This window comes from Notolepis coatsorum (assembly GCF_963971535.1).
Source record: "Notolepis coatsorum genome assembly, chromosome: 14".
NCBI classification, from domain to species: Eukaryota; Metazoa; Chordata; class Actinopteri; order Aulopiformes; family Paralepididae; genus Notolepis; species Notolepis coatsorum.
Window position 1 is genome coordinate 49965803 of NC_140178.1, and position 127683 is coordinate 50093485.

The 127683-nt window shown below is 44.9% G+C and overlaps 2 protein-coding genes across 7 annotated transcripts; both read right to left on the reverse strand.

Annotated features, from left to right (window-relative positions):
• Window positions 1-19486: 19486 nt before the first annotated feature.
• On the reverse strand, window positions 19487-74211 carry rnf216 (ring finger protein 216). Of its 6 annotated transcripts, none has more exons than XM_084329833.1 (17): window positions 74109-74211; window positions 73162-73312; window positions 66734-66864; window positions 63210-64556; window positions 62999-63075; window positions 62358-62469; window positions 60361-60522; window positions 59532-59631; window positions 56420-56553; window positions 54741-54791; window positions 54280-54417; window positions 51404-51552; window positions 47958-48036; window positions 39739-39836; window positions 36058-36280; window positions 22819-22900; window positions 19487-21040 (listed from the first exon to the last, which is right to left on the reverse strand). In XM_084329833.1, the coding sequence occupies exons 2-17, from the start codon at window positions 73226-73228 to the stop codon at window positions 20715-20717; spliced, it is 3276 nt and encodes a 1091-aa protein (XP_084185959.1). In that variant the 5' UTR covers window positions 73229-73312; window positions 74109-74211; the 3' UTR covers window positions 19487-20714. The 6 variants fall into 6 exon arrangements, with proteins under 6 accessions (XP_084185959.1, XP_084185958.1, XP_084185957.1 ...); XM_084329832.1 differs by having other exon boundaries at window positions 73964-74150; XM_084329831.1 differs by having other exon boundaries at window positions 73944-74150.
• Window positions 74212-98380: 24169 nt separating this feature from the next.
• On the reverse strand, window positions 98381-115322 carry tmem150b (transmembrane protein 150B; the record flags this gene model as incomplete). The annotated part of the gene is made up of 6 exons (XM_084329105.1): window positions 98381-98583; window positions 99672-99849; window positions 103034-103161; window positions 103654-103721; window positions 104565-104624; window positions 115258-115322. 6 exons carry the CDS (start codon window positions 115320-115322, stop codon window positions 98381-98383), a joined length of 702 nt encoding a protein of 233 aa, XP_084185231.1.
• Window positions 115323-127683: the final 12361 nt, after the last annotated feature.

Sequence of the window (127683 nt, forward strand, 5' to 3'; positions counted from 1 at the left end):
ATACAATTCCTAAACTGATATTAATAACACTTAACCTATACACTATGACTGCTGTTTTGACAGGATTAGGGTTTTTACTCATGCCTACATTTGAAAAGAAAATGCAACATTAATTCATACAGTCTGTATAGACATGGATTTATGACGTGATGTCATCTGCGGTACGCCGACGGACCGCTTGGGCTAAAGAGGACCTGTATCTCACCAATCATCATCAATAATCTGTTTTTCAAAAGAGACCTGCCAAAGACGGCAGTCATCATGACAGTCTCAGTTGCAGACAAATAACATTCAAATATGTCCCACGGAAATATATAAAGGTCAATCTGAAATAGCTCTATAGACCTTTTCAGAATTCCATTGCTAGGGGGAGCAGCTTGGGCCTGCGACAGGAAGCTAGGGGGAGCAGCTTGGGCCTGCGACAGGAAGCTAGGGGGAGCAGCTTGGGCCTGCGACAGGAAGCTAGGGGGAGCAGCTTGGGCCTGCGACAGGAAGCTAGAGGGAGCAGCTTGGGCCTGCAACAGGAAGCTAGGGGGAGCAGCTTGGGCCTGCGACAGGAAGCTAGGGGGAGCAGCTTGGGTCTGCAACAGGAAGCTAGGGGGAGCAGCTTGGGCCTGCGACAGGAAGCTAGGGGGAGCAGCTTGGGCCTGCGACAGGAAGCTAGGGGGAGCAGCTTGGGCCTGCAACAGGAAGCTAGGGGGAGCAGCTTGGGCCTGCGACAGGAAGCTAGGGGGAGCAGCTTGGGCCTGCGACAGGAAGCTAGGGGGAGCAGCTTGGGCCTGCGACAGGAAGCTAGAGGGAGCAGCTTGGGCCTGCAACAGGAAGCTAGGGGGAGCAGCTTGGGCCTGCGACAGGAAGCTAGGGGGAGCAGCTTGGGCCTGCAACAGGAAGCTAGGGGGAGCAGCTTGGGCCTGCGACAGGAAGCTAGGGGGAGCAGCTTGGGCCTGCGACAGGAAGCTAGGGGGAGCAGCTTGGGCCTGCGACAGGAAGCTAGGGGGAGCAGCTTGGGCCTGCAACAGGAAGCTAGGGGGAGCAGCTTGGGCCTGCAACAGGAAGCTAGGGGGAGCAGCTTGGGCCTGCGACAGGAAGCTAGGGGGAGCAGCTTGGGCCTGCGACAGGAAGCTAGGGGGAGCAGCTTGGGCCTGCGAAAGGAAGCTAGGGGGAGCAGCTTGGGCCTGCGACAGGAAGCTAGAGGGAGCAGCTTGGGCCTGCGACAGGAAATACACCTGGGCCCATTTAGAATATTGATCTTGTCCTGTTTGGTTAAAAAAGGTCTATAATTCTAATGACATCAGTGCGGCGGTCTGTAGTCACTGATGCCAGTATAACAGACCCCCAAGTCCTAGCATATGGAAATCACATACACAGATCATACCGAGCACAAGACATACCAAGGTCACAGCATTAATGAGCAACACAGCTGTAAAAACACACACTCATTATAAAAGCATCCACTCATTATAAAGATACACAAACAAGATGGGATCCAAACAAAGCCAGCGGAGGTGCTGCAGCAGAGGGGAGCGTCTGGGGAGAACGGGCTGGAAGACACTGTGGAAGACACTGGTCCCTGCAGACCAGACAGAGAAGAGCTTTAATATGCAATTATGCATACACATGCATGCATACACGCACACATACACACACTCTCCAACATATGCGTGCACTGCACACACATTTTTACATACACACACCCTTCTCTACATATGCATGCCCACACAATCATATTGATCATGCGCATGCACACACACACAAGATGGACATGCACACACATTTTGATAATGTCCGACTCTGTGGGGGTGTGAAGGTTGTCTGGGTCAACTCAGCAAACAATATACTGTGTGTGTGTGTGCGTGCGTGCGTGCATGCGTGAGGGGGCAACAGCTGGAGACACAGATATGGAGGAACTCAACACAGTTCCAATCACATCTAGTCACACAGAGAGGAACTGGGTCTCTGAACAGGAACCTGAGGCAGACATGGGGTATTTATCTAACCTCATGTCTGCTTCATGTTTCATTGTGGGCTGAAGTACACATTAGTTCAACCCATTCAGGAGAAAGGTCAGAAATGTGATGCCGGCTCTATATAAACGGGTCAGAACATTCATTTTCAAGCGAGGAGAACAGAGAGCGGGGAGCAGCAGATTAGGACCTTCCTGTTGCCCAACTGTGCTGATGGAAATCCATATTAAAACTCTCAATCTGTCGCCATCTGTCCCATTTTCACCTGACATGTTAAATACGAATCCCAAATAAATGGAAGATAACCTTTTTAAGCCCAGAGTTCAAATGAGAAATCCTGTCCAAACTCATTGTTAATCTTGTCAAGAGGTGACCCACTAGAAGCTGACCTTTAACCCATTTTGGGAACCAATACAGTGATATAGGCTGCATCTAGACCATAGGTGTCAAACTCATGGCCCGCGGGCCAAATGTGGCCCGCCACGTCATTTGATGTGGCCCCCCAAGAGCTCTAAAAAAAAGATTTTTTTTTTTTTTTTTAAACATGAATCTTGGGTTAAAAAATAGCTGCGTTAAAATAATTGTGGGTTAATGCGTCAATAAAGCTTTAACTTTGACAGCCTTAGTTATTACACATTCTTACACATACATGTATGTTGAACATCTGAGGTATTGATGAAGTAACAAAGGAAAAAAGCCAAAAGCACTTACTCCTCAGACATTCTTTGACAATTTTACAGCCCAAAATACAAAAAAGATCCAGGCGGAATAGGTAACAAAGGGTTGAAGAAATATTGTCTGAACTGTCAGATGCAAACTGGCTGTGTGACATAACCGAGCATCTCGCTCAATTGAATAAGAAGCTGTAGAGACGCAAACAAGTCCCACCCAAAACTTTACCAATATAGTTGTGAACTGAGACAACCCTTATTTTGTTATTTTTTAGTACAGTTACAGTTGTGTGTTCATGCAGACACATAATAGCAATTTCATTACGAATTGAAAATGGTGGACCCTGATGTAAACAAGTCGAAAGTCTTTCTCTGGTCTGCATCCCCTTAACAATTGTGTGTATTGAGCTGTACTGTACTGTACCCATTCTGCAATCTGTTAATTAAAGTTAATTAAACTATCTTCCATTAGTTGGATGTATGGCCTCTGCAAGGTTGTGTGCAGCCATTTGTTTTTGTAACATCTGCTACATCTGTCCCACGTGTTCTTTGCAGCTCAGTTGTTAGTTCTGCCCCTCTTGACTGTGACAAAAAGGTTTTGAACAAACTTAATGTCATAGCTTGTATTTGATGATCTTCTTCTTTGTTATTTACTTGAATGGTTTGATCATTGATTAATGGAGTAATATGAGGTTCTGATAAACTAAAATAATTTGTTAAAATAACATAAGCTAACATATATTTTTACATCTATGCAAATGCTTGTGCAATATGTATAACTTGAATAAGTAATAAATACAGAAACAACATGTTTAACAATATGTAAATGAGTAGCTACATTTATTTTACATTACATTAACATTTATACGGTCTTTGGCCCTTTGAGGGCAACCATAATGCTGATGTGGCCCTCTGTGAAAATGAGTTTGACACCCCTGATCTAGACAGTGCTTCAGGCAACATGTAAATAATACACTAAAATCTCTTTATTGCAAGTACATTTTTACATATACCAGAAAAGTGTCCTCTGCAATGAAAGTAACCATCCTAACTATTTAGCAGCAGTGGGCAGCCACAGTCCTGCACCCAGGGAGCAGCTGGGCGTTAAGTGCCTTGCTCGAGGGCACTTCCAACAGTGTGTATGGGAGGTGTAGTGGTTACGTCATTGTTGTTTTTCGTGTTCCACCCTCTATCCAACGCAATGTATTTCCCCATTGCCCATTTCTAAATCGTCTCGTTTAAAACAAATAAAGCATTAACATTTGCATGGTGTAGCTTTCTGTGCTTATTCATCCACAATATATAGCTCAACATAAAAATATTCGCAATTAATCATAAAAAAATATCGCCAAATTTTACTTCAACCAAAAATGCTTAAACAATAATGTTAGTGATAGAAGGGAACTCATTTTGTGCAAAGATGGAAAGCTTTTCAATTTCCATGCAGCAGAATTGTTACAATAGCCGATAATCCATTTTCCCAATGATAAATCCCTATACGGGTGGAACGACCAATGACGTCAGACTACACCTCCCTATTGAGGGAGATGAGTGTGTTCACTTCCCCCCACCCCTTTCCTGCTGGTGCGGGTGGATCGAACCGGCACCCTTCCAGTGACGAGCCGTTTTGAGTGAAGCAGAATTTAAGCATACACTGTAAAACCGAATACGTTTCCAGAACTTAAAAAAATTGACGTAATCCCATGCCTCAATTTTTTTAAGTTGATAAACTCAAATGTTTTCAGTTGGCTAAGACTTAAAATTCTCAGTTAAGGCAACTCAAATATGGTCTGTTACTGTGACTTAAGGTTCTCAGTTAAGTCAAATCAAATATGGTCAGTTACTCTGACTTACAGTTCTCAAGTGGAGTCAACTCAAATATGTTCAGTTACTGTGACTTACAGTTCTCAGTTAAGGCAGTTCAAATATGTTCAGTTACTGTGACTTAAGGTTCTCAAGTGGAGGCAACTCAAATATGTTCAGTTACTGTGACTTACAGTTCTCAGCTAAGGCAATTCAAATATGTTCAGTTACTGTGACTTAAGGTTCTCTAGTGGAGTCACCTCAAATATGTTCAGTTACTGTGACTTACAGTTCTCAGTTAAGGCAATTCAAATATGTTCAGTTACTGTGACTTAAGGTTCTCAAGTGGTGTCAACTCAAATATGTTCAGTTACTGTGACTTACAGTTCTCAGTTAAGGCAGTTCAAATATGTTCAGTTACTGTGACTTAAGGTTCTCTAGTGGAGGCAACTCAAATATATTCAGTTACTGTGACTTACAGTTCTCAGTTAAGGCAGTTCAAATATGTTCAGTTACTGTGACTTAAGGTTCTCTAGTGGAGTCACCTCAAATATGTTCAGTTACTGTGACTTACAGTTCTCAGTTAAGGCAATTCAAATATATTCAGTTACTGTGACTTAAGGTTCTCAAGTGGTGTCAACTCAAATATGTTCAGTTACTGTGACTTACAGTTCTCAGTTAAGGCAGTTCAAATATGTTCAGTTACTGTGACTTAAGGTTCTCAAGTGGAGGCAACTCAAATATGTTCAGTTACTGTGACTTAAGGTTCAACCTTAAATCCATGTGATTAAGTTAACAGAACTCAAAGACATTGAGGCAATCTAATGCCTCATTTCTTTTAAGTTAATCAACTCAAATTTTTAAGTTAATCAACTCAAATATTTGCAGTTACTATAACTTAAGGTTCAGTTTTAAAATCCATGTGAATAAGTTAACAGAAAAATAACTACACAAGCACATTATATCAACTTCAAACAACTCTTTTATTTTTTTCTATTCAAAGAGTATACATATATAATCTGTATGTTAGCAATGTACAATAACACTGTAAACACCGTATACACTGTTTTTGGACTATATTACACGTATGTTAACAATACCGACCAGGTATTAGTGCCTCGCAAAGTGCAGATATGAAGTTTTCCCCTTTTTTTGTATGCATTTAGGAGGTTTTGTTCTTCATCGAAACTATTTATCTTACAAAAACATTGTGTTACAACTTCAAACTCTTTATATTTATTTCTATTCAAAGAGTATACATCTATTTATCTTACAAAAACATTGTGTTGCCCTCTCCAACATTATGGCAATGTTAAAATTGAAAATATATATATAGAAAATAAATACATGCATGTTATAACATGTACATACAATGTAATGTATATTACAAATTTAATCCCACTGGTCACAATAGTGTAATAATGTTTGTTATAAGGCTCTGAAAATGTTACTGAATGATGTATCAATGTATTTCCAGCAAATATTGAAATAATAAAGGGTCTCAATATGTGCAGTGCACATGACCAGAGCCGTTTACATCCTGGCTGAATTACTCAAATTTGTATAGTGTGGTCATAGAATGAGCAAACATGTTGACGGCAACTATTGTGACCGTTGGGATAACACAGTGTATCTATGTACAGTACAGAATAAAATGTATAGATTATCTGAAAATTGTCAATCCGCTTGGCACATGTAAAATTCACAAACGTTGTGCTGTATATTGGGTCCTGCCAATGTGGAACCAAAATACCAATCCACATTACATGCTATACAGCTGGCAATACTGTTAATAGTGCACATACCTACATATGGAAATGCAGCTGTATTTGCTCCATGATGTATCATGGAACAAGATGGTGTTTTCATTGAAAGAGTTAGTCAGAATGTCAGAGGCACCATCCGTCATTTAGAGCAGGCTATGTTTGCAGAATGATAACTAGAACACTACAGTACTCTGTACTAAGAACACTATACAGTACACTAACTATTACTACTGCCTACAAGGGCTCAAGGATACAGTCCCACTCTCAGCATACAAGATCGATGGTCTGCTGCTGCTGACTCCCAAGCGATTCATTCAAGTGAAACGGAACTGAGTCCAGCTAATGGTGAATAGTTATTTTATTAATCAATTATTGTGTCTTTATTCACTCTAGTTGTGTAATTGACCAGTTCATATTCTGTATAAGTTCATATTCTGTATATGTTAATAATAACGCTTCTGTGTTGCGTTTATGGCTCCTGGTATATCGCCTTGTACTCTGTACTGAGAACACTAACTCTACCACTGCCTACAAGCAATGGAAGCAGTCAGAGCAGAGTGGCATTTATGCCCATTGCCTCCTATTGTTCCTCGAGACACAAACGTTTGGGACTTGGATGTTGCCTTTGAGATTCTGATAAACTCTTTCAACTCTAAAACTTACTTGGATGAAATTACAATAATGCCAGCTATAGACGGTTAAGAAAATTCGAACTGTAAAACTCTCAAATGTAAACATATTACATAAAAAATAAAGAACAAGGTACATTGAGTAGTTTGGACCTATTGGCTGAACATCTGCAAAGTAGTACAGCAACTTTTGAAGGTATTATTTTGACATGACAAGACATTTCAGATGAGTTTCTATAGACACACTTTTGAGGTGTTGGTAAGTGCTTTGGGGTAGTGCATAGATTAGTCCAAACATTACAGGAAGGAATCACCAAATCTGGGGAGGCTGATCATGATATGACTTTCAATGACAATAGAGATTGTCACAGGCTGGTAGTGAACTGGACTTGTGTCATGATCACTGATTACAGTAAGGAATAGAAACTCATCTGAAAGAAGGATGTGGGGTGAGGTATTAATTTCCTTGTCATGTCAAAATAATACCTTCAAAAGTTTAATGCAAGAGTGGTCAGGTGACGTAGCGGAGATTGCGTTCGTCACCAACGCTGGAGACACTGGATTCGCGTGTTCGAATCCAACTCCCTGCGTTGTCACCAGCTTGGCTGGCCGTTCACACTAATACAATTTGGCAGTATTAGGGGGTGGGGAAGCTGGCAAGTGGGAATCTGGCGTTGTGGACAGCGATGCCTACAGGTCAGGTCTCGGCGCTTGCTAAGCGGGGCAGGACTTGGTGGAGATAGCGTGCCCTCCCACGCGTTACACTTCACCAATGAGAGCCCTCGCTGCCAAGTGAAAAGACGTCACTGGCTGTCGGCGCATGTCTCGGGGGAAGCGTGCGATCGACTCGGGACGCCCTTATACCGACTCGTAGGAGAACATGCATACAGCACCAGGTAGGGGAGGGGGGGGGGGGGGGGGGGAATTGGCACAACGACTAATTGGGACGGGGAGAAAATCCATTGAAAAATCAGAAGAAAAAAAAATTATTGCATCATCAAGTCATTCTTGAGAGTCTGCAACCTGGGCGACAGTTTACCAGCTTCTAGACCTAGTAAAATCTTCTGAATGAATTCAAAAGTGTTGGTAAGTCCCTTGGGGTAGCTGAGGTGTAGTGCATAGATTAGTCCAAACATTACCAGGAAGGAATCACCAAATCTGGGGAGGCTGATCATGATGTGACTTTCAATGACAACAGAGATTGTCACAGGCTGGTAGTGAACTGGACTTGTGTCATGGTCACTGATGACAGTAAGGAGGGCCACTGCAACACCCTGAAGCTCTGGCTCATCAGGCGTGTCCTGAAGGAATGAAAGAGACATAATAATCACAAATAAATCCATGGTTTCTACAAAGTGCAGCACAAAGCTAAGTATATGGAGTTGTGTTTGTAAGTTGTTTATATTTTAGTTAGAACAATTTTTTTGGTGAGAAGGTTATTTTTATTTAACCAGGTTAGTCCCGTCGAGATCAAATATCTCTTTCACAAGGGAGACCTGGAAGGAAGGAAGACTGATACTTAGCATTTTGATTAACTGTTCACTTAATATACAGTTGTACTGTAAATTATTTTCACTCGGACTCACTGTGCAGGTTTTGAAAAATCCAGCGACTTCCTCATGCAGATACACAGGCAGGGCATGGAGAACAGTGGTACGCCTGGTGTGAACATCATGGATTTCCTATTAAGATGTAAGATTAAGAAGAAGAAAAAGAATTGTATTATATGGAAATGTTTACTGAACAAAGCGGATTTTAAACAGTCCAATCAGATATGTCCACAAATAACATGTTCACATCTTTAATGCAATCAGAAAAATGGCAAACACAATGGTGGACTAATTGTAAAATTCAAAAGCTCATTTGAATCATTGAACCTGTTCAATGTTACAGAGGTTCGACCTATGACATGTATAATAATCTATTCACTTGTTCATCGTGGATTTTTAAAATGTGAGCCAAAGCATCTGCTGTGTTCCCAGTTTTGGACGCCTTCTGTCTGAATAACGTCATCAGTCGAGGAAGATGGCGGTCAAGCTCAGCGTAGAATGTGTTGGGCAGGTTCTGGTTGGTAATCAGCTGGAACTCTGCATACACCTATATTTAAAAACAGCAGGACAATATAGTATATCAACATCAATTAGTCACTTCAACTTGGTGGATCTCTTACTTTGTTTGGTTTGGGCTTCAGAGCATGACGGCGGGATTTCTGGTCAACCATGTCATTACATGCTTTGCGGAATCGGTCGCTGATGACTAGCTCGTGGGGGCGCACAGAACACACAGGCAGATGCGCCGCTAGAGTATATAAACCAGGCTTAAGAATCACAAGTTTCACTTTAAAACACACAGAATGTGCCAAATGTTAACACAGGAAAGAGAGAGCTGATCTATCTGTTTAAATAACTGTATTCTAGAAGTCAAAGAAGCTGCACACAATTTACACTGCCAGACTACCATATTGGAACTATGAGAAAAAACTGAGCTCTGTGGAAACAGATTAATAAACTATGTTCTGGTCTCAACGATACAGTCCCATCTCACAAATATGTTTTTATATTTAAAAATAATCAGCTTACTGTTTGGCTCATTTGAATATTTCCCAGCAGCACTTGCTACCTGAAAGGCAAGGGAAAAAATACAACGTTTAGACCTCCATGAAACATATACCAGAATAACTTACAACTCAATATAACAAGTTCATACTATTAGCTTACAAAAACATGATCATAATTTTCACAGTTTGAATGTTTAACCATCAATCAGAAGGAGATAGAGAGAGAGCGCAGGAGAGCGAGAGAGAGGAGATCGAGAGAGAGAGGAGATAGAGAGAGAGGGAGGGAGGGAGAGAGAGTGGAGATGAATGAGAGCGTGAATTAATATCTCTCTCAAACCTCCTTTTGTCAAAAATATATATCTATTACAAACATCAATTTACAAGATCAAAGAAATGGAGATATGTGGCTTCGACCATGCATGCCATGAGGATGCGACGCCTGCATGACACTCAACCAATATAACCAAATTAATCTCCCTCAAACCCGATAATAGGACATAATGTGCAAACAAACCTAAAATGGAGATGCGGCTTGACATGCATGCATGATGCACGCACGAGGGCGACGCCATCTTTACCTGCACTATAACTCACACTTGCACTTGACCCAATATCGAACTCTTAATATTTTGCATGAAACAACATCATTTCGGTGTGCCATAATATTTTAATTGCACACAGCATGCATGCAGGCAGTTGTTTAAGAAGACAATGGAGACAGAGTTAGCTTAATTATACTGAACAGCCATTAACTATAACTAAACTATTAAAAGATGCGCTAGCAGCTCACGCAATTTGCATCTACAAATTGCATATCCGAACAGATTAAATGACCACAGATAACCGCAAATTGGCAAATTTACATATATATTTATACTCACTATATGAAAGAAACTTGATGTGCGCTGCTTCTGCGAACTTGACGGCTGCTGCTGCATCTCACGACATGCGGGTATACAGGTATCATCCCAGAATTCCTCCGCAGCTGCGCACAACAGTGGTTTCCTGTTGCTTGCTTGCAGAAATATTATTTTCACATGCCGTTATTTCTCACTTTTCAGAGCTGAGCTAATTCTCTAAACGAATTCTTTAATATAATTGGACTTAATATATAATATAATAACTTTATTAACATCTCTCTCACTCTCTCTGTCTCTGTCTCTCTCTCTCCCTCTCTCTCTCTCTCTCTCCCCCTCTCTCTCTCTCTCTCTCTCTCTCTCTCTCTCTCCCTCTCTCCCCCCCTCTCCCTCTCTCTCTCTCTCTCTCTCTCTCTCTCTCTCTCTCTCTCTCTCTCTCTCTCTCTCTCTCTCTCTCTCTCTCTCTCTCTCTGTCTCTCTCTCTCTCTGTCTCTCTCTCTCTCTCTGTCTCTCTCTCTCTGTCTGTCTGTTTCTCTCTCTCTCTGTCTCTCTGTCTGTCTCTCTCTCTGTCTCTCTGTTTCTCTCTCTGTCTCTGTCTCTCTCTCTCTCTCTCTGTCTGTCTGTTTCTCTCTCTCTCTCTGTTTCTCTCTCTCTCTCTCTCTCTCTCTGTATTAATGTAAAAGAGTTGAATACTCGGAAAATCACTCTACACCCAGTGGCCTAATATTGAAGAAAACAGACCTGGGCTGGAATATGGAACCAACAATCTTGTAACTCCTAAAAAAATATAAAAATAAAAATCAGGAATGAAAGAAAGACGAAAGAAATGTCTCATATTCATATCTATTTTTGAAATCCATGACATTTACATTTAGTCATTTAGCTGCTTTTATCCAAAATGACTTACAAGTTCTGTCAAGTCTGCAGGAAGGGTACAACTCTGCGTATAAGTAAGATTGTTTGTTAAACAGTGTCAAACTTGAGTGCTACAGTCTTGAGTCCATATATACCAGCCTTGTCATGCTAGCATACAGGCACAGGTCATAGATACCAACCATGTCATGCTAGCATACAGGTCATAGATACCAACCGTGTCATGCTAGCATACAGGCACAGGTCATAGATACCAACCGTGTCATGCTATACAGGCACAGGTCATAGATACCAACCATGTCATGCTAACATACAGGCACAGGTCATAGATACCAACCATGTCATGCTAGCATACAGGCACAGGTCATAGATACCAACCATGTCATGCTAGCATACAGGCACAGGTCATAGATACCAACCGTGTCATGCTATACAGGCACAGGTCATAGATACCAACCATGTCATGCTAGCATACAGGCACAGGTCATAGATACCAACCATGTCATGCTAGCATACAGGCACAGGTCATAGATACCAACCATGTCATGCTAGCATACAGGCACAGGTCATAGATACCAACCATGTCATGCTAGCATACAGGCACAGGTCATAGATACCAACCATGTCATGCTAGCATACAGGCACAGGTCATAGATACCAACCGTGTCATGCTAGCATACGGGCACAGGTCATAGATACCAACCATGTCATGCTAGCATACAGGCACAGGTCATAGATACCAACTATGTCATGCTAGCATACAGGCACAGGTCATAGATACCAACCGTGTCATGCTAGCATACAGGCACAGGTCATAGATACCAACCGTGTCATTATACAGGCACAGGTCATAGATACCAACCATATCATGCTAGCATACAGGCACAGGTCATATCTTCATTGAGAACATGCTATATGCAACTATATGCATGTATGCCTGTATGACTCCTGTATGACGCGTCACCGTATCCGCTAGACCGGAGGCATGACAGGACATTAGCAAGAAAACCCATAAAAAGCTAACACCTCTCACACCTATCACACCTCTCACACCGATCCCACCTATCACACCTATCACACCTCTCACACCGATCCCACCTATCACACCTCTCACACCTATCACACCTCTCACACCTCTCACACCTATCACACCTCTCACACCTATCACACCGATCCCACCTATCACACCTATCACACCTATCACACCTCTCACACCTCTCACAGCACCTCTCACACCTCTCACACCTCTCACACCGATCCCACCTATCACACCTATCACACCTATCACACCTCTCACACCTATCACACCTATCACTCCTCTCACACCTATCACACCTCTCACACCTATCACACCTCTCACACCTATCACACCTATCACACATCTCACACCTATCACACCTCTCACACCTCTCACACCTATCACTCCTCTCACACCTATCACACCTCTCACACCTCTCACACCTATCACACCTCTCACACCTATCACACCTATCACACCTCTCACACCTCTCACTCCTCTCACACCTATCACACCTCTCACACCTCTCACACCTATCACACCTCTCACACCTATCACACCTCTCACACCTATCACACCTCTCACACCTCTCACACCTCTCACACCTATCACACCTATCACACCTCTCATACCTATCACACCTCTCACACCTATCACACCTCTCACACCTATCACACCTCTCACACCTCTCACACCTATCACACCTCTCACACCTCTCACACCTCTCACACCTATCACACCTCTCACACCTATCACACCTCTCACACCTATCACACCTCTCACACCTATCACACCTCTCACACCTCACACCTATCACACCTCTCACACCTATCACACCTCTATACCCATTCTGCAATCTGTTAATAAAGTTGTACTTAAGTTATGCTTTTACATTATACTTACTTAATAAGTGAATAGTTCCAAGTCAATCAAAAACTATGAGTTTTATTTACTCAAAACATAATGCGGTTTACAGTCTGTATCTACTTAATTATCTTAAGTTGTACTTAAGTTATGCTTTTACATTATACTTACTTAATATGTGAATAGTTCCAAGTCAATCAAAAACTATGAGTTTTATTTACTCAAAGCATAATGCGGTTTACAGTCTGTATCTACTTAATTATCTTAAGTTGTACTTAAGTTATGCTTTTACATTATACTTACTTAATAAGTGAATAGTTCCAAGTCAATCAAAAACTATGAGTTTTATTTACTCAAAACATAATGCGGTTTACAGTCTGTATCTACTTAATTATCTTAAGTTGTACTTAAGTTATGCTTTTACATTATACTTACTTAATATGTGAATAGTTCCAAGTCAATCAAAAACTATGAGTTTTATTTACTCAAAACATAATGCGGTTTACAGTCTGTATCTACTTAATTATCTTAAGTTGTACTTAAGTTATGCTTTTACATTATACTTACTTAATAAGTGAATAGTTCCAAGTCAATCAAAAACGATGAGTTTTATTTACTCAAAACATAATGCGGTTTACAGTCTGTATCTACTTAATTATCTTAAGTTGTACTTAAGTTATGCTTTTACATTATACTTACTTAATAAGTGAATAGTTCCAAGTCAATCAAAAACTACGAGTTTTATTTACTCAAAACATAATGCGGTTTACAGTCTGTATCTACTTAATTATCTTAAGTTGTACTTAAGTTATGCTTTTACATTATACTTACTTAATAAGTGAATAATTCCAAGTCAATCAAAAACTATGAGTTTTATTTACTCAAAACATAATGCGGTTTACAGTCTGTATCTACTTAATTATCTTAAGTTGTACTTAAGTTATGCTTTTACATTATACTTACTTAATAAGTGAATAGTTCCAAGTCAATCAAAAACGATGAGTTTTATTTACTCAAAACATAATGCGGTTTACAGTCTGTATCTACTTAATTATTGTTACACCCGCTAAGTTCCTAGCTTTAAGAAAGACACAAGAGTGTAGGTTAATTTAACCATAATATTTATTACATAAAAAGGAGTGGACAAAATTACTATAAGCCCACTTCAACCTCATGCTCAGGAACCCCAATCAGTCTTGACCGGGCAGGGTTTTATTCACAGCAACCTGGTGACACTTCACACAATGAAGGAGAGTAATATCAATTGTCAATAAATAGCACTTCATACGATCAATTGTCAATAAATAGCACTTCATACGATATCGATTGTTAATAAATAGCACTTCACACAATGAAGGAAACTTTATCACACATCAATAAATACCACGTCAAGAACTGTATAAAAAGGGATGTCAAACTTCTCACAATGAAGTAAACAGATATCCTACCACTCGGTGATTCAACTTGTGCAAACTGTGCATAACCACGGCATCCATATGATAATGGCACACTAAGCCTGCCCGTGTTCACGTCTGAGAGAGGTACCTTGTACGTGGGTTGGTGTTATGGTGGGGGGGAAACGGACACAAATAAACATACATGTAAAGAAAACTAATCCGGCCCAAGGGCAAGACCCATATCTTTTTGCCCGTCTACCGGCCCATTGGCCCGGGCGGATTAGACATTATATTATAAAACTACCAAACAATAACTAAAAGTGTTTCACGACAAGAGCAGCTGGACCACTGGTGCTCTGCCGGGAAACAAACACAACAGCATTAAAACACTTTATTATTAAAACAATAACACGCATAATTATTAAACAACATTACATGCTAAAACAAAGTACTACATTTAAAATACCTGGTTCGTCGGTGGTCCTATAATCCTACCGACTACTTTCAATCCCGCTGGGAACCAGGCAAGTGATCTGGAACAAACACTCCATGTCACACATATTGCCGAGCACCTTAAAACCCGCTATTCCTATACCATAATACTACCACTGCCTACCTTAGCGTGTAATGCTTGTTCCTGCATTCCGGAGTGAGGTGTGCACCTACCTCACTGCACCGGCCGCAACAAACAATTCCAACTAACGTTCCTCCCGCAGGTATCCCCCTATAACGGAACCTGGCTCATTGAGGCCCCTCCTCCTTTCTCATTAATGCCACCCGTCACATACACCCCCTCCAAATGTATCGGCGTCCCGACGATATACCAATACAATCTACTACTTGGGGAAAACCTTAAACTGCAGATTTAGGGAGTCTAAACGGATTATCGTGTTTGCCTGCAGTACAGTGGGTGACAATATTGTCACAAGGAAAGATGAAATTACCTACCTGGGTTCCATCCTAGAGGCTAATCTCTCCTGTGACAAAATGGCATCCAATGTAATAAAAAAAGTCAACCAACGAACTCGATTCTTGTATCGGATCTCCTCTCTGGTAAACAAGAATACCCTGAAGACTCTGGCAGGAGCACTCATTCAGGGGTACTACGACTATGCTTGCACCTCATGGTACCAAAGCACCTCAAAGGCGCTAAAAACAAAATTACAAACATCTCAAAACAAACTGGTCAGACTACTGCTTGACCTTACTCCTAGAACCCACCTCACCCCTGCCCACTTTGACAACCTAGGATGGCTTAGAGTAGACGACAGAGTACAGCAACTTGCAATGGGCCTGGTCTACAAGATACACTACACGACCAAGGTACCGATGTACATGTCAAAATACTTCCCAAAGGTCAGTGAATACCACGATCACAACACCAGAGGGAGCTCCACAAATCATGTTAAACCCAGATTCGGCTCAAATAAGGGACTAAACACGTTTCGCAATTATGCCACATCAATGTGGAACGCCCTACCCAAAGCTGTAAAGGAATGTGGATCACTACCCACTTTCAAAACCTCTCTCAAGGGACACCTACGGGAGACTGCAATTCAACACTGGCCCCTGTAAATATCCTAACCCAACCCCCTCCAATGTACAGTCATTTACATAGTATGGTTTTGTCAATAGTCCAATGTACAATTTTGTTTGTTTGTACAGTATCTCCTCCCCCCCCCCCCTCAATGTACAGTTTTGCTTGTTTATACAGTGTGCCCCCCCCCCCCCCCCCCCCAACCACCTCCAATGTAAATTACCCAGTATGGTTGTCAATATCCCAATGTACCCAACCCCCCCCCCCCACCCAACCTCCTCCAATGTACAGTTTCTACGTCAAATGTATATACTCCCTTTTCTTGACTCCTTCTGTATCACAAACAGTACTGCATTTGCAAATCTGGTATGTCATAAATGTATAGATGTAGCAGTACTGACTATCTGTATGTCATGTATGTCATATATGTCCTGATGAATTGAAAATGGGGGACCCTGATGTAAACAAGACGAAAGTCTTTCTCTGGTCTGCATCCCCTTAACAATTGTGTGTATTGAGCTGTACTGTATTGTACCCATTCTGCAATCTGTTAATAAAGTTTTCAATCAATCAATCAATCAAAACTCCTATTAGACTTCCTGAGGCCTTCCACCACCACTGGGAAATCTGTCTCCAAGTCACCATCCCCTCCTTCCAACACATCATCCTCTGGACCAAGCTCGGATTCTGACATTGACCCCTCACTATACGACTCCAACGGCCGTCCTTCTGTCAATGTAACATCTGTATCCTCCACCCCATTGTCTCCTCCATCCCCCTGCTCCTCCTGCTCTCCGACTTCTTAAGTTGTACTTAAGTTATGCTTTTACATTATACTTACTTAATAAGTGAATAATTCCAAGTCAATCAAAAACTATGAGTTTTATTTACTCAAAACATAATGCGGTTTACAGTCTGTATCTACTTAATTATCTTAAGTTGTACTTAAGTTATGCTTTTACATTATACTTACTTAATAAGTGAATAGTTCCAAGTCAATCAAAAACTATGAGTTTTATTTACTCAAAACATAAGAACACGTCACACGAACTCAAGACATTCAAGTTAGTAGAACTTTCATAGAATATTGAGTATACCCTACTCAAACTAATTGATTATTTTGAACATGCGGGTTTACAGTGTATAGCAGCCTATATTGAGGAGGAAATGGAAATAGACTTTAAATGTATACCCGTATTTGAATGTGGAACCATAGAGAATTCATACCGGTACATCTACTGGCAATCAAGTGTGAATATTATGTCAAATGTGGTCAAGAAATGGCTACGGGCCTTAAGGAATACACCAACATTATGGGAAATCCACTTACCATCTTCTCCAGAGTCTAGCTTAAAACTCTGGGAGAGGTGTTTTTCCATTCATGTGTGCTAAGCTAGGCTAACTTGCTTACTGAATGCAGAGGAAATCGGTATCCATCTTTTCTTGACTCTGGAGAAGACAGTAAGCTAATTTCCCATAATGTTGGGAACACATAATTGTGCTGGTATGGGTTGGCAGAAGTCCTCGTCGTGAGGCCGCTATCACTTTGTTTCAATCAGAGGTTCTTAGGCTGGACCCAATCTAATGAAAACACATTCACTATCGTGTCATGTGGGGACCTACCAAAAATGGGGCAGTGACATATATTGGATCCCAACCCATATTTAAAGAAACCCTGAGCTAAACCAATGCTTGGTTCTTGGATTTATGAGTAATTAGTAGATAATACTCTATCCGTTCATAATCCTTTAACCATGTGTCATGATCCACAGGCAATCTGCAGGGCCCGACGCCCGGGGCTCTTCCAAGGACTAGAATAGAATAAAGTAGAAGAGGACTTCTTTAGCACGGAGAGTTAAACTTAATTGATTTCAAGGATACAGGCTAGGAACAGCTTCATGGGCCCGCGGGACATAGATATTTATGGTGATGATCTGCACAAACAAAAATACTCTCAACTCGCTGAAATCTTGACAGATTTACAAACAGTTTGGTTTATTCCAAACATTATTAATGGCTATGATTCTTGCTTGGAAGAATTATTTTTTATATATCAAAGTCCATTATAAGTATGCAGTATGATAACTGAATCTCTGACGTTTTTAACAAACCAAACAGTTGAAAATTGAGCAAGCTATGGTTATTTCAATAGTACATGCACCATAGACATGCATGTTGAGTGGGCGTGCTCCACCCTCGCAAGATGGCCACCATGTGGCAACGTCAGTCTCCGTGGGCCAGCAGCGCGGGTAAGCCATCTAGTGTTATATATCTATGCCCTGGGAGACCAGCACCAGGGAGGCAGGAAGGGTCAAGGGTCACAGGGTGAAGGGTCATGGGTTAGAGGGGGAAGCATCCCATGACAACAGCCAACATAGAGTGTCACACTCACACAAAGTGCAGTGGCCACTGAACAATGGGTCTCGAGCCTATATGAAAATAACACACTATTCTCCATTCCCTCAGTTAGCCTATTCACTGGAAGTCTGTTGAACAGTTTGGACCCAAATGTATTTCCCGTCAACTACTGCATTAGCAAACATTGCAACAGGAAATAAAACTGGGTCCTTTAAGTCCTTTTAATATATCGTTGTCCCTTTGAGACATCTATATGGAACCTTGTTCCCATCAACACTAACTACCCTAAACGTAAGACAATAGGACACTATCCTGTATTATACCACACTGCTGGACGTTATCTAATCGGATAGTGAGTGTAGGGTCTGAGGAAACACCCTGACATGAAATGGACAAAATGGCTGCCAACAGAAGGCCAAAGGAGATGTCGATTTACATTCTATACATAGCCTTTGTATAACATCACCAGGCTCATGCTGCAAATAAAAAACACACACAAAAGGGGACAATTTATGTGACACATACAAGCGTATTAAGGCCAGACTCTCTCATACTTAGTCTTAATTGTACCAACCATGACTAAAACAGTTGGGCTCCCCAGGCTAAATGGGGATAGACTGTGCTTCTCTCTGACAGTCTGGAAGCAAGAACAACAGGCTGTGTGTGTAGCAGAAAAGCGATTGGTCACACTTTACAGCACACTTTGCTGCACAAAGAATTTTTGTATCATGCAGAAAGCCTGGCTAGCCTCTGCGTTGCGATTGGTAAAAAGGACACGAGTCATGTGATTGGTGGACAGCCGCAGGGCTCAGTTGTCATGAGTCAGCCCTTTTTCTGTGTGCAAAAGAGAACGGGAGGGAGGGAGAGAGAGGGGAGACGGAGGGTGTGGTGTGTAGGGGGTGGTAGAGGATGAGAGAGGGGGTGTGAGAGAAGGAGAGATGGAGGAAGCAAAGGAGAGCAAGGGAGGGGGTTTTACTTCTGATGCACTTTAATGAAATTATCTGAAATGAATGAATCATGTAACACTTCAAAAGCAAACCTCCAGGTATCCAGCTCTCACACACAAAGTCCCCCCACCAAGATAAAAGGAATTCTGTGTTCTGCTTCCCAGATAACATGGTACACAGGGACCCAAACACATGAGTGATGTCAAAAACAAACAGGTTTTTATTTATTTATTAGAAAACTGCGCTCTCACACAATTATGCAGAGATACAGAATGTTAATAAGCCTTGTTTTATTCCAAAATACTTTTATAAACAGTAATAACAACAGTGATGATAATAAAAAAAAGTCTGCTCATAGACCCTCAAATTATCAAGCTCAAACTCAAAGTCAACAATTCAAATCAAACTCCAAACGGGTAGAAAAGGAACGCAAATAGGGGGGGGGGGGTACGTACTCAAGTACCAGGCTCCGTGGGAGAAGGCAAAGATGTGTGTCAGCAGGTGAATCGGTCATGGAACAAGACAATCCTACCAGGAAAACACATGTCTGTATGGCTGTGTGTATTTATGTTTGTGTTTCAGCAGGTCATTAGTTGTGGAACAAGACAATCCTCCCAGGAACAACACACACGCACACGACTGTTCGGCCGTGTGCGTGTGTGTGAGCACAGCAACACGCACAAGTGAATCAGTCGTGGAACGAGAAGATTCAACCAGGAACTCAACCAGGAACACCACACAAGTGCTCGTGCACACAACACCATCAACTGCTCAATCAGTTGCAGGAGACGATTCATTCCACAATACCACACACACAGTGTGTGTGTGTATGGACACGGGCATGTACTTGCTTGCAGATGCACAACAACCTTAACTGGTCAACGAGTCGTGGAAGGAGACCACATACATGGCTGTACAGCAGTGTGTTTTGAACCAGCCGTGGAACAAGAGGATTGGTCCAGGAACAGCAGACACACTGCTACCCGTCACCTGTATGTAGCCATGGAACAAGAGGACTGGTCCAGGATCAGCAGACACGGCTACCCGTCACCTGTATGTAGCCGTGGAACAATAGGACGGGTCCAGGATCAGCAGACCCGTCACCTGTATGCATGAGCGCTGTGAGCACACGCAGCAGTCGGGTCTCTGAGATCTCACTGTACTGCTACGTTACCACTCATGTCTTCGTGTCTTCTGGACCCGGCGTGGACCTTGGCCACATCCCCACCTAGCATCCCTCCTCGGTCGCCGTCCTTGTCCTCGGTTCGACGACAGTCGGCGGCTAAAACCGTGACCAGTGCAGTCACTCTTTGACTCGACAAATAAAATCAATAGTGCAGGTTCCTTGGCTGACCGTCCACCAAGTTTGAAGATTGGGAGAAAGAAATAAAACGCGGGTAAACAAACAAAGGTGTGAATATGTTTTAAAACCTTTCGATAAGCAAGTGTAATGATTGATGTGTGTGTGTGTTGCTAGCGCCTCAAGTGTCTGTGTGGTGGTCCATAGTGCATGGGCAGGTCCATCATGTTCTGATTGACAGGTGGAGGGTGATGCAGCAGGTTGTTGTTGTTCAGGGGGGGAAAGTTCTGCATGGGGGGAACGTAGGGAGCCAGGGGCTGGAACATCTGGTACGGGGGCTGGGGGTAAATTAGGCGTGGCGGGACCAGTAGCGGAAATTGTACCGGCTGAGGAGGAGGACCGGGAAGGTTGGGGTGGTTCTGAAGAGGCGGGCCGAAGCGCGGCCTCTTGACAAGGGTAGCAGGTTCTGGAGGAGGACCCACTCTCTTACCTGAAATATCTGAGAGAGACAGAGAGAAACACACACAGAGAAACAGACAGAGAGAGAGAGAAACACAGAGAGACACACACAGAGAGACAGCGAGAGAGGGAGAGAGAGAGAGAGATTAATTTACATAGCTCGTCAAACCTGTGGTGGGAATCATCAGCAATCTCACAATTCAATTAGGATTATGGTGATGAGTATGATGATATTGTGTGATGACTGGCTCCAGATTCAATTATCAAACGTTTCTTGATACATCATGATTTCTGTTGTTGGTTCATTAAAAACTAACAGTAACTGGAGTGAATTCTGTTGATTAGAGCATTAACACTTTGAGTGCCAGGGACGCGTTGTTGTTAGTTCATGCCGCCAGTTGAGTGCCACCAACGACATATAGCGTTTGTTTGTCGTATTTCTTTTTATTAGCGATTTGAATTCATATTTCATCAATCGAGCCTCACGCTAGTGTTGCAGACTCTCTCTGAGCTCAATTGGGAAAATACCGCCCCCTATCGTCTGTAACTGCACCCCATTGGTTTAGACTGATGGGGGGGGGGGGGGGGGGGGGGGGGGGCGCGGTCCAGCCTCCTCATGTTACTCTCCGGCGAGGCATCTGAAGAGATCCAAGTCTTCGCCGACCCTCAGAACAGCGTGGATTATGTATTTCCAGTACCCAACGCTGAATCAATAAACGCGATCGATATTTGGAATGACGATCAGGAATTGGAATAATCTTTTTGGAGAACATCTGATATGAGGTAAGCAATTTATTTGATCAGTCTTGGGGTAATCGGATCTATTTTGACCTATATATCAACGTGTGCCCTATGTGTGTGTGTGGCTGTGAGTGTGTGCTCGCTGATCAGGAAATGAGAATATATTTTTCAGATCGCTTCTATAGCGAGCATTAGTACACATAAATTATACTATCGATAATCTAGCGATTATTTGAAAACGATTCATAAATAGGCCGAAAAATGGCAAAGTTTTTTGTGTATGCCAGAATATTCCAGTAAATGCTGTTTATCACGGAATCTATATATTTTCCTGAAAAACGAGGGCTTTTCAAAACGCTATAAAACGGAAATGAACCAGGCGGTCAGGTGGCGTAGCGGAGATTGCGTTCGTCACCAACACCGGAGACGCTGGATTCGCCTGTTCGAATCCAGCTCACAGCTCCGGCGTTGTCACCAGCTTGGCTGGCCGTTCACACTAATACAATTGGCTGTATTAGAGGGTGGGAAAGCTGGCGGGGTGGGTCCGGGTTGTTGTAAACAGCGACTCCTACAGTTCGGTCGGGGCGCCTGCTCAGCGCGGATAGGATCTAAGGGGGGTAGTGTGATCCTTCCACACGTTACACACCCTCTCAGTGAGAGTCCGCGCTGCCAGGTGAAAAGAAGCGGTTGATTGGCTAGACGTGTGTCGGAGGAAGCACGTGATACCCCCCACAGTCGCTCCAGACCGACTGTGGGGGGTAAGTGCGCAGCGACCAGGAAGGGGATTGGGAATTGGCATAACGACTAAAAAAAAAATGAACAGATTAAAAAACAATCCGTTTCGACAAGAAATATTTCATTCAACATCATTATGATTTCCTCCCAGTGCTGACAGTCATGTAGAACCACTGCCTCTACAGGCTTGGGGTGGAAGTTATCAGGAAGTGGCAGAGCAGGCTGTTCTGCATGATTTTTTTTGGACGCTAGCCTTGAAAACCCCTCCCACCCCCTCAAGGACAGAACTGTAATCTGCTGTTAGACATGGTCAGAATGTGAGCGGCTCGTCAGAACACTGACCTGTACTCTGACCTGTACTCTTCTTACTCAGCTCTGCCTCCCCCTCCTTCTGGATCTCCTGGATGATGCGCTCGTCATCTTGCTGCACATGCACACACCATACACACACACACAGACAGGAACTGTGAGTCATTCTGATGAGATTAACTACTATACTGCGAGGTTAGCTGTAGCCAGCTATGTATGGCTGTTGGCTGATGTGACAGAATTCACCCAATAGAATTATATCATCTTGAACCATATGTGATTAGGGGAATTTACTCTATTCCAATCTATATAGTGAGTTGAGAAACCACTGAAGAGAGGGGGGGGGGATGTGTGGCCTGGAGGATGTGTTACCTCACCTCGACCTTTTCTATGAAGGAAATTAATCTCGCATGCATTATAAGATGAAAATGTTGAATATTGGAGTGTTCACAGAACAAATGTTCTTAAACTTTAATTCTGGAGGCTAGACAGGCCACACTCTGGGATAAACAGCTGGTGGGAGATATTGGGGTCTTTGGTCACATTACCTTCTATAGTGGCTTGTAGGAGGGGCAAGATGAACAACCTGTATAAAACTTAAGGGGGGGACACAGAACCGAGAAGATTGGAGAACGGGATGACCAGATGGTATGTGGGGCCAGGACATATCGGGTGAAACTAACCTCTCTTATATTGCCTGCATTGCATAAATGGGTTTGCACTTACATGGCTAACGCTAGATAGGGTTATCTATCAGTAGATATGGCAGTGGCTTGCCTGGTTAATGCTAAATTAATTGGCTCTTGTGGGGGCGGAGCCAGGCATTCATGGAATAGGACGTGTTTCACGAGAGCTCCCTACTAACGTGCTAAAATACACTTTTCACCCCATTAGTCTTTATTTAATTTTTATTTGTTATTGATTTTCTTGTTGATTCGTCGAGTGTCAACTACTTTCGTCAACTTTTCTCAACTTTTTGCGGTGTTAATGGAGACCCGAGCCATGAGTATCACCGCCGGCAAACTATCACCGAAACCATCCTCACCTTCACCCGAAATCAGTGAAATAAGTGAAGCTGTTCTCTCGGTCATGACCAAACTCCATGCAGACTTTGAAGTACGCTTCACTGACGCGCAAAAAAAAGCACAGGCGGAATTTTTTGATACTCTTCATCGGGCAGTGACGGAGGAAATTAGGTTGGCGGTCGACCCGTTGAGAGAGAAGATGGAGTCACTACACGCTACCTCCACGGCTAATGCTAACGAACTAGCTTCGCTAACGGCAGAGGCCTCGCAACAGGGCGAGAGGATGGCGTGTCTGGAGAGCTCCCTGCTGGCTAGGCAGGCTGACGTTTCCAAACTCCAGACGGTAATTGTTGAAATGCAGTCCCGGGAGAGGCGTTACAACATCAGGATCGTTGGTGTCCCGGAGGGGAGTGAGGGAGGTCGTCCCTCAGAGACCATGCCGGAGTTGCTGCAAAAGATCCTGGGGGAGGATGTCCTCCCCAGCCCACCTGTGTGCGAGTCGGCTTACAGAGCGGGCAAGACCAGTCCTGGAGGGAACAAGGGGCCGAGGCCCATCATTGTTAAGCTAAACAGGCTACAACAGAGGGAGCTCATCATGCGGTCGGCCCGTGCCAGGAGAGGTGAACTCAGTCTCGGCGATCACAAAGTGGCCATTTTCGAAGACTTTACGCCGGAGGTTCAAGCACAGAGAGGCGAATACAAAGTAGTCATGGCCAGGCTATGGAAATTGGGCCTGAGGCCTACGCTAGTCTTCCCCGCAAGATTATCTGTGCTGTGTAAGGGCGATGAACGTAGATCTTTTTGGTCGATGGCTAAAGCGGAGGAATATCTCGGGGGGGGGGGGGGGGGGGTAGCCGAGACCGTAGCTTAATAACTGTGTCGGGTGAGTGACATGACGATGTGGGCCTAATACATCGATATGGCTGAATAATCACAAATGTCTAATATCATGCCCAAACAGGCTAACTAGTCCTTGCCCATCCAAACTAGTGTGGCAATAAGGGGGGCATCCTAATGACTTCTGTTACTTGCTAATGCTGACCTCGTGGTCGTACATGTGTGTCGCCTCTATGAATGCTAGCGAGCTAGCTGGACAATGTACATAACAGATGCTAGCGGGCTAGCTGGATTCATCACTAGCTGACGCGCTAGCCTCAGGCTAACTAGCATGCTATATCTATCGCCCGTACCTGGACATTCGAGACCCGTTAACACTTTCACTGCCACACACAAGATATCTCGGGTTTCCGATAGTTATGTTGAAAGCCACTCACGAGATTTCTCAGATTTTTTTTTTTTTTTGCGATCTGAAATCATATTGCATCACGCGAGCCTACCCGAGTATACCCGAGCGCCGCCGGCGATCATATGTGGAAAAAAGCGCCCCTATCGTCTCCCAGATGACATAAGGGATTTTGGAATGGACTCAATGAAAATGGATGGGGAAAAAAATCCGGTACTCCACATTTTCCAGTCCACTGATCCAGCCGGGGTTACCACAGTTCATTCTGGAGCCTCTCAGCCCCGCGGAATCATGTGTTCTACTGTATCACGTTGGATCCATACACTTATCGATTTTTTCGAATGGTGATCAGGAATTGGAATATACCAGTTGGATACCATCTGATGTCAGGTAAGGAATCTATGTTATCAGTGTTAGGATAATCAGACTAATTTTGATGAAGATATAGGCTGTTTTGTGAAATGGGCTCTTTCGGTTTCACTGTAAAAGTCCAAGAGGAAATGAACACGGCGATTATCCGTGCGCGGCTCGAATGTGCTTGCGTGCACGTATAATATTGATCATCTAGCGTTTATTTGAAAACGATTCATAAATAGGCCGACGAATATCAACGTTCTGGAATATTCCAGTAAAAGACGATTATCATAGAATGGTCCAGAATGAACTGTTTTTACCTCAAAACGGGTGCTTTTCTAAATGCTCTGAAACGGAAATGAAGCGATAAAAAACCAATCTGCCTTGACAGCACTGACTGGAAAAGTATTCTTTGATAAGAGACGGGCAGATTAGACACATAGCCATAATTTAAAACATAGATTAGGCGATATTAACGTTAACATTGAAGTAGACCGTGGCATCAAGGGGGTAAAAAGGAAAACCCGGCGTGGCACTCAAAGTGTTAATGTTTACATATTTTTGTTGTTGTTGCTGTTTAAATGACATCTGTTTGCACAATTTAACTGTGATCGGGTCCTGCCTTAACACTTTGGGTGCCATGGGTTAAATTCATTATATACCATAGGTTGCCGGCTCTATTTGTCTATGGAGAAGTACCCCTTCTTTGCATGGCTATAACTTTTTAAATTCTATTGCTACATTGCCATTATTAGGGCCCATTCAAAGTCCTATATGTATTGTTCATTGTGTAGCAACGTTAAACTTTTTCATTCACATATTCATAGTAAAGTATGGTCTAATGTATAAGTATGTTTTAATCTCTTTCTGCAGCTTTCTCCAGAACGTGATATATAGCCCCAAATGCATTATATCGATGATGAAATACAGTTTGATGGCAATCGGGGCGATATAAAAAATTTCAATTGGACGTACTTCTAGAATGATCTACGTATGATCTGATGATGACCGGATGGGCGGGGGATCGTTTATAATTCCGTGGGCAGCGTTATATCATTCATCTAGTGGGTGATATGTTCATCATAACAGTTTATATGGAATACGATAAAAAATAACACTGAATCTTACCGTATCCTCCTCGCGCCGTTGGGCGATGAGCGTGGAACAGTCATTTACCTATTATGGTATGTAGAAATATCGGGTCCATTTCCAGCTTGTATAATAGTATATATGTCCAAATCATGTTGTTTATCGAGTTATTGGCAATCGATCGCTATGTATTGTGTCGAGATCGAGTCCCGTGAGCCAAACAGAGTGCCCGGAAGTAATATGGTCGACCAGCACAACCTCCATAGCACTTCCTGTTTGGCGATTGCGCCGATCGGCCACCAGATGGCGCTCCTGAACCGCCAGCGAGCTCAGTGGGTCCTCCTGGTGGATCTCAGGCCAGCGGAAGGGAAATATGAATCCGATCGCAGATTTTTGAAATAACGGCAACTTGAGCATGGCCGGGAATGACGCTCTAAAGCGTTTTCCGGCAGTCAAAGTGTTAACTGACTTCTGGTATGCTTTAATTTTTTATATCCATTTGTGCTGAAGCATTGGGACGTTGATACGCAGATTCAGAAGTAGTTGGTTACAGGGATGGCGTTGAGTTATTATATAATAATAGCTAATTTTTCCCTTATGGTTGGCTCATATTGGGGCCAATGTTCACGTTTGTTTTCACTAGTAATACTTTCGGTTGATCCGTTTTGTTGTGTTTCTAGGTCTTGTTATTTTGTTTAGACTGGGTTTGACCGGATTTGAGCCTTAGGCTCATATCAGGTTGTGTCAGGTATAGCTTATTACTACCTCAGAGTTAATGAAGGTGTTTACTCCTATTCTTATATAGGAATTTTGTCATTCCAGCCTATGTGCCTGACCAGAGGGACTGTGAAATGCTTGCACCTTGACCAATAACTTTATTGTTTTTTTTGTTTCTTAGACTAGTGGGGGGTTTAATCAGGGTTTTATCTAGAGAGGGGGTCGGAGTGAAGAGCGTCTTATTGGATCCATGATTCCAGTGGGAAACGGTAGGAAGATGACCATCCTTAGCGGATGGAGCATAGGGAGGGGATTGGAGTGGGTATAGGATTAATATTAGGATGGGTGGGTTAGTGTATAGTAGGGCTGCACGATTAATCGTTTTTTAATCGAAATCGCGATTTGGAATGATGCAATTATCAAATCGCCAAGCCTGCAATTAAAAAAAAATATTTTTTTTTTTTTTTTTTTTTTTATTTAACCAGGAAGTCCCATTGAGATACACGATCTCCTTTGCAAGGTAGACCTGGCCAAGATGACAGCAATAACATTTGCAATACATCACACAGCAATAAAATGTGCGATACAGCACACAAGAACATAATAAATGTGCATGTATACAATACATCACATGTAAACACAAAGCAGAATAGTCTACATGATAGTAAAAGTGTATAATACAGGGTAATACAGTAATTTTGCAGTTGGGACCCGACTACAGAAAGCAGCAACATTCTTCTTGTAATTTTTTTTTTAAATATGTTATAATCGCATCGCAAATCGCAATCGCAATATCTGTCAGAATAATCGCAATTAGATTATTTCCCAAAATCGTGCAGCCCTAGTGTATAGAGTAGAAGTAGGGGGGGTTGTAACTGGGGTGGTATATTTCTGTGTTTTCTGTACTGTTGTCCTGTATGTGTGTAATTGTTCCTCCTCTGAACTCTTGGGATTGACCGTCTGGGCCCGCCTGGATCAGCGCCTCTGTCCTCAGCCTGGCTGCACTGGTATGTTCTCTACGCATTTAGACAAATTCGACCATGGCTAAATTGAATATTTTAATTTGGAACGCAGGAGGCCTTAACACCCCACACAAGCGTACCAGTGTCCTTTGGTTATTGAAGAGAAGAAGTATTGACATTGCTCTCCTTAGTGAGACGCATTTATTGGTAAGTGATGTATCAAGACTAGCAAATCGACAATATCATGTTATCTCCTCATCCTCAGCCGACAATAAGACAAAAGGAGTCGTTATAGTTACAAGACGTAACCTTGATATCAAGTCCTGGATGTGTGGTCGGACACGGAGGGAAGGATTACTATAGCAAAAGTTGAGTTTTCTAATAGTAAAATAGCAATAATCGCATTGTATGCCCCTAACACATTTGATTCAGCGTTCTATAAAACAATCACAAAAAATATGTTGGAACTTAATGGATACGGTCTCATTGTGGGTGGCGATTTTAATGCGTGCTGGGATGCAGAGATGGATAGGTCCGGGTCCTCTGAAACACTTGACCAAAAACAGTCCTCTAAGGCCCTCAGGATGTGGGCCCAGGACACTGGGCTTGCAGACCTCTGGCGCATATCCAATCCCACCCTCAAGGACTACTCTCACCTGTCAGCCAGACACAAAACCTTCTCTCGAATAGACTATGCATTCGCGTCCCCTAATATTTTTGATAGTGTCGACATCTCATTGGTTCCCCTAGCTCTCTCAGACCACAAGGGGATTTCCCTTAAAGCAACCTTTGGCAAGCTCTCCACGAGAGCTCCCAGATGGAGTTTTAACTCAACCTTATTAAAAAGCGATGATTTCTGTACTGAGTAAACTAGTTGAATTCTTGCAGATCAACGTCGGCACAGTCGAAGACCCTAGGGTCCTGTGGAACGCATTAAAGGGATTTATCAGAGGTCATGTCACACTTTGCCTCCAATTTGCGTAAATCCCGGTCAAAAAAACTAGAAGGACTGGAAACATTATACGCGGACCTATACGCATCTTTGCAAGCTAACTATAATGAACGACTAAACACACAACGCAAGATAGTCAAAAAAGAAATAAACTCCATACTTAAACAACAGTCTGAGTTTTTAATACATAGGACAAGGCAAAATTACTACTTTCACGGTTCCAGGCCTAGCCATCTACTGGCAATGAAAATACGCTCGAATGATCATTTCTCGGATATTCCTTCGATCAAGACACGACAGGGAACAGTCACTACTGATTCGAAAATACGACACTTTTTTTTTGATCCACTTTTTCTCCCATTTTCTATATTTTCTTCCATCCCAATTTCGTATCATCCAATTCAACCCTCCCCTGTCACGAACGCCGTTTCTTGCCTCCCACAAGCCGGCTGCAATGTGGACTAAGTCATACATAGCACAAGTCCCCTCCGGTACTTGAGGTAACAGCAGTCGCATTTTTTCACCTGCGCAGCTTGATCTCTCAGTGGCGAGGAGTAACGCGTGTAGGGATGGGTACCTTTCACATTTGAACCGATACCGGGACCTGTGAATCGATACCGGTACCCAACGGTACCTTTTTTCGGTACTTTAGTCTCAAGAAATTTTATTTACCTACCTCAGTCGTAAAAAGAAAAAATCCAAACTTAAATAACTACAATTTCGACAGTTTTCGGCTTGTCATTGCTCCGACTGCTTTGTTGTTGAATCAAGTCAAATCCTAGGTAATATTTTTTTTTTTTTTCGGTTTCTCACTTGATTCGATACTCTGTAGTACCGACGTGTTTCGGTTCGGTACCTCAAAAGTACCAAATTCGGTACCCATCCCTAAACGCGTGGGAGGCTCACGCTGCCCCCGACACTTCCTGATTCTACTGCGCAGGCGCACCAACCGACCTGTAGGAGTCGCTGTCCACAACGCCCGATCCCCACCCATCAGTTTCCCACCCCCTAATACGGCCAATGTGTATTAGTACGGACGACCAGCTAAACTGAAAGCAAATGTGGAGTGCTGGGCTCGAACAGGCGAGCCCAGCGTCTCCAGATTTCGTGGCGAGCGCCTTGCCCACTACGCCACATAGCCGCCTTAGATCAACGACACTTTTAAAGAGTTTTACTCAGTTATATAGCTCAGAGGTAAATTTCGATAATTCTAAATTTGAATCGTTCATTGGCGGGCTTGAGATACCCCACATTTCTGAGGAAGAGGCTAAGGAACTGGGAAAACCGATCACTCTTATGGAACTTAGGGAGACGATTGCTGAAATGCAAAGGGGTAAGGCACCAGGCTGGGATGGGATTCCACCCGAGGTATATTTAGCTTTCTGGGACAAATTGGGTCCATTGATGCTCGATATGATCAATTACGCTATCGAACAAGGGGAGTTCTCAAGAGATGTCAACATGGCATTGATTTCTTTACTTCTCAAGAAGGATAGAGATCCCAATGACTGTGGAAGCTATAGGCCCTTGAGTCTTCTCGGGCCGATCTAAAAGTGTTTGCCAAGGTACTGGCCCACCGCCTGCAGAAGTTTATGACGGTACTGGTACATTGCGATCAAACTGGTTTTATCACGGGGCGCCTGGCTGCAGATAATCTTAGGAGGCTGTTACATGTAATCGATAACAGTAAAGACAATACAGCTCCGGCCACAGTTCTGTCCTTGGATGCCATGAAGGCATTTGACAAGACTAGAATGGTCATACCTGTGGAAGGTACTTGAGGTTATGAGACTTGGAAAACGTTTTATTCATATGATTAAAGTCCTGTATGCCTCGCCGTCGGCGATAATACCGACAGGCAAAAACTGTTCCACACTTTTTCCAGTCTCCAGATCTTCTAGACAGGGTTGTCCTCTGAGCCCAGGACTATTCGCGCTTTCCCTCGAACCATTGGCCCAATTTATTAGGCAATCAGAGGACATTGTCCCCATAATAATTAATAATACACCACACAAAATTGCTCTCTATGCGGATGACCTACTGATTTTTATGAATGACCCGTCCCAATCAGCCACAAAATTACTGGAAATAATCGACGACTTTGGTAAATTGTCAGGCTTTAAGATTAACTGGAACAAATCAGCCTGCCTACCTCTTAATGAGCTGGCCAAGGCGGTGCAACTACCAGCTGATATCCCCATAGTGGAACATTTTAAATACTTAGGCATAGAGATATTCCCCACACTAAGTCAAACTACTAAATAAAACTTCACGGGTACTTATAATAAAATACACCAGGATCTAGATCAGGGGTCTCAAACTCAATTTACCTGGGGGCCGCTGGAGGTAGAGTCTGGGTGAGGCTGGGCCGCATCAAATATTCCACAAAAAAAGGGTTTCAAGTATTCAAAAAAAAAGTACAACTGATCCAATCTTCTCAATCTTTAGCAATAACATTTCAGAACATGAACAGTTCTTCAGAACATGAACGGTTCTTCAGGCTTCTCAGTCAGAAGTATCTTTTTATTAAAATGGTTTTATTATTATCCTAAAGTAAGTTAATGTAGATGACTCAAAAGTATAATTGCCTGTATTATAAAAAAAATAGGTAAAAACCATATTATGCGTTTATCAATAAATAAATGCCCCAAATTTTTTTATAGATTGGGGGCCCCACATTTTTTTATAGATTGGGGGCCCACAAATTGATTCTTTCATGGGGCCCAGAATCTCCAGCTACGCCCCTGGCTGGGACTCAGGATGAACGCATATTTTTCCGTCCATTCACCTTTGAATTGCAGTTGACTTTTCTTTTACTGACCATCTTTGAAAATGCCATATTTTTCTGCTGGCTGCCTGCTGGCGAAAATAGGCTAATAGCTACATTTATCTCACAGAGATAAAACTGGGAGTGAGTTTACTGTAGATGCGCTGCCAACTCTGCTCCGACTTGAACTGAAAGAGAGAGACGACATGCAGTCCGTGAAGACCCGCCCTACTCCCCTACTCTGCCTCTGATTCGCAGACTGTGGGTGAGGGGGAAAAACGCTGACGGGACGCGTATGTGATTGGACCAGACTCGTACACAGACAGACAGTGGCGTATGCAGAGCACTGCTCGCAGAGGAGAGAGATAGCGAGGATGCATTTGCTTCCACTTTACTTGATATATCACTCCGGAATCAAGTTTCAACCAAGTCACTAACACAACGTTGCTGTCATGAGCCTGCGCTATGGTAGCCTACAAGTGATAATAAATAAAACTTCCAACTCTCGCGCAACGACTCTGCAAACAGTTGCGCGCGGGCCGCATTAACAATAAACTTTGATGTCCAGTAGGGGGCCGCAAAATATCATCCTGCGGGCCACATTGGCCCGCGAGTTTGAGACCCCTGATCTAGATAGATGGTCGTCCCTTCCTAACTCTTTACAGGCCCGGGCTTCCATAATCAAAATGAACGTCCTACCTAGGATACATTTTGTTAGCTCAATGCTCCCCCTGCCCCCTCCAATAGACCAGTGGTTCCCAAAGTCAGGGTCGCGACCCAAAGGTGGGCCGCGAGCAGCCACGGGTGGGCCGTGAGATGATTTAAATTTTTTTTTTTTAATTTAAAAAATTTAAAAAAAATCTTTTTTTTATTTTAATTTTTTAATTTTAATTTAAATTTTATTTTGTCAGGCCACTGAACTTAGAAGCAGGCCAGGACAGTGTTTCTAGTTGTATTCTAAAATTCTATTCTATTGTATTCTAAAATGTGACTATATGGTTTTATATTAATAATAAATAAACAAAAACGAAAAATCTACTTATTTCAACGAACATTTCAAACTAAATAACAGATTATGCACATAAAACGCTGAAAACAACCGAAGCAACAATAGTATTTTAATGAGGCTATTATTATTATCATTATTATTTTGCAACAAGTTAGCCCTCTCATAAATAGCACATATAAATGAATAACTAACTTGAACTAACTTAATAGGATTGAAGTGATATTTGGCTTAAAAAAATCGGTCGCCTGGCAAAAAAAAAAAAAAAAAAGCCTGACGATGTGCATTGGGCCGCGGCTCTCTGACGCCTTATTTTCTGGGCCCTGGCCTGAAAGTTTGGGAACCCCTGCAATAGACCACTGGCGCAAGGTACAATCGATGATATCTAAGTTTATCTGGAATAACAAACGCCCGAGAATCAAAAGAGCTACCACTCAACGTAGGAAACAAGATGGGGGCCTCGCAATCCCTGATTTTAAGCTTTATTTCTGGTCCTTTTCACTGAGACCTCTGATGTGCTGGCTAGACCCTGTAGATGCTGTATCTTGGCGCTCCTTAGAAGCGGCGGCGGTCTCACCGCTAAGATTACAGGATGTAGTATACTCCACTATACCCATTTCAAAATGCCAACTAAGATATGGACCGATCATAACTCACGTGATCCAAACATGGCGTAATGTACAGAAGTCGTGTGCGGTTAAATGCCCATGGCACCTGGACTCTCCAATTTTTTATAACCAGCAACTACTTGTTGGGCACAAACCGGTTAGTATTCCTCAATGGCAAAGGAGGGGAGTTCATACTCTGGGGGATATCTATGATAAGAACGGCCTTCGAGCGTTTCAAGACTTAAAAGAATTTTATGATCTTCCCGGTGAGTCCTTCTTTCTTTCCCTGAGGGCGCATGGCGTGCCGTGGGTTCAAGCTTTGCACCTACACCCTTTCCTCAGGCTCATAGTGGACAGGACAGCCTCCAGAGGGTTTGTCTCAGACTTTTATACGCTCTTGATTCAATCCACGTATAAAAATGTATCATTGGATACAATCTGGCGTGGGGATATCCCAGAGTTGGACCCAGAGTTTGACTGGGATGAGGTTTGGACAAATGTGGCATTGTCCTCCCGCAACCCCAATCACGAGCAAATTAATTTTAATTATATTCATAGGACCTATCTTACACCTAGGAAGCTATTTGCTATGGGACTGGTAACCGACTCTCTGTGCACTTTGTGCTCTCAAAGGGCCACTGGCACTTATATGCATATGTATTGGGATTGCCCACCAGTAGCCCGCTTCTGGAGGTCAATAACGGACAAACTTTCAGATCTATGTGGCTTAACAATCCCATTCACAGCTGTTACACTACTCCTGAACGATATAACAACACTAACCGCGTCCATACAAGAAAAAAGGGTTATCCTAGCAGGCTTCACAGCAGCGAAGAAGCTGATAGCATTGAGATGGAAGGAGCCTGAGAAGCTCAGTGATTAACTGGTCCCTAACACTGATGGATGTGATTTACCTTGAGATATCCACGGCGCGGGTGATTGGGGTGGGACAGGCTGGGATTGAACTGTGGGTTGCAGCAGCTGAAAGGGTCAGAACCGCCGTGTGCGGCTGAGCGGGGTTGGGGTGCTTGTCCGGGGGAGTCCGGCGGTCTCGTGGGAGGGGGAGGAGGAAATGTCTTGTTTGTCTTGTCTTTTGTGTTGTCCTCCTTAACTTTAACTGGGGGGATTTTATTGGGGGGGAGCTATTTTGCTATTTCTTCACTATTTGGGCACTTTTACACGGTTCCTGAGAGTCTATGGAACACCTCTGTAGGTTTTAGTTTTTCAAAAAAGGTTCATCGTTTTGTATTTCTAGTCAAGTACTCAAAAGCAGCATTTTTCTACCTCAAGATCTTAAGCCGTTTTGAGGCTGGGCTCCAACCACTGTGTGGCCTGGTGGCAATTGCCACATTGTTATGCAGCTGAGAAATCTCTGACATCACTGATATGCACATTTTATGCACATGACTCAGTTCGGTGAGGGTGAATATTGTGAGGGGAATTGAAAGAATGCGCCAATATGAGAATTAGAGACATAAGTCTTATTAATATAGATCCACACGGCCGGGAAACGGTGCTGAATACTGGGAAAGGCCATTTATAAGATAGTACCCCTTTAAAATTTAAAATGTTGTACTCTGTTTTTGTAATTTGTTATTTCTGTTATTATTGTTGAGGTCATCTCCCTGTGAAGTTCTGTGTATTATTATTATGGTTATTGTGTTGTCTTGTTTTCATGTAAAATAATAATAAAAAAAATGATAAAAAAAAATGAATTGGCTCTTGTCATAGTGTACCGTGATGATCTTGGTGAAGTGTATTTAGTTAGGTCTTGGTTAGGTTCGGCTAGTAGTATTGGAGTTAGTCTAAATGAAGTTAGTCTTCTAAATCAACTGAGGTAACATGATGTTTTCCCTCATAGTTTATTTAACGTCCATTGCTAGTAAGAGGGATATATTTAATAATGTGTTGTAACTAGGTGGCCCTGCCCCCTCGTCCGCCCTGGATAAACGTATTGGTTCATTCGTTGGCAAAGTCTCTATAGTTTTTGGCCAGTTCTGGTACCTCTGCAGTGCTACTGGAGCAGGTCCAACCGACTAGCTGCTCAGGGACTAATTGCTGCTTTTTGGCACCAGGAACACTATGGCCCGATTACTGTGAGCTGGGCAACCATGGAGGCTGTTCTAGGAACACTATGGCCTAATTACTGTGAGCTGGGCTACCATGGAGCCTGTTCTAGGAACACTATGGCCTAATTACTGTGAGCTGGGGTACCATGGAGCCCGTTCTAGGAACACTATGGCCTAATTACTGTGAGCTGGGGTACCATGGAGCCCGCTCTAGGAACACTATGGCAAGGTCACTGTGGGCTGGGCTACCACAGATTTTGCTTACCACAACTGTCTTAACCTCTTCGCGTGCACCGGGACGTATATATCTCCACGAGCACTTGCGCGCACGTCACGGCACATGCGGTCTACCGGCTCGGGCTGCATTTTTCGCCGAACATATGTTTGTGCGTACCGTGGGGTCACTCCAGAGTGTGTGTGTGTGTTTGAGCGTACCGTGGGGTCACTCCAGAGTGTGTGTGTGTGTGTGTTTGAGCGTACCGTGGGGTCACTCCAGAGTGAGCACTTGCGGCAGTGCCTACAGGGGGCGCCGGGGGAGCGGGCATGCTGGCAGAAGTGGTTGTAGCCGTTGATGGGCTCTCTGCAGAGGTAGCACATGAAGCCTCCGCAGCGGCACGACATGCGGTTACAGCCCTCTGACTTCACCAGACCCATCCCGCACTTCACACACTTCCTCACCCGAGCCGCCGTCATCCGCTCCTCACTGAGAGAGAGAGGGGCATTTTAGAGGTGGAATGGGAGAATGATAAGAGGTAAGATAGATTGATATAAAGAGATAAAAGAAATTGATATAAAGAGGGAGAACAGAAGGAGGAGGATATCAGAGAGAGAGAAAGATAGACAGATAAAGATAGTTAGATAGATAAAGAATAGTGCCATATAACCGATTGGCAATGGCGAGAAGAAAGAAATTGAGAGACAAATGTTTAATTCCTGTTGCAATGTCAGCTAATACCAACAACTGGGAAGAAACAAACATGGGTCCAAACCGTTCCATAGCAACAGAATTCCAGTTAAAGCGCCTATTAGGACCAAAACAAACGTATTTAGTCCAGTTGCCTAACAGTTCAATCAACCCCTGGAGTTACCCGCTGGTTCATCTGGGGAGGTGAGAACACCCCCAATTGAGTTTTTAAGTTATAAATAGCTAAATAACGTGCAATCACATGCATTATTAAATAGACAGTAGTACATGATTAATCACCAGCAGTGATTCAAATGCCAACCTGGTAACATTTGTGCAAGTCAAAGTGGAGATGATGAAGATTGTTTATTCACATATATTCATTAAGATTCTAAATTTTGTCAAATAAAACAGCTAGGGTGCGGGATGACATGGTTTGTTTGCCAATTGTCGTCATCAATTGTCCTCAAAACAGCCCCATACAATCCATCTCTGGGCTGAACCAGAATGGTCTGAATGGATCTGTGCTGCTTCTTTTCTGTTAGGTCTTGCAAGCATCTCTACCAGTCAGCTTCCCGTCTCTTTCAGCACCAGGAAGTAAGACAAGCTACAGTATGGACAGCTCAAAACAGGAAGTACTGCCAAGCGGCCTGCTGGGACACAGGAAACAGCCGGACAATTTGCTTCCTGGACTGTTGTCTGGGAAAAGGCGTTGTTTACCAAGCAAGCGTCCTCTCTGGTGAGGGTATAGCAGGTCAGCAGCAGCAGGGGGTCGTTTAGAAGATGGCTGGTGGCCCCAATGCCTTCACAATAAAAACACACTGAATGTGTCTAAATAGCGACTGAACACAACAAACTCTGATGCAAAGTATTCATTTTGAATGTTACTTGTCCTTTCGGACAAGTTATGTTTTTTGTAGGTTTTTATTGATTTTTTCTACTGGGCAGTCCGGTAGAGAGAGAGGAGGAATGGGAGATAGACCGGAGAAGACATTCGGCAAAGATCGCCGGGTCCGGGAGTCGAACCCGGGTCGGCCGTGTTGCACCGTAGTGCTGTATGCGGTGCGCCACTCGGGCGCCCCCAAAGTATTCATTTTGAAGGACTATCTTCATCTGGGTATGGCATCCTTATGTTTTGATATGTTATCTGTGGCAAGGAACCCCATTGATCCAGGTGTGCGTTTTCTCTTTAACATCTTAGGCCCGAGCCCCATCTTCTGAAAATCTTCCTAAAATACATATCTAAGTAAATAGAAGATTGCTCCACTTCTACAAGGTCCATTTGCATGTTCTTGGTATCTAGGGACATCTAAGGATCTCATGGAATGTATTCCCAGTGTCAGGAATATTGTGTCTATTACTAGGTATTAGGGCTGACCCCTATTAATCGACTAATCGGTCGAAAGGAGCCGTAGTCGACTGGCCAACCTCTTAGTCGAATATAAAAAAAAATATATATATATATATATATATTTTTATATATATATATATATATTTTTTTTTATCATTCTTTCCAAAAGAAAAGAGGCCTAGAAGCGTGGCTAACGCTAATGGCACGCATACCAGAGGCTAACTGCCTATGAAAACAGGCACAGAGGCACTGAAAGAGGATTTCATCTAATGAACACACTAGACTAGACAAATATCAAGATGTATCCATCAGTGGACCAATTGCATGCTTTTGCAGAGGACAAGAAGCCTTCAGTCGACTCCTTCATACATTAAGCACCCCCACAGCCCAAATGGAATGATTAAAAAAAATATATATAATTATTTTTATTTTTTTTTGTCAACCAATAGTCGACTAACGGCAAATCTTTGCCAATCCTAGTCGACCATCCAAATCCTTAGTCGGGGACAGCCCTACTAGGTATGCTTAAATTGTGATGAAACAAACGGAGAATATGAATTATGATATTTCTTTGAATCTTTGACGGTGAATAACACCATGCTAAAAATGACCAGACATGAAAAACTGCCACTGAGCTCGTTCAGTACCTTCTTGAGATCACATATAAAAAATCTAAGGAAATGAATAAAGGGAAGATGATTAAACAGAAGGTTTTGTAGATACAGTACCGAATTCTGCCATGCAATTTGAAATATTATTATAGAATATGAGGCCTATAAATTACCTTATTATAGCCAACTCGCACATCTATGGATCGGGCCAAATCTCCTCTTTAAAATGGCAGAGTTAAATTTGGATTTAGTATCACCAGTGCATCGAGAATGAAGAATGAAATCTACTGTATGTACAGTTAGATTCTTAGAATGGATATGGCTCTGCCATTTTGGATCGGATTTCAACACAGATGGTTGCTAAATGTTCACAGAAGGTAGACACACTAACGGTGCTCCAATCTATGCCAATAACGTTCAGTTTTGGGTAGGGGTGTAAAGGTACACGTATCCGTACCGGTATGAGGAGATGCTGCAATCATCCTATCCATTTGTCTCACATATTTAAGACCATGATACATACGCAACTTTTGAGACTGGGCAATATGGCTCAGGGGACCCAAGGCTTCTGGTTCAGGGCACCAAAGGCTTCTGGGTTCAGGGGACCAAAGGCTTCTGGTTCAGGGGACCAAAGGCTTCTGGTTCAGGGGACCAAAGGCTTCTGGTTCAGGGGACCAAAGGCTTCTGGTTCAGGGGACCAAAGGCTTCTGGTTCAGGGGACCAATGGCCTCTGGTTCAGGGGACCAAAGGCTTCTGGTTCAGGGGACCAAAGGCTTCTGGTTCAGGGGACCAAAGGCTTCTGGTTCAGGGGACCAAAGGCTTCTGGTTCAGGGGACCAATGGCCTCTGGTTCAGGGGACCAAAGGCTTCTGGTTCAGGGGACCAATGGCTAATGGTTCAGGGGTCCAAAGGCTGATGATTCAGGGGACCAAAGGCTTCTGGTTCAGGGGACCAAATGCTTCTGGTTCAGGGGACCAATGGCCTCTGGTTCAGGGGACCAAAGGCTTCTGGTTCAGGGGACCAAAGGCTTCTGGTTCAGGGGACCAATGGCCTCTGGTTCAGGGGACCAAAGGCTTCTGGTTCAGGGGACCAATGGCTAATGGTTCAGGGGGACAAAGGCTGATGATTCAGGGGACAAAGGCTGAGGATTCAGGGGACAAAGGCTGAGGATTCAGGGGACAAAGGCTGAGGATTCAGGGGACAACAGCTGAGGATTCAGGGGACAACGGCTGAGGATTTAGGGGAGGTCATGGTGCAGACAGAGAGCTACTGGACCATGTTTCTGTCAGTACTTACAAGAGCACCCTCATGCGGATCTCGTCTTTCTCCAGGACCTGCTCACATGTCTTCCCACTATGCTCTTTCCACTGGACATGGCACTTCCTACAGCTCTCCTATAGATGAGAGAGAAAGAGGTAGACACGGGTCAGAAAAAGAGGTAGAGTGGTAGACATGGATCAGAAAGAGAGTGTGGTAGACAGGCATGCGTTCTTCATGGGACGGGGGTGCACTACGTGCAAGCCCAGATAAGTACTCGCTATTTGCATATCAATAGCGCTGGTCGTCAGGTGTGTTAAATACGACCGGCGCTATTGATATGCAAATAGCGACATTAGGTGCGTGCAATCCCAGTTGATTTCAGGAACGCACCACTGGTGGTAGACATGGATCAGAAAGAGAGTGTGGTAGACATGGATCAGAGAGAGAGTGTGTCATTCCTGGCTTGTCAATCATGTATACAAATTATTATTATAATAAAAAAATAAAAAGATATTATTATTATTGGCCATTTATCACAGATACCGGTAGTTTCCCTCCCCATCCAAAGACACAAGTCCAACATCCGTACCTCCTTCCACACTATGAGATCTGCTAAAGCACCAAGCCAGATCCAGACACCTGCAGACAGAACATATCCATATCGTTCTAATTCTATGCTGCTGGTGCTACCACTGCAGACTGACAAAGACACGACTAGGTGTGGCTCTGTGTGTATGTGTATATACGCGCTAATGCGCGTGTGTGGCTGCAGCAGGAGTGGGATTCGTTCATCACTGACTGCTCGGTTGCCTAGTAACAGCAACTCCATCCTCCCACTGTCTCAGTCATGCCGGGCCCAGGACGCTTTGCCCCTCGGCTGAAGGACATGGAGGATAGACAGTTAAAGCTACGACTGGCAGAGAGCAAAACACACACACATGCAAACATGTATACGTGCATGCGCAGTGCACGACCACACAGTCTTACTGCTATGGCTGATAAAGCTTAGAGGCGCGCGCACACACACACATCTATGGTGTTCCAAACAAACACATGCACAACCACAGCAATCTTCACTGCTACGGATGGACATACAAAACACAAATCACACACACATAAATGGGAAGTGCACTCAAACATGGGCAGTTTCTCTCTCACTTTCCCTCTCACACACATGGTGCATTCTTTATCCAGGAGTTTCCTGTGCAGCTAAGCCTAGGCTAAGTGGTGTTGTCATAAATATTTCACCTGCTCATCTAATATTCACGAGTGTGGCATATAACAGCTGATGATGCGGTGCAGAATGATCCACGTCTCCATGGCAACCTTCAGCCGGACCCCTGACCCAGGAAGGAAACACTGATGTCAGAATCACGCCCTTCACATCCTGTGGCCCACTTACTTCATCCCCTAAGTGTGTGTGCGCGAGTGTATATTTCCTTTAGTTCCGTCAACTAGCATACGCTTTGGGCTCTTAAACTACTAATTGCACATTCACTGGATACAGAGTGGAGTGCTCTTGCAACCCAAACGTGTGCCTTTTCATAGTGTGCTGTGCACAAGGTCAGCTACAGGATAGTCAACTAGTGGGTTGCCGATGAGTTTCCCCTGTGTTCCCCTGGCATTTAGAAATGCATAGTTTACAGTAAGGTACCAGTGCTGCACTGTTTTCCTGGTGAGAGACTCAACACAACAACCAGCAGGGAACAAACATGGTGCTGTCAGAACACATCTATGAATGAATGATCATTGCATTTATATATAGCACTTTCTATTTTTGGAGAAATGGTCTCCTTCACTACTATTGGGTAGCGTAGCACCCAACCTTGGGCTACGCAGGCTCAATGGCTGCCATACATCTGTACAATACACAATGGCTGAAAGGCACAGGAGACAAGAATTGATATGAACCAATTAAGGAGGAGGAGGGATGATTAGGTGGCCTTGATGTCAGTGATGATCTTCTGATCATGAGTCTGGAGCTCTACCCATGTAGCCACGCTGCATGTATGACGAGGAAGCAGCACTCCCGGCTCTCAACCAACTGCCATATGCAGGGGGAATAATATAACTAACTTGTCTCAAACCGCCCTCTTTTCTTGAACCTCCAATCACAACCCTTGCCTCCCTCGGACAAACATGGATCAAGAAAAGAGGGTGGGGTTTGAGATTAGTCAATATATATATGTAGTACAAATGATCTTTTCCCCTACTCTGAATTCACACAGCTAGCTCAGAACAGCAATAAAGTTGGGGAGATTCAATTCAGCGAAGAGGGGCGGAGCCTGGTCACAGCGGAGCCGTGATCCTCCGCTATGACAAGTTTACTACGATGTCCACTTCCAGCAGAGTGTGGAGAGAGCGGACGCCAATCAGAGAATTATCGCTCAGAATCAGGAGATAGAATGCTTTTAACTGTATTTCCTTCTTTTTTCTAAAACTAAACGAATATAATGAACATGGTTTGGTTTTTCAGGTTAACTGCAAATACCCAGTTTGGAGTTGGCTGCATTAATTGACCCATCTCAAGCCCCACCCTCTTTTCTTGATCCTCCAATCCCAACTGTTGCTTCCTGAGTGCAAGCAACAGTTGGGATTGGAGGATCAAGAAAAGAGGGTGGGGCTTGAGGTCAATTATGTCTTGTTGATGTTGATGGAACGCCAGGGTTCACTGGACTGGGGGGGAACCCTGAGACAACGTGTTGCAGTTACTCAGGCTGGGCGCTCAGGCTGCAGAGGACATGGTGGGAAGAAGAAGGATAAAATAATTCAGGGGTACAGTTTTAAGTAAAATATCAAACATTTATTTTTCTCTTTTTTTTTCTCCTAAAGAAAAAAATCTTGCAGCATATTTTAAGTTTTTCTTTTTTATATTAAAGTATATTTAGTTTTTAAGAATTGTAAAGGATAGGCAAAAATAAGCATGTGCTTCAGCCTATTCCTTTTTTCGGTCATTGAGTTTGGATTTTGTGTGCGAGCTTACTTTAAATATGTACGTGATTTTTTCTTTTCCTTTTGAAAGTCCACACGTGTGTTTTTGATTTATCTGTAAACAAGACCGAAAATGAACTATTCATCATCATCATCAAGAACCCTCCCTCTGGTCTAGTCTGGAGCTTTATGACAAACTCCTGCTCTTTTACCGGCTTTGATTATCTGACCACCGCTGGGTGTGTGAGCAGAGGGGTGAAAAATCAAGACCACGCCGTAAGGGAGGGAGGGAGGGAGAGGAGAGAAAGAGGGAGAGAGAAAGAGAGAGGGAGAGAGAGAGAGAGAGAGAGAGAGAGAAAGAGAGATGGAAAGAGAGACGGAGAGAGAGACACAGGGATAGATAGGAGAGAGGAGAGAAAGAGGGAGAGAGAAAGAGAGAAAGGGGGACACACTGGGAGAGAGAGAGAAAGGGGGACACACTGGGAGAGGTGAACAAGAGAGGGGAGAGAAAGAGAGAGAGAGAACACAAAGACAGAGGGAAATAATGAGGAGAGGAGGCAGAGAGAAGGGGAGGGGAGGATCAAAAGACATGGTGCAAGATCACCATCTAGTGGCAACCTAGAGACCAGGAAGAGAACAGACGTGTGTGTGTGTGTGTGTGTGTGTGTGTGTGTGTGTGTGTGTGTGGCAGGGACTGGCTGGACTAGCAGCAGGTGAAGAATAAAGAAACACACCTGCAAACCTCCCAGCGCTCTTATAGCACAGCTAAAAATACAGCCTGTGATGTCACAGAGTAAACCCCGCCCCCCGCCTGAACAAGAGTACACCTGTGACCAGGTGTGGCCCGTGAGACACTGGAATGTCTCGAGTTGAATAAACAGGAAGAACGCTTTCGACGGGCCGAATGGGATCAAAGGTCACAGAGATGGTTTTACAGAAGAAGAGGAATGTACAAGGCCTCAGGCCAGCTGTGCACCTGCGGCAGTAGAGGACAACTCCCAATGGTGTCTGCAACAATGTCAATCTAACCACATCACCACGCAGTACTACTATACAAATATTCCAGTCATTCTCTCTCCATTCATATTCCCCATCCCGTCTTTAACACACCTCTATTTTCATTCATGACACTCCTTCCCCTTTCCCTGCACCATACTCCACTCCACTCCTCTCCTCTCCTCTCTCTCCCCTTCTTCCTCCATACCTCCCCTTTCCTCTATCTCTCGCCCTCTCTCGCTCTTCTCTCATGGTGCAGGGCTGCTGCAGCCCTTATAAGGCAGCAGAAGCTGTTTGCAGAGCTTCTGATTGGGGGGGCTGGAGAGTGTGTGTGTGTGTGTGTGTTTTTTAAGGGGAGGCGGCTGTTGCCGCAATCAAATCTACTTTCAGAACACAGGGTCTGGTCAAAGCAGAGAGAGGGAAAGAAAACGAACGTTTGCATGAAATCACGTCATAGGGCATCAGACAGCATGTCTCTGCTGCAGGTTGCATGATATGAGGAGGATTGATGAACAGATGAGGATCCGATGACTGACACAAAACACATGAAGAGCTCACGCACGCACACATGTATGCATATGGTTACTTGCTACTTTCTTGTTTTGTAAAGTGCATTGCAACTATGTATGAAATGTGCGATATAAATTAAGTTTGACAGATTTGATGTGAATGCACATATAAACACACATAAAACAAACATATGAATGCCATTCATCTATAAAGCCGGGGGTCAGAGAGCCTATATTCTAGAAGCTCTCGTTCTGTACTGCGAGGGGTTCATCACACACAGGCCAGGAACAAGCCTCATAACGACATGTGGAATACATTAGCCTGGGTGTAGTTGTGCGTGCATGCGTTTAGGTCAGACAGAACAGAGGGAAGACGGAGAGAGAGACAGAGAAACAAAGAGAGACAGAGAGACAGATAGAGTGGAGGGAGGGAGAATAATCTGGGTCAAACATGATCTGAACCACATTTGAAACGGAGGGGGAAGCCTGTGCAGCCAATCGGGGAGCAGTGTGAGGGCAGCGGGGGGAGGGGGGGGTCCGACCAACGAGGGGGCAGTATGAGGGGATGGTGGGCGAGGCTGACGAAGTGTGTCAGTTACATAACGACACCCCTCCCCACTGTACAACAACTGTCTTAGTGTGTGTGTGTGTGTGTATGCACGCATCAAGTGTTGATGTGAGTGAAGGAGAAAGAAAGAGCGAAAGAAGGAAGGAAGAGGACGTGGTGAGCCGAGGGTGTTCTCTCTAGCAGCAGCTGCTCTGCTCTCCTGGCTGTTATCTGACTCGCTGAAGGGAACTTCCACTACAGATATTCTAGCCAAACACACAGCGTTACACAAACGCATGTCACAAGGAAAACGTGCGAGATTAGAAATCAAGAGAGTAGCAACACGTAGCAACGCGCACATCCAACAGACATGAACCCAGTGGTAGTAAACTAAATTAAATAAAAGCCTGCACACTAAAAAAGAACTCCGTCTCATTTGAGCAGGAGATTTTCGGTATGCAGACTATTTCTACCACTAGACGATTAGAAAGCAGCTCATCATAATCCAGATTCTATAAAAAGGGGAAGTAGAGCTACCTAAGCTCTCTGCTGGCTCTTTAGTCAAACACTTGCCAATATTAAAGCACAATGGTGCATTGTACAGTTCAACACTATATGATGACAGTTATTTCAACAAATAGGCTAATTGAAACTAGGGGTGGGCAGTATGGCCTAATTTATATCATGGTATATTTCACATATTTTACGGTAACAGTATATATCACAGTATATTAGTTTTTCTTATAATAATAATGATAGTTTCTTTAAATTTTCTTTATAAAGTGGTTCCAAGTGGTCTGCCATGTGCACAATCTGCCAATTTCACATTCTAATTATCTCTCTCTAAACACAACAAATCTCTCTAATGTTACCAGACGACATTTTACACAGACACACAGCGATCATCGACTACACACAGCGATCATCCATGAGTTAACACTGCTGCTCATCACACAAGACTTGCTAATGCATAATGTTAGCTAACTAGAGAAATACAGCGAGCCTGCCTGATGATATTTCTCATCATTAGTAGCAACACTTGTAAAACGGACTGAAACTCATGTCCACAGTACAGACTCCAGGTGGAGATTGTGAAAATTATGACGCAGACGCGCTTCCAAAACAAAGGCATGTGCAGTGCATCAATATTGTTTCATCTTCTGACAATCTGACAATGGAGCCAAGTAAACACTATATGCAAGTAAACACTATATGCCCACAACGATGGGACTTATAATTGACCAAACTCATGTCACCACACAGCACAAACGCCCACTAGCTGTGGAACTTAGTGATGCTCGTCATTATTGATCATCAACACTACTAAGAGAATGGCAATAGAAAGTGTGTCCATTGTCTGAAACAGCCCACAAAACCAGTCCTTTGATAATCGCCAGCCTGCCGTTGATTCTTCTGACTTTGCGCTTCACGTGCGCTCGGAAAGCTAACCAACTCTTCTTCTTCTGCATTGGGAACAGGAGCTCCCGCATCGCGCTCGCAGCCATCTGTTTCAGAAAGCATGCGTTTGTTTGTTTACATCAATGTTTACATTGCACTACTCGCATGTAGCCAATATGGGGACAACTTTGTCTTTTTCCATAAACTAGTTTATTATATTTTAATGGCAGTGCGCAGTTCACTAGCTTTGTGTGTTACGTTTGTAAATATGAAAAAGCCTAAAAGTAGCCTTCTACCGGTACATCCAGTAGTCAAATATCTACAGATTTCTACCAGTATATCGCCCGCTTCTAATTTAAACTAAATGTTATAGGCTCAAGCATGAGGCCACTACCTAGTTCTGTAGTTGTGAGAGGCCTGGTTAGAGGGCAGAAGGTTGGTCATACAACTGGGAAGTATTCAACACATTCAAAGGTACATCTGGAGCATGTGTGTGTGTGTGTGTGTGTGTGTGTCTGTGTCTGTGTCTGTGTCTGTGTCTGTGTGTGTGTGTGTGTGTGTGTAAAATGGAGTGCAGCTGTGTCTAGTGTTGTTGTGGAGTCATCAAGTCATGAACCTCTGGCTCCACCTACAGGTCACTGCAGTGAACTACAGCAGGATTTTACAGGGCTATCTTATTCGCCTCTACTTCCTCAATAACCCTAAACTGTTGGTCACATATCAGCACCATGACATGCACGCACAGACACCTATGAGTCAGCTCTGGCAGGGTGCTTATGAGAACACATTTTGTTTGCCTTGCCGGGAATCTAGAAATGGGTTGTGTGTGTAAGTGAGAGAATGTTGTTGTTGATGAGTGTGTGAGTGTGTGAGTGTGAGTGTGAGTGTGAGTGTGAGTGTGAGTGTGAGTGTGTGTGTGTGTGTGTGTGTGTGAGTGAGTGTTGTTGATGAGTGTGTGTGTGTGTGTGTGTGTGTGTGTGTGTGTGTGTGTGTGTGTGTGTGTGTGTGTGTGTGTGTGTGTGTGGTGTGTGTGGGTGTGTGTGTGTGTGTGTGTGTGTGTGTGTAAGTGAGTGAGTGAGTGAGTGAGTGAGTGAGTGAGTGAGTGAGTGAGTGAGTGAGTGAGTGAGTGAGTGAGTGAGTGAGTGAGTGAGTGAGTGAGTGAGTGAGTGAGTGGAGAGAAAAGAGTTTCAGAGTTTGTGTGCGTGTACAAAGGACTTGAGGTGGTTCTTGTTTGTAGAAATGGGGTGAAATTCATTCTTACATTATTAACATTGACCAGAGACCGTAAACACAGGAATGCTTGTACCAGGCCTGGCTAATAGTTTCTAGTATGTTTGATGAAACAGAGCCTCCCCCTGCATTCCCCAGATAGAGGGAGGAAAGGATAGAGATAAAAACCAAAAGAGAGAGAAGAGTTGATGACCTCTCCAGATGAGAGTTGCTTCACCGTCTCCATACAAATGTTCAACGTCTTATCAGTCTGTCTCGCTCCAACACTGTCTCTACACTTCTGTAGAAGTAGATGGTGTGACACACACACACACAACTAGTTTTGCATTATGTCTGGGATTTAACCGTCTTGACAACTTGACTGCGACTATACATCCCTATTCCTACCAATGAAGAGGGAGAGTAGAGGGGTTTGTGGTGGAAATATATAAAAGCATAGTTATATGAATGTCTGACATCATATGATGACACGTAGGGCTGATTCCAATGCTTCAAAATCAAACCATGCCAAAAGAAATGTTTTTTCATTCATTAATTTTGAAAATCAGTTATTCTCAGACAAGGACATTCACATGGCTATCTGCAAGCGAGTGAGTGAGTGTTCCTGGCACCCCGTGATGTGTGTGTGTGTGTGTTGGACTGACCTTGCGACAGCGAGGATTGGGACAGCTAAACAAGGACATGCCCTTGTCCAACAACGCTGGGAAGTTGCAGAATGGACACCTGGAAGGAGAGAAAGAAGGAAGAGAAAACATGGAGGTCAATGTGTCAGAGACTCCACACATACACTAATAGACTAGAGTCGGGGGCGACAGTGGCTCAGGAGGTAGAGCAGTCGTCAATTCCCGCTCCTCCCGGGCAGCGTGTCGAAGTGTCCTTGAGCAAGACACTTAACCCCTAATTGCTCCTGGCACCTTGCATGGTTGCCTCTGCCGTCGATGGGTAAAATGTGAGGAACAAATTGTAAAGCACTTTGTATAAAAGCGCTATATAAATGCAGCCATTTACCACTTGGTTATTAAGTTCTTAATGGCAACCATGTTGGCTGCACAATCTTGCTCCATGGCCATTGCTAGGCAACATATGATGCTATGCTGACTGGGTTTTGGTCATCTCACCATGACAGCATTATGCCACTTGTTAGTCACATAATGAAACGTTCTCTAGAGCTCTGGAGAGGAGGCAGCAACATAGGCAAACATACAGCCATGTCATTCCCTGACCTAACCAGAACCCCAAGATACTGTAGCTTCTTTAACTTGTGTTCTCACAACAAATACTTGTCTTATCAGTTGTGGGGACATTTGCTCACATGGGTAGGAAAACAAGGGCACATGCACACACACCTTTATTTATTCTCGAAAAGACAATTGAGGTCACCCTCATTTTCAATGTCGTCGACTTTACAGACATTTCAATGCACATATTTCTACAATATAACAATAATAAAAAATAAAAAAAATGTATCCACTTTTTCTCCCATCCCGATTTCATATTGCCAATTCTCCCCTCCCCTGTCTTGAACGTTGCTAGACTATGCCTCCCACTGGTCGGCTGTAGTGAGGATAGAAGCCTTGCATCACGTGTCCCCTCCGGTACACGATGAGGCAGCCTGTCGCATCTTTTCACCAGACAAGCAGACTCTCAGTGGCGAGGAGTAACGCGTGGGAGGCTCACGCTGCCCCTGATACTTCCTGTCTCTGCTGTACAGGCATCACCCAACCGATCTGTAGGAGTCGCTGTCCACAACGTCCAATCCCCACCCATCGACTTTCCACCCGCTACCTCTGCCAATTGAGATAGTATGACGACTGGCCCAAGCCGGAGGCAACGCTGACTCGGGGAGTCGAGACCGGAGTCTCTTGCATTGGTGACTAGCGCAATCTCCGCTACCCAGCCGCTACAATAATAAATATTAATAACTATATATAATTTTTTTTTTCACACATGGACAGCAGTCCAGAGTGCCCCACAGCAATTAGTATAAAATGAACATGGGCATAAAATCAGCACACAATTGACAGAATAAAAAACAATGCATAACTTGCAGACATAAGAATAGGTATAAAAGACAATAAAAGTAGTGCAATGTAAACGTGCAGACTTAACACATTGACCGCCGGGGGTTGTGCCCATCTTTGTACCCTCTCTGCCACCTTTTTACCTTCTTTGCAGGGCTATAACTTTTTTAATTGTATTGCTATATTGACATTACTATGGCCCATTCAACATCGATTATCTATCGTTCAGGATGTGGGAACGTTATACTTTTTCATTCATACATTGTTGTGTTAATACCTTCGAGAATATAAGTATGCTTTTAAGCTTTTCTGCTGTAATTCCAAAAACCGCTAGTTATAGGCCCAAACGCATATGATAGATTATCGATTGGCGTTTCTTTCCCATACACGCTATATTAAAAAAATTCAAATGTATATGATCGGTATACATTATGCTTCATCGTGCGTGGAGGAAAGGGTGGGGGGGGGGACGTTTATAATTCCTTGATCATCAGTAACGGCTTTATGTAGTATGGGTGGATATATTGATCAGACTGATTGCAAACAAGGAAACGCACAATCGGGCTGAAAATAACGTTAGTGTCCTCTTACTGTGGGCCGATGAGACTGGCGGAAAAAGATCCCAATTATTCGACGCCGATCACCTACATCCATTTCCGGTTTGTATGGCGCAATAAACGCCGAAATCATATTGATTATTGCGTTATGGCAGCGATCCATATGTACTATAGTGTCCGTCAGGAGTCCCGTAGCGAGATGTGACTGCCGGAGGAATTTCCTCGATGCACCGATGACACTTCCGGTTTTTGCGAGAGTGTAACTCGCCCGACCATCCACCAGGCGGCGGTATTGAGCCGTTGCGTCACATCTAGGGTCCCGCTGGAGTCCGGAGGTTGACTGGATGAATTATGAATGCCATGGCGAAAAAATGAAATATTGATCTAAAAACGCTGTACAGCGATGTTGGCGGTCAACGCATGGCGGGCAATAACGCTGAAAAGCGATTTTGGCGACCAATGTGTTAACACTTTCTCTGCCACGCTTATATCCATCAATGTTTGATCACTGCCAGCACTGTAAGTCTATGGAGATGTTTACCTTCTTTGCAGGGCTATAACTTTTTAAATTGTATTGCTAAATTGACATTACTATGGCCCATTCAACATCGATTATCTATCGTTCAGGATGTAGGAACGTTTTCATTTTTCATTCACACATTCATACGAAATGTGGTACGGGTCGTTTATAATTCCGTGATCGTCGTTAAATGATTTATGTAGTATGGGTGATATATAGATCAGAGCAGTTTGTATGGATAATAATAAACAAACAGGCTGAAACTCACATCAGTCTCCTCTTACCGTTGGGCGATCAGAGTGGAGCAAACAGATCCCAGTTATGTGTGGGGATCGAGGCGATCCAGTTCCGGTTTGTATAATACTAATACATGCCCAAATCATGTGGATTATTGAGTTATGGCAACGATCCATATCCACGGTGTGTGTCTTGAGTCCCGCGACGATAAACGAGTGGCCGGACGGAATTAGGGGACGGACCGAGCTCCAACGAGCATATCCGGTTTGGCAACTCGCCGATCAGCCACCAGGTGGCAGTATTGAAGCTTTGCAGAGTTGTGCTGAGTCCCACAGCATCAGACAATCCTCCGTGAGTGAAATATGAATACCGTGGCGAAAATATGAAATATAATCAGAATAACGTCGTACGCTGTGATCTGGCAAAATTCGCATGAACTTGAAACCTGTCTTAAGCCGTTTCCGGCGGAGAAAGTGTTAAGAATAGGCATAAAATAAGTACAATGACGCTCGAAGGCATGTGAACCCCCCCCCCCCCCCCTCCCCCGGAACAGTCAGTCCCCCAAACACCCCACACATCAATCCCTACCAGATCCCCATCCAAGACACCCCTGCCGATAAAGCATGTCATGACCGAAGGAAAACACCAACAGCCCGTGCACCACTCACACCGCCATGCACGGCGACGGGAATGCCACCCGCGCGAAGGGATGTGAACCCCCCCGGAACAGTCAGTCCCCCACACACACTTCTTACCTCACAAGCTCATCAGCGCAGGTAGCAGCCACAGCCTCTTCAGCCTGTCTCTCATAGTATTTGCACAGAATGTTCTCTGGCAGGACCTTCTCCAGCTCACACACTGGGTACGAACATGGACAGCCCCCCTCCATGCAGCTGAGCTCCGACTGAAACACACACACACACACACACACACACACACACACACACACGGTTGTTAGTCAAAGATGATCACATGCAACACAGTGAATAGTGCATTCAAAGCTCCATACCGTTTCCTGACCATCTTAGGAAGACTTAGGAAACCTCCCAAAGAAATCTCCTGCAGAATATGTTTAATTTATTCACTGTATAAGGTTGTGTTAAATGTGCCATCCCCCTAATCTCATACATGGACAGCGCAAGCTCCTGGGTTCCTCAGATTACCCATTGACCATGTTCACACAGTGGCCATTTTGCTCTTATGTCATGCTCAGGATGGGATTGCTTTCCATCCTGTTCCCACCCAAGGGAAAGGAATCCCATCCTGAGCATGACTTAAGAGCAAAATGGCGACCGTGTGAATATGGTAAATTCCAACCCCTAGCAACACTTGTCAATCAAACCCAGGGAGACTATATTAGGACTAGACTGATGTAAGATATTTTTATATCTGGGAGCTGAAATGTATCTGGGAGCTGAAATCTCAATAAGCCATTTTTGTCTCATACAAATAAATAGCATTATGCTTAAAATAGATATATGGCACGTTCCATGAGAACGTGGAACATCAATATATCTGTGGCACTTTTGCCGATAAAGACATATGAATGAATGAATGAATGAATGATCTTTATTGTCATTGTCACAATGTTACAACGTAATTTTAAATGCAGCCCTAGGTGCTGGCAGTCACACAGTCCTAGATAATAAAAACAGTCCCACCACCTCCTAATAGACAGTCTCCTCCCCACCGCATGTATATATTCCCTCCCCGCCGAATGTATATTTCTCTCCCACCCACCCACCCCCTCCTAATGTACAGTCCCCTCCCCATCATATGTATATACTCTGTCAGGATCTAGGGGTAACAGTACAGTACTGTATACCGTAATTCCTCTAATAGTAACCCCGGCTTGTATTTGTTTCAACTGTAGCGGATACCAGGCTTGTATTAGGAGGAGGCATGTATAAGAGAGAGGCCTATATTTCTAATTTTCAAACAGATCATAATGAATAAATCAACATTTTGTGTCAGTTTGAACCCAGTAAAATGTACTGGGTTCATTTATTGAAACCAAGTACTGTATGAAATACGGTAGTAAACAGTGCAATTACAGGTGGTCAAAAAAAGTAAAGTAAAATAGTGCAATCACAATACTGGTATAATAATAATAACTTCGTTTTATACAATTCTGAGGTAGGCTTACTCTCTTGGTAAACATTAACACCATACCATTATATGGTATTTACTGCACAGCCAGGCCAGCATATAACAACAATAACAAAATATATTGCCTATGGTAAATCCGTTGAGGGAAATACCGTAATTCCTCTAATATACATGAAACCCGGCTTGTATTAGGAGGCCGGCTTATAATTGCTTAGCTCAACAGCGCACCCGGTCATTAATAGAGACCCGGTTTTTAATTGAATACCGGTTACTATTAGAGGAATTACGGTATTTGAATACCGTTTATGTCACAAATGTATCAGTACTAAATACCTATATGTCCCTATGCCATAAATGTCATGTATGTTGTGTATGTCATAAATGTCTATATGAATTGAAAATGGGGGACCCTGATGGAAACAAGACGAACGTCTTTCTCAGGTCTGCATTCCCTTAACAATTGTGTGTATTGAGCCGTACTGTATTGTACCCATTCTGCAATCTGTTAAATAAAGTTTTCATTCATTCATTCCTAAAACACAGTATTAAAATAATAAAAACAAGCGTAAGACATAGACATAAACAGGGGGGGTATAAAAGAAAATTGCACTATTACCTTAGTGTTGTGTGTGTGTGCGTGGGGGGGGGGGGGGGGGGGCCTGATATCGGTGGAAAATATATACTGACTGATATATGTACCCGTCTAGCCCTAGTCTGCATGTGTGGACTGTACCCGTCTAGCCCTAGTCTGCATGTGGACTGTACCCGTCTAGCCCTAGTCTGCATGTGTGGACTGTACCCGTCTAGCCCTAGTCTGCATGTGTGGACTGTACCCGTCTAGCCCTAGTCTGCATGTGTGGACTGTACCCGTCTAGCCCTAGTCTGCATGTGTGAACTGTACCCGTCTAGCCCTAGTCTGCATGTGTGGACTGTACCCGTCTAGCCCTAGTCTGCATGTGTGGACTGTACCCGTCTAGCCCTAGTCTGCATGTGTGGACTGTACCCGTCTAGCCCTAGTCTGCATGTGTGGACTGTACCCGTCTAGCCCTAGTCTGCATGTGTGGACTGTACCCGTCTAGCCCTAGTCTGCATGTGTGGACTGTACCCGTCTAGCCCTAGTCTGCATGTGTGGACTGTACCCGTCTAGCCCTAGTCTGCATGTGTGGACTGTACCCATCTGGCCCTAGTCTGCATGTGTGGACTGTACCCGTCTAGCCCTAGTCTGCATGTGTGGACTGTACCCGTCTAGCCCTAGTCTGCATGTGTGAACTGTACCCGCATAGCCCTAGTCTGCATGTGTGAACTGTACCTGTCTAGCCCTAGTCTGCATGTGTGGACTGTACCTGTCTAGCCCTAGTCTGCATGTGTGGACTGTACCCGTCTAGCCCTAGTCTGCATGTGGACTGTACCCGTCTAGCCCTAGTCTGCATGTGTGGACTGTACCCGTCTAGCCCTAGTCTGCATGTGTGGACTGTACCCGTCTAGCCCTAGTCTGCATGTACCTGTACTGTATGTACTGTACCTGTCCAGAGCCGAACACAGCCTCCTGTGCGTACTTCACCAGGCACTCTTGACAGAAGAGATGGCCGTCAGAACACTGGGTCATCTTCTCAAATGCAAACTCCCCGTAACAGCATCCACACTCAATCAACTGACCGTCCTGGAGAGACAAGATCATATACACAAACACATCCGAACACATCACTGACCCCTGATGTACTGTTTCATACATGAACATTTAGAGAACTGAATAGTATAATGATTATGTAACAATGGCTACTGGCCATTGAAAGCAATGGGGTTATAGACTTTATGTGCACCTCGAAGGGTTAATAAATAACTATCAATTGGCCATCATGGAAAGGCAAAGGTACACAAATGTCACACAAACTTTTTCTCAGGGGAACCAGATTTCCAAAATATTTTTCCACATGACCCAGAGCAGGTTTAGCTGTTTTGACATGTTTGTGAGGTGTTGCCTACCCTTATATACTCATCCTCGTTGACCTGGAGAGCTAGCAGGAAGTCCTCATGCTTGGGAGGGAGAGGAACATACATACATATAAACAAACAGATAGACAAGAGAGAAACAGACAGACAGAGAAATGAGAATGTTAACCAAGAGTAAACAGAGCACTTAGCGGATTGAACAGGACAGTGTGCCTAGATATGAACATTTCATAGTATGATTATCTTGACTGACGTCATCTCAATTCACTGTATTATGTCTGTATTTATGAAGAGAAGCGGACTATCTTCCAATAGACAGCAGTTACTTCATGGTGTTTTGATAATGTACACTCCTGCCAGAGGATCACTGACTGAATATCAATACTGAAAGTGAGCCATCAGGTACAAGAGCCGTTCTCTCCATCTTTATAGTTGGGAACTTGAGACAAAACAGACGAGTGGTTTACTTACTGTATTCTATGTATTTATGGTATGGCAATGATTAACTCCACCACAGTGTAGTCAGTGCATAGAGGCAATGACCTTGCATGCTGATGAATAGTTGTCTTCATTTGCATAGTGACTAGACTTGATATTTCAAAATATCTTTAATGTGAATATTACGTTTCTCTCCCATAATAGGTCTTCTATTATATAATTTAATAATGTTGACATAAAATAACTTAATATGTTGACTCGTAAAAATTGCATCTCTACTATGCTACTGCTATTATATGATGTGCATGCTAGCTAGAGCAGCCTAGTTAGCTTGTTGGCCTAAGACCTGCTGTGGTGGCATCATGTGGTACCAAAGTCTGTCTCTGATGTGACTTTTAACCTGATAACTGTAATGTATTGTAGAAATGTATGAATGTATTACTAATTTACTATTAATTAAGCCATTTAGAAATAATGAAAATAAATGAGAATTACACATTCTTTTTGGCAGGGACAGTCTCCTGGTCTCCTGAAGTGTAGACGTGGCCTTGGATTAAACTCCCTCTGTTTCCCAAAGCAGTCTATCACGAGGTGAACACCTCCCTGGTCACTCCCAGGGAGGGGGAGGTCAGAGATACACCAGATGGTACTGTGTGTGCTGGGTTGGGCTTGATTCACATTCAATCAATTTAAAAAATTTGCAGTCTCCATATAAGACTGCCGATTCCAAGTTATTTTGTAAATATGTTGGATAGGACGGCCTGCTGGTGCCAAATGTTTTTCAGTATTTGAACTTGGAAGAAAATACACTACCTGGGTTGACTGAACTGAAGGTGAATTGCCCAAATTGACCATGACGTTACAATACAAACACGACGTGGAGGTGAGTTAGCTAATCAAAATAAATAGGGATTTTTTTTTATATTTTACTTTTCATATTTCACTAAAACAAGTTCTAGGTGTAGATTGATTTTACCATCTGTATAACCAAAAAGAAAAAAAACACGCTCCAAGTTAGCAATGTACATACTGTAGCTCAAAGTACCTTTTGTTGTTTTCAATGAGAACAAGTGGCATTAGCCCCTTCTCACATGACGGTAATACGCATTGTGTCATAAAGAAACAGGACACTTGCCCTCCAATACGGACATAGTGTATAGGTAGTAAAGGAGCAATGGTCCCTGTAGCATGGCCATTAATGAGGCTAATGGAAGTGATTGACAAGAACATGTTTGTCTGTATGTGTGTTTGTTGGTGGGCGTGCGGTGGGGTACCTCTGCCCACTCCTTGGCTTTCTGCTGGTAGAAGGTGACCTCCTTCTGAACAGAAGCTTCCAGAGACCCGTAGGTTTTGCAGTAGCGACGGTCGTTCTCCAGGAAAAACATCTTCCTGGTAACCTTCACTGAGCCTGCGGCACAGAGAGGAAAAACAAGAGGAGTGAATGTGACCTGGCCTGTTAGTGTGAATGTGAGCTGGCCCGTTAGTGTGAATGTAAGCGGGCCCGTTAGTGTGAGCAGCCCTACTTTGTCTATATACACTGGCGAAAAGTGATTCTAATACAACAAAATGTATCACAATTCCACCAATGCTTATATAATTAAATATTACACCAAAAAAAAAATAAAAAAAAAAAGTTTGTTACAACAAGCACAATGTCCAAAACTGGATCCAACAGGATGTTGAGCTGTAGCTGAAATTCACCATTTCCCTCAAATCACTGCTTTAAAAATAATGGTAGGGAATTGCGGTGTGGGTCGGTCAGAGAATCTTCTAAACACACTGAAAGAATATGTAAATGCATCTACTGGACACAAACACCTTCCAAGTCTGATGAGTAAGATGAGTGTTAGGGGCGGGGTAAAGATATTTAAAAAATAATGATATCTTCTATTAAAAATTTTCAAATTCCAAATGTTTTTCTTTTTCAGTATAGTAATACGGTTGACCTTAGAACTAGCATAAATTGTTAGCTTACTAATTCATAATAATAATAATAGATTGGATTTATATAGCGCTCTTCTCTGACTGACTGTTGCTCTGACTCAGAGCGCTTCAGAGTCCATTATTCGTTCATACACAGTCATACCGGTGGTGGTAAGCTACAATTGCAGCCAGAGCTGCCCTGAGGCAGACTCACGGAAGCGTGGCGAATAATCAACGCCTACGGCCCCTACGGCCCCTCCGACCACCACCAACATTCATTCACATGCATACACATTCATACGAGGCAAGTAGGTTAAGTGTCTTGCCCAAGGACACAACGGCAATGGGATGGACATGGGCTTGAGCGGGATTCGAACCACCAACCCTTCGATCATTGGACGCCTCGCTCTACCCCTGAGCCACGCCGCCCCACATACACATTGCCAAGGTTAGCCAAGCAGAAAAACACACTATATACAAGCTTTGTAATACAAAGGTCAACAATAACAGTATCTAGAATCTTAGAAATTCCCCAGATAATTGTGATGAATCGAGAATTGGCTTTAAGTCAATGATCCCAAGAAAAGAATAGAACTTGAATCAAATGTGACATTCCCAAAGATGCCTCTATGTCTTCTTCAGAAGTCAGTGTGTGGTGTGCGTGTGTATGTGTGTGTGTGTGTGTGTGTGTGTGTGTTAGGGCTGGGCGATATAACGATAAATATCACAATATATTTTAATAATCGATATCGGGGGGAAAAAAATCGAGTTTTAAAACCAGAGACAGTGGACAGACTTGTCTTTCTTGCCTGCAACTTAAAGTAATGGCTTTGCTTGTCCAAATGACAATACTGACCAAATTGAGATTTCTTTTTCTCTTGTCCATTTATTTTGTTTGCTTTCTAATTTAAAATACAGTTTGAAACCGTCTGTACACAGTAGGCTATGTGTGCTAGCAGAGCTAGACTCCAGTCACGAGTCACGGTGCACATGTGCGGTGGTTTGTCCACCAAAAAAGCACCAAAAGATAGAAAAGAAACTAGCAGAGCCAGAACTGTTCAACTCCCCTGGAGCCACAGCCAGCAGAGAAGCCGGTTTACTTTCGCTTTTAAACCAGCTGCAGCCTGAGAACTGGAGTGTGAGGGGATGTAACACTAAAGATGGCGGCAACGACAAAGAATTGCTGCAAAATAAACATACATCTGTTAAAAAATATATATATATTTACTTATAACAATTTTGATAATTATCGATATCGAGTGATATGATAACATTATCGCGATATGATTTTTTGCCATATCGGCCAGCCCTAGTGTGTGTATATGTGTGTGTGTATATGTGTGTGTGTGTGTCAGCAGGATGAAGTGAAGATCACAGGTTCCCCCGGTCAGGGCCGTTGTTGTTTCAACAGGGAGCACTCTGTCCTCTGGACTTGGCAGTAACAATGTCCCTGTCACGGTGATAGGGACACCACGTTGCGAGTGCCGTCCTTCGGATAAGACCTTAAACCGAGGTCCCAACTGAATTTGGTTGTTAAACCAAACCATCGCTTTGGTCTCCTGAGGCTCGCTGAATTTAACATTCATCAAAACGCATCAATTATGTATCAAGTTGTCAACAACATAAATCACAGACTGTCTGAGCTTATCCCAGTCTGCCAACCACTGCACATCCACAACACAAGAAACAAGCATCTTATATCTGGCAAGAGGAGAAGGCTAAATTGTGCTAGCCTAAGCATAGCATGCAGGGGTCCACAGATCTGGAACAAGCTTGATGAAAATCTAAAAATGACTAATACCTTTAAAACCTTTAAAAAATCATTGAAAGAGGAACTGCTCAAATCATATCTCTAATTAAAATTATAACTTAGGAATAAAATTGTCTGTATTATGTATCTCTGTTATATGTCAGTTAGTAGGTAGGTGTATAAACTTACCCACGTTGTAGTTTTTTGTTTTGCTTTTGTTTGTTTGTTTTGTTTTGTTTATTTTGTTATTGTTTTGTTGTTCATATTCTGTTTGTATCTGTGTTCAGGCTCCCTCCAAAAGCTTTAAATAGCTTCTTGGGAGACCTGGCACATGCACACAATTTGCGACATGTTATCACATGAGGATACTCGCATGTAAAATGTATCGTGTGTGTGTGTGTGAATAAAAATTCATTCATTCAATTCATTCAAAGAACCCAGGGCGCCTATCGCAAAGAGTAGGGGGTTCCTTGCCCCCAATCAGGTCTCTGGCCACCTAATGTAAATTCCTGTCTCCTGAGCCTTTCAGCCATAGTGTATTGTGCCAGTGTATGGCAGCCATTGAGCCTGCGTAGCCCAAGGTTGGGTGCTACACAGTGGTGGCAAAGGAGGCACCCTACACTGTAAAGTGCTTTGAGTGTCTTATAGCTCTATATAAATGCAATGATTCATTCATTCATACTTCATTAATCTGTATAAAGAAAGATACTGACCTTGCTCAAACAGGAAGTTAACATAGCAGCGCTCCGAGTAGGCTCTGCTGCGACGTCTCTTCCCAGACTCCTGCCACTTCTTCAGAGCTTCACATAAGGCCTGGTGGAGAGAAGGTACAGAGAAGGGTGGAGAGAGATGGAGAAAAGGGTGGAGAGGGGGATGAGGGAGAAGGGATAGAGAGAGGGATGGATGGAAAGAGGGGACAAGAGAGGGATGGAGAGAAGGATGAGAGAAGGGATAGAGATGGGGAGAGGGATGGGGAGAGGGATGAGAGAAAGAATGGAAAGAAATGGGATAGAGAAGGGATGAGGGAGGAAGGGAAGGGGGGCAGAGAGAGAAGGAGGGCAGAGGAGCATGGAGTTAGGGACAAACACAGTAGAGAAATAGGGTGACACACTTTACAAACAACTTATCAATTTTGTTTTTGGTTTTATTCCGAGGCTTTGTGTACCATGCTGGATATGGAGTGTGTGTGTCTGTGGCAACCAGCAGTAGTTTGTGTGCTATTATGTTATTGACACTGGTACTATGAGATCAGCAGTACATGGGTAATGTTAGCCCAGTGTATTACCACCATGTAACCATGGATCCATGTTTTTCTTATATAAACATAGTCATCAACCATAATCCAATTACAATATTAAAAGTTTATTGCACATTGCAGCTGAATGAGAATAGGCACGAAGCAGCACCAACAACCATAAAACAATAAAACAATGACATTCAACAAATGTCATATCACAGTGCAAGTTGTTGGAGAAAAACACACACATACACCACCAAATACCATTATACCATCACAATAAGACCGATATGGTGACATGATACCTTTCGTGTGATGGCATAGTGTCCCTTGAGGCGGTTCAGGGCCCATTTGATGTCTTGACAGCTGAGCATCCTGAAGTCAGACATCAGCAGGTCAGCAGTCTGCATCACAGCCTCTTGCCCCACTGCCTCCAGGTTGGTGTAGTCAAACAGGTCCTCAGTCACCTGCACACACACAGGACAAAAACATTGTGAATGTTGTCGTCAGCAATGCAGCACGAAACACAAATACAAAAGATAAAACAAAAATATAGAACGCACACTAAGCTTCTATGAGAACACCCAAAAAGTGATGTATGATCATCTCATAACGAGATTCAAGTGGGGGTAACAGGGGGATTCAGGGCGGGGATGTAACCTCATCCACTGGCGATCGTACGCTACGCAGATGTTGAACACTATGCACAAGAATCACCTGCTGACCTACACAACACATAATAGCCCCCCCCTTTTTTTACTTGCATGAGTCCAATCAAGAGTCGCATGCAATTTGTGTCGACTAGAATTTGGTGACCCCTTACCTTCCAATTGGAGCCATTAGAAATCTCAAGACACAACTTTTTAGCATTGCTTTCACCTCGTTTTTTATTCATTTCGTATTATAATTTGTTTGTTTCTTACCTTACTTTTGAATTATTCTTTGTAATTATTTTCTGTGAAACACATCGAGTAACATTTACTTTATGAAATGTACTATACAAATAATGTTTGATTGATTTGAAATGGCTTTAATGACGTGTAAACCACCACATTTCCTGTAGCTACTTTTACACAATTCCTGCACAACTGTTTGCAATATCTCCACTGGTAACTCTTATGTACACGTTATTGTGTTTTCATTCATGCCTTGTTTAAAAAACAATGAAGGCTATTTCTGCCTTTGCCTCTATAGAATTCTTGAACTGGCCAGGCTGATTTAATCACCTATAACGGCTAGTGAAGAGGACACAGCTGGGCCTGTTTTAAATGGTCAGGAATCAGTTTGCCCTTTAACCCTTTCACTGCCACACGACAGAAGGTTAACCCTTTACTATCACACAACCGACTGTCGCCGGCTGTTGTGTGGCAGTTAAAGGGTTAACCCTCTGTGTATTGTCGCAGTGAAAGGGTTAACCGTTTGGTAGTGCGGCAGTGAAAGGGTTAAACCAATGATTTACCTACAAGGCCGTTTTAAATGTTTCTAATTGTTGATGATATCACCGGAGGAGGGCTTTACATCACAACTATTACAATTAGGGGCTGGGGGCAATGCAGCGAAAATATATGATGATCATGTTCTGAGTTTTCCAGTGCAAGACACATGTTGATAGGAAATGTTGTCGTCTTTATCTTGTAATACAGTCGTCATGGTGCCGTTTAATTCTAAATGGTCTGTTTTCTTTAACTCTTAACACTGCTACAAAACAATTATTTGCACAATTATTGATTAACTTAAAATATACAGTATATAGTGGATATATTGTGGCTGACGGTATAGTAAAAATCCATACCTTTGCATAGATCCATGACGGTATATACCTTCTTATTCGGTATGCCTCCCAGCCCTAATTACAATCATTACAAACCAAGGGGGTTTATTATCATATTGACAATCAGCTCCGATTACCCCGTCACAAGGTCCCGATTCAATTTAATTCAATATCAAATCAATTAGGCTTGACGGTGCTGGTTTCAGGATGAAACACCTGCCATTGTTATCAAAAGATGTCACTATGGAAGTTTCCATAGCAGCTCAGCAGAAACTCTGTGCAAGGCCAACTAGAGACAGCAGTGGGACGGGAGGTGCGCTAGAAATAAGGTTTAGTGAAGATCTTAACAAATGCACTGAAAAAAAACTCAGATTAAACGATCCATCTTTAACAATTTAGTTGATTCAAATAAAACAATTCAATACCCCCCCCCCCCCCACCAGCCCTAAGCAACAAGTCACCTGTCTTTCCCAGAGTGATGATGACTGTCTGTCTGTCTGTCTGTCTGTGCATAAACAGACAGACACCTACCTGTGTATTAGTGTCTCCAGCCTCCAGGAGGATACTAGTAGGTGCTGCTGTGGCTGCTGCTGCTATGCCTCTCCTGGGATACGCTGGGTTTTCCAACAGCATATTACATATACTGACAACACAAGAGAAGGAGGTTATTAAAATACACATATATATATAACCATGACTCTAGTTAAATTGGTCTAGGACATAAACCTTTCCCAAACAGTTGCCCGGTTGAGCTTATTATATATATAAATTATTATATTTAATATTTATATTTAAATTTTTTATTTTAATGTTTTGCATTGATGAGATTGAGATAATTTAATCAAAACCTTGGTTTAAAAAGAGACAAACTCTTAAATTTTTTTTTAAACAACAACTTTTGCACCTATGATCCCTTTTGATGGGGCATTTTCTGAATTTCCAAAGACCCCATTCATTTCCGACCTCGAGTTAAATACGCGTACAGGTACCTAACCATTCTGTCACCACCTGCCTTTCAGTATAAAAAGCAGGGGTTTTGATTATTCCCTAGAAAAACATGATTCTTTCATTCACTAACTGGGCCAAAGAAAGTCATTCGATTTCCTGAGCAATAGCTGATCACAGACAGCCCTATAGAATGTTAGGTTGAAAATAATACTCGTGTCCCTCACACATTCAAGTCTTTCACATTGTTCTGTTGGATCAAATCTGCAATATAGGCCTCCTGGACATCAGGGAATAGATCCAACTGGAGGGAGAAAGGAAAAGCGGAGAAAACACTTTCATTGATCTGTGACCTCCAAGTGTGTGTACAGTATATGCATGTGCATTAAAATGCATTGTGTAAACACTGGTAGATGTGTATGGCATGTGGACACTCACCAACCCAGTGATTAGGGTTCTCACATGGGGGGGCTGCTGCTCCACTCCCTCTGCCCCATGTGCCTCCCGTGGCACAGAGGGCCCAGGCCTTGCATCCTCTAGCCTGGGAAATATCGCAGGGGCCAGGGCCGGAGGGGCCGGGGCCGGGTTGGTCGGGGCCGGGTTGGCACCCTCCGGGTTGGGGGCTGGAGCCGGGGCCACAGCAACCAGATTACCAGCAATATCGTTGAAGAAGCGGGTCAAGGCTGGGGGAGCAGGTGGGTTGGGGTTGGGGTTGGGGTTGGGCACCCTGGCATTGGGGGCTGGTGCAGGGGTCACGGCTGGAGCCTGAACCAGATCAGGTAAATTATTGAGATGTCTGAAGTAGTGAGTCAAAGCTGGGGGAGCAGGTGGGTTGGGGTTGGGGTTAGGCACCCTGGCATTGGGGTTGGGGGGTGGTGGGTTGTTGAGTACCCTCACCCGGTACTGTAGATGAGTGGCAGCTTCTGCCTGGGGTTGAGCGCCGCGGTCGGCTTCCCCTGGTGCCTGGCTCCCCAGGGTGATCCGGTGACCCACCTCTGGGGGCCCCAGTCTTTCCGGGGCCGCAGCTATTAGCACGGCGCGGCCTGTCGGCTGTCTTTTCTGGGCGGCCGGAGGGGCCTGGGTTACGGGCTGCTGCTGGGATTCAGGTTTAGGCAGTGGCAGGTCGTTGTTCTCCTTTTGGCGAGCGAGGTCTTGGGGTGTGTTCGTTACCGCGCTGGGCTGGGCCTGTGCAGAGGTACTTGCCTGAGGGAGGGTCTGGGTGTGTGCATGAAGTCTAGGCCTCGTCGACAGGATGTGTGCAGATGAAGTACTGGTGAGGGGATTGTCTTGTGTGTGTGTACTAGTACAAGGCTTGGTCATCGTGTGTGTAGAAGTACTTGGCTGGGCCGGCGTACCGGTACCGGGCCTGGTGTACGTAGAGGTGCTCGCTTGGGGCTCCGCCTTCATGTGTGTCGAAGTACCGGGCTGTGGATGTGCGAGCAAGTGACATTTGGACTGAGACTTTGCGGGCACGGTGCTGTCGTTTTGCGGCCGCGTATGAGGTTTTGGCTGAGTGTGCGAGTATGTGGAAGTGCTGGGCTGCGGCTGCATGTGTCCGGACGCGCTCGGCTGCAGCTGCGGGGGGACCTCTGTTCGTACGGGCCGTTTGGACGCCACGGCGGTGATGGTCTGGGCATCTCTGGAGGTAGATGGAGTAGAATGGGGTTCCCCCGACGTGGCTCCTGAAGCGGTGACGGTTTGACCTACAACCTGGATGGGTTCTCCTGAGGAGCTGCTCCACGTCGCCGCCGGGCGAATCACTTCTCTTTGTTGGCGTCGAATGGTCTGTTAGGAGAGGACAGAAAACAGGCATCAAATAAAACAGAAAAAGAATATGCCAACAAAAACGTCAGTCAACCTTTCCTGGACAAATAATGTTTTTTTCCTTTTTAACAACGGGAGCTTTATAATTATGATTTCCTCCCGCATGACTTGATTGAAAACTTTATTAACAGATTGCAGAATGGGTACAGTACAGCTCAATACATACAATTGTTAAGGGGATGCATTGCAGACCAGAGAAAGACTTTCGTCTTGTTTACATCAGGGTCCCCCATTTTCAATTCATCATAACATATATGACATACATGACATACAGATAGACAGTACTGCTACATCTATACATTTATGACATACCAGATTTGCAAATACAGTACCGTTTGTGATACGAAAAGAGTCCAGAAAAGAGAGTATATACATTTGACGTAGAAACTGTACATTGGAGGAGGTTGGGTGGGTGGGGGTGGGGGGGGGGGGAGGTTGGGTAGGAGGCGTGGGTGGGGGACACTGTACAACTGTACAAGCAAAACTGTACATTGGAATATTGACAAGACCATACTTGGTAATTTACTGTACATTTGAGGGGGTTGTGTTAGGACATTTACAGGGGCCAGTTTCGAATTGCAGTCTCCCGTAGGTGTTTTGAGCGTTTTTTTTAAAGTGGGTAGCGATTCACATTACTTTACAGCTTTGGGTAGGGCGTTCCACATTGATGTGGCATAATTGCGAAACATGTTTAGTCCCTTGTTTGAGCCGAATCTGGGTTTAACATGATTTGTGGAGCTCCCTCTGGTGTTGTGATCGTGGTATTCACTGACCTTTGGGAAGTATTTTGACATGTACATGGGTACCTTGGTCGTGTAGTGTATCTTGTAGACCAGGCCCATTGCAAGTTGCTGTACTCTGTCGTCTACTCTAAGCCATCCTAGGTTGTCAAAGTGGGCAGGGGTGAGGTGGGTTCTAGGAGTAAGGTCAAGCAGTAGTCTGACCAGTTTGTTTTGAGATGTTTGTAATTTTTTTTTTAGCGCCTTTGAGGTGCTTTGGTACCATGAGGTGCAAGCATAGTCGTAGTACCCTTGAATGAGTGCTCCTGCCAGAGTCTTCAGGGTATTCTTGTTTACCAGTGAGGAGATCCGGTACAAGAATCGAGTTCGTTGGTTGACTTTTTTTTATTACATTGGATGCCATTTTGTCACAGGAAAGATTTGCCTCTAGGATGGAACCCAGGTATGTAATATCTTCTTTCCTTGTGACAATATTGTCACCCACTGTAACTGAGAAGCCGTCGGTCTTGCAGAGTTTGTTATTTGAACCGAAGAGAATGGACTCTGTTTTGCCCATGTGTAATGATAGTTTGTTATCAGCGAGCCATATGCAGATTTTGCCTAGTTCTGAGCTGAGGGTTTTTTCAACCTGTAACTTGTTCTTGTCAGAGACCAGCAGGGCTGAGTCGTCCGCAAACAGGAACAAGTTGCAGTCACAAGCTGACGACATGTCATTTGCATAAATTAGGAACAGTAGCGGACCTAGTATGCTTCCTTGTGGAACACCACAGCTCACTGCGAGGGGGGGGGGATAGGGTACCGTTTACCTCCACCATCTGCTCTCTCCCCTCCAGGTAGGATTGCATCCAGCTCACTGATAAGACTATCAAAACCAATTGCTTTTAGCTTGTCAATCATAATGGTGTGATTGACAGTGTCGAAGGTCTTTTGTAGGTCCAGCATGACCATGCCGCAGTATTTGCCCGCGTCCACCTCTTGTTTGATGTGGTCGTTTAAATAGAGAAGGCATGCATCAGTGGAGTGGGATGTTCTGAAGCCAGATTGGAATTCGTAGATTAGATTTTTTTCCACAAGGTATTTTTCGACCTGTTCGTATACAATTTTTTCCATGACTTTCGAGATGGAGGTAAGGATAGAAACAGGGCGGTAGTTGCCTGGGTCTAATTTACTGCCTTTTTTGTGCAGGGGTGTTACTCTCGTGAACTCATGAAATTGCAAAGGAGATTGTAGTGGCAGCTTCAACATGTTAAACCTTGTGTGGCTGATTAAAAGCGATTTATAAAACTGTAAAGATGACTTGACTATCAAATTACAATACTTGACAATGAAGGACAAATGTCATCATTAAAACTGAAGGGGCTTTCTGGTGCCTCTGGGTGTTTTCAGCATGTTTCATACCTTCAGTATGCTGACATCATCATCAGGGTCGTCTGGGACCAGAACAGGACTGCTAGGTACCAGAGTCACAGGCTCCTCATCAGAGTCGTCAGAGATTGTGATGAGCTCCCGCTTACGTGCACTACGACGGCCTACACACACACAAAGCTCATCATCAGCTTACATTTATTTTTTGACAACTGTCCCAGAAACATCCCGAGCTAGGTTAATTGTATCCCAAACTTTTTTTTTTTTTTCTGTCTGAAGAAGTCTACTGAAGGCTTCTTGTCCTCTGCGAAATCATGCAATTGGTCCACTGATGGATACATCTTGATATGTCTAGCGTCACGTGTGAAATCCTCTTTCAGTGCCTCTGTGCCCATTTTCTTAGGCAGTTAGCCTCGCTGGTATGTGCGCCATTAGCGTTAGCCACACTTCTAGGCATCTTTGCTTTTGCTTTTGGGAAGAATGATACAAAAAAATATATATAATATATATATTTATTTATTTTTGGCATTCGACTAAGAGGTTGGCAGTCAACTGCGGCTCCTTTCGATTGATTAGTCGACTAATCGAGGTCAGCCCTAATAACAATATTATTTACACATCATGAGTATGCAACTGTAGATACAGTAGAGCTGGGTTTGCTTGGTAGAGGGAGTGCGGGTTGGCCGCATTGATCAGTACTTCTTGAGAAGTCAGTCAAGTCAGTCGGTTGAAGTCCAGCGACAGGTAGAAAACACAATATATCACTAACCCCATCACTGAGGAGGGGAAATGCTGATCAGACAGAGGAGAGAATAGAGAAATGTTCCTCCAGAGATACCACCGTTAGGAGAGATAGAATATATGATGGATATTCCGGTGGAGGTTAGGTTATTGAGGGTAGTATGGGATAAACAGGTTATACCAAGAGCTTGGTGTAGAGCAGGAGGAATCTTAATTCCCAAGGAGAAGGAGTCCTCACTGTTAAGCCAGTTTTGGACTATATCCCTCCTAAATGTAGAAGGTAAGATTTTCTTTAGTACAGAGTCACAAACAGGTTAGCAAACTATTTAGAAAGAAATTATTTAATAGACACCACAGTAAGCAGGAATCCCAGGCCGGATGCAAAGAACACACAAGTATGATATGGCACCAGATTCAATCTGCCAAAATAGAGAAGAGATTTACATGTGGTATTTTCTCAAGTGCTATAGCCCTTCGAGTGCTTTTGATTTCTTTAGAGTGACAGGGGTGATTGTAAATTTAGTGAAAGCATACTTCCAAAAAATTAGAACAGCATGGCTGTTCTAGAGATAGGAATTGTGACAGGGTGTACTATTTCCCCACTTGCGGCAGGGTGGGCTGTGCTCGTACCAATTATGGCTTACATGGATGACATGACATTAGTGACTAGGACAGTGCCTTGTACAAAAAAGTTTTACTAGAGAAGTGAAATGATCATCTCAAGTGGGACATGATGGAGATTAAACCTAGTAAGTCAAGAAGCATTTAATTGACCAGAGGGAAGGTGGTAGAACGTTTTACATAGATGAGGAATTCTATAAGGGACAAGCCAGTGAAAGGTTTGGGTAGGTGATATAATAAGGAGTTTTGTAGAGGGGATAAGAAGGATAGAGAAGTCAGGGCTTCCAGACAAGTTAAAGTTATGGTGTTTGCAGTTTGGTTTATTCCCTAAATTGATGTGGCCTTTGTCAATATATGAAGTGTCAATATCAAAAAGGTAGAAAGGCTTGAGAGATTGGTTAATTTGTCTATTAGGAAATGGCTAGGAGTTACTCTGTGTATTAGTAGTATGGCATTGTATGGGAAAGGTATTCTCCAGTAACGTTACCAGTAACTAGTCCAACAGAGGAATTTAAGTGTGTGAAAGTGAGAAAAGAGTTGTTGCTATCAGGGAGCAATGATAGGAGTAGTTTGTCATTTGGTCCCAAATCCAAAGAAAGAGGAAATGGAACCCAAGACAGGCAGTACGGGAGGCAGAGGCAGCTCTTTGGTATGCAGACATTGTAGGTAAGGTGCAACAAGGCCGAGGGCTCAGCTCAGGGAAGACAGTATGGAGTAAAGCAGGTCCCACAGAAAGGAGGAAGCTGGTAGTGGAGAAGGTACGGCGACAAGACGAAGTAGTGAGATGTACAAAGGCTGTGGCCCATGCTAAGCAGGGACAGTGGATGAACTGGGAAAGGGTAGAGAAGTGGAATATTAGCTGGAAGGACCTGTGGAGTATGGAGGGAAATCATATAAAATTCCTAATAGGGGCTACTTATGTATGTGCTGCCATCACCACAGAACCTAAAACAGTGGGTAGATGGGGACCCGTCGTGTCCATTGTGTCCAGACACAGCAACTTTGAGGCATATTATGTCAGGCTGTAAGACTAGTCTTTCTCAAGGCCGGTATACACATGGCGACATAACCAGGTTTAGAAAAGCTTAGCGGCAGGAATTGAAAGTAGAAGAGTACATGTGAATTCAGGATGTAATCGGATGGAGGGTGTAGGCAGCCATTCAATTTGTCCGTGAGGGAGAGAAATGTAGAGGTAGGTTTTTAGGCAGGAATGAGTCAGGCCACTTAAAATGGAGCTACTGATTGGGAGATGCAGGTAGACAGAGGAAAACTCATTGTTCCACAAGAGATAGTTAGCACTAACTTGAGGCTTGACCTAGTATTATGGTCTGTTAGTCAGCGGTTAGTTTATTTTATAGAATTGAAATAAATAATGTCAGCTGGGGGCCAAAGTAAACAAAGGGTAAGCGTATTCATTTTATTCTCCGTTGTTGCGGTTTCATGTGTGATATTGGTATCAGAATTTTTTTTTTATGTATTTTAAAAATAAAATTAAAAAAAATCTACATAGGATAACCTAAGGAAGTTTGGCGTGTGGATATCATGGAAAAAGGGGAGTTAGCATAGAGGGGGTGGTTCATGTGTATGTAGTATCACTATCAGCATTGTCAATACCTGGAAATCACATTTTAACCATTACCTCCTGCACCAACACCCCTTACCCTAAACCGGGTTTGCATCTGTTTTGGCTTCCCACGCTGATGAAAACAAGATAATCGAGATAAACCGATTATTGTGCCGCATACTGGTTGCTCTCATTTTGTCTTGTGTTGTAAACACAGTGCACCCTTCCTTCACAGATGTGCACCCACTCTGCCCCTAAGCCTAAGTAGTTTTAGCACGGGTTGAGAGGGAGGAGGGAGCCATGGCACATTTCTCCAGTTATTTTGAAATGTCTTTGGTAATTTGTAAAAAGGCAGCCTTTGGTCGAGAAGAAAGGTAAAACAAATTCAGTCATCATCATACGATGTTCTCAAATCAATGAGCAATCATGTTTAACACTTTGATTACCAGCCATGCGGTGCACCTTACCCCTGTTGAATGCCACCACCCACTTCAATGATAGCGCTCTCATATTTGTGAACGCATAAACTATGTCTTAAATTATGGCTATGTGTCTAATCTGGCCGTCGCTTATCAATGACTTGTTTGCAGTCAACATTGTCGAAACGGAAAAAAAATGTCCCCCGGTTCATTTCCGTTTTATACCATTTTGAAAAAAACTCGTTTTCTTGAAAGTTTCAGGAAAATATAAAGATTCTGTGATAAACAGCGTTTACTGGAATATTCTGGAATACAAAAAAAACTGTCATTTTTCAGCCTATTTATGAATCGTTTTCAAATAAACGCTAGATTATCTATAGTATATGTGTACTTATGCACGCTAGAGAAGCGAGCTGAAAAATCAAATCTCTTATTTCCTGATCGCGCACACACACACATGGCACATGCTGATCTCTGTGAAAAAAGTTCTGATTATCCTAAGACTGGTAAAATAGATTCCTTACCTCAGATCAGATGTTCTCCAAAAAGATTATTCCAATTCCTGATCGCCATTCCAAATATCGATCGCATTTATTGATCCAGCGCTGGGTACTGGAAATATGTATTCCACGCCGTTTTGCGGCTGGGCAATTACTTTGATCCCCTCGGATGGCTTGCCCGAGAAGTAAAACAGGGAAGCTGGATTACCCCCCCCCCCCCCCCCCCCATGTGTTTCATTCAGTCTAATCCAATGGGGTGCAGTACAACAGGGAGAGACGATAGGGGCGGTATTTTCCCAATGGAGCTCAGAGAGTTTGCAGCACTTAACACTTTAACTGCCACACACGAGATATCTCGGGTTTATTAATATGTGGTTGAAAGCCACTCATGAGATTTCTCTGATTTTTTTTTAGCGATCTGAAATCATATTGCATCACACAAGCCTACCCGAGTATACCCGAGCACCGCCGGCGATCATATGTGGAAAAAAGCGCCCCCTATCGTCTCCCAGATGACATAAGGGATTTTGGAATGGACTCTAGAGCTGCCGCGGTATTGATTATTTCCTTACCGCACAAATTTGCAAAATATTTCCTACCGCCGCGGTTATTACCGCATGCACACAAAAAATTTAAAAAAAAAGTTTGAATGCATTTTTTTTTTAGTAGTAGTCTACTCTTTATAGCATATAGCCTGCCTCTAGTCTAAATGTCTATTTTTAGAGGATGACTTTGCAGCATGAATATTGTTTGGGATTCGGCAAGCACGCATTAGTTATTGAAAGTGAAACACGGATTCGAAGTTTACCCTCTGGTCGTGCGCCGTTCACTCGGTGTCGTGGGCAGGGGTGGTTACCCCTAACCCCCCCGACCCTTTCTTATTATTATTACTATAAAGTTACTACTTTATAATAAAGGCATTCGTTTTGTGGCATTAACATTATATAGTTATACGTTCAATAACATCAGCGTATTTACCGGACAATAGCAAGGCAAGCAATACTCTATTCATATCTCAGTTCCTTTCTTTGCTCAGAGCGTGCTGAGTTGTCCCATTCTGCGGTCTGTTAATAAAGTTTTCAATCAGACAAGTGTATAGAACGAAGGGCTTTTATTATAACATTCGTTGCAGACAGTAAAATCATTATGTCTCGTTTAGTACTCCTTAGGAGCGATCGTAGTCCACTCCGGCGGAGAGTTAAAGCTAACGTTATTAGCCGTGTTGTGATGATCTGACATTCAGGAAGTAAAAACCTAATACGCGCTTGCCGATTGGTGGTAACACACTGCATGACGCTACAACGTGTGACGCGTCTCTCTTCTGACCAATCAGTGGTCTGCAATGTTTCACGTGACTTTTCTGGTACCCAATAGGGTCGCTTGGAACCTCGATAGAGGAGTAGGGTATATCTGCAGAGCCGCAAGCCCAACGAGAGGAGGGTAATTTATTATTATTATTATAAAAAACAGCGGTGACGCGGTATTCAGCCTACTCTGCGGTGGCCGTGATGTAACAGCGATACCGCGGTAATGCGGTAATCGCGGCAGCTCTAATGGACTCAATGAAAATGGATGGGGAAAGAAATCCGGTACTCCACATTTTCCAGTCCACTGATCCAGCCGGGGTTATCACAGTTCATTCTGGAGCCTCCGAGACCCGCGGAATCATGTACTGCACTGTACACACGGTGGATATATACACTTATGGATTTTTTCGAATGGTGATGATCAGGAATTGGAATATACCAGTTGGATACCATCTGATGTCAGGTAAGGAATCTATGTTATCAGTGTTAGGATAATCACTCATTTTGATGAAGTTATAAGCTGTTTTGTGAAATGGGCTCTTTCGGTTTCACTGTAAAAGTCCAAGAGGAAATCAACGCGGCGATTATCCGTGTGCTTGCGTGCACGTATAATATTGATCATCTAGCGTTTATTTGAAAACGATTCATAAATAGGCCGACGAATATCAACGTTGTGGAATATTCCAGTAAAAGACGATTTTCATAGAATGGTCCAGAATGAACTGTTTTTTATCTCAAAACGGGTGCTTTTCTAAATGCTCTAAAACGGAAATGAAGAGATAAAAAACCAATCTGCCTTGACAGCACTGACTGGAAAATAGTCTTTGATAAGCGACGGGCAGATTAGACACATAGCCATAATTTAAAACATAGATTAGGCGATATTAACGTTAACATTGAAGTGGATGGTGGCATCAAGGGGGTAAAAAGGAAAACCCGGCGTGGCACTCAAAGTGTTAAGGTGAGACTAGATTGATGAAATATTAATTCAAATCGCTAATAAAAAAGACAAAAAAACGCTATTTGTCGTCGCTGGCACTCAACGGTCGGCATGAACTAACAACATATAGCGTCGTTGACACTCAAAGTGTTAATAATCATGATTTCAATAGCAATCAAAATAATGATGATGATTTTTGATATAATCTAGCAGCCCTAGAAGAAAGGAGATGACAGATGAGAAGTAGGCTAACTGAAAAAGAAAACGTTCAATACCGTTTTTCAGACTAGAGCCAGCCCTAACTGTGCATGCATGATTGCACTTGACATAGCACAGTCTGTGAGCACAGTGAACAGATGTAGGTTTTACCTTGGCTGCGGTGGATGTTGAAGCTCGCCAGGTGTATAACATCATCATCGCTTGCTCCATCTGCCATGTTGATACCAATCTAACAGGCTCCCTGAGTGAGCTGAGCTCCAACAATGAGTCTTTACAATACCCTCCACTCAGTCTCCACCATCTACAGAGAGAGAGAGAGAGAGAGAGGAGAGAGAGAGGAGAGAGAGAGAGAGAGAGAATGAAATGGGATCAATCAACCAACCAACTAAAGGATTTAGCTGATAAGCTAAGGCTTGAGTGTGGCGTGTTAGGTTGCGAATTAACGAAACCGAAAGAGGGACCTTGATATAAGCAAACGTGTCAACAACTTTAAAACAAATGCTAACATACACAACAATTATGCAGTTGACTTTGAATTCATGTTTTCATAGTCTAGCTAGTGAACGTTACTTTCATTTGAGCCAATTTCATAAAGTCAAAATAATAACGTTCCACCAAATCAATACGAACCTGTAATCATTGCTAACGTTAATGTCAACCACGTTCGCTTAGTTAGCTTGCTAGGATTCGCTAGTTAGTTGTAATGTAGTCTGAATAAACATAAATACGTGACGTTAGCTAAACAAGGCAACATTAGCTTGCACAGTACAGACAGCTGGAACTATTTTGCATTTTGACAAATCTTGTTGACGTGGCTTTGTCTAGTCTTTTGCTTGTCATGATCTTGCTCACCTCCGGGTAATGCTATGTTGAAATACCAAAAGCACACATGTCAAAACAAGAATGACTTATTTCCATGAGAATAAACATACAGTGGCTAGCTTAACGTTACCCTCCAGAGCAGTGCTAGCGCGAGCCCCTAGCTTAGCCTCCAAGGTGGCTGGCTAGCGGCTCAGAACTGTGTACAATCGACCAAATCATCCCTCCACACTGTAATATACTGATACGAATAGTTCTTCGTGTGAAATTAATAATACCTGGGTCTCAAATTTTGAATAGGCAGCGCATACAAATAAATGTTTTCTTTCAAAACAAGGGTGAGTGAATGCGTGCGTCACACGCACCGACTTTGCGTAAAAGCGGACGGCACTCTGGGTACTGTAGTTGGTTCTCAACCCTTTTCTTCTTGTCCCCAAATTGACACGTAATGGGTCTGATTTAGGGATTCTGATTGATTTGTACAGTATAAGGGTCCCCTATCTGAGAAGATCATTGTTTTTAGATACCTGTAGTTAGTGATTTAGTCCAGAAATCCATAGTCTATAAAGTATACTGTACTGGGGAGCTTAACTTCTAGTGAATAAAATAATGAGCGGAATTAAACTATGTTATGTGGTCAATATAAATATTAGGGCTGTCAAAATGAATGCTTTACCTTTGGAATTTAAATTAATTAAAGCATTAAAATAAATTAATCTAGATTAATCTATGGAGTGAAAAATCTTCAACGTTCTGAACTTTCAGCAGTAGTTGCTTGTTCTTTTTTTGCATCCATTGACTCATGCACCTTTTTGAAAATCATCTGACATGAAGATGGAACACATTTTTGTTGTTAATATGATTTATATTACTATTAAAATAGTATTTGAATCTAAATATACTTTATTTGTGTTGATTTTACATTAATTCCATGATTTTACTCAAGTAAATATCTGTTACAAGCTTCGGTCTTAAATCGAAAAATGCTATTTTTAATCTAAATTAATCTAGATTAATTACAGAAAATTGTGAGATTAATTAGTTAATTTTTTTAAATCTATTGACAGCACTAATAAATATATAATGTACTGTATATATGCAGTATATACAGCAATGTTGTACATGCTATCATACAGAGTATATGGGTAGGTTATAGTGGGGTGGGTAGTTTTATTGTGATTACTATGATTACTGTGCTGAAGGGTCTGCAATTAGGTAAAATTAGACCTAAAATAATCCCCCTTTAAGTTAATATGTGGGAGTTAAGTTATTATTTACCACATAATGTTACACTGTCTGCCTATTGATGGCATCTCAGGTTATATGACGGTGCTGCCATCTAGTGGGCCAGAGGTGGTAGTGTTCCCTCGTATCTGCGTCACTTCCTCTCTATACGTGTTGTTGACGTTGAACTTGACCGGACACCCAGCGAGAGAGACGTACACCCAGCGTTGCGTTCGTTTACGCTATAGTTTGACGGTGACCAAGTATGTAAAGTGGCTTACCAAGCGGACATTATACCACCAAGAGAGAGTGAGTTTTAGTACCCAGCTAATTTGATGTTTAGTAAACGTCTGGGATTAGCATATTACAGCGGACTATAGTATTCCCCATCTATCGTTACCAGTTAGCCGAAGCTAGCTAGCTTGGCGCTAATACCTAAAGTAGCTTCGGCTCATGCTTCGATAGCTGTTCTATACTGGACATATCAGTCGATATATAACACAGACCAGAGAACATTTAGATAGGGTCCGTGTCGCTGTAAAAGGAGTAAAGGACACAACTAGTCCTAAGAAGTAGCCATAGCAGTAACCTGTGGTACAGAGGGGACCAGCGTGTCTGCAGCAGCTGTCGGCGTGCGCCGTGCAGCACCACGGAGCGGAGCGAGACACTCGGACCACCACGGCGGAGCATCTGGTCTGCAGGAGCAGACTGGTGGCGCCTATTGGACCGGGCAGCGTCTTCCCGCTCTCATCACCACGCAGCGGTCTACTACTCCTCATCCGGGTCCTTTTCTCACCCCCAGGATTATTAACTCTCCATCTCTCTCATCCTGCAGAGGGAATTGTTCCTCTGACACAGTGGTAACCGCGGCAACGTTTGGCCAGAACACTTTAATAGAACTATTTGGGCGCCCATCTAAATTTAGTAATAGTATTTAATTTAGGCATTGTGTAACGTGATAACAATATTTTGTATGTATCTTTTTCCCCTTTTTTGCTTATATAAAAGCATTATGATTCAAACAGTTTCCTCGCTCTTTCTAGTTTAGGTGACTCCATTTTAAGTTATTCACTCAGTTGTGTATTTGGTACAATTAGTTTAATAGTTAAGGCATCCTACCACACCCCCTAAGGTGATAATTATATACAGTCCTCTAAGCTCCCGCACAATTACAGTGTAGGGCAGTTGTAGACAGTGAAAGCACTAGGATACATTTAATAGGCAACAGAGTTCAGAGTCGTACAGACACCACAATATGATATTTTGATGGTCTGTATAGAGCCAATTTAGGAATAATGGTTCATTCATATTTCCTATATTCATGTTTTTCATAATTTGATATTTAGTTTTAAAAGATTTGTCATGATTTCATAATTACATTACATAAGATTTTGTTTGTTTAAAAGTACAGAGACAATGAGACAATGTGTGATAAAAACATTTATTTATTTTGATAGAAAAGTCATAGCAGCTGAGTAGAAGGCGACTCGAGTTTGGGCTGATGGATCCAGCTGATAGAAGCGTCATAGTTTCTGACCATGCGACCTGGCGTGATATGTAAACATTTCTTTCATTAAATTGTAAACTATAAGTTTTGTCATGTGCTCGTGTCGTTCGTGTTCAAGACTCACCGTTAATAAACTCTACTCTGGCTTCAAGGGTGTTTGATTTTTTTTAAAAGATGTTTAGAGAATACACCTACAGTACGGTTATTGTCTGATGAAATATCCCGGTTTCACGATGATAAAAAAAAAAGACTAAAAGATTATGTATATAAAAAAAATATATAAAAATCTGTTTCTTCATTTTGAATAAAATAGTCACAGGCTGTAGGACCTCCTTCTGCATTTGGATTAGCCCATAGCAGATTCACACACACACACACACACACACACACACACACACACACACACAGTGAGTCTCTCTCTCTCTGATTGATTGAATTGATTGATTGATTGATTGATTGATTGATTGATTGAAAATTTTATTAACAGATTGCAGAATGGGTACAATACAGTACGGTTCAAACAAACCACGTGAACTTTGGAAATTACTCAATAATCAACTAGGCTGCAGTAAAAAACTTAAAACCAGATTCTCAAACATAAACATAAAGACGGACAACACGCTCATCACAGACAAGCTGGATGTAGCCAATTACTTAAACATCTTCTTCACAAACATAGCCACAACACTGGTAAACAAACTACCCTCCCACTCAGGGCATTATGGGGTAGAACACATAGTAGCATACTACAAAAACCTAGGGGTCCGCAAAGACGACTTCAAACTAGAAATGGTAACAACCGATGAGGTAATCAAAAAAATGAGCGCCCTCCAACCTAACAAGGCCACTGGCCATGACAACATGCCCTCCAAATTCCTCAGAGACTCAGCAGCCGCCATCACCCCAGTCATCACACACATAATAAACCTCTCCATAAAACAGGGACACGTCCCCAAGGACTTCAAAATTGCGAGAGTGACCCCTCTGCACAAAAAGGGCAGCAAATTAGACCCAGGCAACTACCGCCCTGTTTCTATTCTTACCTCCATCTCGAAAGTCATGGAGAAAATAGTCTACGAACAGGTCGAAAAGTACCTGGCAGAATAAAATCTAATCTACGAATTCCAATCTGGCTTCAGAACATCCCACTCCACTGACACATGCCTTCTCTATTTGAACGACCACATCAAACAAGAGGTGGACGCGGGCAAATACTGCGGCATGGTCATGCTGGACCTACAAAAGGCCTTCAACACTGTCAAGTTTCAAGTTTCTTTATTAGTTGTCATACAGAAGTACAGAATACTTTTATACAAAATGCTTCTTTCTGTTACGCTCCAGAGACTGTGCTAGACAAAAAAGATAAGTATAAAATAAAATAAGTATAGCAGTATAAAATAGAAGTCACGTACGTAGACACAAGTGTTCAATATGTACATATGTACAATGTTCAATGCAAAGTAGAAGTAACTGAGTTACCATACAATATACTATACAATATACTAATATACAATACTATATAGTGCAAAGCAGAAATGGGATGAGGTAGAATTTAGGTACAATTTACAGTAAGGTGTACTGAGGTATGGGTTGTAGTGCAAATTCTTTGCCAATAAATATAAAGTGTGTTTAGGTGTGTGTAAGTGGGTGCTGCATTTTAGTTGTTTGTTTAAAGTGAGTGTGTGCGTGTGGATGTGAGTGCATCTGATGGTTGTTGTATAGTGTTATTGTTCGTTGAGCAACATGATGGCCTGGGGATAGAAGCTTCTTCTGAGTCTTTCTGTGCTTGCCATGAGACTCCGGTATTGCTTGCCTAACCGCAGCAGTTCAAAGAGGCAGTTGTTTGGGTGGCTGGAGTCTTTGATAATTCTCTTAGCCTTACCCATGCACCGCTTGTTGTAAATGTTCTGGAGAGTGGGAAGCCCCCCTCCAATTGTGCGTTCGGCTGAACGGGCCACTCTCTGTAGTCTGCTACGGTCTTGTGCGGTGCTATTCCCAAACAAGGAGGTGATATTGCCAGTCAGGATGCTCTCTATTGTACATGAGTAGAAGTTCTTAAGGATCTTCTGACTGACTTGGAACTGACTTCTGACTGACTCAATCACTCCATTCTGATTGACAAGCTAAAAGCAATTGGTTTTGATAGTTTATCAGTGAGCTGGATGCAATCCTACCTGGAGGGGAGAGAACAGATGGTGGAGGTAAACGGTACCCCCCCCCCCCCCCTCACAGTGTTCCACAAGGAAGCATACTAGGACCGCTACTGTTCCTAATTTATGCAAATTACATGTCGTCAGCTTGTGACTGCAACTTGTTCCTGTTTGCGGACGACTCAGCCCTGCTGGTCTCTGACAAGAACAAGTTGCAGGTTGAAAAAACCCTCAGCTCGGAACTAGGCAAAATCTGCATATGGCTCGCTGATAACAAACTATCATTACACATGGGCAAAACAGAGTCCATTCTCTTCGGTTCAAATAACAAACTCAGCAAGACCGACGGCTTCTCAGTTGCAGTGGGTGACAATATTGTCACAAGGAAAGACGAAATTACTTACCTGGGTTCCATCCTAGAGGCAAATCTTTCCTGTGACAAAATGGCATCCAATGTAATAAAAAAAAGTCAACCAACAAACTCGATTCTTGTACCGGATCTCCTCTCTGGTAAACAAGAATACCCTGAAGACTCTGGCAGGAGCACTCATTCAAGGGTACTACGACTATGCGTGCACCTCATGGTACCAAAGCACCTCAAAGGCGCTTAAAACAAAATTACAAACATCACAAAACAAACTGGTCAGACTACTACTTGACCTTACCCCCAGAACCCACCTCACCCCTGCCCACTTTGACAACCTAGGATGGCTTAGAGTAGACGACAGAGTACAGCAACTTGCAATGGGCCTGGTCTACAAGATACACTATACGACTAAGGTACCCATGTACATGTCAAAATACTTCCCAAAGGTCAGTGAATACCACAACCACTACACCAGAGGAAGCTCAACAAATCATGTTAAACCCAGATTCGGCTCAAACAAGGGACTAAACATGTTTTGCAATTATGCCACATCAATGTGGAACACCCTACCCAAAGCTGTAAAGGAATGTGAATCCCTACCCACATTCAAAACCGCTCTTAAAGAGCACCTACGGGAGGCTGCAATTCGAAACTGGCCACCGTAAATGCCCAAAACCCCCACCACCTCCTAATAGACAGTCTGTCATAATCACAGCACGGGCCTACTTCACTCCCCCTCCTTTTCCCCTCACGTCCTCCACACGCTCCTCTTCATCCCCCTCTCTATCCACTGCGCACTCCTCATCATCCTCTCTTTCTTCAGTCACCCCTTCCTTCACCCTCATTCACCCAGCTGTATTCAATCCCCCTAATTCACACACGGGCAAACACCCCACTCTCCCCAGCTGCACCCTATCCTCCCCTGATGAGGGGACTATATCTGCACCTCGACGCTGACCAGAAGCTGTCGTGGTATTAATTACCACTGCCCAGGTACGACGTCTCTGCCACAAGCTTTACTGCTAGATACCCTCCGTGTATTGGCTTACTCTAACCCGTTTCTCTCCTGTGCCCCAAAGGACCGCCGTCCCTGTCTGGACGTCACCTGTTCCTGAAGAGGAACATCTATTCTCCCGCTGCCACCCAGCAGCTCCAGCGTCCCTGTCTGGACATAACCTGTTCCCGAAGAGGAACATCTATTCTCCCGCTGCCACCCAGCAGCTCCAGCGTCCCTATCTGGACGTCACCTGTTCCTGAAGAGGAACACCTATTCACCCGCTGCCACCCAGCAGCTCCCCCGACAAGCACCAGGACCGCTTGCTCGCTCACTGCCGCCGTGGCAGCCACAGGACAGAACATTAACCCCGTTCTATTTCCCCCCAATTCCTGTGTTGCTCAATTTCCATTAAACACCCTTGAAACCGCTCCTTTCTCTTCTCGTGTATTCAGCAATTGGGCTGTGCTCCAGACTCCAGTTCTCACAGTATACCACGACCACGATGACAGCACCAGCTGTACATGAGACCGAGGAATGGAAGAAGTTTCAGAAGCAGTCTGTGAGTATCATTAACGGCCAGACCGCCCGGGTAGACCAACTCGCCCACTCCCTAGACGCTGTCACGGCACAGCTGGCCGCTCTCGCCCTCGACTCCGTTGAGTGAGAAAAACAGTATCTACTTGTCGAGGCACACTTGGCACAGCAGGGCTCATCAGCCGCTACCCCCGCTGCACCAAGCCCCCCGCATAGGGAACCCCCTGTCCCCGCACCAGAACGTTATGACGGAAGCGTCTCCAAATGGCGTGCGTTTTTATTCCAGTGCTCGTTAGTGTTCGAACAACAACCCCACACGTTTCACAGCGATAGGTCTAAAGTGGCTTACCTGTCGGCGCTGCTCACAGGCGTGGCGTTGAGATGGGCCACCGCTCTCCACTTCAACAATTCCTTCCTCTGCAATTCGTACTCACAATACGTCGACGACATGCGTAAGGTGTTTGACCACCCTCCAGATGACTCAGAGGGGGCTTCCGGCTTGTTTTCTATCCGCCAGGGAAGCCGCAGCGTAAGCGAATACGCTATCGATTTCCACATCCTCGCCGCCGGCTCCGACTGGGGGGACACACCGTTGCGAGGCGCCTTTCGCCAGGGCTTGAACGACGCTATTAAAGACGAGCTTGCGTCCAAAGAAAGACCCACCTCCCTGGGCGAATTAATCCATTTGGCCAGAGAACTGGACCTGCGTCTTCGGGAACGTCGTTGAGAGAAAGCTAGCACCACTCGTCCGCCTGTACCCGGTCCGCCTCGTCGCGCTGCCCGCGCCGAAGAAAATAGGTCCTCCGAGCCCATGGATCTCGACCGCTCACGTCTCCCTCCCAGCGAACGCCGACACAGGCTCGCTACTGGAGCATGCCTGTACTGCGGTCAAACGGGTCACTCGGTTGCCTCTTGCTCGCTTCGCCCAAACAACGGGGCTCGACAGTAGCGCTGGGCGTCTGTTCGAGTTTAGATATCGCTCCCAGCTCTGGCCCAAACATGCTATTCCGCGCCACGCTTTGTCTGAATAACCAAACACTCCCGTTATCTGCCCTGGTTGACTCAGGGGCCGACGAGAACCTCATCGACGCCGGAGTAGTCTCCCGTTACAACATCGCTACTGACGCCCTGCCGATACCCCGCGACGCCCGGGGGTTAAACGGGAAACTACTCACGCGGATTACTCGCCACACCGTACCCCTTTGCCTTCTGCTATCCGGGAATCACAGCGAGAGTATTCGGTTTCACGTTACCAACTCTCCCCACAATCCCATTGTCCTTGGCATGCCTTGGCTCAAGTTACACAATCCCGTTATCAATTGGCCTACCGGCCTGGTGACCAGCTGGAGCGCCCACTGTCACGTTGCTTGTCTACAGTCGGCTCGGCCGCCACTAGAGGGCGCCGGTTCGTACCCCCCCAAAGAGAACATAGATCTGTCTGCTATTCCGCCGGCCTACCACGATTTGAAGGCAGTTTTCAGCAAACAACAGGCTCTCTCCCTGCCTCCCCATCGCCAATGCGCCATTGATTTACTCCCCGGGGCGCCACTCCCCGCTAGCCGCCTGTTCAACCTCTCGCGCCCAGAGAGAGAATCAATGGAGAAGTACGTTCACGAATCCCTGGCCTCGGGCATAATCACCCCCTCTTCTTCTCCTGTCGGCGCAGGATTCTTCTTTGTTTCCAAGAAGGATCGTTCCCTTCGCCCCTGTATCGATTACCGGGGTCTCAACAACATCACGGTAAAGAACAAATACCCCCTACCTTTAATCGACTCTGCTTTTGAGCCCCTGCAAGGTGCCACCATCTTCACAAAACTGGACCTCAGGAACGCCTACCACCGTGTCCGCATCCGGGAAGGAGACGAGTGGAAGACGGCCTTCAAGACACCACTTGGCCACTTCGAGTACAAGGTAATGCCTTTCGGTCTGACCAACGCCCCTGCTGTCTTACAGGCCCTCGTCAATGACGTTCTCCGTGACGTACTCCACCGCTCCGTATTCGTCTACCTAGATGACATCCTGATCTTCTCCCGCTCCATGGAGGAGCATGTCCAGCACGTCCGCCGGGTCCTCCAGCGTCTTCTAGAGAACAAGCTGTTTGTCAAGGCGGAGAAGTGTGAGTTCCACGTCTCCTCCATCGGCTTCCTTGGCTACATCATAGAGGGCGGCAAGATCCGGGCGGACCCCGAGAAGATCAGAGCGGTGTCCGACTGGCCCCGTCCCACCAACGTTAAACAGCTCCAACGCTTCCTGGGATTCGCCAACTTTTATCGGCGCTTCATCAGGGACTACAGCCTGGTCGCGGCGCCTCTCACCCAACTCACCTCGCCTTCGGTGCCCTTCGTCTGGTCCGACGCAGTGGACTCCGCCTTCGCCGAGCTGCGCCGGCGCTTCACCACCACTCCCATCCTCGTCCAGCCGGACATGTCCCGCCAGTTCGTGGTGGAGGTGGACGCCTCCTGCACCGGAGTAGGGGCGGTTCTTTCCCAGCGCTCTGCCACCGACCAGAAGCTGCACCCCTGCGCCTTTTTCTCACGCCGCCTAACCCCAGCCGAGGTCAACTACGACATCGGGAACCTGGAGCTCCTGGCGGTCAAGCTAGCCCTGGAGGAATGGAGGCACTGGCTGGAGGGATCGGAGGTCCCCTTCCTGGTTTGGACGGACCACAAGAACCTCGCCTACGTCTCAACGGCCAAGCGCCTGAACTCTCGCCAGGCTCGCTGGGCGCTGTTCTTCGCTAGGTTTAACTTCACCCTGACCTACCGGCCTGGTTCCAAGAACACCAAGCCAGACGCCCTCTCCCGGCAGTTCGTCCCTGAGGAGGGGTCCACACACCCCGACACCATCCTCTCTACCTCCTGTCTGGTGGCCACCGCCACCTGGGAGATCCAGTCCGTCGTCAGGGAGGCACAGCGTGCCCAGCCGGACCCAGGTAACGGTCCACCTAACCGGCTTTTTGTCCCTGACCTCGTCCGCTCCCAGGTGCTCGAGTGGGTTCACGCTTCCCGGTTCGCGTGCCACCCGGGGATCGACCGGACACTATCTCTGCTGAAGAGGCACTTCTGGTGGGTCACCATGAGAGAGGACACCCGCGCTTTCGTCCTGGCGTGCACCGTGTGTGCTCGTGCGAAGGCCTCCCACCGACCGCCCGCCGGACTCCTTCGTCCACTCCCAGTCCCCGGTCGGCCCTGGTCGCACGTCGCCCTGGACTTCGTCACCGGCCTTCCCCTCTCACTGCTGACCTGATGGTACTCCACGTCTTCCGGCTCCATGGGATCCCAGCTGACATCGTCTCCGACAGAGGCCCTCAGTTCATATCCCAGGTCTGGAGGGCTTTCTGTCGGGCTCTGGGGGCCACGGTCAGCCTCTCCTCCGGGTTCCACCCTCAGACCAACGGCCAGTCGGAGCGGGCCAACCAGGACCTGGGATCCGCACTCCGCTGCGTGACAGCCCGGGACCCCTCCGGCTGGAGCGCCTTCCTGCCATGGGTGGAATACACCCACAATTCCCTCTCTTCGGCGGCCACAGGTCAGTCCCCCTTTGAGTCATCTTTGGGCTACCAACCCCCGCTGTTCCCTGCCCAGGAAGAGGAGATCGCCGTGCCGTCGGTGCAGGACCATCTCCGTCGCTGCAGGACGATCTGGGAGGAGACGAGGGCTGCGCTGCTCCGGACTGCGGACCAGAACCGGCGCTTCGCCGACCGCCACCGGACCCCGGCTCCCGCCTATGTACCAGGTCAGATGGTATGGCTCTCGTCTCGGGACCTGCCACTCAAATCCGTCTCACGAAAGCTAACCCCCCGTTTCGTGGGGCCCTACAAGATCCTGTCCCTCATTAATCCCTCTGTTGTCAAGCTCCAGCTCCCCCCCCATATGCGCATTCACCCTTCCTTCCATGTCTCCCAGCTCAAACCGGTGGTCTCCAGTCCCCTGTCTCCCCCTGCTCCAGAGCCCCCTCCTCCGCTGGTGATAGACGACCACCCGGCCTACGTGGTCCGGGAGTTGCTGGTCGTGCGGCGACGCGGCCGCGGCTTCCAGTACCTGGTCGACTGGGAGGGCTACGGCCCGGAGGAGCGGAGCTGGATCTCCCGGCCAATGATCCTGGACCCAGCTCTCGTCCAGGACTTTCATCGGGCTCACCCTGACAAGCCTGGGCCGCCGGGAGGCGCCCGTCGAGGGGGGGGGTCCTGTCATAATCACAGCACGGGCCTACTTCACTCCCCCTCCTTTTCCCCTCACGTCCTCCACACGCTCCTCTTCATCCCCCTCTCTATCCACTGCGCACTCCTCATCATCCTCTCTTTCTTCAGTCACCCCTTCCTTCACCCTCATTCACCCAGCTGTATTCAATCCCCCTAATTCACACACGGGCAAACACCCCACTCTCCCCAGCTCACCCAGCTCTCACCCTATCCTCCCCTGATGAGGGGACTATATCTGCACCTCGACGCTGACCAGAAGCTGTCGTGGTATTAATTACCACTGCCCAGATACGACGTCTCTGCCACAAGCTCTACTGCTAGATACCCTCCGTGTATTGGCTTACTCTAACCCGTTTCTCTCCTGTGCCCCAAAGGACCGCCGTCCCTGTCTGGACGTCACCTGTTCCCGAAGAGGAACATCTATTCTCCCGCTGCCACCCAGCAGCTCCAGCGTCCCTGTCTGGACGTCACCTGTTCCCGAAGAGGAACACCTATTCACCCGCTGCCACCCAGCAGCTCCCCCGACAAGCACCAGGACCGCTTGCTCGCTCACTGCCGCCGTGGCAGCCACAGGACAGAACATTAACCCCGTTCTATTTCCCCCCAATTCCTGTGTTGCTCAATTTCCATTAAACACCCTTGAAACCGCTCCTTTCTCTTCTTGTGTATTCAGCAATTGGGCTGTGCTCCAGACTCCAGTTCTCACACAGTCTCCTCCCCACCGCATGTATATATTCCCTCCCCGCCATATGTATATTTGTCTCCCACCCACCCACCCCCTCCTAATGTACAGTCCTGTCCCCATCATATGTATATACTCTGTCAGGATCTAGGGGTAACAGTACTGTATATTTGAATACCGTTTATGTCACAAATGTATCAGTACTAAATACCTATATGTCCCTATGCCATAAATGTCATGTATGTTGTGTATGTCATAAATGTCTATATGAATTGAAAATGGGGGACCCTGATGGAAACAAGACAAACGTCTTTCTCAGGTCTGCATCCCCTTAACAATTGTGTGTATTGAGCCGTACTGTATTGTACCCATTCTGCAATCTGTTAAATAAAGTTTTCATTCATTCAGGCTACACCTTCTCAAGACCGACAGTAGGATAGCACAACGACCAGGAGGGAATTGGCATAAATTCTGCTGCTTTTGTAAGCTTATTGTGGTGCTAGTGTGTTGAGCGTTCGCCCTCTTACCTTTGCTTCAACCAGTTCTCAAATGAACCACTTATGATGACAAGTGTGTGTGTGTGTGTGGAAAACTAAAGCACATCAAGGTAGTCAAGAGTCAAATGTAGAATCTTGCACCACTAGCCCTCGAGCAAATGTAACTTCCACACAACCACATCATTGATTCTGTAACATGTTTTACATAGTTGCTGTCTTTCTCATGCATGGATCAGCTGACTTGACATCTGCAGTTCATAAAGGAGTTTGTTCAGACCTTACAGCCTCTAAAATAAAAAATTAAATTATAAAAAAAATTATTTTTCAAGTACCACCAGCAGGGGGCCCCAAGTACCACCGGTGGTATGCGTACCACAGGTTGAGAACCACTGCTCTAATCACTAGGGAACAGAGTCCCTTCATTTTACACCTCAATGACCCCTTGAAATAACCTTATGAAATAAGTATTAAAGGAAATTAGGAAATAAATCAACTAAATCAACTAAGCGCAAAAGTATATATAAAAAACAACATTTACCTTTATAAACCAATTACAACCGCTTCATTTAAATGCAGCCCCTTCATTTACCCTGCCATTATGCTACTGATTAAGATGTTTAACCCCTGACTGAAATTAAGGCATGTTTAAGGTGTCTGCAATGTTTCAAGTACGGTGTACCCCTTTATTTTTATGAACGGGTGTGTGCATAGGTTAAGACATATCTTATGTCCTTTTTAAGGGATGATCGTTCCATTGTGAATAGCAAAGAAAAAAACATATGTTAGTAAATTGAATGACAACATACAGATCGTCAAATATGTCATTTAGCATCTGTCTTGCTTTGGGTCACTTCAAATAGATGCTAACTTGCGTGCTCTCATTTACTCAGTGTAGCCTCCTACGACAAGAGTAATGGAACTCTTTAAGAGCTTTCCAATACCGGGAGTTGAACCCGGGCCGCCTGGGTGAAAAGCAGGAATCCTGACCGCTAGACCATATGGGATTTAGTGTATACGTTAGTATACGTTAGTGTACGTTAGCACTTAGCACACATTCACCACCATCCCTTCATATCCCAACTTAATGGCTGCGGCTTTGTAGTTCTGTCTATGGACGCAATATATCATAGCCAATACAGGTGAATTGACCAACTGAATGCTTTTGACACGTCCTTTTGGTACCTTGCAGTAGAGCTGAAAATGCCCCCTTATTTAGGCTATATGAATATTCACCTTCGTGTGAACCAACGCCTGCCCTAGCAAAGTTGACTGGTAGTACTGTTAAACAGCTAAACTATGGGCATCTTACATTTAGATGAGCATCTGGGTTCTTCTTCTTATTCTTATTGGGGTTTTATGGCGGTCGGCCACCAACTGTTTGGGGCATTACCGCCGCCACCTACCGACCCGGGGATCGGGCCAGTCTCCAGGCTCCCCTCTCTAACCCCGACGCTAACTACCTAACCTACAAAACAACTTCCTACAACCACACTATTCCCCATCCCTGTCAACCTCCATCTACACTATACTATATACCCCACACTCTATGCATCACGTGTATTTCAGCGTTTCTATCTAAATTCCAACTCTGACCCTGTCCCTCACACCCCCACACTTCTCAAAAACCCCATCACCACCTTCGCCTTATCTCCCCTCCCCCACTCAGTATTTCCGTCATCCCCAACCCCCTGACCCCCATCTCCCTCAACCTTCCCTCCATCTCCCTCCTCTGCACAGCATAAGCCCTACACTCCATCAGTACATGCCCCACTGATTCCTACTCCTCCTCACACCCCTCACAGAGCCCACTCTGATGCTTCCCAACAAGCTTCAGGGTTTTATTAAACCCACAGTGCCCTAGTCTCAACCTCATCCACACTATTTCCTCCCTCCTACCTCTCATACTACCCCCCTCCCGACCCCTAACACTACGCTGGACCTGGAAGAAGTGACACCCTTTCACCCCCACCTCCCACCTCTCCTGCCACACCTGAACTGCCCTCTCCCAAACCAACCCCTTCGCCTCGGCCTTACTGATCCTGACCTGCATTTCCACCGACCCCTTCCTCAAGGCCCCCTTAGCCAAATCATCCGCAACCTCATTTCCCCTCACTCCTACGTGCGCCGGGACCCACAAAAACCTCACCTCTTTCCCTTGGCTCACACACCTAGTCACACTCATCAGGACCTCATATAGCAAATCATGCCGGCTACTGGAGCGAAAAGACCTCAGGCTAGCCAACACTGACGATGAGTCACTACATATCACCACCCTCCCCACCCGTGCATGCTCCACCCACCTCAGTGCCACCAGCACAGCCACCATCTCAACCGTGTACACACCCAGACCGTTCGTAGTCCTTTCTCAAATGCGACTGGGCCGCCGACCCATACGCCATGCACCCATAATCTATCATAGACCTCACTAACGCTACATATACTGTCCTCAACGCCTCACTACTACTTCCCCAGTCCCTACCAGCCAAGCACTTCATTACACTCAACACACTTTTCCCCCTTTCCCCTATCCTCTTCACATGACCCTCCCAAGTAAGATGGGAGTCAAAGACAACCCCTAGGTATTTGAATGTTACAACCCTCTCCAGCTCCTGCCTATACAGCCTAAGCTTGAGCCCTTCCTGCACCCTCTTCCTTGTAAAGAACATGGTATCCGTCTTTTCCACTGAGAACCTACATCCCCAATCTAACCCCCACTGCTCTACACTATCTATTTCTTCCTGAACCTTGCATACCCCATACTCTACTCCCCCTCTTCCACAAAGCGCCATTATCCGCAAACAGGGATCTTCTTGAAAGACCCTCACCACCCCAACAACAGCCTGTTCAAGCTGCTGCGGTCGGGCAAACGCCTGCGAACACCAGCAACTAGGACAGAGAGACGTCGGCTCAGCTTCTTCCCCCAGGCCATCAGCGTCTTGAACACTGAACTCTCCACACACAAGCACACATGAGCACACACACAACTCACACACTAGCAGTCACTTTAACATGAACACACACACACACACACATGCTGCACACGCTCACACTCATGGTCACTTTACACAATGAAAGGTCACTTTAAAAACAAGAACGGGAGTGGTTCTTGTATAGTAAACAGAACGATAGCAAGCTAGCATAAGGACACATAGTATAACTGTAGATTGTATAGTATAGCATTGTATAGTAGTGTACATAAGACCCAGTGCCTCATCCGTAGCTAACAGTGTATTGCACTATCGCAGGACCTAGCATGTCTTACCATGCTTTTTGTAAACTTCATGTACATATACCTGATATGTCTTATCTTATTACTTATTATTGCACAAATGTCTTATTCTCATCCTATTGGATTCTTATTATTGTACTATTGCACAATCGTTGCGGGCAAGACCCCCCGCATTTCACTGTATACTTGTATGCCGTGACAAATAAAACTCTTTGACTTGACTTCCTATCCCCCCCACTACCCCTCCAAATACATCATTTATCATTATTACGTATAGGAGTGGGCTAATCACACTCCCCTGCGGGATTCCATTACTCACCTGGACCTGACTGGACAGCACCCCCCCAACTTTAACCTGAATCTTCCTATCCGTAAGAAAACTCCTCACCCAGTTAAAAACCCTCCCTCCTATCCCCAAATAATGCAATTTGATTAATAAGCCCTCCCTCCACATCATGTCATATGCTTTCTCTATATCAAAGAACACAGCTACCACTGACTCCCTATTACTCTGAGCCCTCCTAACCTCATCTTCCAACCTCAGCACTGCATCCATTGTATTTCTCCCTCTCCTAAACTGGCACCACCACAGCCCCCTTCCATGCCCCCGGCAGCTACCCCTCCTCCCATACCCTATTGTAAAGGCTCAACAGATCCCCCATAGCCCCACACCCCAAATTCTGCAGCATCCTATAGCACACCCTATCCTTACCTGGAGTGGTGGGCTTATACCTTTTAATAGCTCTCACCATCTCTCCCAAGGAGAACGGCTCGTCTAACTCACTGTCCCCCCCTCCTTCCTACACACCACCCCCGGGTGGAGACTCCCCTCCTCCGATAGGTTATCAAGCCCATGTACTTTAGCAAATGCCCTAACTAGCATCTCCGCCTTCTCCCCATCCAATACTGCTCTCTGTGAGGTTTGGTCCGCTCCCCGCCACACGCTCCGTTCCTTTAAGGTACTATGTTGATTGATGCATTCCCCGCCACGCGATCCGTTCCTTTAAGGTGCCGTGTTGATTGGTACATTCCCCGCCACACGCTTTTGGAGCAAGTATCAATCTCATCCCGCAGCTGTCAGTTTGTAATTAGCGCCCCTGAAGGCTTTATATACACAGACCTCCTTGCTATCGATGTTGGGTCGTTCTGGAATACAACTGCATATACCTGCCTTTCCCCGTCGCTGTTCCTGTCATCTTTCTCTCCAGGACCTTTTTGTGGAGAACCGCTGTGGAGAACCTGGTTCCCCGTTTGGAGCTGCGCCTCGTTATCTGCCCGCTTTACGCGTTGCGCTCTGGTGAGTTTTTGGAAACAGTCCTTTTGGATTATCAGTTTTTTGTGTGTTTGGTGAACACTGAAGAAATACCGTTTTTGTTTGTACTGGACTCAGCTAATTTGTGTGTTAGGATAACACTGAAGAATTCCGTTTTGTTTCGCACTGGACTCAGCTAATTTGTGTGTTAGAATAACACTGAAGAATACTGTGTTGTTTTTCACTGGACTCAGCTAATGGACTCAGCTAACTTGTGTGTGGTACACCGAAGATCAAGTCACTTGGGATTAATACTGGACTCAGTCACCTCTCTGCCTCTGTGTGCTCGTTGGGCTGTTTCTGATTTCTCTCTCTCTCCGTTTTCCACCGTGAGTGAAAGCTGGGAGTATCTGCAGAGCCGCTACAACGTCACATGCCAATTCCTCACCACTATCTACTGGGAGTATCTGCAGAGCCGCTACATCGTCACATGCCAGATCCCCGTTTGTTTGATTACTGTACCTCATCCATCTTGTGACTCTGTAAATAAATACGCCCTAGCTTTTGGCTAACTCTGAACTTCCTGTCTGTGCCGTTGCGTTTGAGGTCGGTTACAAACCCTAACATTACGACCCAACCATGACGACCTCAGCCGACACAGAGAGGGTCAGAACAGCGTTGGCGGTCCAGATAGAGTTAACCAACGACCACAGCCTACAGCTAGGTGCGGCTGCGGTTGCTGTACAGGAGCTCCGAGACCAGGTCCTGCCTATTCAGGAGTCCCTTGGCTCTCTGGCTAGCCAGCAGTCTAATATTCTCCACCAATTACAAGCGCTGAGTGAAACCGTTAACACCTTGCTTGTAACCCCACTTACTTCAGGAGCCCAGGCCGGAGCATCACCCGCAGCCCTGGCAGGCCCCGCGCCTCCCGATCCCGCACCTCGGGAGCCCCGATTGTGCCACATTCATCATGCAATGTGAGTTGGTTTTTCGTCATCAACCCAGCCGATTCACTTCAAGGGGAGCCCGAGTGGCTTACATGACTAACTTGCTCTCAGGCCGGGCAGCCCAGTGGGTCACTGCCTCCTGGGCAATGGGGGCTGATTTCTGTTTTTTCTACCCAGACTTCGTGGCTGAGCTCCGCAGGGTTTTCCACCACCCAGCCCGTGGCCAGGACCCTGGAGCCCGGTTGGGCACCTTCCGGCAGGGCAGTGGCGGGGTCACCGACTACGTGCTGGAGTTCAGACTGGCGGCAACGGAGAGCGGTTGGAACGATCAAGCGCTTCGTCTCACCTTCATGAGGGGGCTCAACGACGCTGTCAGGGACCAGCTCGCGACCCGTGAGGAACCTGAGTCCCTCGAGGACCTATTCAGCCTCGCCATTCGCATCGACGGACGCCTCCAGGAGAGAAGACGTGAGAGAACCCGACAGGGACCTCCAGAGGTTCTCCAGACCCCCCGTACTCGTGACGGTACTGCGGTCCGCCCTGCTCCCAACACGACTGGTGGCCCCTTCCCCTCCCGTTCGGTGCCCGGGGAGGAACCCATGCAGCTGGGACGTTCACATCTTAGCCAAGCTGAACGGGAGGCGAGGTTCAGGTCCGGCCTTTGCCTCTACTGCGGTCGGGATGGACACCGTATCGCCAACTGCCCCACCCAGCCAAAAGACCAGGCTCGCCGGGACCCCGGGAGATCCTGGTGAGCCGTTTTTTTCGTTCCCAGAGCCGTGCACCACCTAGCCGTCTGATGAGCGTCACCCTGGCCTGGGCGGACCAACGGGCCACGGTGGAGGCACTCATTGACTCGGGGGCTGACGAGAGTTTCCTAGACTTCGAGTTTGCTACCCGGGCCAACATTCCACTTGAGGACCTCGTGAGGCCATTGGAGGTATTCGCATTGGACCAACACCGCCTGGCTGACATCACTCAACGCACCTGTCCTGTCCTGCTCACCATTGCTGGTAACCACATTGAGAGACTCCAGTTTTTTATCACCAGATCCCCTCTTGTCCCAGTAGTCCTGGGCCGGCCCTGGCTCGCGCTGCACGAGCCCCACATCGCCTGGTCCTCCGGTACCATCAGGGGGTGGAGCTCCTCCTGTCATGCCCAGTGTCTTCAGGCGGCGTCCTGTCCCTCGCCCTGGAGATCCGTTTGTGAGCCGCCTCCGGACCTCTCGACCATACCCCCCGAGTACCACGACCTCAAGGAGGTTTTCAGTAAGTCCAGGGCTCAGGCCCTTCCGCCTCACCGGCCTTACGACTGTGCCATCGACCTCCGCTCAGGGGCTCCCCTTCCCAGCAGCCGCCTCTACAGTCTGACCGTCCCTGAGAAGGCAGCGATGGATCAATATATCTCTGAGTCCTTGGAAGCAGGACTCATTCGGCCTTCCTCCTCTCCTGTGGCGGCCGGTTTCTTCTTTGTTGGGAAGAAGGACGGAGACCTTCGACCCTGCATCGACTATCGCCAGCTCAACGAGATCACCATTAAGAACAAGTACCCTCTTCCTCTCATGAACTCCACCTTCGAGCCTCTCACCCAGGCTACCGTCTTTACCAAGCTGGACCTCCGGAGTGCCTACCATCTAGTCCGTATCCGAGAGGGCGATGAGTGGAAGACCGCCTTCAAGACTCCCAGGGGCCACTACGAGTACCTGGTAATGCCGTGCGGCCTCACCAACGCTCCGGCGGTATTCCAGGCGCTCATGAACGACGTCCTTCGTGACATGCTGGAGGAGTTTGTGGTAGTATACCTAGACGACATCCTCATCTTCTCCAAGACCCTCGAGGAACACATCCAGCATGTCCGCCGTGTGCTGGAGCGCCTCCTCCACAATCGGCTCTTCGTCAAGGCAGAGAAGTGCCGATTCCACTCCGACTCCGTCGATTACCTGGGCTTCATCGTGGAGAGAGGCTTGACCCGAGCTGACCCTCGCAAGATCCGGGCCGTGGAGGAGTGGCCGGAACCCACCTCTCGGAAGGAGTTACAGAGCTTCCTCGGGTTCGCCAACTTCTACCGAAGATTCATCCGGAACTACAGTCAAGTGGCGGAACCGCTTACCAGGCTGACCTCTCCCGCCCTGCCGTTCGACTGGTCCCCAGCGGCGTGTGCTGCGTTCTGCTCCCTCAAGAAGAGGTTCACTTCCGCCCCGATCTTGCTCCATCCAGACCCCAAGAGACAGTTCATCGTAGAGGTGGACGCCTCGGATACTGGACTGGGAGCTATCTTATCCCAGCGGTCGGCAACAGACCAGAAGGTACATCCGTGCGCCTTCTACTCGCGTCGTTTCCTCCCTGCCGAGAGGAACTATGACATCGGCAATCGGGAGCTGCTGGCGGTTGTGGCTGCCTTGGAGGAGTGGCGTCATTGGCTAGAGGGGGCCGAGGAGCCATTTACCATTTGGACGGACCACAAGAACCTGACGTACATCCGTGCTTCCAAGCGCCTCAATGGCCGGCAGGCAAGATGGGCCAGCTTCCTCAGTCGGTTCGACTTCTCGCTGACGTTTCGCCCTGGTTCCCGCAACACGAAGGCCGACTCCCTGTCCCGGTTACACTCCAAGGGGGCTCCAACCACTGAGGACCCGACTCCCATCCTCCCAGAGGCCAGGGTGGTAGGAGTAGTCACCTTGGGCATCGAGGGGGTGGTAAGGCATGCCCTACGCTTCCATCGCGCTCCAGGCAATGTACCGGTTCATCGTCTCTTCGTCCCCGACTCGGTCCGGTCCCGGGTCCTCCAGTGGGGCCATACCAGCCGGTTCGCCTGCCACCCGGGCGTTCATCGCACGTTCTCCTTCCTGGCTCGTCGATTCTGGTGGCCCACCATGAGGAACGACGTCAAGGAGTTCGTACTGGCCTGCGCAGTCTGCGCCCGCAGCAAGGCCTCCCACCAGGCACCCTCCGGGCTATTGCAGCCGCTTCCCATTCCGAGCCGTCCTTGGTCACATGTGGCGCTGGACTTCGTCACGGGTCTTCCTTCTTCCCAGGGGAACACGTGCCTACTGACCGTGGTGGATCGGTTCAGCAAGGGGGTTCACCTCGTGGCCCTTCCCAAGCTTCCCTCGGCGGCCGAGACGGTGGACCTCCTGACACGCCACGTGTTTCGCCTCCATGGTTTTCCCCAGGACGTCGTCTAGGGACCGGGGGCCCCAGTTCACTTCCCAGGTATGGCGGGCTTTTTGCAAGGGATTGGGGGCAACGGTCAGTCTTTCCTCTGGTTATCATCCCCAGACTAACGGACAAACGGAGAGGATGAACCAGAGTGTGGAGTCTGCTCTTCGGTGTGTGGCTGCCGAGAAACCCGCTTCTTGGAGCCGTTTCCTTCCCTGGGTCGAGTACTCCATCAACTCCATGGTCAGTTCCGCCACCGGCCTCTCACCCTTTGAGGTATCCCTGGGCTACCAACCCCCTCTTTTCCCTGCACAGGAGTCGGAGGTGGCAGTTCCCTCCGTACAGGACCACCTCGACCGGTGCCGTCGGGTCTGGGAGATCACCAGGACTGCGCTGCTCCGGTCATCGGAGCGCGCCAGTCGTGGGGCTGACCTGCGCCGGGTTCCTGCGCCGACGTACCACCCTGGGCAGAGGGTGTGGCTTTCCGCAAGGGACCTTCCACTTCGGTCCTCGGCCAAGAAGCTTAACCCCGGTTCGTCGGTCCTTTTGAGGTTCTGAAGGTACTCAGTCCGGCGGCGGTGAGTCTTAAGCTTCCTGCGTCCATGCACATTCACCCCGTTTTCCATGTGTCCCGGGTTAAGCCTGTCTCTCTCAGTCCCCTGATGCCTCCTGCTCCGGAACCACCTCCTCCCGAGATGGTGGACGGTCACCCCCAGTGGCAGGTCCGCCGGTTGATGGGCGTTCGACGGCGGGGTCGGGGGTTCCAGTACCTGGTGGACTGGGAGGGGTACGGTCCGGAAGAACGGAGCTGGGTCTCCCGCCAGCTCATCGTGGATCCCGGCCTGATCACCGACTTCCATCGTGCCCATCCGGGCGAGCCGGGTCGGGCTGGTCGCCGGGTGGCTCCCGTGGAGGGGGGGGTACTGTGAGGTTTGGTCCGCTCCCCGCCACACGCTCCGTTCCTTTAAGGTACTATGTTGATTGATGCATTCCCCGCCACGCGCTCCGTTCCTTTAAGGTGCCGTGTTGATTGGTACATTCCCCGCCATACGCTTTTGGAGCAAGTATCAATCTCATCCCGCAGCTGTCACAGTTTGTAATTAGCGCCCCTGAAGGCTTTATATACACAGACCTCCTTGCTATCGATGTTGGGTCGTTCTGGAATACAACTGCATATACCTGCCTTTCCCCGTCGCTGTTCCTGTCATCTTTCTCTCCAGGACCTTTTTGTGGAGAACCGCTGTGGAGAACCTGGTTCCCCGTTTGGAGCTGCGCCTCGTTATCTGCCCGCTTTACGCGTTGCGCTCTGGTGAGTTTTTGGAAACAGTCCTTTTGGATTATCAGTTTTTTGTGTGTTTGGTGAACACTGAAGAAATACCGTTTTTGTTTGTACTGGACTCAGCTAATTTGTGTGTTAGGATAACACTGAAGAATTCCGTTTTGTTTCGCACTGGACTCAGCTAATTTGTGTGTTAGAATAACACTGAAGAATACTGTGTTGTTTTTCACTGGACTCAGCTAATGGACTCAGCTAACTTGTGTGTGGTACACCGAAGATCAAGTCACTTGGGATTAATACTGGACTCAGTCACCTCTCTGCCTCTGTGTGCTCGTTGGGCTGTTTCTGATTTCTCTCTCTCTCCGTTTTCCACCGTGAGTGAAAGCTGGGAGTATCTGCAGAGCCGCTACAACGTCACATGCCAATTCCTCACCACTATCTACTGGGAGTATCTGCAGAGCCGCTACATCGTCACATGCCAGATCCCCGTTTGTTTGATTACTGTACCTCATCCATCTTGTGACTCTGTAAATAAATACGCCCTAGCTTTTGGCTAACTCTGAACTTCCTGTCTGTGCCGTTGCGTTTGAGGTCGGTTACAAACCCTAACACTCTCTTCCCCACTAACCAATACCGGGAGCCCCCACTCTCTTCTATCCCCTCCCATCTTCCTTATCATCCCCCACACTTCCCCCACCAGTGTCGTCCGCCCTAGGGCGTCTGGGTTGTGTAGAGTCCCAGGTTAAATTTCCGGGCACGGTACTTCCGGTTTGGTCAGACGTTCCTATGAACACAATTGGCAGTGGAAATGGGTGGGACGCCAATGGCGTATGAGGTTTGGGCGCCTGTTCAGCAGGGAACTCCCTCACTCTCAGATGAATAGAAGCAGCTGGCGACTCCACATGTATTGGAGGAGGCATGTGGTGGTAGGCTACACCCTCTCAAGACAGACAGTAGGGTAGCACAACGACCAGGAGGGAATTGGCATAACAACTAAATTGGGGAGAAATGGTAGAAACTGAAAAAAAGAAATATATATATTTAGCATTCAGGAGCTGAAAAGCTCAATTCTGCTGCTTTTGTTGCTAGTGTGTTGAGCGTTCGCCCTCTTACCTTTGCTTCAACCAGTTCTCAAATGAACCACTTGTGATGACAAGTGTGTGTGTGGAAAACTAAAGTCCACATCAAGTAGTCAGGAGGACTCAGGAGTCGAATCTAGAATCTTCTGATCCGTAGTCAAGCACATTATCCATTGCACCACTGCTTTATATTCGGCACAATAAATGAAGAGGCCCTAAAAATCCCAGTATGTTCTATCATACATTTCTAGACTACATTCTTTCAAAGATTTCAAACTCAATAAAAGATTGCACATTCATTTCTATCAAAAGGTGGAAAACAATAGGTTTCTCCTCGTCAAAATCAAGGCTTTAATGATAATCACTAGGGAACAAAATCCCTTAATTTTACACCTCAATGACCCCTTGAAATAACCTTATGAAATAAGTATTAAGGGAAATTAGGAAATAAATCAAGTAGATTTGTTCATGGAATATGGAAAATCAAGGCACAAAAATATATAAAAACAAAACAAAAACATTTACCCTTATAAACCAATTACAACCGCCCCCTTCATTTACCCTGCCATTATGCTACTGATTAAGGTGTTTAACCCCTGACTGAAATTAAGGCATGTTTAAGGTGTCTGCAATGTTTCAAGTACCCCTTTATTTTTATGAACGGGTGTTAAGGTTAAGACATATCTTATGTCCTTTTTAAGGGATGATTGTTCCATTGTGAATAGCAAAGAAAAAAACATACGTTAGTAATGGCAAATTGAATGACAACATACAGATCGTCAAATATGTCATTTAGCATCTGTCTTGCTTTGGGTTCAAATAGATGCTAACTTGTGTGCTCTCATTTACTTAGTGTAGCCTCCTACAACAAGAGTAACAGAACTCTCTTAAGAGCTTTCCCATACCGGGAGTAGAACCCGGGCCGCCTGGGTGAAAACCAGGAATCCTGACTGCAGACCATATGGGAATTGTTCATAGGACATTGGCACACATTCGATACCATCCCTTTCCCTTCATATCCCAACTTAAACAGCTAAACTATGGGTGTATGGGTTGTGTAGAGTCCCAGGTTCAATTTCCGGGCACGGTACTTCCGGCTTGGTCAGACGTTCCTACGAACACAATTGGCAGTGGACACGGGTGGGATGCCAGTGGCGTATGAGTCAGTTGGGGCGCCTGTTCAGCAGGGAGGTGATCTGGCAGAGATAGTGTGAACCTCCGTGCGCGTTATGCTCTTCCAGTGAAATTCCTCACTCTCAGATGAATAGAAGCGGCTGGCGACTCCACATGTATTGGAGGAGGCATGTGGTAGGCTACACCCTGTCAAGACCAACAGTAGGGGAGCACAACGACCAGGAGGGAATTGGCATAACGACTAAATTGGAGGGAAATGGGAGAAACTGAAAATACATTGTGTATGTCTGTGTGCATGCGTTCATCTCTATCATCATGCTGCTACTCCCCCGTTCCTTTCCTCCATGGCTTGGATCTGGCTCTTGCTGAGGACGTTTTTCTGAACAGTGAGCTGATGGCAGTCGATATGTCTGAACTCTACAGCGAACAGGCCGAACAGAACGAAGAACAGCATGACCAGGGCCCACTCACAGATAGCAGCACCATTACGGAAGCCGGTGTTATGGAGGACCGCCACTAGGGGGGAGGGGAGTCAAGGAACACGACACACAAAGTAGTATTGTATCAGATATAGTATAGATCTGACACCAGGCTAAGATAGAGTATTGTATCAGATAATAAGTGTGACATGCCAGAAACTAAGCAAAGTGACTTGTTTGGCTGTATTTGTAACACACAGAAGCCTGTTAAAACTATCTAATGGAGAAAGTTTTATTATATCTCAATCCTTTTTGTCCTATGACCATAAACGGATGGTATAAGTCTTTTGGATTGAGTCTGTACTCGTTTCCAAGTCCTAATACTAAAGGTTTAGGACTTGGAATTGGTACCATCATCATTCCATACCTAATGTATCGTTTATAATGTTTACCCCTTTCTTTACATTTGTGGAAAAGGTATACACAAGCATATAGACGGGTATCTCGTTCACGTTAGACTCAGTGTGTGCGCATCAAGGAGGCAAAAAGGAATGTAATCCTGTTCAGAACAACGGGGCAGACTACAATATATTTGCATTTGTTAGCCATGCTAGCGATCTAAACAATCAATCCATGCCAAAGGATGTGTAAAAAGTTGGCTAAATGACAGCCAGCTGTTTTTGTTTGAAACATCTTTTAGTCAGGGGAGTTTCTCCATAAAGCCCCGTTGTACCTTTTAGTGCAGCAACTGGTGCAGGTAGGGGGCAACTCGGTCATGTGATTCAGTGGGTATTTCTGATTGGCTCAAACATGGTATGTTTATAAACAAGAAACCTGTGTACATCCAAACAAATAAATGCTAGGTGCTGTACAGGAGAATACCTGAAAAAGTTAAAGCTACCTCCCATAAACATTTACTGGCAGGTTACCACATCCGGCTGGAAGCTATAGCCTAACTTAGCACAAATGAATGGAAGCGGATACGCTTGCACAGAGAGGAAATTGGTGTCTATCTTCTTGTCTAACTCTGGAGAAGATGGTAAGCGTATTCCCCACAATGTTGGCGTGTTCCTTTATTGAAACAGTGCCTAGAATCGTCTCTTGATGACAAACATGATAAACACTGATCAAAGACATGCAGGATAAAACAGGTGATTGTGGTGAAGTGTGGTATTGGAAGGATACTGACGAGGACCAGCACGGTACAGAAGCTGCAGCAGATGGCTCTGGTCGGGCCCACCCAGCGCCTGTCCTGGGATGGCTCAGCACGGTAGGTCAGCCACAGCTGGACCCAGAAGTAGGCCAGCCCTATGAAGAAGGCCAAGAACGCTCCCAGTAGGTGGACCCCCATTATAACAGATTGCTGAGGAAGGAGGTTGGAGAATAAGGGGGCTTGAAACGATCCTTTTGGAATTAGGGTTTCAAGCACGAAGTGCGGAAAGTAATCCCTATTGTTTTTGTGTGAATTTATTTTTTATAATTTTATAATTATAATTTATCATTTTAATATTAAAGGGGAACTATCTTATAAATGGCCTTTTTGAGTGTTTAGCATTGTTTCCTAGCTATGTGAACTTATATTAATATGATCTATGTCTCAAAATTCTCATATTGGCGCATTCTTCCAATTCTCCTCTCACAATATTCACCCTCACTGAACTGAGTCATTTGAAAATGTGCCTATGTGATGTCATAAAGACACCGCTGCATGTTAATGTTCAGGCGGCGGGGAAGTGGCGCAGTGGTTTAGGAGCCCAGGCTCAAAACAGCTCGAGATCTTGAGGTAGAAAAATGCTGTTTTTGAGGACTTGATTAGAAATACAAAACAATGAATAAAAAAATATATATATTACAGAGGTGTTCCATAGACTCACAGGAATTGTGTAAAAGTGCCCAAATAGTGAAAGAAATAGTAAAATAGTTCCCCTTTAAAGGTCAAACGTTTGAACTTTGAAAGGTCAGACCTCCTATGCCATAAGTGCTATTTACACAAAACTTGGTAGTTGGTACAGACATCCATCTATAATCTACAAATTTGCCTCAAAGAACCATAAAGTCCGCCATATTGGATTTTCCGCCATCTTGGATTTAATGTAAAACACATTTTAGACATCTCCTCCTAAACCGTAGGTCCGATTACTCCCAAATGTGCTGTGGATCCTTATTGGATGAAGCTTATTAACGTTAGCATAATGATTGTTTATATCTTTTTTTAAGATATTAACCAATTCACTTCAAAAAGGCGTGGCTAAGTGCATACATAGATGCAAGTCCACAACTGTTTGGCCAATCATCACCACATTTGCAGGGTATGTCCAGATAGCGTCTATGCCTTCTACAACGCTGTTCGGTTTCCGGGTTCCTCTGATTGGCCACTAAGCCCATGTGACCCTACGCTAGCACGCCCCCCTTATCGCCCTCAGTTATTGCGTACGCCCGCGCATGCGCATGAGCCGCGACAAGCTCCTTCAATGACATAGCTCTCATATTTGCGAATGCATAAACTATATCTTAAATTATGTGTCTAATATGGCCGTCGCTTATCAATGACTTGTTTTGTTTACATCAGGGTGAACGCTGTTGCATTCGCAAATATGAGAGCCAGCAATATGCAGCTCCAGGTAACCTAATTTATACCGTAATGAATCATTAAAAAAATATACTGTTAACTGGAATATGTTGTTTCTTTACACATATGTTGGATTATGTAATTGGTTTGTCATGGCAAACCAATAAAAAATCGCTACTTTACATCAGGGTGAACGCTGTTACGCTGCCACCACCCACTTCAATGACAGAGCTCTCATATTTGCGAATGCATAAACTATATCTTAAATTATGTGTCTAATATGGCCGTCGCTTATCAATGACTTGTTTTGTTTACATCAGGGTGAACGCTGTTGCATTCGCAAATATGAGAGCTCTGTCAATTGATAAGCGACGGCCATATTAGACACATAGCCATAATTTAAGATATAGTTTATGCATTCGCAAATATGAGAGCTCTGTCATTGAAGAGGGTGGTGGCACGCAACAGCGTTCACCCTGATGTAAACAAAACAAGTCATTGATAAGCGACGGCCATATTAGACACATAGCCATAATTTAAAGGGGAACTATCTTATAAATGGCCTTTTTGAGTGTTTAGCATTGTTTCCTAGCTATGTGAACTTATATTAATATGATCTATGTCTCTAATTCTCATATTGGCGCATTCTTCCAAAATCTCCTCTCACAATATTCACCCTCACTGAACTGAGTCATCTGAAAATGTGATGATTTGTGATGTCAGAAAGACACAGCTGCATGATAATGTGGCTGTGTGGCATCAGGCTCATGATGAGCTGCACACAGTGGTTGGAGCCCAGCCTCAAAACGGCTCGAGATCTTGAGGTAGAAAAATGCTGTTTTTGAGGACTTGATTAGAAATACAAAACAATCAATAATAAAAAAAATATATATTACAGAGGTGTTCCATAGACTCACAGGAATTGTGTAAAAGTGCCCAAATAGTGAAAGAAATAGTAAAATAGTTCCCCTTTAAGATATAGTTTATGCATTCGCAAATATGAGAGCTATGTCATTGAAGGAGCTTGTCGCGGCTCATGCGCGGGCGTAGGCGATAACTGAGGGCGATAAGGGGGGCGTGCTAGCGTAGGGTCACGTGGGCTTAGTGGCCAATCAGAGGAACCCGGAAACCGAACAGCGTTGTAGAAGGCATAGACGCGTCCAGATAAGTACCCAAAACATATCCTGCAAGTCCCATTCAAATGGACCACTAGGGGGCAGTACAAATGTACAAAATGTGCATGGAATAACACAACTTGGATTATATGTCAACGTTTTCTTATCCAAACATTACAAAACTTGCAGGACATGTTTCATAACACCATGTGTGTGAACTTCTTTTGCAATCCTAATGATCAATATTGGCTTGAAACCGGCAGATGGCCGCTTGCACACACACACACACACACACACATACACACACACATATAGTTGTGTAGTATATATATACCATATGTATAATATATAATTAGAGTTCTGTATTATCCTATATTTTAACACAAAGATGCAAAAGGTGTATGTTTTTCAGGATTCCAACTTGGAATTCTAATGACATCATATTATGTATTGCTAATGGTTGGTTCAGACAAACGGGTCCGGGGACAACGGCCCTTGAAGGGGTCCCGGGCAATATCACTATATCATCATTGACAAGAAGTTATCACAATGATACAATGACTATTTTCATCAAAGGTTCCATTAGCCCCTTGTATCTCCACACACAGTGCGCTATACACATTACAATGGAAGTGCGTTGCTAGGGAACCGATTGGGCCCACGTTTATTTCCACTGTGACAGGAAATACACTTGGGCCCAATTACAATATTTATGTAGTCAAACTGAAAATGTGGCAAAAAGGTCTATACACAATAACTGAATTCTGTACTAAAACATATCTAAAAGCAAAGTCCTGGGGGTCATAGACATGCCTGAGGGAGGTGATGAAGTGTGTGACCTGGACAATGAGGACAGAACCGACCTGGAAGTTTCCAAGGATGGAGATTCCTATGGCAGAGATGAAGCCCAATACGATGCTGGTGATGTTGGCCTTACCGTGACCACCATAGTCTCTGACCTGCTGAAACCGGATCACCACGACCCACAGGGCTGAGAGAGAGAGAGAGAGAGAGAGAGAGAGAGAGAGAGAGAGAGAGAGAGAGAGAGAGAGAGAGAGAGAGAGAGAGAGAGAGAGAGAGAGAGAGAGAGAGCGAGGGGGGGGGGAGAGATGGGAGAGAGAGAGAGAGAGTGAAAGAGAGAGGGGGAGAGATGGAGAGAGAGAAAGAGAGAGAGAATGTACTGTAGAGTAGACAGACAGACAAATGAAAAGTCTGACAACTTTGCAGACAATTTACAGTAATAGTATGAATTATTTTCCAAGCAGGTACAGTGTATTCTACTCAGACAGGACATGTGTTTACAGCAGTAGTATGAATTATTTTCTAAGCAGGTACTGTATACTCTACTCAGACACAACATGTGTTTACAGTAGTATGACTTATTTTCTAAACAGATTGTTGAGTGGATGTGTGATAAACGATGATTGAATAAAATATTCTAAAAAGTATAATAATGGCATAGAGTAATCTCTGTGTTCTTTACCTAAGACAGAGCAGATGTTGCAGACCTGGGCAAACAGGCAGCTCTGAGGGTTATAAGTGCCACATTCACTGTAGAGAAAGAAATATATTTTCATTATTCTTCCTTTTAAAATAAATGTATTTGTCATGCTTCCTGTAAAAAACCCATAATCACACCAGTGGGGCCTTTCACAGAATGTTTTCCCATTTGCAGTTGCTATGTGTTGATATAATATATAATGAATATATAATATTAAATATATAAATATCATAAAATAAAGAAAACTATAATAATAATAATAATAATAATAATAATAATAATAATAATAATAATAATAATAATAATAATAATAATAATAATAATAATAATAATAATAATAATAATAATAATAATAATAATAATAATAATAATAATAATAATAATAATAATACATAAATAATATATTTCATAACTATATATATATATATATATATATATATATATATAGATAATGAGAAATATATCAACAGAAATATCATCATTTGGTGTCTTATTACTGGATCTTGTAAACAAGTGGAACAGTAAGTAATGTGCACTGCACAAAAATCTGCCATTTTCTTTTGATTACAAAAAATTACAATGATTACAGGCAGCCATTTGATTTGATTTTATCTTTATTTATCTAGAACACAACAAACATACACATCACAGTAAAGACAAAATGTAAACATAAACAAATTAGTCCGTCTTCATCCACAGAAAATATCAAATAAGAATGAGTTTGAGGGCAGAAACAGCTTATCTAGTCTTACATAATCATAACATTTATAAAATGAAGGGTTAGCCGTCTGTAGTGTGGTAGTGAAAGGGTTAAATGAATCATGCCATGCCGTTTTCCACCATAGCAATACATGTATGTATATTTCACAAGGAAGCGACACAGACATACATACCTGATATAAGGAAATCCTGTGGTTAGATTGACTGACCCGTTTGATACAGCTATGCCAAACCTGATGGGGAAAACATGGTTGTCAGTAGTGTGGCCCATAGTGCTGCAGTGATAATATGCCTACATCAGTTCTTCAGAGAAAAACAATCATCATACACATGTACAACAAGTCAGCAGGAAGGATACAACTCTGGCAGCTAAGGGTAAGTAACATTGTTTGTCAAACAGTGTTGAACTTGAGTGCTACAGTATGTGCATATACGAGGCTATACATTTTCACGAGTGCAAATATTTTTATACAATTAAAAAAAATTACTTAGGGCTAGATCCACAAAGAATGGATTGCACGGAGCAAGTTGCACCCTTACTTACAATTCATTATGAATTGAAAATGGGGGACCCTAAACTCTTTCTCTGGTCTGCATCCCCTTAACAATTGTGTGTATTGAGCCGTACTGTATTGTACCCATTCTGCAATCTGTTCATAAAACTTTCATTCAATCAATCAATCTGCATCGGTCGTTTTCCAGAAGCTGGTTTGGTAAGAAGTCTTGGCTAACTGCATGTAGTGAAAGCAATGCTTTATTTTGCTTTCCATGCCTGCTTTTTAAAACGATGGGGACTGATACAACATGCCCATGGACTGTTACTGGAGTAAAGGATATGAAACACTTATTATTATTTTCTTTGTGGATTAAGGCTTGTGGACAGATGAATGTCTCACCCCCTTCAACTCTTCTGATGGTAAGTCATATGTTTAATCTATGCAAGCCAGCCTTGGCTCTTTTAACAATATGCAAAATATGCTGTATTCATACTGAAGTTATTTTTGGTATATACTGTATACTAGGTCTGATCCTTTGCAGTTTCTTCTAATTTGTGTAGCGCTTGAGATTCCACATGACGTACATGATTGATGCTGTGAGAGAGAGAGAGAGAGAGAGAGAGAGAGAGAGAGAGAGAGAGAGAGAGAGAGAGAGAGAGAGAGAGAGAGAGAGAGAGAGAGAGAGAGAGATTTGAGATCGGGGTGTGCATGTTTGTGTAGGCGCTATTGGAAACCTGGCTGCATGGACTGTGATCATATATTGATCGATGGCAATGGTGATAGTTGTACTGTAACTGTACCTACTTAAATATTCGTACGCTTGTGGTTTCACCGACGCTCTGACGCACACAGTAGGCTACTCAGTGTGTGGTTTCGCGATGCGTGCGCACGCGCGTGTTTGTGTGCGGTGTGACATTGTGATACCTCGGTACATGTAAATTTTTGGTATTGACCCCCCTGGAGAAAAATTCACCAGCCGCCACTGAGTAGTAGTAGTAGTAGTAATAGTAGTAGTAGTAGCAGCAGCATTATGAATTGAAAATGGGGGACCCTGATGTAAACAAGACGAAAGTCTTTCTCTGGTCTGCATCCCCTTAACAAGTGTGTGAGGGGGGGGAACAGATGGTGGAGGTAAACGGTACCCTATCCCCCCCACTCACAGTGAGCTGTGGTGTTCCACAAGGAAGCATACTAGGACCGCTACTGTTCCTAATTTATGCAAATGACATGTCGTCAGCTTGTGACTGCAACTTGTTCCTGTTTGCGGACGACTCAGCCCTGCTGGTCTCTGACAAGAACAAGTTACAGGTTGAAAAAACCCTCAGCTCGGAACTAGGCAAAATCTGCATATGGCTCGCTGATAACAAACTATCATTACACATGGGCAAAACAGAGTCCATTCTCTTCGGTTCAAATAACAAACTCAGCAAGACCGACGGCTTCTCAGTTACAGTGGGTGACAATATTGTCACAAGGAAAGATGAAATTACCTACCTGGGTTCCATCCTAGAGGCTAATCTCTCCTGTGACAAAATGGCATCCAATGTAATAAAAAAAGTCAACCAAGGAAACGCCTCTCTGGTAAACAAGAATACCCTGAAGACTCTGGCAGGAGCACTCATTCAAGGGTACTACGACTATGCTTGCACCTCATGGTACCAAAGCACCTCAAAGGCGCTAAAAACAAAATTACAAACATCTCAAAACAAACTGGTCAGACTACTGCTTGACCTTACTCCTAGAACCCACCTCACCCCTGCCCACTTTGACAACCTAGGATGGCTTAGAGTAGACCAGTGGTTCCCAAAGTCGGGGTCGCGACCCAAAGGTGGGCCGCGAGCAGCCACGGGAGGGCCGCGAGATGAGTTAAAAAAATAAAAATAAAAAATCCAATTATCTTTTTTTTGTCAGGCCACTGAACTTAGAAGCAGGCCAGGACAGTGTTTCTAGTTGTATTCTAAAATTCTATTCTATTGTATTCTAAAATGTGACTATATGGTTTTATATTAACACTTTGGTTGCCTAAGGTTAAATTAATGATATACCATAGATTGCCAGCGCTATTTGTCTATGGAGAAAGTCCCCTTCTTTGCAGGGCTATAACTTTTTAAATTCTATTGCTACATTGCCATTATTAGGGCCCATTCAAAGTCCTATATGTATTGTTCATTGTGTAGCAACGTTAAACTTTTTCATTCACATATTCATAGTAAAGTATGGTCTAATGTATAAGTATGTTTTCATCTCTTTCTGCAGCTTTCTCCAGAACGTGATATATAGCCCCAAATGCATTATATTGATGATGAAATACAGTTTGATGGCAATCAGCGAGATATAAAAAATTCCAACTAGACGTACTTCAAGAAGTTACATCACGTCATCTGATGTTGACCGGATGGGCGAGGGGGGCGTTTATAATTCCGTGGGCAGCGTTATCCTTCCCTCCCTCAGATATCCACGTCTCTGAGCGGATCTCGGCCTGTCTGTCCGACATCTCCGCCTGGATGACGACCAACCACCTCAAACTGAACCTAAGCAAAACAGAATTGCTCCACCTGCCGGCCAAATCCTCCCCCCTGACCGACCTTTCCATCACAGTCGAGAATGCAGCTGTGACCGCGTCCCCGACCGCCAAGAACCTTGGTGTTGTCCTCGACGACCAGTTGAACTTCTCTGCTCACATCGCAGCGACAACCAGAACCTGCCGATTCCTCCTGAGCAACGTCAGAAGGATACGCCCCTTCCTGACAAAAGAAGCCACCCAACTCCTCGTCCAATCAACAGTCATCTCCCGCCTCGACTACTGCAACGCACTGCTCGCTGGCCTCCCGGCCACTGCCACTAAGCCTCTTCAACTCATTCAGAACGCAGCGGCCCGCCTGATCTCAAACCTACCGAAGTCGGCCCATGTCACCCCACTTCTTAGGGACCTGCACTGGCTCCCCATTGCTGCACGAATCCGCTTCAAGGCCCTTGACCTAGCATACCGTGCGGCAAAGGGAACTGCTCCCGCCTACCTCCGGTCAATGGTCTCTAACTACACACCCTCAAGACCCCTACGCTCTGCATCTTCTGGCCGCCTCAGACCTACTCCTATCCAAGCTCCGGGAGGGTCATCAAAGAGAAGTCGCCTATTCTCAGTCCTTGCCCCACAATGGTGGAATGAACTACCCACCCCAGTTAGGACAGCCGAAACACGTCCAATCTTTCGCCGTCGACTAAAGACTCACTTCTTCAACCATTATCTGAATTAAAAAAAAAAAAAAAAAAAAAAAAAAAATCTAACCCTAACTAACCATACTGTCATGCACTTGTCCTAATAAACTAACCTACACTGTAGCACTCAACACTTTGATGAACATTGTTACTCAGCTGATAGAGTTGTGCTCTTCCTGATGGCTTGTCGTACAGAACTTGTAAGTCGCTTTGGATAAAAGCGTCAGCTAAATGACTAAATGTAAATGTAAATGTTATACCAATCATCTAATGTGGGTCAAATGTTGATAATAGCAGTTAGTATCGAAGACGGTAACGTTACACGCTGAAACTCACCCCAGTCTCCGCGCGCCGTTGGGCGATCATCGTAGAGTAGAAATCTTATCATTATGGGATATATTTTTACCCGGTCCATCTCCAGCTTGTATAATGGTATATACGTCCAAATCATGTTGTTTATCGAGTTATTGCCAATCGATCACTGTGTAGCGTGACGAGCCAGAGTCCCATGACCTATAGCGAGCGCCCGGAAGTACTACGGACGTCTAGCGCAACCTCTATGCCACATCCTGTTTGGCGATTGCGCCGATCGGCCACCAGATGGCGCTCCTGAACCGCCAGAGAGCTCAGTGGGTCCTGCTGGTGGATCTCAGGCCAGAGGAGGGGACATATGAATCCGATCGCAGATTTTTGAAATATTGATATAAGGACGACGTAACGCGTCCTCCGGCAACTTTAACATGGCCAGCAAAGACGTCTAAAGACGGTTCCCGGCACCCAAAGTGTTAACTTAATAAATAAACAAAAACGAAAAATCTACTTATTTCAACGAACATTTCAAACTAAATTACAGATTATGCACATAAAACGCTGAAAACAACCGAAGCAACAATAGTATTTTAATGAGGCTATTATTATTATTATTATTATTATTATTATTATTATTATTATTATTATTATTATTATTATTATTATTATTATTATTATTATTATTATTATTATTATTATTATTATTATTATTATTATTATTATTATTATTATTATTATTATTATTATCATTATTATTTTGCAACAAGTTAGCCCTCTCATAAATAGCACATATAAATGAATAACTAACTTGAACTAACTTAATAGGATTGAAGTGATATTTGGCTTAAAAAATCGGTCGCCTGGCAAAAAAAATAAAAAAGAAAAGCCTGACGATGTGCATTGGGCCGCGGCTCTCTGACGCCTTATTTTCTGGGTCCCGGCCTGAAAAGTTTGGGAACCCCTGGAGTAGACGACAGAGTACAGCAACTTGCAATGGGCCTGGTCTACAAGATACACTACACGACCAAGGTACCCATGTACATGTCAAAATACTTCCCAAAGGTCAGTGAATACCACGATCACAACACCAGAGGGAGCTCCACAAATCATGTTAAACCCAGATTCGGCTCAAACAAGGGACTAAACACGTTTCGCAATTATGCCACATCAATGTGGAACGCCCTACCCAAAACTGTAAAGGAATGTGAATCACTACCCACTTTCAAAAGCACTCTCAAGGGACACCTACGGGAGACTGCAATTCGAAACTGGCCCCTGTAAATGTCCTAACCCAACCCCCTCCAATGTACAGTAATTTACCTAGTATGGTTGTCAATATTCCAATGTACAATTGTGCTTGTTTGTACAATGTGTCCCCCCCCCCCCCCCCCCAATGTACAGTTTTGCTTGTTTATACAGTGTTTCTCCCCCCCCCAACCACCTCTAATGTAAATTACCCAGTATGGTTGTCAATATCCCAATGTACCCAACCCCCCCCACACAACCCCACCCAACCTCCTCCAATGTACAGTTTCTACGTCAAATGTATATACTCCCTTTTCTTGACTCTTTTTGTATCACAAACAGTACTGTATTTGCAAATCTGGTATGTCATAAATGTATAGATGTAGCAGTACTGTCTATCTGTATGTCATGTATGTCATATATGTCCTGATGAATTGAAAATGGGGGACCCTGATGTAAACAAGACGAAAGACTTTCTCTGGTCTGCATCCCCTTAACAATTGTGTATTGAGCTGTACTGTATTGTACCCATTCTGCAATCTGTTAATAAAGTTTTCAATCAATCAATCAATCATGTATTGAGCCGTACTGTATTGTACCCATTCTGCAATCTGTTAATAAAGTTTTCAATCAATCAATCAATCAATCAATCAATCAATCAATCAATCAATCAATCAATCAATCAATCAAGCAATCAATCAAGCAATCAATCAAGAAGCAGTAGCAGTAGTAGCAGTAATAGTAGTAGTAGTAGCAGCAACAGTAAGAGTAGTAGTAGCAGCAGTAGCAGTGGTAGGAGTGGGGTCATCCCTATGTTCCCCGGGTGCATCTATACTTTCCACAACAAATTTGTGTTTCCGCGTTCAAGTTTTGCGCTCTGATTGGCCAGGTCATGTGACATGTGCGCCAATCGTGGGATGGCAAGTTCTGCGCCTATTTCCGGGTCGAACAGCCTGCAAACTACCTAACGCCTAGTTTATCACTGGTTAAGCTTAGGCGACTCTTTCGCAGTTGGTTAAGGTTAGAGTTTAGAATCAGGGCAGGCGTTCTATCGCCATGCTCTAAGACAAACTCTAACCTTAACCAACTTCGAAAGAGCCCCTAAGCTTAACCATCTAAAAACTTGGGGTCCCACGATTGGGCGTACATGTCACATGACCTGGCCAATCAGAGACGCGGAAACACGACTTTGTTGTGGAAAGTATTCAGGCTCCCCGGGTCCTATGTTCCCCGGGTCCTATGTTCCCCGGTTGATTGATTGATTGATTGATTGATTGAAAATCTTATTAATTTTTATTATTTTATTAATTATTAATGTCCGCCTTGTTTCGAACTGGTTAAGCTTAGGCCCTCTTTCGAAGTTGGTTAAGGTTAGAGTTTGGAATCAGGGCTGGTGGTCTGACTATCTATCGCTACCGAGGAACATAGGACCCGGGGAACATAGACATGCTCCCGTAGGAGTAGCAGCAGTAGTAGTAGTAGTAGTAGTAGTAGCAGCAGCAACAGTAGTAGTAGTAGTAGTAGTAGTAGTAGTAGTAGTAGTAGTAGTAGTAGTAATAGGTAGTAGTAGTAGTAGTAGTAGTAGTAGTAGTAGTAGTAGTAGTAGTAGTAGTAGGTAGTAGTAGTAGCAGCAGCAGCAACAGTAGTAGTAGTAGTAGTAGTAGTAGTAGTAGTAGTAGTAGTAGTAGTAGTAGTAGTAGTAGTAGTAGTAGTAGTAGTAGTAGATGGCGCGACCCCGGTCAGTCGCCTTTAGTTTAGCTCCGCGACGATTGTGCACATTTTTAGCTATTATGTTTGTTTTTTCTACTTTTTTTATTAAAACATCACTGGCGGGTATGTCATACGACCGCCAGACACTTATGGACCTAAACTCCGGACTCAAAGGGGAGTTGGGAGACACTTTATGCCCAGAATGGCTAACAGAAATCAAGCGGGAGAACGACAACAAAGGAAACGGCAGAAAGAAGCATAGAGGTAGACGAGGCGGTATCAGACTTAGATTAAAAAGATCTGCTTACCGTCCAGCAATTCCATCCATCTTTCTGGCGAATGCACGTTCGTTGGAGGGAAGGATGGACGACTTGAGAGCGAGGGTCAGATTCCAACGGGAGATGAGAGACGTTAACATCATGTGTTTCACTGAAACATGGCTCAAGCCAGCGACGCCGGACAACAGCGTCTCTCCATCGGACAATTTCACCGTCCTGAGAGCAGATCGCACGGCAGCCTCTGGGAAGAGCATCGGAGGTGGGGTCTGCATCCTCACGAACAATCTCTGGGTTAATCCCAAGGAAGTACATGTCCTCTCAAGTTCATGCTCCCCAGATATGGAACATCTCCAAATCCTGTGCCGCCCGTACCACCTACCCCGTGAGTTTACCGCGGTCATTATATCCGTCGTGTATATTCACCCACAGGCAAATACTGGCAAAGCGCTGGTGGAATTACACGACCACATCAACAAACAGCAGATCAAGCACCCGGAAGCCGCGACGATAGTGACTGGTGACTTCAACCAGGCAAATCTGAAAAAAGTGATGCCGACCTTTTTTCAGCACATCGCCTGCTCCACAAGAGGGGGGAACACACTCGACCACTGTTACACCCCGTTCAGAGCTGCCTACAAGGCTGTAGCGGCTCCGCCACTGATGGGCTCTGTAAGCGCGAGCGATCACGACTCCATTTTTTTAATCCCAGCATACAAACAAAGATCGCGTGACGTCGTCGTGTCACGTGAGACAAAAAAGTGGTCTGACGAATCAGAGGCCGCGCTCCGTGACGCGTTCGAGGATACAGACTGGGACATGTTTAAAGGAAGCGCCAGTGACGTCAGCGAGTACGCTGATACCGTTGTGAGTTACATAGCAACAGTGGTGGACGGCATTGTCCTCACAAAGAAGGCGCGGGTTTTCCCAAACCAGAAACCTTGGGTGGACAGCACTATAAGAACAGCCCTAAACTCACGCACCACGGCTTATAACCTGGGCAGAGAGTCAGGAAATATGGAAGAGTACAAGGCTTCAGTCTACACTCTGCGCAAGGCTGTTAAACTTGCTAAGAGGACATATGCTGAGAAACTGGAGACACAAATGGCACAAAACGACACAAGAGGCTTGTGGAGGGGACTGAAGACAATAACTGACTACAAAGTCAGCGCCCCCTCAATGGGGAGCGACGACGCCTCTCTCGCGGACAAACTCAACTCCTTCTACGCTCGGTTCGGTGTAGACAGTGTCGCCGCTAGCCCTCTGGCTAGTGACGTCACTGGCGCACCGGCTGTTGTGGAGGGGGGGGGGCAACCGCGGGGGGGCGGGGGCGCTCTCTCGTTGTCGGAACACAGTGTGAGAAGAGCATTTATGCAGGTGAACACCAGGAAGGCTGCAGGCCCAGATGGTATAACAGGACGCATACTTAAGTCCTGTGCAAACCAGCTTGCCCCGGTGTTCACCGCCATATTTAATCAATCCCTGGCGGAGTCAGTAGTCCCTGCCTGCTTCAAGATGTCTACCATCATCCCTGTACCGAAGAAACCCTCCCCAACATGTCCAAATGATTACAGACCGGTGGCACTCACCTCTGTGGTCATGAAATGTTTCGAGAGGCTGGTCAAGGACCACATTTGTGCCTCTCTCCCCAGTGATATGGACCCTATGCAATTTGCATACAGGACAAACAGGTCCACTGATGACGCGGTCTCCCAGGTACTGCACAGCACTCTCTCCCACCTTGACCGTCAGAAGGGGGGCTATGTGAGACTGTTGTTCATTGACTACAGCTCAGCGTTCAACACCATAGTCCCCACCAGACTGGTGGACAAGCTGATCGAGCTAGGCCTGAGCTCCGCCCTGAGCGCCTGGGTACTGGACTTTCTGAGTGAAAGACCCCAGGCGGTCAGGGTGGGGGGTCAGACCTCCAACACCATCACCCTGAGCATCGGGTCCCCCCAGGGCTGTGTTCTAAGCCCCCTGCTGTACTCACTCTACACACACGACTGTGTGGCCAAGTTCAGCTCCAACTCCATAGTGAAGTTCGCCGACGACACGGTGGTGGTGGGGCTGATCTCGGACAACGACGAGAAGGCCTACCGAGAGGAGGTTGAGGTACTGGAACGTTGGTGCCAGGACAACAGCCTGCTCCTGAACATTGGTAAAACCAAGGAGCTGATCGTGGATTATAGGAGAGGACAGCAGAAGACACACACACCACTGATGATTAACGGGGCTACCGTGGACAGGGTGAGCAGCTTCAAGTACCTGGGGGTCCACATCTCAGAGGACCTGACATGGTCAACACACATAGACACAGTAGTAAAGAAAGCGAAGCAGCGCCTCTACCACCTGAGACAGTTAAGGAAGTTCAGAGTATCGGGGAAGATACTCCAGTCCTTCTACTCAGGAGCTGTAGAGAGCATCTTGACCGGAAACATCACTGCCTGGTATGGGAACAGCACGGCACAGGACAAGAAGGCCCTACAGAGAGTGGTGCGCTCAGCCGAGACTCTATACAACAAGAGGTGCAAATCCAGAGCCTGCAGGATAATGAAAGACCCCCACAACCCCAATAACAGCCTGTTCCAGCTGCTGAGGTCAGGCAGACGCCTGCGAACCCCAGCTACTAGGACGGAGAGACTTAGGCTAAGCTTCTTCCCCCAGGCCATCAGAGCCTTGAACAATGAACATTGAGAGACACAGAAACTGAACTATCCACACACAAGCACACACAAGCACATACACGACACGCACGCTGAGCACGCTCACACACTAGCAGCCACTTTAACACTCATGCCGCACACACGCACACTTATGGCCAGAGGAAAGGCCACTTTAAAGTAGTATAACATCAGGAACAGTGTATTGCACTACTAAAGCTACCTAGCATGTCCTATATGCTCTGTAAATACTAATGTACAGTTACCGAGATGGCACACCATGTACCTGTTTATTGCACTGTTTTATTGGATTCTATTAATATGTTGTACCACTGTATTTCTATTGGATTCTATTATATGTTGTACCACTGTATTGCACATCGTCGCGGGCAAGACCAGCCGCATTTCATTGTATACCTGTATGCCGTGACAATTAAAACTCTTGACTTGACTTGACTTGAGTAGTAGTAGTAGTAGTAGCAGCAGCAACAGTAGTAGTAGTAGTAGTAGTAGTAGTAGTAGTAGTAGTAGTAGTAGTAGTAGTAGTAGTAGTAGTAGTAGCAGTAGCAGTAGTAGTAGCAGCAGTGACAGTAGTAGTAGGAGCAGTAGGAGTAGCAGTAGCAGCAATAGCAGTAGTAGTAATAGCAGTAGCAGCGGTAGTGGTAGTAGTAGCAGTAGAAGCAGCAACAACCACAGTGCAGTAGTAGACCATTTTAATTATCCCTTGTGGGGAAATATTGTCTTGCAGATAAACATACTAAAAGGAAAAACACACTTCAACAAACCACACAATGCAATAAATACAATACTGACAGAACAACATATAAGTCATGAGATACAGGGCTGAAGTTAAAGTGAAAAGTACACATTTTCTTGGACTAATATGAGATTGAGATTAACTATACAGTAAATGTAAAAGTGATTGAGTCGAGGAGGAGGTCATGTACTCACACTGTCCATATCCCAAAAGTGCCGAAGACACCGAGGCAGACAGGAAGCAATGCCCACAACCACATGTTAGTGACAGCTGGTCCACCTGGGGAGGGTACAGGAAGCAACGCCCACAACCACATGTTAGTGACAGGGTACCTAGCAACGCTCACAACCTCATGTTAGTGACAGGGTACCTAGCAACGTCCACAACCACATGTTAGTGACAGGGTACCTAGCAACGCCCACAACCACATGTTAGTGACAGGGTAACTAGCAACGCTCACAACCATGTTAGTGACAGGGTACCTAGCAACGTCCACTACCACATGTTAGTGACAGGGTACCGTAGGGGAGGGTCCAACACCCCATGTTAGTGACAGGGTACCTTAGGGGAGGGTCCACAACCCCATGTTAGTGACAGGGTACCTTAACGCCCACAACCACATGTTAGTGACAGGGTACCTTAACGGCTGGTCCACAACCACATGTTAGTGACAGGGTACCTTAATGGCTGGTCCACAACTACATGTTAGTGACAGGGTACCTTAATGGCTGGTCCACAACTACATGTTAGTGACAGGGTACCTTAGCGGCTGGTCCACAACTACATGTTAGTGACAGGGTACCTTAGGGGAGGGTCCACAACCACATGTTAGTGACAGGGTACCTTAACGGCTGGTCCACAACCACATGTTAGTGACAGGGTACCTTAGCGGCTGGTCCATAACCACATGTTAGTGACAGGGTACCTTAACGGCTTGTCCACCTGGGGAGAGTACAGTAAGTTACACCCCTGGAACCACACAAACCATATCCTTCCTACTGTCCACAAGTAATACAAAAAATACAATAAGTAGACATATAGTCATAGATATAAGGCTGGAGGAAAACAGCTATAAGTAAGATAAGATAAGATATTCCTTTATTGATCCCCTTGGGGAAATTCAGGCATCATAGCAGCATGGGGGGGGGGGGTACAGGTAGTAAAAACACCACAAGCAGTGTAAACAAATAAGTCAATATAATTTACTATCTAACTAACGGAAATATACAGTATTCACATTATCACATAAGGTGCAGTATGCATATGGTAGTGTTATAATTTGAGGATGAGAGTGAGTTTAACCCATAGCACCGCTACTCATCCCCGCCCTTCGTGACTGTGCTTCACGGTACCATCCGTTACAACACATGTTCAAGTACCCAAACACGCTTCTCCAATGTATATATATCAAATAGATCACGCTGTATTATCGTTCACACAGATGAATGCAAGCAAGCAGCACGAGAATTGCTATTCTGGAATAGTATGGAACTGTACATCATCCACAAGCACAAGGAATGAACCCCACGTTTTCTTGAACATGGATGAAGAACCTTTCAGAGTACATCTTATCTTTTCTAATTTGATAAAGTATAGTATGTCTCTAATCCAGTGAAGGTGAGAGGGGGGAGCAGCGGACTTCCATTTAAACAGAATCAGCCGCCTGGCCAGTAGAGTGGTAAATGCCACAACGTGTGCTTTGAAAGTGATAGTGATAGAGGGAGAATTCTTGAAATAAATCTACTGATAGGAGCCACTTATCAAGATTTCTTCTCTCTTAACAGGTGCAATGAAATGTTTTGGACGAGAGAACAGGTCAGCTCAGCAGTAAGAACATTAGACACATTAGAGCACTAGTCATATAAAGGTAAAATAAAGTCAAATAGATAAATAACAACAAATGGTAACATTTGGAATGGAATAAATATACTGTACATATATAATTATAATTTGTAAAAGTAAAGATAAAATCGAGGAAGAGAACATAATAAATGAGAAGAGGAGGGAAGAGAAGAGAAGAGAAGAGTTATGGTTTGTAAAGCGACCCCAATAGCACGACACAGACAGGTATTCAGAGTTTAGCCAAAAACAAGGGCATGATTTATTTACACACAAAAAGCGGCACTGACCCTTTAAGGGTGAAATACACTAGAGTCCAAGAAACAACAAAAATGCAGCGCTGTCCCTTTAAAGGGTGAACAAAAAGTACACATGAGATTCTTCTTGAGTCCATGAATGAAAACGAAAGTTCGGAGTCTGGTCTCGTACAGACTCACCAGAACGCTGCCGACGGGCAACACAGCAAACAGGGGGTCCAAGGGGAACGGAGTGAGAACATAGGCATCCTCCCAACCAGAACGCTGCCGACGGGCAACGCAGCAAACAGGGGGTCCAAGGGGAACGGAGTGAGAACACGGGCATCCTCCCGTGGAACAATAGAGAACAATGACGAGGAACGAGGTCCACGAAGGGGGAGTAGGGCAGTAGCTGGCACGACGTCTCACCCCAGAGACGCGGCGGTAGATGGTAGTAACAGATGGCACGACGTCTCCCAGTGAGAACATAGGAAATCCACCCGTGGGATTATAGAGAGCGAAGACGATGGCTCACCAGGAGCGCGGCGGTTGATGGTAGCATACAGAACGACCTGGCAATGAGTGGAAGGCAACCAGCAGTACTAATAGTCTCCCGACGAGCTGATTGCCAACCACACACAGGTGCGTGAGGTAGAATGTTCGGCACGCCCCCTCGTTGGGCAGCATGCAGTCCTTACCCAGCCCTCACAGTACCCCCCCCTCCACGGGAGCCACCTGGCAACCAGCCAGGGCTGCAGGGGTGGGGGGGGGATTTTCAGAGAGCGGGGCAGGGGACATGACTTAGCAACACACAAAAATGGAGGCCATGCTAGCAGGGGAAGCTACACATACAGTGGGGCTAGCAGAGGGACAGGGTAGCTGCCAGGGCATAACTAGCTACAGGGCCTATGCTAGCTGTAACGCTACATTAACACAGAGGCTGCGCTAGATGCTGGAGCTAAGCTAGCAGACAGGGCTGGACTAGCAGAGGAGAAACCATGGGGGTAGCTGCAGGGGCTAAGCTAGCAGACGGGGCTGGACTAGCTGTGGAAGCCTGGTTAGCTGCAGGGGCTAAGCTAGCAGACAGGGCTGGACTAGCTGTGGAAGCCTGGTTAGCTGCAGGGGCTAAGCTAGCAGACAGGGCTGGACTAGCTGTGGAAGCCTGGTTAGCTGCAGGGGCTAAGCTAGCAGACGGGGCTGGACTAGCTGAGGAAGCCGGTTAGCTGCAGGGGCTCTCTCATACACTGTCTGTGCCGGCTGGGGTCGTCGACATGGCCAGGTCGTACTGTTATGGTTTGTAAAGCGACCCCAATAGCACGACACAGACAGGTATTCAGAGTTTAGCCAAAAACAAGGGCATGATTTATTTACACACAAAAAGCGGCACTGACCCTTAACACTTTCAATGCCGACAACGAGATTTATCGTTATTTCATGCCCCCCGTTGAGAGCCGACGACGCTATTTTTTCTTTTTTTTTATTAGCAATCTGAATTCATATTTCATCAACCGAGTCTCCCGTTGGTACAGCAGCACCTCTATGAGCTCCAATGGGAAAATACCGCCCCCTATCGTCTATCCCTGTGTAACTGCAGCCCATTCGATTACACAGGTCGATGGGTGGGGGGGGGGCCTACTCGCTGCACTATGCTGGCGAGCCGTCTGATGAAGAGGGAAGTGATTGCGAGACGGAAAGCAGCCTGGAATATATATTTACAGCAGCCAATAATCAATCAATAAACGCGATCGATATTTGGAATGGCGATCAGGAATTGGAATAATCTTTTTGGAGAACATCCGATGTAAGGTAAGGAGTCTATGTTACCAGTTTTAGGATAATCAGAGCTGTTTTCACTGAGATAACAGCGTACCCCGTATGTGTATATGTGTGTGTGTGTGTGCTGTTGAGGAAATAAGAGAATCGATTTCTCAGCTCGCTTCTATAGCGTGCATAAATACACATATACTATCGATAATCTAGCGTTTATTTGAAAACGATTCATAAATAGGCCGACAAATGACAACGTGTCTAGTGTATTCGAGAATATTCCAGTAAATGCCGTTTATGACGGAATCTTTCTATTTTCCTGAAATTTGAGAAAACGATAGCTTTTCGAAATGCTATAAAACGGAAATGAACCGATTAAAAAACAATCCGTTTCGACAATGTTGACTGCAAACAAGTCATTGATAAGCGACGGGCAGATTAGACACATAGCCATAATTTAAAACATAGATTATGCGTTTTTAACGCTATCATTGAAGCGTTCATCACTTGCCGACGGTATTGTCCCCACAAAAAAGATGCAGGTCTTCCCAAACCAGAAACCGTGGGTGGACAGTACTATCAGAGCAGCTCTGAAATCTCGCACCACTGCCTACAACCTGGGCAGAGAGTCAGGAAACATGGAGGAGTATAAGGCTACAGTCTATACTCTGTGCAAGGCTGTTAAACTTGCAAAACGGACGTATGCTGACAAAATGGAGACACAAATGGCACAGAATGACACAAGAGGCTTATGGCGGGGACTGAGGACGATAACTGACTACAAAGTCAGCGCCCCCTCAATGGGGAGCGACGGTGCCTCTCTCGCGGACCAGCTCAACACCTTCTACGCGCGGTTTGGTGCAAACAGTGGCGACGCTAGCTCAACGGCTAGTGACGTCACTGGCGCGCCGGCTGTTGTGGAGGGCATCCACGGGGGGGAGCGGGAACGCTCTCTCATTGTCGGTACACAGTGTGAGAAGAGCATTTATGCAGGTGAACACCAGAAAAGCTGCTGGCCCAGATGGAATAACAGGACGCATACTTAAGTCCTGTGCTAACCAGCTAGCCCCTGTGTTCACCGCCATATTTAATCGATCCCTGGCGGAGTCAGTGGTCCCTGCCTGCTTCAAGATGTCTACCATCATCCCTGTACCAAAGAAACCCTCCCCAACAGGTCTAAATGACTACAGACCGGTGGCACTCACCTCTGTGGCCATGAAATGTTTCGAGAGGCTGGTCAAGGATCACATTTGTGCCTCCCTCCCCAGTGATATGGACCCTATGCAATTTGCATACAGGCCAAACAGGTCCACTGATGATGCGGTCTCCCAAGTACTGCACAGCACACTCTCTCACCTGGACCGCCAGAAGGGAGGCTATGTGAGACTGTTGTTCATTGACTACAGCTCAGCGTTCAACAGACACACACACCACTGAGGATAAACAGGGCTACCGTGGACAGGGTGAGCAGCTTCAAGTACCATGGGGGTCCACATCTCAGAGGACCCGACATGGACAACACACATAGACTCAGTCGTAAAAAAGGCGAAGCAGCGCCTCTACCACCTGTGAGACAGTTAAGGAAGTTCAGAGTATCTGGGAAGATACTCCAGTCCTTCTACTCCGGAGCTGTAGAGAGCATCTTGACTGGAAACATCACTGCCTGGTATGGCAACAGCACGGCACAGGACAAGAAGGCCCTACAGAGAGTGGTGTGCTCAGCCGAGCGTACCACGGGTATTGCACTACCAACCCTGCAGGTCCTATACAACAAGAGGTGCAAATCCAGAGCCTGCAGGATAATGAAAGACCCTCATCACCCCAACAACAGCCTGTTCATGCTGCTGCGGTCAGGCAAACGCCTGCGAACACCAGTAACGAGGACAGAGAGACTTCGGCTCAGCTTCTTCCCCCAGGCCATCAGAGCCTTGAACACTGAACTCTCCACGCACAAGCACACATAAGCACACACACAACACACACACTGTACACGCTCACACACTAGCAGCCACTTTAACATGAGCACACACACACTCATGCTGCACATGCTCACACTTATGGACACTTTACAGAAGGAAAGGTCACTTTAAGAATAGTATAGTAGAGCTTGAGATTGTAAAATATAGCATTGTATAGCAGTGTACATAAAGACCCAGTGCCTCATCCGTAGCTAACAGTGTACTGCACTACCACAGGACCTAGCATGTCCTACCATGCTCTGTAAATAACTCATGTACAGATACCAATATGCCCTACTTGTTTATTGCACAATGTCGCTCTTGGTTGGATTCTTATTATATATTATTACTATTGTATTATGCACATCGTTGCGGGCAAGACCCCCCGCATTTCACTGTATACCTGTATGCCGTGACAAATAAAACTCTTGTATCTTGAATTGAAAATGGGGGACCCTGATGGAAACAAGACAAACGTCTTTCTCAGGTCTGCATCCCCTTAACAATTGTATGTATTGAGCCGTACTGTATTGTACCCATTCTGCAATCTGTTAAATAAAGTTTTCATTCATCATTCATTCATTGTATCTTGTATCTTGATGCTGGCATCCAAGGACATTAATCAACGTTAATCAAAGGCACTGAAAGTGTTAATACACTAGAGTCCAATAAACAACAAAAATGCAGCGCTGTCCCTTTAAAGGGCGAACAAAAAGTACACAGGAGATTCTTCTTGAGTCCATGAATGAAAACGAAAGTTCAGAGTCTCGTACAGACCAGAATGCTGCCGACGGGCAATGCAGCAAACAGAGGGTCCAAGGGGAACAGAGTGAGAACACGGGCATCCTCCCGACCAGAACGCTGCCGACGGGCAACGCAGCAAACAGGGGGTCCAAGGGGAACGGAGTGAGAACACGGGCATCCTCCCGTGGAACAATAGAGAGCGATGACGAGGCCTCACCCCAGGAACGAGGTCCACGAAGGGGGAGTAGGGCCATTAGCATAAAACTGCAGTGCCGCAGCCCCATACATAGGAGGGGCCTGTACTGTGCGTTGGGGGCCTGTACGGTGCATTGGGGGCCTGTACTGTGCGGTGCACTACTGTGCATGCGAGAAACAAAGTAAAGTCATTCTAATCTAGTCTAAGGGTTAATTTTAGGCCCTCATCCAGAAGAGGTTAAGCTTAGAGTAACAGTCAGGGCTGGTAATCCAATTGATATTCAGTTTAAGATAAAAATTCTAGTCTATAGACAATTGGTTGCATTGAATGCTTTATTTGGTTACTCCTAATCCAATTGATATTCAGTTTAAGACAAAAATATTTTGGACATTAGGTCCTATTTTCCGTATGTTACTTTATGTTCCGTATGTTACTTTATGTTTCTAGTGTCCTATATTATATGTTACTTTGTTTCTCGCATGCGCAGTAGTGCACCGCACAGTACAGGCCCCCAACGCACAGTACAGGCCCCCAACGCACAGTACAGGCCCCTCCTATGTATGGGGCTGCGGCACTGCAGTTTTACACTACTCAGTAGGGCAATAGCTGGCACGATGTCTGACCCCAGAGACGCGGTGGTAGATGGTAGCAACGGATGGCACAATGTCTCCCAGTGAGAACATAGGAAATCCTCCCGTGGGATTATAGAGAGCGAAGACGATGTCTCACCAGGAGCGCGGCGGTTGATGGTAGCATACAGAACGACCTGGCAATGAGTGGAAGGCAACCAGCAGTACTAATAGTCTCCCGACGAGCTGATTGCCAACCACACACAGGTGCGTGAGGTAGAATGTTCGGCATGCCCCCTCGTTGGGCAGCATGCAGTCCTTACCCAGCCCTCACAAGAAGAGAAGAGAAAAGAATATAGAGAATGTAAAACATTTAATGAGAAGAGAAGAGAAGAGAAGAGAAGAGAAGAGAAGAGAAGAGAAGAGAAGAGAAGAGAAGAGAAGAGAAGAGAAGAGAAGAGAAGAGAAGAGAAGAGAAGAGAAGAGAAGAGAAGAGAAGAGAAGAGAAGAGAAGAGAAGAGACAATGTGAACAGAAGAAAATGTTCATACCTAGCGTTGAAACCGGCCCATCTACCTGGCCTTTACTCACAAGGAGACGCTAAATGCAAAGTGAAAGTTGCGGGTTTGCCCTCATCAGGGCATCGGGTTAACTTCAGGTTAACTTCAGGTTAACTTATTAATGTAAAATGACAATACCTTTTTGGTGCCTGAAATTTGCAGGTATTTTTACATGTACAGTAGCTACATAATACTATCACACCAGTTGAGTCAGAGAGAGGGACTGCGAGAAGGAGAGAGAGAGAGAGAGGGAGAGTTTGAAGAGAACACCTTCAAGGCTACTCTGAGAAAGTTCAAACTGAACATTGGATTTCAAGGACATTAGGACATAACACAGCTGTAGGAAATGCTGCAATATTAAAATGGAGAGATTAACACTGTACACATAGCTAGAGAGAGGGGAGGGGGGTGAATAGGTTTCAGAAAGATATTTATCTTTTAACACTGCGATAGTAAATAAGTACAAGACAACAAGAAACTAGAAAATAACTTTCAAATAACTATTTCAAATAACAGGAGGATAAAAAGACAACTGTACTCACAGGGTTCTGATAAACGTGTAGCAGTACAACAGCACAGTTGGTCCTGGGGTGAGACACAGCCGGTTCTGAAGAACGTGTAGTGATGGGTACAGTTGGTCCTGGGGTGAGACACAGCCGGTTCTGGAGAACGTGTAGTGATGGGTACAGTTGGTCCTGGGGTGAGACACAGCCTGCTCTGAAGAACGTGTAGTGATGGGTACAGTACAGTACGCTGACAAGACTATCCAAACCTTACCTCTCTCACTCTGCACTACATTTACATTACCATAATGCTGCTAGTAGAAGATGATCTCATAGCAGAGAACTTGCACTTTGCCCTGCAGTTATTCCATAGAGTGATACAGGAGTGAGCAGGCAGAGAAACAGACAGCACCCTCAAGACCCCTACGCTCTGCATCTTCTGGCCGCCTCAGACCTACTCCTATCCGAGCTCCGGGAGGGTCATCAAAGAGAAGTCGCCTATTCTCAGTCCTTGCCCCACAATGGTGGAATGAACTACCCACCCCAATTAGGACAGCCGAAACCCGTCCAATCTTTTGCCATCGACTAAAGACGCACTTCTTCAACCATTATCTGAAAAAAATAATAATAATAATTAAAAAATATTATCTAACCCTAACCTTACTTGTCCTAATAAACTAATCTACACTGTAGCACTCAACACTTTGATGAACATTGTTACTCAGCTGATAGAGTTGTGCCCTTCCTGATGACTTGTCGTACAGAACTTGTAAGTCGCTTTGGATAAAAGCGTCAGCTAAATTACTAAATGTAAATGTAAGGCCATTATTGATGATCTTCCATCTTATATCTCCACACTGTTGAACTGGTCCTGTGGATTTGACCATATACTCATTCCAGTGACTGGCTTGTACTTCAGGTACCTAAGGTTAACACTGAACTTGGGAAGGACGGTTTTAGCTTCTCTGCCCCCGAACACATGGATCATTTTACAATCCACTCTGAAACTCAATACACTGGTATCCATTGGTCAGTCTGCAACTGTTTCAAATTATCTTATTATAATCAACAAAATTGTATTGTTTACATTTTTTGTTATTGGTTAAATAGTTTTTATTACTCTTTATTGCACTTTTTATATTGTGTGATGTATATTCTCGAGCTTGCGCTCAATGATCCGTCGAGATGAAATACATGTTGAACATCACAAAACTCCATCCACAGCATCAGGGTTTTCAAGGGTACTGCTAATCTGAACGTTACGGTAACGTGGGGTCTAATTAGAGGGCTGGGCTGGACTTTGAGCCGGGCTTTCTGATTTACAACCTCTTGCACAAGTTCCTGATGACATGCTACACAAACACCGGGCTTCCTCTCAACCACACATACATTAACCCCTCATTAACCAAGACAACACACATCCAAATATAAACTCACATAAATTAACAATGTTAATATATATTAGAGGTGGGCATAGATTACATTTTTTTATCTAGATTAATCTATCTGCTATCCTGGATTTAATCTAGATTAAAATGGCTAAAAAAAAAGAAAGAAAATCTGCCGAAGGCATTCAAAATATGTGGTCATTATTGTTATTATGTCGGTCATAGTCCTGTGATTTATTGTGGATTTCTACTGTTAATGTATTGTGTGTCTAGTTTTATGTTAAAAAAGGGAAAATAAAAAACATTTGTTCAAAAAAAAATATATGTGTTCTACCCAAATAATGACCAGAAGTAAGTCCTTACTTTTTCTTTCCTCAATATGTTTCTCAGGCCAGGTGGCCCATTACACCATGAGCCCATCTCCCGTTTCCAAAATGCATTACAGACTGTTTGAAAAAGCTGTTTTGCTATGATAATTGGTAATGAAATATCAAAATAATGTTCAATAAGATGTACTTGTGTTTAATAAGTTGTTTTATTCAGAAGTTAACACAAATAATATTACCAGTACAGTACAGTATCTAGCACACTCTCAGAAGCAAAACAGAAAGAAGCATTTCAAACTTGAACTATGTGACATGGCTTGACTCAATCAGTCCAATCTCTATTTCTCCTTCTTCCACCAGTCACTCAGGCAGACCAGCTTGTTTTATGTAGCGGTGTCTACTTATAGTGCCTATAATATTTTTCCCGTTGGGTGCCAGACAGGGCCAAACCCTGCCAATGCAAATCAACTGCTCCAGTGGAGTTGCTCAGTGGCCAATGGTGTCAACTGTGGTTGTACTGGGCAGCTCCCAGGTGTGAATGGAACTGTGTGAATGTGAAGCAGGGCGTTCCTGAAAAAGAGCATCTGTGCTCAGCGAACCTACCCTGGGTAAATAAAAGGTTTAAAAAAAAAAAAATTATTAACACTTTGGTTGCCTAAGGTTAAATTAATGATATACCATAGATTGCCAGCGCTATTTGTCTATGGAGAAAGTCCCCTTCTTTGCAGGGCTATAACTTTTTAAATTCTATTGCTACATTGCCATTATTAGGGCCCATTCAAAGTCCTATATGTATTGTTCATTGTGTAGCAACGTTAAACTTTTTCATTCACATATTCATAGTAAAGTATGGTCTAATGTATAAGTATGTTTTCATCTCTTTCTGCAGCTTTCTCCAGAACGTGATATATAGCCCCAAATGCATTATATTGATGATGAAATACAGTTTGATGGCAATCAGCGCGATATAAAAAATTCCAACTAGACGTACTTCTAGAAGTTACTACACGTCATCTGATGTTGACCGGATGGGCGAGGGGGCGTTTATAATTCCGTGGGCAGCGTTATACCAATCATCTAATGTGGGTCAAATGTTGATAATATCAGTTATTATCGAAGACGGTAACGTTACACGCTGAAACTCACCCCAGTCTCCGCGCGCCGTTGGGCGATCATCGTCGAGTAGAAATTTTATCATTATGGGATATATTTTTACCCGGTCCATCTCCAGCTTGTATAATGGTATATACGTCCAAATCATGTTGTTTATCGAGTTATTGGCAATCGATCACCGTGTAGCGTGACGAGCCAGAGTCACATGAACCATAGCGAGCGCCCGGAAGTACTACGGTCGTCATGACAACCTCTATTCAACATCCTGTTTTGGCGATTGCGCCGATCGGCCACCAGATGGCGCTCCTGAACCGCCAGAGAGCTCAGTGGGTCCTGCTGGTGGATCTCAGGCCAGCGGAGGGACATTATGAATCCGATCGCAGATTTTAGAAATATTGATATAAGGACGCTGTACAGCGTCCCCCGGCAACTTTAGCATGGCCAGCAAAGACGTGAAAAGACGTGTCCCGGCACTCAAAGTGTTAACTGCGTCAATTATATTATCGCGCGATACTAGTATTGCGTTAACGCAGCACGTTAACACTATGCCGTCCGTCCACGAGTATATACGTGTTTCGATTCCATGCGTTGTGGACCAGAGCCACGTATATACTTGTGGCAAGTTGTTATTGTTTTATTCCATATTTATAAACGCTATTAACGTCCGCTATCGAGATCCATTACACCCACATATTTGATTTTCGAAACATGCACTACCGGCCAGATCCGCTTAGGGGCGCCATCGCTCCACTGCAGTATCATTGAGGGGATTTAAAAAAAAAAAAAACGTTTACAGTCCTGTGGGCGGATCATAGAGCCTCAATTCCAAACGAAGACCCTCCATCTTTGATCCCGTTACCGAACGTATTTTTCAACCTGGAATAATGGGATTTATGATTAGCCAATGTACATATCGATCTACCAGAATCCGATGACTAATGAAGAAATGCTGCCGGCGTTCACATGGCCTGATGGTAGGATACTATTACCCCAAATTACAGCTGGATTGGACATTGTTTTAAAACCTAACGTGATAGACCACTGACATTGGCTACCTGAACGCACACTCTATTGCTAATCAATAATACTAATCGGCATTCCCCGCCACCCCCATTTCATCCATAGATGCTCTGTAATAGTCCGGATGCTACGCAGTTTGTTTTATTTCATTCATATATATATATAGCAGAAATGGCGTTTGATATAACGGCGCCAACGTTTAGCCTATTTTCTAGCTTCCTGAAAAAAAGAAGAGACGAAAGCGCGATAAACCTTATATTCACGACGCTATAAAATGACAACCAACCGATGGATTTTTATTTTCTTTAAGCCATTATGAAGGCACGGTTTATGCACTCAAGTGACAATGAGAATGGACAGATAGCAATACTATAAATGATATATATAGCTCTTAGAAAGTAC

What these genes read in the sequence shown, in the direction of transcription:
- rnf216 (XM_084329833.1), bottom strand. Translation starts at nt 73,228, where the DNA reads ATGGCAGATGGAGCAAGCGATGATGATGTTATACACCTGGCGAGCTTC. An exon ending in ACTATGCCATCACACGAAAG is followed by an intron (nt 59,632 to 60,360) that starts GTATCATGTCAC and finishes TCTCTCCACCAG; the next exon opens with GCCTTATGTGAAGCTCTGAA. An exon ending in ATCCGCATGAGGGTGCTCTT is followed by an intron (nt 36,281 to 39,738) that starts GTAAGTACTGAC and finishes TCTCTCTCTCAG; the next exon opens with TGAGGAGCGGATGACGGCGG.